General features: G+C 35.5%; 3 protein-coding genes and 2 non-coding genes across 5 annotated transcripts in view; 1 reads left to right on the plus strand and 4 right to left on the minus strand.

Moving 5' to 3' along the window:
- The window catches only part of LOC108915460, an 8474-nt gene extending 1677 nt beyond the window's left edge, over positions 1-6797 (minus strand). Inside the window, exons 1-3 of the mRNA XM_018721494.2 lie at positions 6467-6797; positions 2756-3049; positions 1104-1283 (exon numbers count right to left, since the gene is read on the minus strand). Coding sequence (XP_018577010.1) covers positions 1104-1283; positions 2756-3049; positions 6467-6772 — 780 coding nt within the window. The 5' untranslated portion in view covers positions 6773-6797. The remainder of the gene's footprint in view (positions 1-1103; positions 1284-2755; positions 3050-6466) is intronic.
- A 2903-nt stretch (positions 6798-9700) lies between these two features.
- LOC108915459 lies at positions 9701-12804 on the minus strand. The gene is made up of 2 exons (XM_018721493.1): positions 12619-12804; positions 9701-10496 (listed from the first exon to the last, which is right to left on the minus strand). Exons 1-2 carry the CDS (start codon positions 12622-12624, stop codon positions 10026-10028), a joined length of 477 nt encoding a protein of 158 aa, XP_018577009.1. The 5' UTR covers positions 12625-12804; the 3' UTR covers positions 9701-10025.
- Positions 12805-19706: 6902 nt separating this feature from the next.
- Positions 19707-19777, minus strand: Trnag-gcc. The gene has a single exon. It is a non-coding gene; the product is annotated as a tRNA-Gly (tRNA).
- A 205-nt stretch (positions 19778-19982) lies between these two features.
- Trnav-uac lies at positions 19983-20055 on the plus strand. Its single transcript has one exon. It is a non-coding gene; the product is annotated as a tRNA-Val (tRNA).
- A 10132-nt stretch (positions 20056-30187) lies between these two features.
- LOC108915465 (putative uncharacterized protein DDB_G0282133) lies at positions 30188-118064 on the minus strand. The gene is made up of 15 exons (XM_018721500.1): positions 117822-118064; positions 114935-115264; positions 86099-86174; positions 63797-63889; positions 43272-43333; positions 39469-39540; positions 38821-38958; positions 37744-37809; positions 37456-37647; positions 36328-36568; positions 36025-36274; positions 35201-35405; positions 34596-34926; positions 34086-34215; positions 30188-33097 (listed from the first exon to the last, which is right to left on the minus strand). The coding sequence occupies exons 2-15, from the start codon at positions 114977-114979 to the stop codon at positions 31573-31575; spliced, it is 3426 nt and encodes a 1141-aa protein (XP_018577016.1). The 5' UTR covers positions 114980-115264; positions 117822-118064; the 3' UTR covers positions 30188-31572.
- Positions 118065-138253: the final 20189 nt, after the last annotated feature.

Genomic DNA, 138253 nt, shown 5'->3' on the forward strand with positions numbered 1-138253 from the left:
GGAGTAAGTTCGAAATCGATTTTAGGTAAATCGTAGATTGTAACCACGTCGTTAAGGGTCAAAGACTTTCCTTACGTAATTATTAATACATGTAACCAATGTATTCGTAAATTATAAAATTATTCTTATTTGAATTGCTCTCAATTAATTAATACTATATAATTTCGAAGGAAAGTGCAAAGAGAAATCAGTACAGTATTTAGGGCAAATTTAAATACTTTGATAAATTCTATTATACATTGAGTAATCAATCACTTTTCATGTGTTTGAGATACATATAAACTAGTTATAAATATTAAAATCTAAAGTATTTAAGTGATTTTCAAATTGGTGTAACTTATCTAAAAATGGTAGAGTAATTAAAATAAAAACAAATTGAAGCATGAAGTTTCTAGTGTCAGGATATGAAAGTAAAAAAAAATTTTTGTTGACCAGCGGAATTTTATTTTTTAAAAAATTACTTTTGGCTTTGATAATTAATTACTATAACGATCGTACAGAAAATCTAAGCAGGGTATTGAAAACTTCAACTATCCTCTATAAGACGTTTTTATGGGTTTTTATTAAAAAAATTTCGATGCAAGAAATGATTCAAAACGAGGTAAAAAATTGAATATTTTCGTTTTTTTTAACTTCAAAGAAACCCCTAAGAGTTCATACCGCTGCTATTTTTCTTTCATTATGATCCGAATGATTGAAATTGTCACTTTTGATAAAAATCTGTTAGAGGATAAAGTTTGCATCATTTATTCACTTTTTTTAAATTGAAAATGTTAAATATAAAAAAAAAATCGAAAATACTTTTTGAGAATATTTATACACCATCGTTAATTTTTTTTAAAATACAGAAAAGGTAATTTTGAAAAAATTTATTGTATAGTACTGTGAATTTCAAAAAAAATATATTTATTAATTTTTTTCTTTCTTTTTCGATATTTAACATTTACCTATATATCCCATAGTGAATATTCTGACAACAACAAAATTGTGAATATATGTAACAACATTATAGTAAATACATTTATAAGCTTACTCAAATAATAAATACTATTGTGCAAATTTTCAATATGCGTACATATATTTTTTCCTAACCACCGACTTACCTCAGCTTTAAATCCTTCTTTTGGATCGGCGGTGTACTGCACAGTACGAATAAACCCATCCGAATCCACAACCGAGTAACTTCCCGTGATTTTATTCCCATCCCTTTGCTCTTTCCTGTTCTGGTAGTTGGTGTAAAGATCGTCCTTTACGTCAAATCCAAACTGGTAGGAGGGATTTGGCTGAAACAGTCATAAACAATATATTCACATTTTCAAACCGACGACGTTACGGGAAACAACTACTCTGCACACTAATGCTCCGATCAACATTGATTTATACAAGCAAATATGTTGCGTTTTCAGAAATTACCGTTCGGGATATGGGAAAGTTGTTCCCATAGTCCGTCATGTGAAACGTTTAAAGGAAATTGTGATTATGCAGCTATTTCAATCTCGCGTTTATCATAGAAACATTTCGTTACGTAAACTAGCTTTTAATGTGGGCTGTTAGACCTTAAGTAAAAGTTAGATCATTTTTTTCTGCTTCACGTAACAAATAATTTACTTTCACACTATGTGTAACAGTCGATTGGAAAATGGATGTAAACTGAGATGTGTACTCATATAACAGGATGTTTAAGTATAGAAACGACGTTTTGCGTGAATTATACGTAAATCTTGATAAAATAATTATAATAAATCTATTTTAATTGCACAATAGAAAGCGAGAGTGTTTAATTCATACCTACATATTATTTTCATGCCACAATAGTAAAACCGTTCCGAATACAAGTAATTAGTTTTATGATGATACGCACACGCACTTTCCAAATCGAGAAAACATTCGTGTGAGCTTGTAATAATCACGATGAATCACCGTAATTTGCTGAATGAAAACTTTTATGCTTCAACGACCCCGGTTGCAACCATTGTTGCTCAAAATTAATAACGGCGCTTTTTAACGATAATTACACGGCAATTTGCTTTTGCAAAACATTCCCGATTAATTACTTATGAAAATATGCGAAATATTTTATATATTAGTATTTGCTTTATAACAGTATGTCCAACAAATAAATACCGAAATTTTAGCCACTCATCAAAAGCACAACTTTTATGTAATACCTACATTTATATTTAAGAGAAAACTTGTTGTTTTAAAATTGTGCTTAAAATTTTGGCACATATTTCTATTTGGGATAAATTCATATTCCTTACATCTATGCTAACACATTTTAGTGTCAATGCAATTAAAAAAAAATGTATTATTTTTTGCGTATTTATATGAAAACTGAAATAATTAATGATTACTGTTGAACAATCGTTTGAACTATGTGTAAGTAATGGTACATTTTGCAAGTATTTGGTAGAAACATGTGTCCCTATTTGTATCAACTGAAATATTCAAAAAAATGTTTCAATTGAGTGAAACTGGCGAACACGACTAACCAGAACCATGACATTTGCATGTTACCGACCAATTACTACCTTTCTAAATTGCATCGCCCCCTTGCCAATAAGTTAAATTGGGAAAGACTTCCTTTAGGTTTTGAAATTCCTTTAAAAAACTATAAATGGAACTTTCTAATAAAACAATTTTGTGTCCACTGATATTAACTTTTAAGAAATTCGTTGTGTCCACCGCCAATTAGAACACACCCTTGGGTTAACACTTTTGAAAAATATTCCCCTCTCGGTCATTTTTTACTTACGTCGTAATCTTCCTCGTTCTCCTTCTCCCTGGCGTCCTGCTGGGGCTGCTGCACCCTGTACTGCGCCGTCACCGGTCTGGAGATGTACCTAAGGGGTTGCTCCCTGACGTACTGTTGGGGCTGTTGTTGGGTCGCCACCGCTACAGGAGCGGGTTGTATGGGTCTGTTGTTGAAGGTCTGCGAGCTGGCTTTTCTCTGGGCCGCGGCGAAGGCCTCTTGGGCCTGAGAAGCCAGCTGGGTCGCCTGGACCTGCTGGAGGTAGTTGGGTCCGCCTATTTGGGCCGCTTTCTGCACCTAGGATATAGTCCTTCATACAATTTTGGTTTGCGGATTTTTACAGCTGTTAAAATGTAAATGAACGCCAACGTAAATGAACATTCATATCATTGCTGGATATACTTACAGGGTGTTTTCAACATTACTACCACAAATTTTATTTTTGAAACACAAAATGTTAAATTTATTTTTTTTAATCAAATATTAGATAGAAAACAATGTATTACACTGAAATAAATCTAATACAGGGTGTTCCTTAATGATATGCGAATATTTACGGGTGTAATTCTATATCGAAAAAAATTAATGATATGGACCAAAAATGTTGATTTGCGAAAATACGGGGTGTTAAAATTTTAGGAAAAAGAAGGAAATTAATTCATATTTTCGAAACCGCTTGAGATATTTCAGTGTACGTAGTGATAAGAGGCGCATGTTTTTCAATACAAACATAACTTTCAACCCTAACAGTGGCGTGCGTACGAGCACTCACTGATATTTTTAAAGAAAAAAAATGGTACGCCGATGGTTTTTCCCAAATAAATTTTTTTGAAATCCTCGTTCAGTTCAAAAGATAAGAGCTCTCTTGATTTTCTGTCCTGCGATCAAGGTTGGCATGATATATATCTGATATATATCACTGATATCTATCACGATATTTATTTCTTGATATATATCATGATATTTATAAAAAATTAAATAATGATTCTTACTGGTTTAAAGTTGCCTAAACTGTTAACAGATGGCAGCAAAACCGTATGCTAATCGTTGATGAACGTGTTTATTTATGTGATCCTTCGAATTTTTCAACAAAGTAAAATTGAATGAATATTTTTATTTCATTATTTCTCCAGGTGTTGTTAGTCAATTCGAGCAGGTACTGTGTGTTTGTATTTGTTTTAATATTTATGAAATTTATGTTGACTTGGTGTAAATTGGTTAGTTTTCGTAGTACTGAATATTCACACAAATATTTTTTTATTAGTTTCAGAATTTATATTCATTTTTCCGTTCTCGTTTTTCATATTTGAAATAAAAATATTTACCTAATTAGTTTCTTAATTTTATTTCGCAACAATAATATTATACGTAAACTAATTAATTAAAAAATAAATATCAAGACTTGATATATATATCGGATATATATCAAGATATATATCCGATATTTGATAATTATATAAATATCATGATATTTGCCAACTTTGCCTGCAATGCGCCGTTTTTGAATAAAATATTGATAATTTTGATAATTGATAACTACGACCTTTCCCAGCGACATTTTATGGCATAACCTCTTTGAGGTTAGGTGTATTACGGTGTATGTCATATATTATAATGTAGAATTTCCTTTTACACGAAAACGGTTTCTTGTTAAAATTACCGAAAATGCGCCGTTTTTGAGAAAAACGCAATTGACTGTCTCAAAGTCAACTAGCTGTGATTGCTTAATATACATGGTGTTTGGAAACGAATAGTCCGTATTAATTAAGTTACTTTAGTTCAATTAACGCTTTCTTAAAAAGTTCCGTTACCAATTATTGAAACGGATTATAGGTACATTATTTTTTAGAGCCCATAATTTTTTATTAATTCATTTAATCAAAGAAGCTACCTTTGTATATGGCTCCTAGATTCTGAACACCTTATATATTAAAGAATATAAGGAATATAAGCCGGTTAACTTTGGGCAGACAGTTGCGTTTTCTTCAAAAATGGTGTGTTTTCAGCAATTTCAGCAAGACCTGTTTGTTTTTATATAAAATAATATGATAGAATACCACAGAAAAAAATCTTAGCCACCAACTTCTAGCAGATAAATACAGGCTGTTGCAAATTCGGTAATCAGGGGCCCAACATTATGCCTCTAAAAATCACGGCTAACATGATTAGTTTTCGAAATGTGTGAAAAAAACCGAAATTTTGGAAATTGATTTTTGTTTCATTTCAGCCTTGTTTGAGGTAATGTTGAAAAAAGAAGAACACTTTCTCATGGCCACTTTTTGCCCTTTATCGACTGGCATAATCAATTTTTGTATGTAACGTTTCGTCTCTCCAGGACCATCATCAACTTCATTTTTTAAATACGACCCTGGAAATTTTATTACATTTTTTGCAAGCCTTCATGACCCCCAACACAGTACTGCCTCAGCCCGAACCAGATTCAGACGTTTTGTCTCGAAAAATGCATCTTCAGTGTATCTGTTCCAAATTTATATAATTTTTTTTATTTAGATTTCTTTGTTTATTGAATTATCGTACACCGTAAGTGTCGTCATACCCTGTGAAATCCATCTAGTTATCTAAACTATTACCACCACGCGTTACAATAAAACATTTATTATTATTAACTATCACCATCACTTGGTCATACATAACTCAATGAGTTGTTGCATCAAAATTAAAACATTATTACAATTTTAATTTTATTATGACAAATTAATTCTTAAAAATGCATATTAACAACCAAAACGCCAACTGAATATTGTTCTTTAAAAAATTTCAGTAAATGTTCAAAAACATTTTCGTTTTGGCAAAGGTTGAAAATAAAGATCAGCGTAATATTATCGAAATTTATTGTATCTGTAACCGCAACTGTGAAAGAGCATGTCAGATGTATTTGTATGAATATCCTGAAAAAAATAGATCGGGATTTGTTTGAATTTTGAGCACTCGAAGCCTAGAAATAACTATGGACACGGGAATAAAACTCTAATAATGTTTTATTTTAATGCACGGTGGTAATAGTTTAAATAATTAGATGGATTTCACAGCATCTAACGATACTTACAGTGTACGATAATTCAATAGACAAAGAAATCTAAACAAAAAATTTATATAAATTTGGAACGGATACACTGAAGATGAATTTTTCGAGACAATACGTCTGGATCTGGTTCGGGCTGAGACAGGACAGTATTGGGGTCATGAAGGCTTGCAAAAAATGTAATAAAATTTCTAGGATCGTATTTAAACAAATGAAGTTGATGATGGTCCTGCCATTCGATTAAGGGCAAGAAGTGGTCATGAGAAAGTGTTCTTCTTTTTTCAATATCATCTAATCACATGACTGAAATGAAACAAAAACGGATTTCCAAAATTTCGTTTTTTTTTTTTCAAATATTTCCGAAACTAATCACGTTAGCCTTGATTTTTTAGAGGCATAATGTTGGACCCCTGATTACACAACTTTGCCCCATTTAAGCTACTTCGTACCTCGTACCGTTTCCGGGATCCCTGCAGTGAGAAGCGAATTTGTAACAGCCTGTAGATTGGAAATGATATCACTAAAAGACTAAAAAAAAACAATTTTGAGGATAGAGACATTTCCACAGGAAAAACAGAATAAATATTCTGTAAACTTTGCTTCTGGGGTCTCGCAGATGATCTAATTTCGCAACATCTCGTTCACCAATACAGACTAGCCGACGATCTCACCTGTCTGTCCACGCCGGTGGTCAACAGCACCTGCTGAATGGGTTGCTGCGGCGACGAGTAGGAAGCATAGTTCTGCAACCCTTCCCTCTGCCTCGTCTCGTACACAGGATGAGTCGCCACGGGTTGTCTCGCGTACTGGGACTGCACCCGGGGGTCGTACCCTGGGGCTGACGGTTGCCTGTAAGTTACGGAGGGCACAGCCTGGGCACTGATGTATTGGTTGTTAGGGTAGACGGGCTGCGAAATGGGGTACGACGTCGCACATGACACTATCAACAGGGGTAAACACCTTAGGAGATCCTTCATTTTCACGGGTGCACTGCGAATTATGCGTGTGGATACTGAAAAGCAGTAAAGAAATTGAGTGCCGGTGGTATATATACTTTCCTCCTCTCTTGTGCGGGTTATTGGAACTTTCAGCCCGGCTAGAGAAAGGTGCAGCGGCTCTGTTAGGGGGTCAGTGTATTGTCGGTATCATGCGGTACATATTTTTCTAGTTCATAAAGCAGGGTTTATTGATACGTAATTATTTTGGTTCGTGTGCGGCTATTAATATTTAATTGCTGAGTAGTTGGGGATGGGAGTCATGCGGAGAAATTTATTATTACCCACACTTAATAATGTACGATGTAGGTAGAATTTAGCCACTGAAAAATTAGAGGAAAAAGAAAAAAAGAAATTTTTTTGTTGGACTATGTGTTCATCGTCCTTTATTTTCAAAATACAGGAAATTATACAAATATATTTCATTTTTATTTTGTATGTCATTTTCCTTTGTTGTCTGACGGAATTTGTTTTTCTTTCAATGTGCCCAAAAAATCCTTTCGATAAAATTTCAAGGGTACTGATTGTTTATAAGTACACTCATTTATTATTGAACATATTTTTTAAGAAATACAAAACATTTAATTAAACTTGTTTCTACATAATTGCTATTTTTGTCTAGAAAGTGAAGTGAATTTAATTGTTCGTTATTGTTAATATTATCTAGAAAAATATCGATTTTCTCAATGGTAATTGGCCAAATTGCAAAAATATCGCCTGCATATATTCACAAAAAAAATCTTAAAGGTATTACATTGGTAATAACAATATGTGCCACTGCTATTATGATAAAATTCATTAGTTAATTGACAATTTGTTCGTAGTTCTTGTACTTTAATTTTATATTTTATAAAGAATACAAAAATTATAGGGAGAAATCAGTAAGGTGCTAAAATTATAGCAAAAATACTGATTATTTACTTTGTAATATAAATTTTAAAAATAACGCTGTTAAAAGCCGATACATTTAACTCAAAGAGATTAATTAATAAATCGATAAATTTACTTTAAACTGACATTAGCTTGATACTTAATGTAGCTTTTAAATATTTAAATTTAATTAACTTTTTAATTAGCATTTTTCGTGTCTCTTGATAAAAATATTCAATGTTATTGTACAAATTGTCGTATCAAAATTTTAATGTACTGTATCTTTAAAATATGTTTTAATAACATTTTTATTAGTATTCTCTATTGTTTATTCTATTTATTTGTGGTGCCCAAAAAGAATCTAGCTCTGAAGAATGCAGTCCCTTATTTGTCACTATTACAAAAAATTTTACTGGCGTGTGTAATTTTTCGGTATAAAAAATTATCTCTGTTCCATAGGGTTTTTTTTATTATTGAAAACTGTTATAAAACGTATAAATAAAAAGTAGGTGACGGATGTAATGATATAGATTTAGTTAAATTAAATTTAAATATATTTAGAATTATTCATGTGATTTGTTTACACTTCATATGAAAGGAAAGACAAATCAACATATGTTTTTATTTAAGGAACTGTATAGTCTTTCTGTACCGGATAACTATCAGATCGGTTAACCATTACATGTAAACGTGTATGCAAAAGTCACAATTACCCTGATTTACGTATTCGATTCGATAGAAACAAATTAAACAAATCCATTTTCAAATATTGTTCTTTTTTTTGTGTCACATAGGTAAATAATTATGTTTTTATCATACTACCTACTAAAATGACCCTTGTGCTTGTCTCCTTTTAATGATTGCAGTTCGTTGTAAATATCGAGAATAAAATAATAATAATAAATAAACTGCGACATGGATAAATTTTTTTATAATATTCCGACAATCGAAGTAGAGTCAAGTAAAAGACCGTCCAGCTAGACACTTCCACAATGTAATGGCAAACATCTCGGTTTCATAAATATTCAACGTGATTTAATTTTAAACAGACACCAGCAGAATTTAATTATCCCGCTGTATAAACATGTCCCACTGAATTCATTGTCCCGGCATAAACAAAGCCCTGCAGCAGGATTTCCAACAATCTGACGTAATTAAAAATACCTTAGAGCGTTTTTTTTAGAAGGGTATCTATGCATGTATGGAAATTTTAATTCATTCTGTAGTGGTAGAATGTCTACCACTACAGAACACCAAAAATAGGTGATAAATAATAAATAACTTTATTTTACGGGAAAAAATTAAATGGAAAGGTGGATAATGAAAAATTTAATAACGTCAATGCATGAAACCAACGTTTATTTATACACACTTCAATTATGTCCTTACGTTTACAGTTTTCGTAAAAAATTCATAATTAAGAATGCATTTTTACATTGCAGCAGCTAAGAAATCACTCATTTGTAAGCGAATTTCGCCGACGTAGACAAAAGAAGTTATGTAATGGCTTACTTTTAACCACGCCGATTGGAACTCGCGATAACGAGCAATGGGAGGAAACCGCTTTCATAACTAAAGCGGATTGTGGCCCACATGATAACAAAAACAGGAAACAAACGAACTGTCTCAACATAATCAACCGCGTGTTTGATTTCATGAACATACTTATCAATTATTCCTTGTTTATCCGTCATTTCCATTTCGTGACCAAAGACTAATAATAGATCAAATAAAAATTGAAGAAATATAGCTATTTCAGCAAAAATAGATAGGTATTATCGTTAAAGATTTCTAACACTATACCGTCGCCAAAATGTAAGAAATAGGCCACTCAAATTTCTTGTAACAAAATCATATTTTGGATTTAATATAGGGTTAGTTAGATGACTCAAATATTGTACATTTTCAGTTGCATAGATGGAGAAATTTCACACGTTCGAAGCGTCACAAGGGATGCAAATCTTCTACCGTGGCAAAAGGTTATGTCTAAAATTCAGCAACTTATGTAGCGAGCGTAGAAAAAAATTTTAAAAACTCGAAAACATGGTATATTTGTTTATTTGTGAAAAAGGTACCTAATTCGAACGAATTCTTTAACTATTGTACTATACAGTTTGGAAATAGCATTTTTGTGGATTTATTATACAATTTTACTTATCTACGGTCTCTAAAAAAGAAACACGCAACCATTTTGTAACACATCTAACCAAAATACATAAAGAACGCTTTGCTGTAAACTACCATAGTTTACCGCAATCAAAACAAAAAACCTAGTTTATTTAAGCATCAAATGTTGCCTTGGGTGACTTTCAATTTTAAAAATGTACACAAACCTTTATTTAAAAAAAACTAATATACAAATAAATCATGCCGACTCCACGGACACGGTGTCATCATCAACGGTGGCTCCAGGTGGTGGAGGTGCGGGCCCCTGAGGGCTTCCCGGTGACGGGGCGGCTACGGGAGCTTGAATAGGGCCTTGACCTTGTCCGGGTAATTGACCCACTACGCCAGGTTGACCAAATATGGGGGCTTGCCCTATAACGGGGGCTTGACCCACTATTCCTGGATAGAAAGGTGAGGAGATGATGGGGTTGAGGAAAGGCGATCCGAAGATCGACTGGGTGTACAGCGGTTGGGCCACGGTTAGAGGCGCAGTGGCGTAGGTGATGGGTACGGCGTTGTGCACGATCGAGGGGACGGCAGCGCTCTCTACGGTGCTGTAAGCGAAGTTGCCGCCTATTCTCTGGGAGGTCGTGACCGCTGTAGGAATTTGGGTGAGGACACCGCAGTGGGCGAGGGCTATGATGTAGAGTACGGAGACACAGTAGAGGACCTAAAAAAAATTAAATTAAATTATAATAATTTTTCTTTAAACTTTCAACTTCAATTAATGACAGTACCAATATTTGCGAGGAGTGTGCCACAAGTAATTTTTGGTGTACGTTTGAGATATTATAATTTAAAATTACTTTAAAAGTATTGTAATTATTTATTAAAGTATAAAAATTACCAAATTTTTTGGTAAATTACAAAAATTACAAAAAGTATGTATGAAATTACAAAAAGTACAAAAAAATACCTGATAGAGTACAAAGATTTTAAAAATTATTCTTTAAAATTACTGAAAGTAGGTACTTAAATAAAATGGTCTAATTAAAAATATTTTTGAAAAGACAAAATAAAGTGACCAAATTAGAATCAACAACAGTTGTAAAACCTCAAATATTTCTATGTTGTTATCAAAATAATATTATGAACGTGAAAATATCTAATTTCGTATTTGATACGGCCTTGTCCGGATTGAAAATCAACCCTTAATATCCCTAAAGGGGTGAAATCATCCCCTAAACGCCTGAAAATGAAATATATTAAAAGTTACAATTTTTTTTCTTTTTCTGTTATATGTTAATAACCCAACCCATAATCACTAGATCTGAAGGAAAATATCCCTAAATGAAGGAAAAACCACCCCTAAGTTCAACCATATACGTATAAAAGAAAAAGAAAAAAATCGTAACTTTTAATATTCTGACTTGACATAAATGTTATCAAATGGTCAAATAAATCTATCTATCTATATTTTTTTGTATTTGAATTTAAAAAGTTTTGTCGGTTTTAAGTGTTCAAAATGTAACGTAAAAATAGGATACTTGGTATAATTTTCTTCAGATAATTTTGCTTCCAGAACAAAGAAAGATATAAAGAATTTTCGAAACGCTTGCATGTGTCAAAATTTTTATAAAATGTCGATTATCTCGAATATACAGGGTGTTTCATATAAAATAAGCAAATCTAGAAAAAAAATTATACAGGGTGATTCACAAATGGTCACCAAAAATGGAACCTCATATTCTTCGGTGAATTATAAGGGGAGTCTTTCCTATGAAGTTTTTATCTAGGACGCTTCGTTAAAAATATACAGGGTGTTAAACTTTAAAAAATATTTTTAACTTTTTTAAATAATTTAAAAACTAGTAAGTGAAATATTTCGAAATTGGATACATGTATTTATGTAAACATAATCTGAGGGCTTTTCCTAAAATTTACATACTCCAGTGGCGGAGATACAGGGTATCGGTGGCATATTTTTCTAAATAAAATAGTACAACACTGCTTTACAGTAACAATCATGATATTTTCGGATTCGTCTTTCAATTTTCTACAAATTACTAGATACTCTTATGTTTTTCGAAAAAAGACTGATTTTTGAGTAAAACATAAGAAACCAACTGAAGTTTAACACCTTGTATCTTTTTAACGAAGAGTCCTAGATAAAAACTTTATAGGAAATACTACCCTTAACAATCACCAAAGAATACGAGGTTTCGTTTTCGGTCACCATTTGTGAATCACCCTGTATAAATGGGAATGTTTAGTCCAAATTTTAAGGTTTTGGACTTAAATGATCGAAAAAATCAAGAAAGATGGGATAAAATTTTATCTAGGTCGCCACTTTTATTGCCCACCCCTGAATGATTACAATTCGTAGTCATCTGGTCCTACAAAAGATAAAAAATGTTTGTAAAAAGTTTCCATTTATTTATTTTTAGTCGTTTTCAATACGTGCTCTCAAAAACTAAGCTTTTAGCGACCCATGTTTATGGGAACTGTTTTTATTACAAAAGATTCCACCACCAGATAGCTTATTAAGACATCGTGTATGTTGTCGTTATAAGAAGTTAAAAAACAAAAAATATTGTTAAAAATATTGCCTTTATCAAACATTTTCACTTGCAATAATTTTTCTTCCAAAATATTTCATCTGTCAGAAGAGAGCGCGAGATAGTTTAAATAATGGTTTGAAATGAACATATTGAATACATTTATAGCAACTTTTTTTATTAAATCGTGACGTAGGATCTGCCATTTAATTTAATAAATTCAAAAGATTTTAAAGTAGATAAATTTTCACTGCATTGGGTTAAAATCAAAGCAAAATCCATACGAAAACTCACCCTCATCGCGCCGTATTCGATTTTTCACTGTACCGTCGAACCAAAAAACTTCAATCATCCACAAACGGGCCGATATTAGCTTTTATAGTGTCATGTGCGCCTCCCCTACCCAAAAACTAAACAAAAACCTGCGAACACACACGGCCCACACCTAAAACAGGCTCTTGGCATTCAGCCGTTTCCTTATTCTTGCCGTCGAACTGGATCCGACACTTGTCCTGTTTCGCGTATTGTTCTTCTAGCCGGGTAAATACATTTGGCCTCCCCAGATTTGTTCGCATTAATTGTTTTGATTTGATGAATTAATTAGGTGTGTCGTAACGTTACATTGCGATGTACGATGTACAAAATGTGGTTGGATTACAAATCCGGTGCACGAAAACTACGTAAAAAAATGTCGCCCACGAAATTTCGTCCCATAAATCTTTGAATTCGAGTATTTTACCTTAAACTGTCTTGGAACCTCGTCCAACTTACAACTGCGAATAAGTAGAGTGAATTTATCGTTGCTGTTGTTTACATATTCAAGGGTAAAATTTTGAAATCGACACCTGCTGTGCAATTTCAGCACAATTGCAAATTGTTACGGACGTGAGTTGAAATCTCGATGTTCTAACTTTGTGATTAGCTTTTTTATAGGTCCCATTGATATTTGGTGGTTGTGATGAATGATAATAAGCTCCAAAATGCGTTAAAAATATTTAACAATTCGGATTAACGTGAAAAAGTGATAACGCGCGTACAAATTTGAGTTATGTGTCTCAAACGGTTCGTGAGATATCGTCCAAAAACTGAAAAAAATAAATATTTATAGGACATCATTAAATTTGTTGTCCTTTCCATGTTGCACAACAATAATCAGTTCGATCAATCATACCTACATCTCAAAACAATCGCCTTAAAAATACCCCTGTCCTCCATTCTCCGTCGTGCTCTTACGCCCTGCCTAGAACAATGCAGTGCAATCCGCCTACAAGCATCAGTGACTAAATAACGTTACTATCAGATACTAGAAGTTGTACAACCTTTGTCGGAATAAACCAGATATTAAAATGGAAAACGATCGCGATAGCCGTTGAATTTCGACAGCGTTTGTTTAGTGCGGTGTAGGTAGCAGTCCGACGTGCCCAAGTCAATGTCGCTGTATCTCATCAAGGTCTTTATGTAGAGCATGATGACATTCAAGTTGTTTTTGGTGGAAGAAAAAGGACTACTTCGAACCGCACAGAAAGATTTATTAGCGTTAAACGTTTTTATTGCGGCCAAACTGTCTCGTAAAAGTAAAAATATCCGTAGTCAGCTATTTGTAGCATTGGTCGTCTCCTAGAACTACCCTTTCCACAAGACATGGGTTAAATGGGCCCTGAAAATATTTAGAGACAATTAAGAACCACCTTATAAATTTTCGCGGAGACGGAAAAAATTCTGCATATAAAGAAGCTGCTGTATTCGGAAAACCATAGTAATACTGTCGGCTAAAGTTAGACTCCAACATTTAGCTTCAAACATTTTTCTCTGTTTTTAACAAAGCATATAACCAAAGCTTTTTGTAGTCTGTATCTTTCGACATGATCTCTTTTACATGAAAAACGCAAGCAGGCACCTTTGAATAACAGCGGGACCGTTTCTACTGCCCTAATATAATACAGCGCCCCCTATCAGTGTTGGACTTCATCTGGCAAAACACAGTTTTCGCATTGCGGGGTAGATTCATGTACAGATTTCCTAAGAGGTGTCAGGGTAATTACCTTTTGAGACTTGAATAAAACAAAACGCTCTTCATTAAACAAGCTTTTGTAATAAATAAAGGAATATTGCTAAAGTATTCCACATATTACACCTGATATAAACGCTATATCCTGCTTTCCAATGGGTTTTATATAACTATAAATCGTTATATCATGGGGTTTCCGTATAGCGTGATAGTATGTTATAATTTCAGTTGCTTACGCGAATCTCGAATAATAAAACATTGAAGAAATGAATAATTTAGAAGGGAATGATTTTCCGTCGCGGAAAACAATATTTTTGTGAAAGTGGAAACTCGTTGCATACATCATACTGTTTCGTGCGGTAAAAGTTCATTTGGTAGTAAAATATCAATTTTGTTCTCTTATAAGAATATTCCCCAGGCACGGTAGATGTGGAAAGCTGCAGGGGTCACTTTGATTTTCGTTATAAAGGAATTTTCTATTTGATCGTAAACTTCTCCATAGGGTTTTAATATTATTCCAAGAAAGTCTGTTACGCAGATCAATCTCAGGTTTTCTCAAAGCGAAATAGTTAGTCGCGATAATATTAATGAAAAAATGCTGAAAACAGAGAAATATGTTAGATATACATACTTACTGAAATCCTTGTGCTTGTAGCAGTATTTCTATTTCTGGGTGATCCTCAGGGTTCAAGTCTCGGCCCAGTTTTATATTTAATTTTTATTAATGACCTTTTCAAAAACATCTCATTTGCTGTTTACAGACTCAAAATTATTTTCAGGGATAGATTCTTTCAGCAGACACCTTGGCAATTAAATTTTGGTAAAATTAAAAATTAGTGAAACAATAAGATCAAAATTGCCTTAAAACGCAACATTCTATTTCAATCAGTTACGGGCGATCACATTATCTCGAGCATAGAGTATTTTTATATTTTATAACTATGTATGTTTAATATCAACAGTAAATTTCTTCAACCAATTCATTGAGGTTTAGGGATTTTTAATTGACAGTGCCAATAGTGCAATGTTGGTTGCCTATGCTCGACGATCACGTTTATGAAGGTTATATGTAAGAATTGCAAAATGGATATATCGGCACTAGATTTTTCCTTAATCTTAAGCGTTACTGTTATCAGAGAGAGAGAGAGTATATTTCCACGAAAAGAGAGTTATACACCACCCCATACACACCGTCTGATTATTATCGGCACATTCAACGTTTGCGGAACGAATGCAATCGCAAATACCACCGCGACGCGACGCCTAATTACGTGTCAATCAGTGGCACCATCAAGAGTTGGGGGCTCCACGGGGCACCTAAATTGTGTCCGAGCCACGCCAGACGTCGCCACTAACGCCAAGTTAATTGACACTTAATCAACCCGGAACGCCAAATACTAAAACGCCGTTAATACGGCATCGGGAAATTTATGACCACAGTGTTTCATTATTTGAAAACGACAATTGCTGTTTGTAAATGTACGGGAATGCCATTAGAAGTAAGGTTTTTCCTTTACCTGGAGTTTGCAGGCATAAAAATAAATAATTTTTGAAAAAAAAAACTTTTCAACATATCTACAACGTACAGAGAATATTAACATTCATAGATTACAGTAAAAAATAATTTTTTAGGATATACAAATATATTATTTAGCCGTCGCATTTTAGCACGTTTGTGCCAGTCCAAAGCCATACAACAATTATGCCCCTACCCATGAACTATAGCGGCGTTGTTCATATTTAGGTGGGCGCTGCCGTCGTTAATCTTAATTGTTTTCGCGTTTAATCGGGATTAATTCGCAATGCGGTGGCCCTATCGTGTTTCGCAGGGCCTGCCAATTTGTTATCAAAGTTTATAGTTCAAGTCTGCCTTTTGTTGCCATAATACCGCCATCGCGGACAGTGCTGTTTTGTCTGCCGCGCGAAACCCAATTGGGGATCAGTTTATACGTATGGATGAGGCCCATATGTGCACTGTGATTCTACTAAAAAATATGCTGGTATAACTTACTACGATACTGTTTCGAGAATTAAACATATGACCTCTTGCAATAAATACGATTTTCAATAAGAATCCTCGATTTAGTAAATAAGTAGCTGCATTGAAAGCTCTAAATAGTTTTCATGATCATTAATATCTAAAACAATGGTTATAACAGTACTTTTCTGTATTTTTTTAAAAGATTTAAAACTTCGTATTAAAGATCGCTTTGTTCATACGGAAACAAACCGGTATATCCATTTCCTGAACTTCTGCATCAGAATTTACCTTCAGTTGATTTCCTTGGCGTTGAAGTTTACTCATTTTGCTTTTGCTGTCGTTCCCAAAGACCACGGCGAAACGCAAAACGAAATACAAGTGTGTATGCAGACAATGGCACAAAATATTCATTAAAATGTAATGAAATCGGCGATTTTTCATCCTGTCGCGGCACTGCAAATATTTGAGTTGGTTTTACAGCCGAAATTAAAGTAATCAGTCAGTCCAACGTCAAATTAGTGTCAACGGTAAGTAATTGAGTTCTACGAGATTTTATGTACCAAGGAACTATTTTATTTTGTTAAAGAAACCCCGTAACGCTTACTATTGGACTTTGTATTCGTACTTTCATTGTTTAATTTACGACGTACCTACCAAAAGCAATAAAAGCATAGAGACAGACTTGTGTCAATTGTAACAAAAATCTAGAAGCTAAAATAGTTTCTGATAAAGAAAGTAAATGGAAAAAATTTTTCCAAATAAACAAATTTGACTAATGCTGTTATTTGTTACAGTTACAGTTGTAACACTTGAATGTGTGATTGTAACAAACTAAAAAGGATGCATTAGATGTAAACCAATGATAAAGATAGATAGATATTAATGTTGTTGGTATTTTCAATGAAAAATGTGTTGAGGATATGTTCTATTCGTTCAACTGGACAGTATTTTATTGTTTCAGTTGACTTCAACCTAAATAATGAAGAAAGCGGATGTTGTCAGTAATGTCAATTGTAGTCATGTTACAATTACACCACCAGATACCATTATTACAAAATAAAAATAACATAAGTGAATATTGATCAACTTTATATAATATTTGAAGAAATATATGAAATATGACTATCTGCAGTAATTATCAAATACACTTTATTTTACTATCAATTAAGATAACGACATTATTAACTGTCATCATTAATTACTTGTATGTAAATCCATAATACTCCCAATAATATTGCATTTTATCTCTCAATCTACCGATACTGATACATACATATATCCAACGTATTTCACTAATCAAACAATAATAAATTATCGTGCGATATCACAAACGGAATGATAATTTAACAACGACTCCATGTCACATCAATAAGACAGTCTAATAACATCGAATTCATCGCAGGACCCTCCTAACTTTTCTATGTCCCCTGCAATACATCCCCTGTATTGTGTCCAGTCCTTTTTACATCCTGCGGCAGTTTTCCCAACGGCTATTACGCTAGTGTTTGTAGTTTCAATTCTTAATGGGTCGGTTTGTCGGAAGCGGTAAATTTTTCCCGGGGCGGAATATGAATAGAACGGACACAACGCATCTCTCGACAACCATTTGAGCGCGTCGTGATTGTTGACTAGGGGGGATAAACAAAAGAAACGATTCGAGGGGTGATGAAATAAAAATTAGTCAATTGTTTGGTCCTAGTAAAATTTTGAATTGTTAGCATTACATTATTTTTATGATTCCCTCAAATTCATCAAAATATATGTGAAAAAGTAGTTCAAGTCGTAAGGTTTCAGGGTTGTTTGAATAGCTTCAGCGACCGCTGGGCGCAGGGGTGGTTGGATCGGACTGATTTTAGTGTCACTGTGTAGGTTGCACCTTATAGTTTATTTATTATTAGCCTTCGTAAACCTACAGAAATCGTAGAGAGCGACTTTTAATTTTTATATTCAGGTTTTATGTAGCAGTTGTGCTTTGTGCAAACCCGTAAAACTAATGAGATTTATTAATTCATTTCTGCGAATGTTAATTTAACTTGCTACTGTTATAGCTGCGAACACCTCAGCCATAACAACTTGGTCCGACCATTAAAACTTTTCAAACTATGGCTAAAAGCTGTACGGACCAGTGTATAGATTCGTTTTACGACAACGTCGGTGTTGCCGTCGGAAGTTTAATTGCATTCGGTTAATGCCATACCGTAGTGTTATTTGTTTTTTATTTTTATAAGATTGTGCTATTCTAAGACTATTAAAATTTTGTACAGTCCCCCATTTAAAGAAAGTTAACTTGTTAGGTGTCGATTAACGATTTTAGGATATTAATTGATTTCATTTACTACTGTTTAACAGCGAAATATACAAATATACCAAGAAATAAAGGTGAAAAATCGTGGAGAACTCGTAAACATTACTGGGCGTGATTTTATTGTTGGAAAGTCTTGGGAATGATAATACACAAGGCGTCTCATTAAATGGGCCATAAAAAAAGTATTGTCATTTATAAACAAAAAATTTATTGCAAAATTAAACGGAAAGAATGCTTTTTCTTTCATTGTTAATAACTTTTTAAATAATTAGTAAAATCTTACCAAACTTTTCCATAATGTGAGTTTTTATATCCTTAAGAGATGGGAATGTTATTTTGCAATAACTTTTTTGTTTATAAAGCAATTTTAGCTTATAAAATAAAGTCACATTTTAAAGATGAGTTTCTCTAGATCAAATCGTCTGTTGAACATTTCTTGCAAGATTAATAGTTTCTTTTAAGGCTAACTACATAAGGAGCTTAATCAATATTTTTTTGTAATTAATGCTTAAGGGCGCCGTATTCTTGAAATAGTGTTTTCCACAAAGACAAATAATTTCAAACATTTAATAACTGAATAAACTAAAGCTTATCAAATAATAGGAATGTTATGTCATGCCACCTGAGTATTTTCAAAGACGCCGCAGTAAAACGAATAAACAGGTGCAAAAAACGATCAAACCATCAAGGTTTTAGGTACTGAAATCTACGAAAATACAAATTTTTTTATATACAATTCCACATGTAAATATTCTTATAATATTTACTTGCTTAGTCCTGCATATGAAATTGTTTACTTTTATTTATAAGTACGTGAAAATAATGCTTAAAATGTGGGGTTAGGATAACAGCAAACGCATGTTTTATAAACGCTTTTTTTTAATTATTATTTTAATTGAGTAAATTTAAATGGTAACAATGAATAAACAAACATCAAGGTTTTTATTTTTGTGCTTACTTTTGTTCTACACGTTTTACTTTTCAAGATTTCGGTACCTAAAAACGCCAGAAATTTGACTATTTCTCGGCCATGAATATGGCCAACTTAACATAATTTATTTTGAACAAATTGTTGAAAAAAAAAACAATGCATCGGCCGGGAATCGAACCCGGGCCGCCCGCGTGGCAGGCGAGCATTCTACCACTGAACCACCGATGCTTCTCATACTTGGTCTCTGTAGCGTTACATCTACTACACATTACAGCAATAGTTTATTGAAAAATGTATCTATTTTATAGTACAGCACAGTAAATGCGTTATGAATCTGCACTTGTAGATGTCCTTACAATTAACTGTTTTTAAATAGAAATCATGGGTCATGCGATTGAGCTGGAAGCGTCTGTTGGGGAATACAAACGTGCAGGGTTCCGTAGTGTAGCGGTTATCACGTCTGCTTTACACGCAGAAGGTCCCCGGTTCGATCCCGGGCGGAACCACTTTTTTTCTTTTAGAAAATCGTCAGAATTTATTAATAACTAAACGTACATATACGGAAAACATTCCTCGAATTTTTTTATTAGATTACAGTTTGTAAATAAACCTTAAGATAACAGATAAAGTATATTTGAACATATTTCAAATAATTTCCGAGTCATATCCCAAGCAAATAAATAAAATACTACACCCTGTACATTCAACCTCTGCTACCACGAAAGTAAAACTTCCCGCCGCAGTGGGGCCATATTGTATCGAAATTACAATGTTTTACCATAAATTCGGCGCCGTAATGCACGTGATACTTTAAAAAGTTGTCTGGAACTCATCTGACGGCCGGTCCTTCCTGTTTTATTTTGTTAAAACTTCCAAAACACAGACACGGAACCGTTGCGCTCAACAGATTGAACGTACGCCAAGTTTGTTTTGATGTGACTTTAATTACACGCGAAAGTTGGCGGGACCGGCACCCCACCCGATGTTGACGTTGATAATAATTATCCACAACGACAGCTACTCATGTCCGGGCACACGGGAAAAGTATACAGAGTTCTTTAATTCGATCAAGCAGTGTGATTCAAATTTTAACTATCTGGGATTATTTTAATTTAGTTAGAAAATGAGTAAGGATTATCAAGGGGTGTGATCGAACGTCAACTCTTGTTTTCTTCAGTTCAGCGTCCTACACCCGATACAAAAGTGCTTTTTAGCCCAAAAACAAATCAGCGCAAAATGTTTTTTTATTGTAACCGTACATCTAAATTATCTAATAATATTGGGAAAACTTGAATTCGACTTTAAATTAGATACTTACTTGCATCTAAATGGGAACCATCAAACTGACATCCGTCAAAACAAATTAGGCATTGACTCCAATTTAATACACAAAGTTAGAAATAGATACGCGACAACAAATTCCTTTGAATATAGAGTAGAATGGGGGTCGCGGTTGCAACTTTACCCATTTGAATTGCTAATGCGGATTTATTCTGTCTAAAGACCCAAGACGCTTCAGCAGTGGCGTGCCAGGGCAGAAGCGTCGATATCGACATTCCTAGTGTGAGAATTCCTTAAATAAGTATCGATTTCTTAATTTTATATGCTTCTCTGGCATCTGTTGCCTCTTAGCGATGGTCTATTTCCTATGTTTTAGCCATAAAGTGACTAAAAACATACATCTTTATTCCTTTTATTACTTTAAATTACAAAAATCGTATTCGAAGCCATTTTATTGTAAGCATTTAAAAAATTCTAATTTCTCTCGCTTTTACTCGTAGAGGCAAAAATGGCGATTCCCAGTTCTAATACGATTTTAGAGCGTCGACGGGCAGCAGCTATGAGCTAAAGATAATAAGAAGAGTTATGGCCTCCATTATAACGCAAGTTATTAACTGAAATTTTCTCGGAATGAGATCTTCTCCAGAGTAGTGGGTGCGAAACCAGGTTATAGGGGTCTAAACAGGGTGTCTTATGTATTATTTCGAATAAACTGATACAAAATAAAAAAATTATACAACTAGAAGTATTGTTAACAGTTTATCTCGATGATAAAAAATGTGTAGCATTTGAATGTTTCGCTTTGTCTTTCTTGTTCGCAAAATGTAGACGTAGTTTCATGAATTGTGTAAGCGGTTCCGTCCACCTAGTTCACCTGATTTACCCCCACTAGAGTTCCTTCAACAGGGGTATTTAAAGTGTTTGAAAATGTAGACCTATTTTCAAGGGTAATTTTCGTGTCTAGACAATAAATCTGGTTAGACGAAAGATTGGAATGGGAAATGAAAAAATTTGAGGTTAACAGAATTAAATGAATCCGTAACGAGCTGTGTTATAGTAATAAAAGTATATTTAGACACTCAACACCCTGTAGTGCGTATATCGCAAATGTTGTCACGTCCCGGTATATCTCGACGCAGACGACGACGGCGTTCGTTTGGTAGGCCTCACGTGTCGTCCCTGCGGCCTTATAATGCGGGGGTTATCCATAATGGAGGCGCTTAGGACATTGTTTTAAAAAATACTGTGCTTATATTCCCTTTTTATTCGAACGCATAAAAATATATATACACAGGGTAGCCTGTGATCCCAAATGGGTTCTACGTGCTTTACTTTAAGTGATACCTAACTTACTGAACACGATGTATTTTTTTCAAATGTGCATTAACGCGAGATTCTACTGGCAGTGTAGAAGATATCGGTAAATGTGGAGTTCCGATCCAATGTACTTATTTGGAATTTTGATTGTTTAATAAAGCATTGAATTGAAAAAAAATGTGCAAAACTGCACTCTGTATACGTGACATAAATTTCCTCATTTACTTTTAAATTCAGTATGCACTTCTGTGTATTTCTAATGGTGTTATCGGAACGGATTCATTTGAAGTGGATATTGTTGTATGCACTCATCATTAAAAACGACTTTATATGTGGAAGGAGATAGAGAAATTAAAAATAAATTGTTGACTTTATCTGATAATTATTTTCTGTAACTACTTAAATATTACATAAAGCGGTTATAATTTACATCCGGTGTTTTATAAACAAACAATCACATTTTTAGTAAGAGAGCAATAGCACACGGGAATCGTCATCTTTTCGACACTATCTAAATTATAGAAATGTGACCACCTAATCGAACCTAATATCGAAAAATGCACTTGGCCTCTTTTGTCGAGTGTTTTGTTTGAAAGAAGAGGTAAAAATAAGCTATTTTTCTTATTCTGAATTGTTTTCAAGTTATAAGCTATACCCTAGAGAAAACGTGTCTTAGTTACACAATGAAGAGAATTGTTTCTATCTTCCTTTAGTGCAGTCGCTGAAGCATTTTGGCAACCAATTTTTTCGGATGGAATGAATTGACGTGAACTTTGAACTGTAGCTAGGAAATAGCCCAAGAAACAAAAGTTATGTAGTGCCGATGTGTGCTTTTACCCTAGGGATGGATTTTTTATTAGAAATAACCTCACTATTCGACAGAGGGACGAATTGTAAGCAAAAAATGTTTCTATAAGAATTTTTTGTACCGTCAATACTTTTTTGAGTTATTTGCGCCTAAACATGTTCGTATTTGGCCCAAAAATGCATATTTTTGAGCCATTTTTCGCGAATATCTCAGAAACTACAAGTTTTATCAAAAAAATTATCAGAAGCAATGTAGGCTCAGGAAAAGAAATGCAATACATTGTGAATGCACCTAAAGAATATTTTAAACTGTTAAAAACTTTTTTTTCTATTTTTTTTGGCCATGGAAGGGTAGTTTTTAGGGAATTTTAAGGGTTGAAAATTAATTAAATTTCATAAATTATATTAAAAAACATGAAAGGAACTTTATCCAACATATTTGAACATGAATTGAATCTTTAATATACGTAAATCTGCTATTTTCGCATTTGTTTCGTACAGGGGTAGTTTTTACCCCCAAATAGAAAAAAGCACACACTTCTAGACGATATAACTTTTGAAATGGGGGGTCAGATGAGCTTGTATGCAAATTTTCAGGAGAATCCATGCTATCCGAAAAAATTGGGAGCTTGTACCTTATTTTCGCCTTCATTGACTTTTTAAAACTCTAGTCAAAAGACTGCCGTTAATTACGCATTAATAGATATTAATAAATTGCAACACGGTAAAAACAATTGATGTGTGATAGACTAGACCACCATACCCATATACGTTTTTGGAATCGCTGAATCCGAATCCGTTTGACGAAATTAATAAAAGTAGAAAAAAGTTGCTTTTACTCTAAAGATAAGAACATTTTTTTCAGATTAATCGATTTGAATTTGTCCATGACAGATTATCTGGAATTAAGGGGATAATAAATTCATCATTCCGTGACAGATTCGATTTGTGTTGTTACTACTATTAAAAAATTTATCTCGCTGCAGGTTGTCCTTAGTTTTGGCATGTTACACAGCTGGTATGTTGTGTTGTAATATCCTGTTATCTCAATCAGCATCAGCGAATTATGTAAATGCTTACAAAACTACACCGCAAGCGACAAAAATATTTCTAGGGGTCCCTTTATTGTACCGGGTGAGCACAAGCAAATCACCTTGATCCATTTTGGCTTCTATAAATATTTTGACAGTAGTTTGTCCATCGCTTTACTTCTGGGAAAGTATTTTTTTTTTTTACTTTTGTAAACTAACTGATTTAAAACGTAGAGTCAAAATAAACGACTTTCCTAGAGTCCAGTACATTGTTTTATTAAAGTTTGTACGATTTTCCTGGAAAATATACTCTTAACGACTTTGTAAAACGAAAACTGGGAATCATAATGCAAAATTTCAAGGGAATCTTCCCTATTAGAACAGCTATATGCAAACGTAGCGCTGGGGCATTAAAAAGGATCGAAATAATTCTAAGACTTACTCCGGTAATTCCGAATTAAATTAGAGATTAACGTTATTGTTCAAAGATAAAGGTTTACAACTTAATCCTCTCCCAGCCGCGTATAAAATGCTCGCCGTTAGGCGCAAACAACGCATCCGGCGGGGGGCGTACACGCTCAAGGCTGTTATTCGAGAGCGGTTGTTAGAATTACCATATTTCTTGCCGGCGCTAAGGGTTGAAGGGGGTGGAGGATCGTCCGGCAGGACAATAGCCGAGGGGATGGGTGGCGCGCAACTGCATGCACACATAGCTGCCGGAAAATTTATAACATCTGCATTAATTCCGTAGCAGCGAGGGAAATGAGTTGTAAGGAGGATGATCGCTGTTTTGCCGTTTCTGGGGTTCGGTTGTTTTACGGCCGCCCCCGTGATTCATCGCGCAACGAAATGTTTATCTAGGAATCTACTTTAACGATAAAGGGCTTTTTCCGTAGAATGGTTGCTCTGTGCACAAGAAAAAAAGGAAACGCCGCAACAGAACGCTGTCCTTGCTAATTTCCATTGAACGGCGCCCTTACAGGTTATGGGAACGCACACGTAGCGCCGATCAGCGGAATCCCATTACGGGCGTCGTTTAATTAACCATTTAATTCGCAGCGTAATTACACGGTTTCTCACTCCGGCCCTCGGCCGATTAACGAGCTATTTGGTCCTTTGCGAGCCGGAATTCCAGCCGAAGGTATTTTTCTACCGATCAGGACGGTCCATCCCCCGGGAAATGTGATTAAATCAATAGGTCTGATCCGTAATACCCTGCGGGGTAAATATTTGGTTACTCTGTAGCGTTATTTGCGAGCACCGTTATATTTTTGCCTTACGCTAAATTGGCTTGTGTAAACAGTGTCCAGAGAATCCCGATGGGAACATTTTAAGGCGAGAAATCAAGCGGTTTATTCGATTTTTCTTTACATCAATGTCAATGATGTACAATGAACTGCTTCTAGTAACGATTACACGGCGCTGGTGTTGCTTGTGGTAACTCTTACTACTAAATATTGAAAATAGAATCGAATAACATGTTTAATAACACGAGCCCACGAAAAAGTTGTGTCCAATCACCCGCCTATAAATAGAAGTCACCTAGGATGGCTCATGATGTGGAAGATCACTAATAGAAATAAAGAAACAGTTACGGCCCCAAGTTGGGACCTTGGGGAACACCTGAGTAAGCTTCATATCCATTTGAATTTATACCATTATCAGTATGATAGTTTTTTTCTTTGTAATGCTCGTGTGTCACATTTATTTCGGAATATTTTATCCTTTAATCATTGACTTGTTCAGAAATATAGATTAAAATAATTATATTTCAAGTTTTTAAGTTTTCTGTGCAATAATAAATTAGGTAATAAGGAAATCGTTTGACCTAATTTAAATAATTTAGCATTAACTATGTCATAAACCATTAGAACTGGATTAACGCAAATCAATTCTAGTTTAAAAATATTTTAAGAATCTAATAACCGTAGAAGGTTGTACCGTTATTTTTCGCTTTGTTATCTGTGCTTTAATTGTAGGCATTTTGTAGTTTTTCAATTTCGCCTTGGCGATAATTAAGGCTATTTATAACTAACCCGGAAACAGAGTATATTAACTGTTTACTGACAATTAAATATATAATAATTTAAATTGTGAATAAAAATTAAATGATTTTTTTTTCATATATTATGTCCTCTAAGATACCAGGAATAAATTTAAATATAAAATCATATAGTGCAGACAACAAAGGAGATATTTTTATAGTTGTTAGACAAGTAGATACTTTCTGTCACCTTTAATGTTGCCACAGTGACATGTTTAGTTGCAAGTGCACCCCTATTGGTCACTAAATTGGAAGAAATTGGATGACAGAGTTTAAAATGAAATAATTTATTGATCAAATACTGTCAGGGATATTTATAAAATAATTTTCCAATAATTGTGTTTCCACATTTTGCTTACTTATTAGTAAGGCTGTCAGAGAGAGCCGCAATTCAATGGCGTGCCAAGCGGCTCCATGGAGACATACGCGAGCCGCTGTCTCGGAATGCTTTTCACGTTTACGTCACGTGAGTATACTGTTGCGGATGTTACGTAATTAATTCCTATCCGTTGGTGTTTATGGTGGTGTATTGTAAATGATTTAATTTGCTTTTTAATAAGTAATGCGTACGCCTCTGTCCCGCGGCTTAGTTCTGACAGCCCTACTTACTAGGGATATAGCACATCACATAACATTACAGCTAATACACTGTCACTGTTTCTACTTTTAATACTGATACAATCTTTATATTACCTACGTATTATCTGTGTGTTCAATGGTCAATAAGGGCATTCTATGTAGATGTTCAGTGGGAAATGTAGGGAGAGGGGGTAACTAATTGACTAAAAATAAAACAAGTTTTTCGTAATGTTTTATTGAAAATTACCGATAGTGTTATAGAACAAATTGTTTTTTTTTACCTAAGTACTCACAAGTAACGAAAAATAACCCTTACGTTAGAGTATGCAAAGTAATGCAAAATAAATCAACCACGTATCCAAATGCAAAATTACTCGTTCCTTAAGAATCCGTTGTCAAAAACTGTTATACTATAAAAAACAGGAGTCGACCTTCAAATAACCTTGAACACGACCTTGAAAAATAAATCAACCACATATTCGAATGTAAAATTGCTCGCTCTTTCAGAATTCGGGGACGAAAATTGTATTACCATAAAAAACAGGAGTTGACCTTCAATTAACTTTGAACATGATCTTAAAAAATAAATTAACCACGTACCCAACCGTAAAATTGCTCGCTCTTTCAGAATCGGAGGACAAAAGTTGTATCACGATCATAAAATAGTAGTTGACCTTCAAATAACTTTGAATATGAACTAATTTGGTCAAACGGACAGTCTATCTGTAATAAATGGTGAATTTCAAAAACTTACCTTGCTTATCGGTCTCGTTATCGGTCTATTTAAAAAAAAACGGTCTTGTTTTGCTCTTTCTTAAATATGAACTCATTCCATGAAAATATTCTAAGCAAAACTAAAGTTAGACAGTCCACAAACGATTTAAAGGTATAGGTGGTTGCATACTACCAAAAAATTATGCTCGATTCGTATGTGAACTTAATTTGTTTTGGTGCCACTGAGTATAACAAACCTCAGACAGTGTAAAAGAGTTCCCAGCGAAATATAAATGGACACAGTGCAAATAAAATATCGCTCAGGCGGAGCTCACGTGCAGCAGCACCCACCGGCGGCAGCATTTTTAATATAGCAAAGCTCCGGACTAATTTACTTCATGTCGCTCCCGCGATTTACGACGTCTTCACGACGTCGACGCTTTTCATTTTATTCCTCTCATCGCGACTTGTGCATTCCATATTTCAAAGGAACTTACTGCCGAGCGAGCTTGTTTTTTTTTTCTCCAGACTGAACGCGTATTTCTAGCAAACAGGTATATTTGTCGTGAGGACGGGGACATGGAAAGAAAGCTCGACATAAACAATATAAATTTTAATTGCAAGTTGATATACAATAGACTTGTAACAGTAAACGCTATACCTATACAAAACGAATCAGTTACAGCATGTACGGTGGACAACAACAGTTATTACACTAACAATTATTGTTTCGTTTCAATTTATTGAACTATAACCATTTATATGTTAAAGGTAAAATTTACGCTACACCCCTGCCATACAAGTGGAGGTACGATATCGATCCATTTAGGCTATTCTAACACGCCTATTTTGTATTAATAACAACTGTCGTAAAAAACTGGACGGGTCAAATCAGCATGTACCACTAGATAATGAGATATTGCGGTCGTACACCGGGGTCAACTTTGATCCCGACTATTCCTTGCTACGTACAGGGTGCCAAAGTCCAAAGGACGCGATTACAGGGCGTAATTTTAAGTGGGAGTGATAATAGAATATAAATTTGGCAACGTTGCACTGGGCTGGTGCGCTCGGCTCACGAATTTCAAATAATACGCTACGTCGAGACCGCGGTGTTGCCGCTATTACGCATATGGAGGATAAGTTAGTCAACGACAGCAGTTTGAAGGAAAATTATTATAAATTATGTATCTTACAAGTACCTAATCGATTTCTACAAGCTGTCATACGATTCCTTAGATATCGGTTTCAAATTTATACAAGTGGCTGTCAATTGTTGCGCATTCTAAGTGGAAAAAACAAAAAATCTGCATTCTCATAAGACTGTACTAAATCGTGAAAATTTATTTTATTAATATCTCGTCTCTTGGTATCCAAACTAGTCATAATTTTTTTTGAGGATTTTCTTCATATTATTACTTATATTAATTTTTTTTTATGAATATTTGTTCGTCAATTCCAAATCAGACAAACCTCCTTAAAGGCCCATTTATTTGGATTATTAGGTATGTGCGCGCTGTTTTTTACACCTAGCCTAGTTCATGGTACAAATATGACCCCATTCAAAATTACGCCCTGATCTTTGATCTGACAATTTTACCTAGTTTTGTCTTCAAACGAAATGCTGATTATATACACTTTTAAGTTCCGTATAATTTTTCCAATCATGTAGAAATTTAAGACAAAAGTTACGTTGAAATTAAAAAATTCTTTTTGACACCCCAGTACGACTATTTCAAATAAGAAAAGTACCTTATAAACTAAATAGAAAAATAGAGTTTAAATAATAAAAATGTAATTATATATAATAATAATTCCACACCACAGTCCCACGGGAAAAAAATGTATGTATGATACACCAGACCACCATACCGATACGTTTTTGGGGTCGCTGAATCCGAATGATCTAGGTCAATTCTAAGTGATCGTCTCCGATGACCTAAATAACTTTTATAGACGTCACTTTTCCGATATCTCAGTATGGTGACGAGATACCATCCTGAGAAGTGCTACATTGATATTAAATTTGATCTTCGGATGACTTTGAAAATGAAAAAATAACTCCACCAAGTATTCCAACGTACAAAAGAGTGACCGCAAAAAAAGCCATTTCTCCGACCGTTTTTGAGACTGACAGAGGCGACAGGGAAAATCCTAAAAATATTCTAAAAATATCCAAATACTCGTCATTAAAAATGAAAATGAGTTTCACTTTCAGTTTTTCGAAAATCATCCTTATTTAGGGGTTGAAGAGACAAAAAAGTGAAAAAATTAAGAATCATCAACAGTTGTAAAACACTAAATATTTCTATGTTGTTAAAATAATATTATGAACGTGAAAATATTTAATTTCGAATTCGATACGGTCTTGTCCGGATTGAAAATCAACCTATAATATCCCTAAAGGGGTGAAATCATCCCTTAAACGCCTAAAAATGCAAAAATATATTAAAAGTAATTTTTCTTTTTCTTTTATACGTATATGGTTGAACTTAGGGGTGGTTTTACCCTCATTTAGGGGTATTTTCCTTCGGATCTAATGATTGGCGGTTCAATGATCATGTATAAAGGAAAAAGAAAAAAAAATTGTAACTTCTAATATATTTTTTGCATTTTTAGGCGTTTAGGCGATGATTTCACCCCTTTAGGGATATTAAGGGTTGATTTTCAATCGGGACATGACCGTATCAAATACGAAATTAGATATTTTCACGTTCATAATGTTATTTTTATAACAACAGAAATATTTGGGGTTTTACAACTGTTGGTGTTTCTTAATGTGTTAACTTTTTTGTCTTTTCAACCCCTAAATAAGGGTGATTTTCGAAAATCTGAAAGGAATGCTCATTTTCATTTTTCATGACGAGTTTTTGCATTTTTGTAGAATATTTTTAGGATTTTTCCTGTCGCCTCTGTCAAAGTCTCAAAAACAGGCGGATTTTGCGGTTACTATTTTTCGCTCTTTCGAGGTCAGATATTGCATTACCATAAAAAACAAAAGTTGACCTTGAAATAACCTCAAACAGGAGGTAACTAACTTCATCATGCAAACACCGATTTCGGATCCAGCGGTTCCAAAAACATAATTATGGTGGTCTAATCTATCACACAACGATTTTTTTTCCATGGGGCTGTTACTGGAGTAATATGCTAATAACAAATTACTTACAATTGGGTAACGTATGTAGGGGGTAAAGATTGAAATATTTAAAAGATTTATGAACGACAAAGTACATTGTCAAAAAAATGTTTGAAACCAGTAAATTTATTATTTATTTTTTCGTTTCTCTAATAAAAACGTCGCTATTCGCGGTTCAATCGTTGATTTCTTAATTTCACACGGCAAATTTATTATAAAAATCGTTAGCCTTATGTACAGTGTTGATTATGTACAACAGTTATCAAACTTACTAGCATAGTTGCATGCTTGAAAACACCTTAAACAGTAGTTACTTATCACAGTCTCGAAATTTCAATCTTCGTAAATAACAAGAAGTGCAAATTTTACAGTCCCCTTAGACTCTTAATACTCCACAAGCCCAATAACGGAAGTGACGTTTCGGGACTAGTTAGTTTTTAATGAAGGGCCGGAAGCAAATACAGTAGTAAGTTTGTCCGGTTTTAGTGATATTTATATATTGCACCACTCCCAACCACCGTGTAGAAATATGTACAGAATAAGGAAAGCTTAAATTAGGTCGTTATGAACTATTTTCCGAAACCCATCCTATGAAATATACACAAGATATACAATAATGGTGATATCAAAAAATATTATGAGCATATTCTCTTCTTTATGCGCCGCCCGACAGCGAGGTCCTAAATATTTGCGCGGCTTGTAACGCGTCTACGCTGCGAGGAAAAAGTTAGGACCCCACCCGCGAGCGGCTTCACCTTACCCTATATTATTAGACTAGCATGAATATTGACAAATATAAAAAATACAGGTTTATTCGTCGTGTGGTATATAAAATAATAAGTGTATTAACCAGTGAATGAATTAGTATGGTTGTGTTTATTCTAATATGAGTGAAGCGGCTCGGTCAGCTGTGCTCGGGTTAGTTTTTCGGAGTTTTATGGTTGCGAAATTGTTAGACCTGCAAAGAACCAACACCGTAATTATACTGGTAACGTGCGGCATAAAATAAATAAGGCGGAAGACAGACATTGGCAAAAATGGCACATGCACAAGGCGCGTTTTGGTCGATAAAAGGCGATTTAAAATTCCTGAGAATTTTTAAATCGCCGCTTCACTTTCTTGGTGACGTGCCGGTGGAATCCAAGCCCCACAGGTCGTACCAAGGCCCGTACATGTTCCCGTTATGCGGCGATTTCTCGTCAAACTTCGAGTTGTACTCGGGGTTCTTCAGCCTCTTTTGCAACGTCTCTCCGTATTCCATCAGCCCTATCTCTTGTTCGTACTTGCTGTGAGTCGAATTGTTACTATTCGTCTTCGCCAGCTTGGTCCTGGGAAGAAACTGTTTGTTGTCCACAGCGTCAGACAACTCGTCGTTCGTGGAATCGTAGTACTTCGCGAGATTGTCCCTTTTACTATCGGGATCTTCGTGCGATCTTCTGTTGCTGGTCATCATCCTGTTGTCTCTGTTGCGACGCTCCACGTCCCCATCGATGCTTTCGTAGCTGGGGCGGCCTCTTCTCTCCGTAGAGTTGTTTCTGTTGTTAGACTCGGCGTAGTAGCGTCGTTTATCTTGAGTGCTAGTCTCGTTCCTTTTGTGACTTTGGCTGTAATATCTCTCGTCCACCTCCTCTTTCTTGTCGTTTTCGTTACTCTGGGGTTCTATTCCAAAAGTTTTGAAACTGTTCGTGTGTCTCTTGTCGTGGTACTGGTAGATATCTTCGTTTTCCATATCTGGACTATTCTTGATGGAACCGTTCCTTTCCAGTCTGTTATTTATGTTGTTCTTCTCCTGGATGGCGTTCCTGGACTGGTTGCCGTCTTTGTTCGGTGAAAATTTGCTGGTTTTGGACAGTTTTTCTAGCTTCTTGCCCAACTCGGCTACGTTGGGGAAGGGATTTTCGTTTTTCTTCACCTTCTGGTCGTCTATCAGGATGGAATCGTAGGGATCGTCACTGGTCAAGTCAGACTCGGCTTCGGATTCGCTACCGGTGGAATCGTTGCTGTATTGTTGGAGGATGTTCTTTCTGTTGACGGTTTTCATCATCAAACCATCACCGTCATCGTCATAGAATTGATCGTCGAAGTTGGAAGTGGGAGAACTGGGCTTCTTGTAACTTTTGTAATCTTCCCTGTCCATTTTGGTTGGTTGTTTGGTTTTCTGCTTGTCGTTGAAGCTCTTGCTGTGTCTGACCTCTTTAGATTTGGTGTTTCCCTTTTGCTTTTCTTCGACATTCTCACTGTTGTTGACGATGTTGTTATTTATAGTCCTGTCAGAGTCGTTAGACTTATCCCTGCTAGGTCGACGCACCCTATCTTGACTGTTAATTTTCCTCCTCATCTTATTCTTCTCATCGTCAACGTCCACCAGGTCTCTGTGTCTCCAAAGGGCCATTCCTTCCAGTATCTCGTTGTCAGAGGCGTTTTTACCGAACTTCCAAAACGACTTGGTTCTCTTCACCAAATTCTTTTTCTCCTTAGACGCGACTTCTGGGTCGTCGGACATGTAGAACCTGTTATCTACCAGGTTGCCATGGCTTCTGGATGGCTTTATAGAATTCGATTTCCTCATGCTGGTAGTGCGTTTGTTCAACGTGTTGTTGTTCGCGTCTCCGTTCGTTTCCTTTACTATTCTTCTTCTGCGTAAACAATGACGTTGAGAGAAAAAAAAAGAAAAATAAAAGTAATAAGAAACTGCGATTACGAGTTAGGCTGTGTACTTCGGGTAGTAGCCACCAAGTCCCAGAGATTAGTGCAATTATGTAGCGGAGATGCAAAGTATAAGGGGTGCACTACATTACATCATGCAACAAGTTTACAATTTTTTTTTAAAACGAATTAAATTACTTTGAAATGGAACAATGGTGGGAACTTTTTGGCGTTTAGTAGTGCATGTCCGTTGCGTATCTCGAAAAATCGGTCCCAAAAAATCTCCCGTCTATTTCTGTATTTGTGGAAGATCTAAAAATAAGGTTATGCGATAGAAAGTTATAAATAATTTTTAATAACCATTATAAATTAAAGTTAAACAATTAAAGCTGTTTTTTTGTGTGTGAAACGTTTAGTTCTATATACACAACAGTTTCATTGATGAGCTGTAAATGAAACGGAACCTGGTTTTCAGTAACATGCACTTCAACGAAGTAAAGAGCCTAACTGTAAGTCGCTATCGCGCGGCATGCAATTTAAATATACACCGGCCATATGGGATAAGTGCAAATTCCCCTTATTCGTTTCGACGGGAACAATGTTATTGTATCGTTAATTTAAACTATTCATCTTATTAAACCTCTAGTAATGACACCATTAAACGATGACGTATCAGTTGTAAGGCCTTCTATTATAGACGGTAATAAAATAAACAAAAAAATTGTTGGCATACACGTGTGTAATGGCAGAACGTTCTAATTCAATAATTAGTTCTCGTTTACTACGTAAACGGGAGGCTTTTTGCGAGGGTTCTTTTTCGAAGTACCCTCGACTGCATTAATTGATTGGAGTGAAAGCCATTCTTTGCCAGAAAGGCACTTATCCGGCGGATCCGGGGAATTTGCACTTATCCCGGAAAGCAAATAACAACGCGCACACACACAGCGGGCAATGCCGCCAATCGAGCGGCCAACTTACCGGCTAGGCAATTTCGTCTGACCGGGGATGGAATCGTCGTCGGAATAATCAATTTCCGGTTGCGGCGGCGGGTCGTTGGAGAACCCGGAGTCGTTGCTGCTGTGGAGCGACACGTTACCCACAGGCCCCCCTGGAAAAAAAAATAGTGAATAGAGGATAATTTGTGTGGATGCTAAGTGCAAACAGAATTGTACCGAACGGTCTTTCTACTTATAACTTTTAAAAGGATAAACCGATCGAGACGCAATTGGTACTGATGGTGAGTTAAAAGTAAGCCGCATCTAGTAAGAAACGAATGAAGCGGAAATGTTTTTTGATATTTCTAAACTCTACTGTCTTCTGCGACTGGAGTATAAAGTTTATTGAGAACAATAACTCCTCTACAACTTTGCGGAATGAACTTATCGCAAGTGCCGAGACTCATCCGCTCCTTGTAAGGAGTCGCGTCAGCGCGACGCATCACGACTCGACCTTCCAAAACTGTACACTAGGTGGCAGAAAGTAACTCACCTATCTTGCTTCCTTTGGACTGCAGGTGTAGCGGTAGAGGGGCTGCGGCCGTCGGTCGGTCCGACCTGGAGGGTGCCGGGTGAGTTGAATAGGCGCCCGATGGCGGCGCCGTGGAGAAATTGAACGTGGAGGCTGAGGATTTGATGCCAGCCGTGGAGTACGGCGACTGGAAAGTGGGGTCCAGGTTGCTCTTGCCGGAGGAGAAGTTGGCGCTCTGGGATTGAGGAATGCCGCCACCCCCGCCGTTTTTCTGGTACGGCAGCGACGGCGTCGGGACTGGAGCCGGCAGTGCTGGCGGCGGGATGTTGTTAGAACCGATTGCTCGCCGAATCTAAATAAAGGATAGCGTTGTCACGGTAGAGAAAAAAATGTAGGGTAGAGTCGAGGAGAGACTACTGAGAGACCTTTTAAAGGAAATCGTGCAAGAAAAGCCACACGACGCGATAGTATATCTCTCTTCCACTCGCCCTTGATATCCAAGACTTCTTTTATTCGGAATATTCCTACGTTTCGAAATACAAACAATTTCCTACCTACTAATGCTTTAAACTGGCTTAGAAAAAGCGAAATCCTTGGTGATTGCAAGTCTAGCGCGTCTACTCTACCTGTTTAGCGTTATTGGAAGATCTGTGTAGGTGCAGTGTGTCGCCAAACATACGGGGTGTCGGTTGTTCTAGCGTGCTGTTACCGGAGGCGGCAGTCGAACCGCCGACAGCCGACGAGGACATCAAGTTGGCGGAGTTGGTGGGGGTGGCGGGTGCGTTGCTTAGTTGAGAGGATCCACCTGCGTCACTTCTGTGCGTTGGCGATCTGCAGGAAAGCTTAGATGTTGATGGTATTCATAAATAGTTATAAAATAATCATTTCCCATTGTTTCATTTTCTAACAAATAAGCATATACTAAGAGAAAAAATCCCATTTTCGGTGACCCCGTATATAGAACCGAACAAACAAAGCAGTATCTCGATATCGATATTATTTCTACATGTAACTTTATTTGTACCATCAGCTCTCAGAGAGTTTTATTAAAACCGAACCGAAACCGGGATCCTATATCCGATGAGGCGAGATAACATCTCGAACCTAATTCTTTATATTTGCCTTGTTGTGGACGACGTCTTCGGGGGCTATAATCTCGATAAAGCCCCTTTGGCTCTCCGCTTCCGAATCGATGGCCCCTCATACATAAATATAGAACATAAACTACTTCAAAACTCGCTTGAGCATTTTTTAGATAGAAAAAATAATGGTTAATAAGGAATAACAGGAAAAGATGAATAACTGCAATTTTGTACAGTATTTTTAATGCTGGTGTACTAGAAACAAAAGGAGTCCGGTGTAATTATTAAAGGGGTAGCAGGACTAATGCCAAAAAGGAACATATTTTTCGAAAAATGGAGTAAAAATAATGATAATTAAGGTTACTCACAAGGTAGGATCGTCCAGGAGTTCCGTGTAGGCTAGAGGGAACCACCCACTGCACTGGGTCCTCAGGTTCTCCCCGAACTGCCAGCCCTTGTTCCTTTCGCCGATGAGGGAGATGAGGTCGCCCTCGTGGAAGCTGAGCTGGTTCTCTCCACTGGAAAGGTAAGCGTAGAGGGCGCGCGCCAGCTGGGTGTCCCACGAAGGTGGCGGCGGCACGGCCATTGACTTGGGACGGCGACTGGGCGTGTGACCATCTAAAAAATCCAAAATGAGTATTGGAATCTTCCCTAGAGAGGAAGGATAATACTTTTTCTGGCACCGCTACCTTGAGCAAGCGAGTTATTGGACGAATTAAGGTTGTACTCGGATTTGGCCCTGGAGAGGGTGTTCACTGGCGACCCCACGTCTTCTATGGAGCGGATGTCCAGGCAGGAGGCATCCATGCTCTTAGTTTTTCTCAACTGTGAACTTATACTCATACGATCTTCCTCGAAGTTGGGACTTCTTGGGTTCGAGTAAAGGTCCTCGTCTTGCCACACCGAAATTTGCTGGAAGCAAATGATATTTAGGCGTATCCAAAGTGTTTCTCACGTATTCATTCTTTATTTTATTATCAGTCGCCCCGTGAATTATATATTCTTTATGGAAAACAGACGTAACACTTCGAAAACATTTCTGAGACAATGTACCAACAACTCGGTATTCCATTTATTCCGCGGTTTTTGTCAAAAGCTCCGAAAATTATACACAAAGACACGCTAATTGGTCTGTTTAACTATCTTTATTCGCGGGAACTTAATGAAGACAGTTTGTGTTGCAAGATTGATGAACTTTACTTCCAAACTCCCTTCTTTGTGTAGCACGCTTTGTCAAGATAACATTTTAAATTCAGATAGGTATTTGAATGCGAAGACGGATTTCCTTGTATAGGAAATGTTATTTCGCTCGTAATTCATCCTTGTTAAATTTAAATGAGTGTATTCGCCGTTGCAATCCCGAACTGATTTCCTGTAAACAAGTGTGACATAAACTCAAGTTGTAGCTGTGTAGCGTATACGTTATTTCTTGTAAACTTCTGCTGCTTTCACATAATCGGCATAAATAATGTAACAGTGTTATTTCTCGTCACATATAAATAATGTTAAATATCTATTAAGGACACATATATCAATCAACAGTCGATATTTGTATAATCTTGTTACCGACTTAATAAAATGTCGATTAAAAAGCATAAGTGCAAGCCCAAAAGCGATTGCTTTGGGGATTTTTAGTTAGATCATCTTTGGACCATGAATACATCGAGCAGACATTGTTTATCCATTTCTTAATCCGAATAATATGTATGTACATTATACGAAATTTTTAATCTGCGACAATTTGACCAATTTTTCTTTCTCGGAATGTTCGCGTTGAATCGTAGAGCTTCTCTACTCACCCTGAGCCTGTTACTGAAAATATTCTCGACGGACTCCGGCAGATATTCCCTCGTCTTCGCCACATCCGACCATTTCTCAATGTTCTGCTGGTACGCCTCAACACCGTGGCTATAGTAAGACAAATAGTGCTTCGACAGGGAGCACTGTCTCTCCAGGACGAAGCCGTACCTCCTCCGCTCCTGCGTCATCGCCTGAAAAGGATAACATTAAATTACAGTCGAATTTGAATTTCCGTTTATCGCCAGCGATATTTCAATGCGAGCGATTTAAATAGAATTCGTACTTACATTTTTCAAGCTCTGCTCGCAGAAGGCGTCCAATTTTGTCTTCTCCTCCTCGAGGACCTGCATGTTCTGCAACAGAAAGGGTTCCGTCAGATTTTATGACGTCCGGGTAGGGGACGGGTATTCATTTTTGGTTGTCTGGCTGGGGGGTTTCGGTGATTTATCGTTCTGGATATTCCTAGGGAATAGTCGGGATCGACATGTACATTTTACGGATAGAGTTGCGAGGCGATGACAAAGGGTAACACTCTCGACACGTCGAAATTGCGAAGCGGAATCGTTTTACTTTTATTCCATTTTTTTTGTTTTAAATTCTAGTTGAATAAGCGTTGTTCTGCAGATACGCTGGGAAGTAGGAAGGGCGAAAACGGAACGAGATAACTGGATCAAGCCGATTCGGAAACGTTGTGTGAAGTTGCGAGTGATTTTTCATATATTTTTTTAAATAATTTACATAATCCTTTTGAATTTTACATTGAGTTACATTAATTTTTAATAATTTTGAATTCCAGATACAGTTTTTAGATAAATACAGTACGCGCCTAAAGTATGGAATAAATTCAGTAAAAACGAAACAAATTTTTTTTGGGAAAAATCCCCGAACAGGTCGATTTTTAATTTAAAAAGTACATATTTTAGCATAAAAGGCGATTTTCAACCGTCATTTGTTTTGGAGTAATGACGTCATCTACATTTGTTTTTTAAATAGCAACCCCCTATTTTTTTCTTGATTCTGAAAGATCGTTTCATTGTCGATCCGACAGTATTAAAATGTTGCCATCTTACATAGGAAAGTTTTCGAGTGAATGACGATTGAATGTTAGAAAACCCTGAATACAAACTGTTTTTTAGAAAACAGTTTGTATATAAATACTTCTTGAATTTTCTTTTACTCGAACAACACCCCTTGTTTTGAAAACTTGCGTATCTCAACAATCACTCAAGTCGACCCTAAATAACCCTCTGTTATTTCGCCTGCGTCTAAACATGTCGAGCCCTCAGACTTCCCCTTTTCCGAACGTTATTTCGCAAAGTCAGCAAAGGCATCGAGCCGCGAAGCAGAATCCGGACGACTATTACCTTGAGTTCCTTGTCCATCGCGAGCCCGGTCTTTGTGGACCCCCTGGACTTCTTCCTCTGCTTCTTCATCATTGCGGCCGCTTTGCTGTAAGTCTCCGACCGTTGCTTGTGCTGCTGCAAGAACCGCTTCTGCTCCGACTGGAAAGAGAACGTTAAATTTTTTATATACTCAATCGCGCAAACAAATTAAAAATGCCTTTTCATCGGGCATTCCTATAGCTTCAAACAAGTTTTAGAAAGTTACGAACGTTGTACTCATTTCATTGCGATTTATGTAAGTTATCCAAAGTTTTCTTATTAATTTTTAATTGCTGCTTTCTCAAAAATCCCGCAGTTGGCGTAAACTTCACGAATAACTCCATAAATATTTCGTATCGGAATTAGCGAAGTATGTAGGTGTTCCGGAAGTTGAGCTGATGCAATTATTATTAGTTCGCGTGCCTCATTTCATTTACGTTAAAATATAAGCAAGCTGGGAAATGTAAATATTTCAGGATTTTAAAATTACATGAACCTCTAATAACTCAATCTCCTAAATATGCTTTGTGACGTCACACCGTTCGAAAGTCTCGAACCGACTGTTCTCCGCGCTTTTAACTATTAATTGTCTCAAATTGATGTCAGATTTTTAAAAAGGAATATGTTTACCTGCACAACTTTGGTGTCCTTCTCCAAGTTGGTCTCCAGGGGGACCAGCAAATCCACGTAGAAGGCTTTGAGCTAGAAAGAAGAAAAACAACTCGTCATTACCGGCAGCAGTTTATATTATTGCCGTCTATGCTTAAATAATACTAATGTATTCAAAGGCTAACGAGATGCAAATATTAATTAGATTAGATTAGATTATACCGAAAGTTGGACGTAAATATTTATTTTGCTACAACGGCTGAGCTGCACTCGGTAAATATAAACGAAATATGGGGGGGAGGGGAGGGGAAAAAGTTTTGTTTATGTGGGGAATAAACGTAGTTACAAACAGTAGGTTTGACTGATTAGTAATTATTTAGCTATTTCCTCAAAAATTATTAACAGAACGTAAATAACTATATTCTCCTTACAAATTCACTGTTTTTTTTTCTTTTTAAGTAACGAAAATTCAGTCCCACTGCATCATTCTGATCTCTGATTGTTGTTAGATTTTTAACAGTACTTATTGGAATAATTAAAATCGAAAATATTAACGTATTTCGCTTGCACGCATATGACAGGAAAGAAAACGCCTAAAGCTGGAAACTGATATTAGACTAGGTGGTATCTGTTTTGGTTTGGGTGAATCGTATATCCACGGAAATTTTTGGCTTTTTAGCTTTCAAATATCACTAGAAATGAACATTTTTCTATGCGCATAAAAAACGTGGGCTTAACTTTTGGCAGCACAGTATGTTAAAAAAGTTCGAAGAATGTCATATTTTTCTTCCTATTTAATTATGTATCTTTTCAAGAGTTGATTTTAGGCGAAAATGGAAAGGGAAAAAAATGTTTGTAATTAAATTTTACGTAATATAACTAGTTACAAATCGAATGATTTATGATTATTATTGTAAAAATCGAAAAAATCTCCAAAAATGGGGTTAAAAATCATTACTTTTTAGGGATTTTTTTTGGGGTCTGTATGTTGTGTATGGGACCTTCATACTTGGCTCAAGAAAAGTTCATGTTATATAGAATCATCACACCAAATTTCATCAAAATCGGTTCTATAGATTTTGCATAATAATTTTGCAATCCAGATTTTGAAAAAAAATTGCAAATTTTCAAAATTTTGCACAGCAAAAACCAAGACCCTTACATACTTGAAAATTTAATCACATATAGAAGGGCTCTCAAGCTTTCAAACGCTATTTGAAAAATTCGAATTCGTCAATTAGGAGAGCTCTGGCGCTTGTTTAAACATTGGTCGAATTTTTGGACTATAATTTTGTATTTTTGTAATATAATGAGTTAATTTCTCATTTGCTTATATTTTAAACAGTAAATAATAGTTGAATTATACTTTAATCACGAAAGAAATGATGATTAAATTAATAATTAATTAATTACTAACTTTTGACATACATATTTTGAAAATAATTGTTGTTTAAACAATTTTAGAATATTTAAATAAATTTGTTTTTGATCTTTGATAAACAGTATATAAGTTTATGCACTTACCTTTGATACAATAAAAAAATAAAGTTGATAATTAAAAGAAGTTTAAAGATAAATAATTAATTAATAATAAGTGTTTGAAATCTTGAGGAATCTTCTATATGTGATTAAATTTTAAAGTACCTACTTATCTAAGGGCCTTGATTTTTACTGTGCAAAATTTTGAAAAATTGCAAATTTTTTTTCAAAATCTGGATTGCAAAATTATTACGCAAAATCTATCGAACCGATTTTGATGAAATTTGGTATGATGATTCTACATAACATGAACTTTTCTTGAGCCAAGTATGAAGGTCCTATACCCAACTTAAAGACCCCAAACAAAATCCCTAAGAAGTAATGTTTTTTAACCCCATTTTTGGCGATTTCTTCTATTTTTACAATAATAATCATGATTCATTCGATTTGTAACTAGTCATATATTGTAAAAAATTTAATTACAAACATTTTTTTCCTCTTCCATTTTCGCCTAAAATAAACTCTTGAAAAGATACATAATTAAATAGGAACATATTGTGCCGCCAAAAGTTAAGCTCACGTTTTTTTTTATACGCATAGAAAAATTTTCATTTCTGGTGATATTTGAAAACCAAAAAGCCAGAAATCTCCTTGGATAGACGATTCACCCAAATATGGACACTTTGAAACAGATATCGTAAGCACGGGACATTACATGAGAATACACGAAATTATTTTGTCAGAGTAAGAAGTAGTTAAAACTGTGGTTTGATTTATTTATAAGTTACTGCCAACCGTATTGGACCTGGAGTTTTATAGTCTTACAGTTATTTGGCAAGATTTTAAAACATGTATTTAGAAAACTTGCAATTTTATACCCACATACAAATTTTCAGTTACGTGGAACATTTATTGGAGGCGCAGTTATTTTAAAAAATGTACGCTTCTCATTTAATTAAATCAAACTCTTCGGAATATACGATTTTAATTTAGCGAGACTGAATTTAAAACCGCCGTTACAAACGCATTTATTTATTTTATTGATAATGGGATACCTAGAACGCACGCCGCCCATTGTATTTTCGATTAAAAATAAATTTTACTACAGAAATATTTGTTTAAAACATTTGTTTAATTAAAATCAGTACAAACCCATAGGTCCCGCTGAATTAAAATTATGATTTGAATAATAATATAGGAGTAATATAAAAAAACGCCGTTGCGAACCTGATATATTTCACAATTCCGGTTCCGTTCGATCACTTAACGGTTCGACAGTTTTTAATATATTCATTAAAATTCGTTTTCCCGGCGAATTTTTCATGTATGTGCGAGCGGCTTACTGTCGGCCAACGTTGATTTTCGTGGATTGAGAACGGCGAGCGGTGGGTGCTCTAATTAATTGTCCCCTTGTTATCAGGTACGAGAAATTTTAATGAAATACCCTACAAAATGTAGGCCTGTCAACTGTTTCATTACGTACGCTTAAACAGGTTATCGGATGGGAAATCCAAAGGAAATGTGAACGATTTAACTGAAAACGTCATCAGTTGCCTTTTTTTATTTACTTCGTGACAAGTAAATCGACAATTATTCAACCGTATAATCTGCAATTCAAAGAAACGAGGGTATGCCGACTTTGTTCTTTCGTGAGCTAGTTTTTCTTTGTTTTTACGTTTTAGATCCATTTCGAATTTTTACCACCAAGAACGGCGGTGACAACATTTTTAACACTAAGGCGATATTTCGCATTGTATTAGCTATGTTCTGAGTCATATGATACGCGATATACGCAAAGTATTTCGTAATTTCGAGATTCGTTTATGAGCAGCTACACTTTTGCTTATATAATACAAAATCATTTTAAAATATAATAGGAATTTAGAACGAAAATCGTGGAAAGAAGTACGGAACTATGCAACTTAATAACAAATTGCTAAGCGTCTTCAAATTCGCGCGAAATCCTCGAGCGCCGAGATAATGGGGCTTAGGGGATTTTAGGCAGTCTTCCCGTGATTAAATTAAAGAAAAGGCAGTCAACGCACCGTGACGGAGCGGGCCAAACGGAAACAAATGAAGGTGGGGGACAATTAATCCGTCAGATAGCGGAGTTACAGTCTTTTGAGAGAACGCTTAGCCAAAATACGATAGGAGGGGGTTAGAGTTAATTGTGACACGTTCGGAAAAATTTGCCTCGTTTTAATTCTCTCGTCCGTGTACGAATATTCCGTGGGGTGGACACAATTTGTGGAAAAGTGGAATAATCAAGGACATTTAAATTCACGGAATTTCTCTATTTTCTCATACCTTGATATAAAATGGGTTATATTCTTTCTAGTACTTACAATATTCATTTGTTGATCTTGGATTTCCTTGTAGACTTCTACAATTTTCATTAATGCAGCACCTGAAAACAAGGAAAAATAAATAAATTAGTACCTGTTATAACTATTAAACAATAATTATTTCTAAAATGGTTTGCCTCAAATTTTTGCAGTTACTGGATAGTCTGGTAGCAGGACTGATTGAACAAAACCAATAGGAAAAACGTCAGCGTTAAATTTATCTACTATACATCATTTATAAATGGATTGAACAATAGAGGGCCAAAGATAGAGCCTTGAGGCACTCGAAAGTTTCGAAAAATCTATATAATTACATAATATAGAACTGAGATATTTCATTAATATTGAAATAAATAAATTCAGCTGTACAAATCTTTTGATCGACCTTGAAGTAATATTTAGGTGTCGAATAGAAGCATTACAGTGTTCAAAAGATCTAATCCTATTTGATATAAACTTCCCTTTAAATTCCCTCCCGCCGACTATACAGCATTCATCAAGCCGCCAACATCTTTTCCAGAGGCAGTGCAAAACCTCCTCTCCCCCTTCCCCCCCCCCCATCCAGAAAATGGGATTCCTACCGTAGTCCCGCTTCTTGCTGCGACACACGGCCTCCTTGAGGTCGTACGTAACCAGACAATGTAATTACGTCGGGGAACGCAAAAAGGTCCTCTCCTTTGAGTGGATGACTTATAGCCGTCGCGTCGCAGAGGCGCTTTTTGCCGGCTCCTGTTATTGTCGCCGTATCGCTGTTTCGCATCACGTGTAATGAAGTTTAATGCTTTGTGTGCGTTTGCGGGTAACTCGTTATGTCCGGATGGAGTTGCGCAGTCCGTTTCAGTACTACCAACGGTGATAATAGGGGAAGGTAACAAGAAAATCCCGCAGGGCGGGTATTAGAAACGAAATGTAGTAAAAATTTAATGAAAAATATTATCAGCTATGTAAAATCCACTAGTTAAAAATGTACGGCATTGTTTTATTTATTTTTTTACTTATGAAAAGTCAATTACAGTCATAATATTTTGAATATAACATTTTTAATTTATAACAAGGAATTTTCAAAATATTGTAAATTTTCACAATATATTTATTTGTTTTTTAATTCGAATTTTTAATTTGTACCATTAATTATAACCGGACATGATTTAGTACGATAGTTTGTGGTTATATTTTATCAAAAAGGTGATTGCCGTACAGGAATTAATGATCTTATCGAAAAAAAATAAAACTCAATTCAAAAATACAAGTAATTGTTTATAAACTTTTGCATTAACCATAATTTTCAGACGGCATGAGAGTTAAATAATCATGTGGAATCGATGCCGTACATTTTTCAATGACTTGAAACAATGGGGGCTAAAATAGAGGGTTGCGCCCTACATTTCTAACCCCTGTATCAGCAGATACGTACGGCGTCACTAAAAAAAGTTATTTACGTATCAATCCGAAACTTGCAGTATAAATGTCGTACTGTAGTAAATCACCAAAAACCGGGCCAAAATTTTCAGAAAATCATATTTCCTGGCTTCCTGTATTGCTAATTTTGTACGGCATTAGGTCGATGAAGTCCTGTTTACATTAGAACGCACAATGAATTTCATTATAGTATCTATTGTGATATGCCACAAGGTAAAAATTTATTAGGCAGGCCCTTATAAAGCCATATTTTTATTAAGCAAAAAACTGCCACTTTGCACACGACGCATTTGAAATTGTTTATGGAAGTCCTTATGTCATCAACAAGCACTAAAATGCTTGCTTAAATGCGACCAAATTCGGATACATTTAAATAGACCCCCAGAGTTCCCGTCAAAGTTGGCAAAACTTTTCATTTTAATTAAAATAGAGGAGTTTACACAAAAAAGCACATATGAGAGTGTATTTGCTTTTTACGATGTATTCTTACTTTTTATGTTGCGCATTTTACAATTTAAAACGTACAAGTACGAAATTTACTAACCCAATTGAGGGGTGTATCCAAATTTCATTAAAAAAGTCATAGACGTAGAAATTCTATTTAAGAAAGAGCACCCGTCTACACGCCACTGGTGATTCTAGTGAATTGTTTGTAGGTAATTTTTAAAGAACATTATATCGCCACAAGACATACTCAATTTGGCAAATTGTTTTTAAAGATATCACGAAAAAAGTTTAAAAAAAAATCGACACCTCATATCTCGGCTAGGAACTTTTTGTTCAACATTGTAAATTTACAATTTAAGTGAATTACAAAATAAAGTGAAAAATTACATGTTTAGTGTAACTTTACTTGATAATTTTACATCACCTAGTGTGTAGTCAAGTCAACAAACGATCTAGTGTGTAATTTCACATAAAAATGTTCATGAGTATAGGGGGGGGGGAGGGGGGGCAACCCAGAAGTTTTTCCATTAAGCAGCGGCCGAACGCCCTTCGACAGAGCCACTGCTGCGCTGTAAATCCTCAGTCGAATCACATCCGATATTCCATTAAATGTTAGTATTTGAACGGGGCGCCCAAATAAATGACTTGCCAAACAACAATGGCCGTCGGCGAAGGCTAATGCCCAGGGGCGGAAAACGCAATCGGGAGAGTCGCAGAAAAAGGCCGATAAGAAATAATTCGGCGCATTAGCATATGACCCCGGTTTTTGTCGGCCGGTTAAATTTGTGCAAATTACATACAATCAAAATATATTCCACAAAGCAAAAAGCCCCGTAGAGGCGTTGCGCCCGCAGCGGAGTTCGGTCTTGTTTTTATTACTTTCGCAGTTTGTAATGTTTCGGGAGACGAGGAGGGAGGGATAACGGGATTAGCGAATTTCAGGGAGTCAAACGGACATCAGACTCTGATTCGGCGACCCCAAAAACTTATAGATATGTATATTTACTTTGTTGGCAATTGATTCCCTACATTTGACGTTGAACTGATCTTAAACCAGATCTGATCGAGTCAAACGGACACCGGATTCGGATTCAGCGACTCCAAAAACGTGTAGATACGTAGGTTTGGGTTGTTGACAATTGATTTTCTACATTTGAGCTTGAACTGACCTTAAACCAGAGCTAATCGTGTCAAACGGACACCGGATTCGGATTCAGCGACCCCAAAACCATATGGATACCATGGTCTTGTCTTTCGGACCTGCCACTTTTTTTTGTGGGGATGTGTTATTATGCTCGTATTCATGAGTGCCTATTACCTATTAAAAACAGAGCTATTTTTTTCCATTACTAAGATTTTACATAGCATTGTTAAAAAAATAGACAAAAATTAGATAAATAGATAGATATTGTTAGAAATCGAGCGAAGACCGATAATGTGGACACTTAACCCGAGAGGCAAGGGCTAAGTAAAATAAACAAATTCCTCAGCTAGGGCAGATGAGATACATTCACTATTCAGCACTCGGCATTCAATATTCGACGGCAGACGCCCTTATTTACTAGCTGTTTTAAATGCCTTATAAACTTTTTAACTCAAAATTTTCCACGCTTAATCTCGTTGCGGTTATTCTCCCAGCTCACGACAGCCGACACGTGCATCGACCACTGCATCAGCAATATCTATCTTCCTTACGGACGGACGCTGTTTGTAAACGATACGGTGCCGATGACACACATCTGGCCAACCTCCGCGCGCTACTCGTTTCCCTGCTAGGTTCCCCCAGCGACGCCAATGTTTGCAAAGAAAACAGTCTGTTATCTTTGCCGGCCAGAAACACCTGTACGCGGAAGGCTGATAGCGGGATTTCCCAAGCTATATGGTGTTTAATTTTCATTATTATAATGTCCACGGAGCAGAACGATACGGCTTAAGAATTGCCTCCGTTTTATTGATATAAGTCCTGTCTAAACTACCACCACTTCTATCATTCACCACAGAACATTTAAATTGACTTTCTCAAGAAACTATACTTTTCCAACCAAGTTAGATCTCCTCGCAAACGACCACTTTGGAACTATAAAGAGGCCCTTAAGGCCACATCTAGTATTCCACCGACTGTGCATGGCTTGCAGTAACTCTTCTACATTTTCCACATGTACAACATATTTATTCCCTCGGAGAACGTTTGCATACTGCAACGACCGCGCCGAAGGGGTTACGGAGAGTACAAGGACAGATTATCGTAAATCCTGGATTTTTTAAATCCCACAGAGGTTCTCCCGGAGTTAAGCTACGTGTGGAGTGTCTCCATGTTCCTTCTACTACTACGTTTTGTGTTCACTATTTTTCAAATCGAGCGTAAATATATCCGGCGTTATTTTGAAGCCACGAATTTCTTGAAAAATGTAGTAGCTATACAGGATGTCCCTAAATAACTGTCGCAACGGAAAACTGTAAATTCCTCTTAAAAAAATAAACATTATTTTCCTGTTCAATTTTTCTCTCCGGTCTTTCGTTTTCGAGATACAAGGTGTCAAAGCTTTCATTTTTTTATATTTTTTGCCAATATCTTAGGAACCGTTTGAACTACAGAACTTAGTTTTTGTACACACGTTACCACTATTAATAGCTACTTTTTCGCACCCTTCTCTAATTCATTGAACGTGCCACTGGTGGAAATTTTGAGATATCGTAAGGGTTTCCCCCCCCCCTAACTTTTACGCCACTTACGGAAAATTGACATTTGACAGCAAATTCTGAAGCGCCAATGAATTTTACACAAGAAGAGTTCTCTTGGTTCATTGCTCTAAAGTCAACCGTTTTCAAGAAAAATGACTTTATGAACAAAAACAAACATTTTGCTAACGTTCCGAAAAACTTTTGTAATTCAAAACATAGGTAGTAATAATTAACAATTTTAACGAAATTTAACAACATTAGCAACAAGTAGTTATTAATAATGGTAATGTGTGTACAAAAGCTCAAACCTGTATTCAATCGGTTCCTAAGATATTGGATAAAAATCTGAAAAAAAGTTTTGACACCGTGTATCTCGAAAACGAAAGCCCGGAGAGAAAAATGGAAGAGGAAAAAAATGTATCTCGTTTCAAGAGGAATATACAGTTTTCCGTTGCGACACTTATTTAGGAACACCCTGTATATGTTTGATGATTCGCGATATCATTAATTGAAAGAATAAAAACGGGGGACCAAGTATCGAACCCTGAAGCACTTCTGATATTTGATTAAATATATAAGATTTGCATCCAATTAAATGCGATGGGAAATATTTGATTTAAACAAATGTAAGAGAGAATTACTGATGTCGAAATATTCAAACTGCTAATAGCGATATACCATGTATAGGGTGGCCCAAAAAAAAACGAATATTCTTTTTTTTGTGTCTCCTGTTAAAATATGTTAGTTTATCGTGTTTTAAGAGCTCCCTCAAAAAATCAGCTCAAAAAAATTTTTTTAGACGTCGCTCAAGATTTTTAAAAATTTCCAAAATAGTCAAAAATTGATTTTTTTTTAATTTTTTCTCGTTATTTTATCATTTTCTAGGTTAAAAAAAATCTCGATTCTGAAAATTTCAAATCGATATTTTAATTTCTAAAGGTCACTCATAATTACTTTAGCTTTCAAAGTAGTGTACCTAAAATGTTTTCGAGAGACCTCTAAAAGTAAATATCAACGAATTAATAATTTTTTCTAATGAATTTGATGAACAAAAGAATAGAAATAAATCTCGAGGCACTTAAATTTTAAAAAATTAAAATATATATATATATTTGATACTCACAGTGCGGTAGTAAATTTTGCCTCGAGAAATTTCTTAAGTGTCTCGTGATTTATTTATATTCTTTTGTTCATCAAATTCAATAAAAAAATTATTAGTTCGTTGATATTTATTTTTAGAGGTCGCTCGAAAACATTTTTAGGTACACTACTTTGAAAGTTAAAATACTTATGAATGACCTTTAGAAATTAAAATATCGATTTGAAATTTTCAGAATCGAGATTTCTTTCAACCTAGAAAATGATACTATAACGAGAAAAAAAAAAAAATTTTTTTGAGGACTTTGGACATTTTTAAAAATCTTGTGAGACCTCTAAAAAAATTTGTTATTGCGCTGATTTTTTCACAAGAAACACCAAAAAAAAAATATTTGTTTTTTTTGGGCCACCCTAAATTGTATAGTTTATAAAATACTAAAATTTTAGCAATGAATCTCCAATGGCGGAGATACAGGTACCAGGTGACATATTTTTCTAAATAAAATAGTTATGCCACTGCAATTTTTTACAAATTATTACTCTATTATGTTTTTCGAAAAAACCTGATTTTCGTGTAAAACTTAAAAATTAAACTGAAGACACTTAAGTCTAATCATTCAATTATTTATTCGAATAAAGAAATTAGTCATCATTTTATTGATTTTATTTGAGTAAATGCTCAAAAAAAAGCCTCCACTTCCACGAACACAGGCGCGACATCTTTTTAATAACTAAAATGAAATTTGTTCGAAATTTATTGTTGCTTGAATCTGATGACCATTATTTATTCTTTCTTCTAACTGCTCAGAATGTCAAAGTTGCTGTCGCAGGCTACTATATAATTTTAAACCGCATTTTGTTCGAATATCGAAATGTGTTTTCAGTTTTTAAAGTTTTACTCGAACTAAAAAATGCATCGATTGTTTGGAGTTCCATTTTGGTACACCAGGAATTATTGCTTTCTTGTTTTAATTTCAACAGTCTCTGTCGTAGCTGAGTAATGTTTTGGATTATATTCATGGTTAAAATTATAAATAACCCCGGAGTTATCTTAAAAGTTTCGAATTTGACAAATCTAATTTTGAAATTCCGTCCGTGCAGCTCCTAAAACAATTTGCGAACCGATGTGCATCGGCGTATACCCGGGGTCTCGTCATTCGATTAGGGTTAACGATATTACCGCCAGATATGTCTATCGGCTGCGCGCTTATTGGCGGTAATTAAATTATCGGTAACTGCAATACCGACAGCGTAAACAATGTCAATCAGCCGGAACCTCCTCTGAATATGAATCGTAAAATATGCCGACGCCAGTGTTGCCAGAATGAACGGGAAAAATTGTTGTCGCAAGGATTATTTGTAATATAACTCGAATTCTACAGCTGGATATATTTTATTTGCAAATCCCCTATTTTAACACCTTTATTTTATTTATTTAACTTTATTTATTTACAGCTGTTTGTCTGTATTACTGTCGCTAAACAATGATACTTGTCTTTTCCATTTTTATTGCTTTTAGTTTTCTTCTTTTTTTAAGGAAGGTATAATTTTTCGCCCCCTTCCTCCACAGACCGACCCTCTTTTGTTGAAAACGTCAATTTTATACATTAATAACTAATTTCTCGCTGAAAGAAGTTCCCCGCTGGGGTCTGTCCTGTTCGTGCCGCCGACACCCTCGTTGAGACGCGCGCTAGTGAATTTTTTACCGAATTACACAATCCTCTATGCAGCATATGCCGCGCGAGTGCATCGGCTTACACAAAGACGAGCTGGGGAACATCTGCGGATCCGCGGCTACGGGGTTCCGCGAGAAATGCATTCATATCGGGAAATTACACGCCCGATAAGCGGCGTCGTATTCTAAACGTCTGTCTTCGACGTTCGATATCTTACAACGCGGCGGCTTACGGGCGAAATCGCGACAAACCGGGGGCGGTTGATAAAATAGACCCCTGAGGAAGAAACCGTGACGGTGAATTATGAGGATGTATCGCGTGTGTGTCGCGGCCCGATTTTTTAATAAACCCCTGACAAATCGTTCGGGTCGTAGAAGAGGGGAGGGCGAAGCGAATTTATCTCGAGCACGAAAATGCAATATTACTTCCGTGGAATAGATATATGCATTATCAATCGCTTCCGCTCCCAGAGAATTCCTTGCGCAGCAAAATATTTCGATTTATGGACGTAGTTACAGATAGTTCTCTGCTCTAGACGATGTGGGAGGTCCGCAATCGAATATATAAATATTTTAAGACAAAAAACGTTAAACATTTAAACGTCTTCAAACTTATTCCTTTTTGCGTATCTGGTGTGACCCAGGTAATTGCAGTTTTCCAAACCTCCCGATTCAATGCATTCGGAACCCATCCAATCACATTAAGCTCACGCGGAGGGAGCGTAGCATCGCCTCCCACGATATTTTCGCCGTAAACGAGCGCGAAACGACCGAGGCATTTACGGCCTCTCCCGCACAACAGACTCCGAAAGAATGTAGAAGGTCCTATTTACCTTTCAGCTATATATTAGGGATTTTATCTCGGCAGGCAGGCAGGACACGCTCTCTCCTACGAAAGGAAACCGGCGAGAGCTTAACAAAACAAAACGGCGACTCGGGAAAAGGCTCCTAAGCTCGGAAAATTCCCGGACGGGAGGGAGAAGAACAGCCGACAGTCGATTCACCGGGGACGGAAAACTCAGGAGGCCTAGAGTGAGATCGGGTTAATTGTCAGTTCTGAGGAGACACCAGGATAACTAGATGTATAGGGTGATTTATTTGCTTGTGGCAGAAATAAAACAGACTGATATCCCCGCAGAGAATATATGAAAAAGGAAACGTAGTAAAATATAACCGGAGATACGTATCGTCTCTTTTAATATTACATTTTCCTGTAGAGCCACCAGATGTTGTTACTATGTCACAATATTCTTGTGAAGTAAACGTTGCCACCGTTACACTTTCGCATCAAGATATTGTTGGCTGAATCATTAAACTAAATTAAAAAATATATAGGAATGTCATTCATCGACTTGTTCTTGAAATATTTCACTTTATAAGCTTATGAATATTAAATAATACTCACAGACGTAACACTGGGGATTAACCAAAGCAACAGTACAGGTCAGTGGATAGTCCGCTACCACTAATTACCTGATTTGTAATGCATTTTCTATAACTTCTTCTGCAACAAATGTTAATGACTACTTTATTTTTGTGGTCCCTCATTTTTCCGCAAAACGCCGTCACAACTGTAATTATTTCCGAATAATTTCAAAAAGTATTACTTATATACAGGGTGATTTCACTTTAAATACAGAAACTTCAGGACTAGGTGCCCCCCATTTGAAAGTGAAATCACCCTGTATATTCAGGAAATAGGCCATTTACGAAGCGCGAGATTAGAAAGTGTGGAGAAAGGGTCCCCTTACATATTACTCGCCCGTTTTCCTTGTTGTATAAAGCGTTTATTCCAAATGGGCCACGCTTGTGCGAAAACAGGGGTCAAAGCAGAACGGAAAATGGCTATTAGAGTCTATTGCTAGAAAAGAAGTTCGTTTCTTCTCTGTATGTAACAGTTTTTAATTTTGTTAACATACGATCAACGGACGCAAGTTGATTATAGCATTTTAAAAGGAACTTATGACGTTCAAGATATTTTATTACATGAATCGTTCAAATGGTCATTTTAGATGAAAAAACCGCGGAGTGCTATTAAATTAGAGGGTGGAAATTGGAGGTAGGGGTGAAAATGCACCCCTTTCAGTTTTTTAATTGTAGCTCGAAAACGAAGCAAAATTTCGGTATGGTTCATAGGAAAAATTATTTAGAGAATTGAATTGCCCATCGAAATGGCTTATTTAAAAGGAAAATTGTATGCAAAAAATCGTTAATAAACCAGTTGAAAAAAAGCAAAAAATTCGTTACCTCGGATTTGCGTGTTAAGTATCTACCATTAATGCAGTCTAGTGGCACAAGCCTCCTCCTTAAACTCTCACTATCTTCTGTTATTAGGTCGTACGATATACGTACCCCAATTTTAAACTTCCCCAACTATCTCCCACCCTAATTAGAACATATTAAACTCCCCCACCGCACCCAGTCACCTTCCTAAGCCTCACGCATAAATTCGAGCGCCCAAAAACGGGGGATCGACATCTATAATGGAGCCCGCAAATATTAGAACGGATCCCCGAGGGGCGCTCTCTCGTCGGTTCCCGTAACTCGACAGGTTCGCGTATAACGGCAGCGAGAGTCTTCGTACGGTTATCTCGAGCTATCTTCAAACTTACCTGATGAAATTAAGCCGCAGAGTTTCGAGAGAGCGACGACGAGCGGTCCGCTTTGCCTTCAGATAAACAGGCTTAATTCTGTTAATTACTTTTTTGTTTTGGGACGTAGATGTTAATCAGAAGGTGATAAACTGATAGTGGAGTTGGTAGTTTGCGATAAAAACGATGCTTAGGCGTGAAGTTTAGAACGCGTACAAACAGAGGGCAGCACAACGCGTAACAAAGAAAACTTTTTACAGTAGCTAGTAGATACCTCTGTTTGTAAATCTAGTGACCTTGTTTCCCCTACTGAGAAGTTATTCAAATGGAGTATACTGCTCAACTGCATTTAAAGTTCATTTAGTTGTTATTTAAGTATACTTTTTAAAATGACTTAAAAATCCCAAGAAATAAATCAAAATTCCCTATTTCCCCAATTCCAAAAAAATCTGTAGATCTGGCACCACTCTTTCTAGGGCTGCGCTTCACCTTAGACAAATTGTGCTGCCCTCTGTTAACGGATTGTATTAACATATCGGAATACGGGAGTCGGAATTGTATAAGTAGTGACATCTATTACAGAAAAGGCAAATGACGAAAACAAAGATGACCACCGGTCGCTGAATTACAAGTGGAAGTGGATCTTATTTGTAGAAGGGCGAAACGGGCGATGTACCATGGGGACTTTCCGACCCTGTATAGTGATATGTGTTTTGTATTTTCTATTTGTCTGCTTTTTCAGCGTGTTCATAACATTACATAAAAAATGAGTTGTTTACAAAGACCTATCCATATTAGAAAGTCGAAAAGGACTTTTATAAAATATTATCAACTGCAAATATTCGATAAAGGAACGCTGTTTCCATCCGAACCATTTACCTTTATTTCAATATTTCAAATAAAAAAATTTTATGTCGCACCCAATTTAATGTTATAGTTATGGAACGCATAAGAAAGTATTTATTATGTAACCGGGGAGCTCCCCTATGTAATAAAGTGAACATTATTTTTGCATCAGCTTTCAGGAATTTCCTAGGAGGGCCTGTTTAATATCCTCTAAGGGTGTTTCGGACGGGCCCTTAGACTGTGACCTAACTGAGAGCGTACACACAAGTCATTCTCCCACTGAAGGTAAAATTCAAAACGTAGCAGAAAATCTAAAATAGTACTTAAATTTAAATACAGTGGGTATTAATCCAGGTTTAGTTAATGCGAGACATATTTCGTGGCAAAGTGGATTTAAATCAGAGACACACAACAAATCACAGATACACCCAAAGATTAACCCGATACCGGGGCGGTAAAATAAACAGCACTAGCTTTAGCTACGCGTAATTCTCCCGAGTTTATTATTTCATAAATTCCCACCGCTAAACCCACACCGACCTAGATGTGTGCAGTTTTTCATCGTTCCCGGTACGCTAGGCGAGCGACTTCAACGGCAATAAAGTGGCCTTAAAGTAAGCGGGAAGTTCATTGTTTAAGGAGAGTGGATGGAGTGGCGCTTTCGACAGTCCTCAACCGTGGAGGGAAGGGGTTAATGCCGGTTATATTAAGCGAGCCCCTTATTTCGCAAATAAAACGGGAGAGGCCGAAAGGGCCTACGGCCGCCGGAGCCGGTGCAGTTAATATTCCTTGACAGTTAATCCTCTCAGATTAATGTCCCGTTGAAATAAATTCCTACAAGAAAATTCTGATCCCCTACACTGCATTATCGTCTAATCTAGACGTTGTGACGAGGATAGCCCTTGTACAAGTGTAGAAGACATGCGTGGGCAATTAAAAGAAAACAACGACTTAGGTGACGATTTTTAAAATAATTTAATGGCTAGTTTTCGCCTAAGAGCTGTCGGGCAACACGTTGGGCGCCAGAACTCATCTGCTTTACGTGATAACGCAATTTAGCCGAAGTTAGTCGTCGTCGGTGTATATATTATATCCCATATTACCCGTTTGTCATCGAGGGCGTATTAGTACTATCTGCCAACTGATATATGTATCCACTATTGGCGGATAATGGGTACATATGGGGCCGGCAGGGATTAACACGGAGTGCAATTCTCTGCTATCGGAGACGAGTCAACAGAAGGGTCGCCTAGAGAAAATATATATCGCTACTGTATATTATATCCTGGCGAAAATAGCACACACACACACTTCCAAATCGCAACATTTTATGTGAATAAAACAAAAGACATTGGATTTTGTTATGTTAACCCTTAAATCGTTTTATTTTTAAATTAAAATTAAGTAAATTTTGTTACACACACGTAGGCTCTGATCTGAAGGCCGCCGTTTCCGAGCTGCAGGGTTTTCAAAATTAAAAAAATAAAATTTTAATTTTCTTAAATCCATTCAATCTAANTAAATTATGTAACTTCTATAATAATAATAATAATATAATAATAATCTTTATTATGCTTATAAGATATCACAGAATAATATATAGCATTAGTCAAAACATGGAGCTAGAACGCCTAGACACTAAAGAAAGAACAAAAGGAAAAAAAAAACAACACATTTACAAACATAAAAGAAAAAAAACTAACCTAGCACATAGAATAAAAGTAGGTAGTAGACGTTTCGCAAGATTTATTAACTAGGATGAATCGATTTTTCTATTGTAATGTAAATGCTCTCTCAATAGAAACAAGATAATAAAAAATGCGTACGGGGTCTGCTATAAAGAGTTTGCCGATTAGTCCCATTTTAAAAATGCCAATCTACCAAGAAAGCATTTTTGTACAAAACTCGTAAAATGTCAGATGTGACGGTAAAATATTGCCACACGAGTTTAGTGGGAACGCCCCATATAGACAAGCGGTTAAGCCGTCATATTTCAAACAAAATACGATTCGGATTGGAAACCTTTATCTTGCGTCGAGTTACATCATACGAGTACAAATAATTTGACGAAATTCGTACGATTTTCGACTAATACTGAATGTAGTTGTATGCATATTCAAGTTGAAGTTGAAGTAAGTTAATGCTTACAAGCACAACGCAAGAAAAAGGGAGCAGTCGACGTAAACAGTATTCTGCAACTTGCACACAATCCCCTGCAAAGCCACACCATTCAATTACAGAGGAATTGCGGTAAATTCCCTTTTATTGGACGGTAAATCGATTAACTTTGTTAATAAAACGGCCAAATAACCGTCGAAGTTCTACGAGGAAACTCATTCGACCGCTAGAGGGCGCCAATGTGCATCATCTTAAATATTGGAAATAACACCGATACACTGCGAAAAGTTTTCCGCGTGGCGTTTTTAAAGCGATTTGCATACTATTATTAATACGTCATCCCGGCGTTCACCCAAGGCATAATCAAACCGAGCCATCGCGGCCTGCCATGCATATACGCAGCAGAGCACGGGCGGCTTGATTACACGCCCCGAGGTCGGTATCAACCCCCTTTTCTCGCCGTTACATCGGATTCTGGGGTTAAGATAAGCTAAGTGGGCCAATCTCGGCTGATAACTTTGTTATGCCGTCGTATTAATCTCCGGGAGGGGGGCGAGAGGGTTACGTGGTTCGGGGATGAATGATTTTTTGGGGGGTAATGGTGCCGAAAGGGAAAGGGAATCGAAGATCCCAACTGTAGCCGTAAATTACTGAACACTCGACTTGAGTTTTATGTTTGTGGAGCTATGTCTTTGTAAGAGAACCAATTTGCAAGTAAAATAAATGTGATTTTTTTATTTGTAGTGGAGTCAAGATAGATTTTGACTTCGCGAAAATTACGGCAAGAGAAGTTTTTATTTTTCGTTTTGTAAAGTTGTCAGAAACAACATATGAAAAGTTACCAACTGTTGAGTATACGCTAAATTATTTATTTAACAAATTAGTTGCAAAATTACAGTTTTTGCAAAATATATAAAAATATATAATTTTCTAAAAAAAATAACTGCGCCATTCGAAGGAACAGGAAATTTTACATAAAAAATGTTAATGAAGTTTTTTTCTAAAAGGCGAATTGAAGGCCGTAGAATATAGTACGTATACAAAGTTGGTCATTCTATAATTTTGTACAATAGTAATAAAATAGCTGTCATTCTTTTAATTTTTAAAATAAATTTCTGTAACTTTCACAGATTACTCTTCAAATGACAATTGAAACAGTGAGCGATATGGAAAAAATCTTAAAAACTTAATTTGAAAAATATTGAGCCCAACATATTAAAAATTAAAATATTTCATGAAAAATCCGTAAAATTTATTGTCAGTTTAATAATGTACAAAAAATTTTTTTTTTTTTATAAAAACCATCAAAGAATTAAGTTAAGACCTTAAAAAAAGTAAATCCAGCGAAAAATATTTTTTTTATTTATAGTAATAATTGGAAAATTGTTATAATAGCAAAATAATAACGTTTTTTGATGAATTAATTTAATTCATTTTTAAAAATATATTCTGTATTTGAAATTGTGAATATGACTTGATGAGATTTAAAAATTAATTATTTTATAACTTTATAATTAATAAGTTTATAACTTTTTTCTAATACTTATCTCCAAGTAATTTCAAAAGGTTTTAGGAAAATCCATGCTTCCTATAATTATTTCGAAATAATGCGTAATTTTAAGCTATCTTGACTCCACTACTATTTCAGTTTTTGAGTCACACATGTAGTAGAGAAAAAAGTCAGACAGTGTTAGCGAGAATTAAGCAGCGACATCTAGCGACAAGACTAGAGACAAAGACGATAATTCTAGTATTAAACTGTCTTATTAATTTTGAATCTATACTTGATATTTTCCCCACCATTCACTTCTTCTATAATAACATTGAATTGCACTCCACAAACAATTAATTAAACTAGTTACTACTCTCGAACTGAGCAGAGGCAGACAAACAATCCAAACTATTAGATTAGGGGAATCAGTTGCAGCTTTGCCCTTAATTCAACAGTAGTAATGCTACTTATTGTTTACGACACTCCATTGCAATATCTTGTTAATTCTGTGTGTTCTACCACGTAAGAGATAATATATTCTTGTCGAATTTGCTCAGAGATTAACGGCGGTGAACAGAATGTTAATATTAAGTGTACGGGCTCGAAGAAGGTTTTTCATGTCGCGAATAAACGATTTCTTTACGCCTTTAATTTAATATATGTCTAGACGGGGTGGGTTTTTTACAAAAAGGTTAAAGTGGAGTGTTATTTTCTTGTAAAAGTCTGCTACCCAAATTGTGTAGCAGAATAAATGTAACTGTATTAAAAAAAACATTATAAAAGCCTAACATTATAGAACATGCGTTAACATTTTACAATTAAATCTATGTATAACAAAATTATTGAAGTTCAGTGACACAATTCACATATTTTGATGTGTAGGTATATTGTAACTATATCAATAGAAAGTTATACATCTATTCAATGTTACAGAAACATTTTAATTAGTAACTAAATTCTGGCCTGGATTGTTAACATGTTCACCCGTGTAGATTCGGACACCTGTCAAATAAAGTATCTGCTACACCATTGGGGCCACTAATTAATCATTATTACACGTTTGATATTCACACATTCGTGATAGGGTTATGTCGAGGCTTGTAATGCGACGAAGGGTATTTTTGGCTAATTAGAGTTTCGAACAAAAAAAATATTACAGGTACAGAACCATCTAAAAAACGTTAAAATGTGAAAAAAAACACAATTAACAGTTTGATACCACAGATATAAAATTAAAGCGATAGCGCTGACCCATTCGATTAAGGAAATTGAAAAACATAGCGATGTCTCCCCACTCGCGATTTCATTCTATAAAGCGGGACCCCGTAAAACTTTTTTAATACGATATGGACCGGCTGTTGTTGACATTTCTTAGCGTGCTTGATAAATGGGCGGCCTGATATTTTCCAATTTATCAAACTTCAACGTTCGACGGATGGCTTTAGAGATGGATCATTTCAGGTGGAAAGGTGCTCCGTCCGCAAAAAATATAATTACAAGTAGCGTGTCGCTGCCAGCGGGTTGCTTTAATTAATGGAATATTAGATTTCACCGCCCAACAGGCTGGGTGGGGTAAAAAATCGTCTTATTAGGAAATTAGGAACATGATAACGACTACCCACGTTATTTAAGGCTGTCTTAAAAAAAATACGTAGTAATTATAGGTATAAATTGGCTAATTAGGAAAAAACTACCTGCTTACATTCGCAATAGTTATTTTTCCGGTTTTTTTTAAAGGTACTTTCAAATTTTCGTTTTCAAGGTTATAAATAAATATAATTCATTCAAAATTACATAGGAATTAATGAAAAACTTCACTTCTTCTAGGAAAGTTGCTAATCTGCTCTTTCTTTACATTTTAAACTTCTCGTTTTGAGGCGGAGATTTTGACTTAGTCCTTCCCAGAAATTGCGGCTTTTTCTAAGAACAGTCACATTCAAATCGAAACAAGGTATTTGAAATCTCGTTTAGGAGCTTCCAAAATACATTTTGTAAAGCCAGAAACGAATTTTATTACTTACATATTCTATTACAAAGTCATTATTTCCAAATTGCCCCTATTTAATGGAAGGGGGAAATAATTCCGCATAAAATTATGATATCGCCGACTGACTTACAAACGTCTCTTTAATTACCGAAGTGTAAACCAGGCTAAATGAAAGATTAGGTGCTTCCCAAGCGGGTTGAATGCAAATTCATCGTAAAATGAATCTCACGCGTCATCCAAAGTCGGTTAAGGCCGTTGCGTTTACGTGACGACGACGCCGAACTAGGGGAAGAAAATTGACTAGGAAATTAGTCGTCTTACACGCAGGATGCCCCTCTTGTATATACGGTGCTCCCCAATTCTCTCCCCGATAATATTTCTTAATGATATACATTTTCGTGGGATGGTTTACCGATGCTACCACAAGCCTGGCGGAATTGGCATCAGCCGCAGAAATGAACTCGTTGCGTCTCCAGCTTTATAATTTCACGTAAATTTTAATGAAACGAAAATATGTTTGCATAGATTTGCAAGAAGATGGTGTTAGATGGATTATCCCGAATGAGAGAATGTTTAAGATGGGTTCAACGAGATTACGGGAACTTTGAACGCCAATAGGCTAATATTGGACGGGAACAGACTCATAAAGTGAGACTTAAAATCAGAAATGGGATGATGGGGCTCGTGGTGAACAAACATTCAATAAAAATCACATGGAAAACCTGAATGCAAAGGAAATAATTATATTCCATGAGTTTCTCAGGAAATTGAATGCCTTCAATTATCGAGCGCCTTAATTAAAGATAAATCTGGAAGAAATAAAAACAAACCAGGTTATTACAAGGAGCAATGGGGTAATTCAAAAATATAATCGGCCGGGAGGAAATTGCCTTGTAGCAATTTTCGCTGCGGAGACTTGTTAGAGAAGGCAATAAAAATAAACTGAATCAGTGAGAAATTTCCGATAAACGATGAGATTACCAGACAAAGTTCGGCTATTAACGGTGTATGTACATTTTGCCCCAGAGAATTTAATATCCGGCTGATTATTTTAACGTTATCGATGGAATTTCTTGATGAAATTCATCCTACGTTTTTGCGCAGACTGCAAATAACCGAAGTCCATATAACAAGGGAAATCTTTAGATTAATTTGCGCCAACATTTAAATTTGTTTCGATGTGCTAATAAAAGCTCGTCATACAAAACGGCCTGATGTGGACAAAATTTGGATTTCATTTGTCTTTCTTAATGATATCAGGGTATACGATGGGCCAAATCTATCCGCTTTCAACTTTCTGATATATTATCTTGGCGTTTCATTGGGAAATCCGTCGTTTTTATAAACTTTGTCCATCTACCATTACAAAACCCGGAGACCTATTGGAAAAGTTCTTTGGTATTCCACAAGTTCCCGGATTAAATCCTAGAAAGTAAAGTTGAGACCGGAATATCGGATGACAATCATTGCCACTTTGCCGAAAAAAAACTCGCCTTCTGTTTTAATTTCGCTCTCCTTGTTCCACAAAGAAAACTTATCGCTGTCTTTCCCAATTCCAGGCTTCTTTTCGAGAAGATTAATTGGGGATATTGGGATAGAAGAGCTGAACGGACGGAACGGGAATTATAATACTTAGGAAAGAATTAGCAATTTTTCTATGAGCCTTGTTTTGGATCTGGATAATTTGATTTTGCAACTATTGTAACTTTCCCAATAGCATTGTATTGCTTTATTGTATTGTGTTGTATGAAAATGTATAATACAACTCGGTAAAATGAAAAATCGGTGTCTCTCTCTATTCTCAATCGCAAAGGGTGGAAGCCTTTGGGCGGTTATGACCACCAAAATTTTTATTTCTCACTTTGTGAATTGTTTGTTGCATATTTATTTCGAATCAAATTCATTCAGAACGACAAAGGACGTTAAAGATCAAAACCGGTACGTTTTTTTCGCAGTGTGTTATGAAAAATTGAACTGCTATCATAAAAGCTACAAACGTAGTTGGCAGAGCTTTTAAAAGTAAAGTTGATTCGAATTTTTTGTCGCGAACGTTAAGCAAGGGACGAAAACAACTCGTCCTACAAAGAATCAAATAAGTTGACGTGTTTACCGTCTACAATATGACGGCGTTGTTTTCTTATTTAAAGGCAAAGCTTCAGCCAAATAGTTCCATTTATAAAACAAGTTATACAGGGTATTGGTTACTTAAAGAATATATTTCCCCGCACTTCCTTAGTTTTTTTGAGTTACGTCAACGACTTTTATATTTTCTTCGTATGATCATTCTTTTTGCCACTTAGGTACATTTTTTGAAGATTTTGAGCAGTTAATTTTATTTTCAAACTCAGATTCAAACCTAAAGTAAAGTAATATCGACGGTGTGTCCTTAAGTTTTATTAAAAATTGTTAGTTCATTTAGTAGCGTCTGATTTCGTGTGAGCGCCAATAGAATTTAATGAATGCAATGTTAATAAGCACTCTAGCCTGAGCGATATGAAGAAAATAGCGGAATATTAATTTTCCCGGCGTTTATTTTGCCTAAACATTACACGCGCAATTCTAACGAGGAATCTTAATGGAATAATTTACCGCTACTACCCCTCCAAAGAGGTAGAGTATTGTGAGTTCACAAAGCGCTCGCATTTTTAAAATTTCGTACACGGAGCTGGATAAGCTGCTTTGTTTGGAATGCAGTGAAATAGTGAGCGAGCAGAGGTTTTCACACAAGTTCCTGGGATTTTTCGCTTTTTATTCATCAGCGAGCTATGTAAATTATGTGTTAACTCTTTTGCTTTAACGTATTTGTGTAGCAAATTCAACTGAAAATTTAAACGTCGCTAAACTAATGAATTTTCGTAGTAGTCCTTTAACAAAAGACAAAAATAGGTGTTAAAAACTACCAGAAATATATGTATATGTAGTTATAGGAATATTCTTAGGTGGTTCTGCTTCTGATTTTAAAAACTTATGACAGTAACGAAGCAAATAGGAACCATTTTAGGTAGACCCTTGTCCATCCGCGTAATTTGTCTGCAGTAATCGTCTTCTGGAGGAGATCCTAATATCCCCCGGCTTTATTTTACTTCCATCAACGCACCGCTGTGCAAAGTTTCAATTCCGAAAGATAAATCTGGAAGAGAGTGGGTAAACTTTCGCCCGGCATAGATAGCAGGACGGTATGCAGTAGCCAGTGCCGTTCCTGGTTGTTTCATTCGAGTTACCCTGCTCAAGTATCTTGCTAAAATCGACAACAGTGTATACATGACTAGATCAAACATACCTTAGACTAAGAAGTTGCTTGATTTACAAAGTTCCAAGACTTTTATGATGAACTAAACAAAATAAACTCGAGCCCCTGACTTTTCGCGCCCCAGAAGCCGAAACAAATGACTGCACGTCTTCCGGCGGAGAGCCCTTTTATAAGAGGGTGCTGTTAGTAGTTGCTCCAAATAAGGCAGCAATTTTTTACTGTTCGTGTTATTTCACGGGGCGTTTCGGATGGGTCCAAAATTAGGTCTAGTGCTCATCTTACCCATAGGCAGTAGTGTCGTGACGGAAAATAAGTAAAAAGGCAGCGTGGGGAGAGTATTAACTTTAGCAAAAGACTTATGAAAAGCTGAGATAAAAACTTTTCATAATTTATGGTCGGAGGGTTTTAATTCTTAATGGGTGCTCAGAAGGGTTTATAAATCGGTATAGTATCCTTCGGTGACCTTGCGCTGTATCATGAAAATAAAATGCATAAAGTTTTCGATTTTAATTCACTCGAATCAAACCCTGATCGGAAAGTGTGTTTACTCTAATTCCATCACGTCGAACCTCGCTGAGAGGGTAATGAAATTATTAAGGTTTCAGGTCGCCTTTCCAGGATTATTTGCCAAGATGGAACTGTGATTTAATTTATTTTTTGCTGAATCGAGATGAGGTCCTCCGATAAGAAATTTAGGAATCAGGCTTGAATCCGCAACGGCAATATTTCACCCCAAAAATGACGCACAAATAATTGTATAACTCCAAGTTACTGCGTTGCCAATATATGCGTCCGATTACTCGATATTTTTATATAATCGAATTTTACGTTTACGTTTACGCATTATTGTCTTTAGTTCCTAGATTCGCAACGACAGGAAAGTTACCGGGTACAAAAAGAAAGAAAATGCATTCACTTACCAATATCGGAAGATCCTCCCCAAGTACCTTGTTGGGCTTGGCGGGCCAGTTTGCTAATGGCGTCGACGTACATCCTTGAGGCAGCGGCAGCACCTGCAAAAAATGTACAATACAGTGGATGCCATCAAATATAACGGACATTGTGAGTTCATCAGAATGCCTTTTGGTCTCAAAAATGTCCCTTCAGCGTTTTAAAGAGCTACGAAACATATTCTTTCAGGTTTACGTAATAAATAACTAGTCTATCTGACTGACATTAATATTTTCCACATCATTACAATACATTGAGAACAGATACACATACTCCGCAACTACCTACATCATTTTTAACCATTGAAAGTAACAGCTTCTGTGTTCATTCGACTGCTTCCACCTTTTTGTGCTATATATCTCCAAGTGAGCACATTTGCAATGACTTATGCCACTAGCGCGCCACCTTTAGTACAATGTCGACGAAACATCTGAAATACGGGGAACCCTTAAGGTGTTTTATGTTGAGACGGCATTTGATATATTGGGGAACGATATTGCAGAGATATATCATGATTTGTACGACTGCCAAGTTTAGTTGGGAGCATAACAAACTATGGCTCAAAAGCGCATTTGTCTGTACATATAGGTCAGGACTGTCGATGCGATCATAAAATAATAGTCACAGTATTCTACGTAATTCTGGTAATTCTATTCTGTAAGGGGACAAAACTGAATTCTCCATCTGTTGCAGTGTTAAAAAATAAACTTTCAACGAGATTTCATTAATGTGTCTTGCAGACACCGACCAATATTTACTCGTATAATCTTTCCACAGTGCCGTTCGTTTACTCTAATAACATCCTAGACTAGCGCTTTTGAACGGATTCCAAGACTGTTCAAATAAACTTTATAGAAATATTAATGGAGCGTGGCGTAGATTTTTAATAAGCGCCGCAATATTTCACTGCAACTGCTTGATATTGCCGTCTGAGGAGCAGCTGTCGGCGGGCGCCAAAAAGAAATAGTAAATAAGGAAATCTTATTGCGCTTGACAGATGTATGCATTTTTATACACGAGAAATGAGCTTGTTGAAGCATATTGCGAGTGTTAATTCTAATTTGATACAGCAATTTAATAATAAGTTGTTAGGAGGTAATTTTTATGCAAAACTTACTCTAAAAAAATTCAATGACCTTATAAATATTTACAATAGGAATCAAAGGTTTGTCTATTATTACCAATCAGGAAGATGTTTTGTTAAGTAAAAGTTGAGAATAAATCATACTCTAGAGGACTATCCACCCCCCTCTGTGTTTCTTACCTTGGTCTTATCGCGAAGTCGCAGCACCCCACTTTTTAAATTCTAACATAAAGTAATTTATACAACGCGGGAAACTGCTGTCTTTTGGAGGCAAGGTGAAAGACGCTGCTAGCAGGTTAATTTGTATAATAAGGATATACACCTGTGCCGGTGTTTTCCTGTGTTCAAGTAATTCTGAAGTCTTGGGAAAGGGAAATTTTTCCAGCTGCAACTTCAACAAAGCAGTGTTGCAAGTTGTAAATTCTACTTAGTACTAACATTGTTACAAGTTTCATAGAAACTTTCTTTCGCTAATTTGATATTCCTCATGGGTTGGTTTCATGAAAATTTAAACACGTTTCTCTTTATGGATTAAATGATTATGAACGATTTTTTTTTATTTACGCGCAACGTATCCTACTCTTTGAGCACGAGATTCTACGTATGTTCTTTATAAAGAAAAGAAATAAAGAAATTAAAATGTGGAACATATGGGAATGTAGCAACTCTATTTACTTCAATGTAACTTGGAATAAGACAAGGCGTAGTTGCCTTTGTAAAATTTTTAAAAGCTTTGCAGCAAAAACAACGCGACAAATTATTAATATTCGCTTTGTGGAAATTCCGTGTGTTACCGAATATAAAACGAAATACAGTCCTTATTTTATTTGAATATTTCCGATTTCATAAACAAACGAATCGAATATGGTTAACAGGTAAACGGTTTTTAACTTCTCTATAAATCAAAAATCAAAACTTTGTTGACAGAAATTTGAAATGCAGTGTGTATAAAAAATATAAATATTAATAAAAAAGTAATGAAATCGTATTTTAATTCTCTTTCAGAAATACGGCAGCAAATTAAAATCCAACTGAAATGGGTATGAATAAAAATACATATACCTATATTCATACGAGCCACACAAACATATAGTTTGTGAGCTGACAGCAATTTGAATGCACGTTATCAAAAACAGCGTCACATTTCGTTAAAAATTCGCGTAGAATACGTCAATAATATTGCACAATTATTGATGTATACTTTTGTTTAAAACTTTTTTCATTTACACCCCAAATTTAAAGCTGTTTTGATGAAAATTTCAATTTGTATTTGTCAGTGAAATTGTATGAATCGAATCTTCATCGTGTTTTACACCAAGTCGGAAACAATTATTGAATTGTTAAAGGCAAATAATAATTTGAATTTTGGATTCGCGAGTTTTAAAATTAGAACATATTTTTTAGACTGTGAAACTGTTCATTCGAATCAAAAATGGTTTAATTAAGGGAAGCTAATATTAAAATGAGTTTATAATAAAACACTAATAATTTATATTTATATTTATAATAAATCACTAATAATTTCTATAGAAATCTTAACATTAACCTCAGGGATACAGGGAAAAGCCTTTCCTTATTCGTATGATTCTAACAACAAAGTCCCCAGCACTAAACATTAATTTCTAGAAGAGGAACATGGTCTCTTGTAATGGTGATCACAATTTACAGTATCTTTGTTGTGTTTTTTAACGCAAATATACGACGACAGTTGTTCTGTAAGCCTTCCTTATCTCTATACGATTTATATTGGTTTGTCCTGAGAGGCCGTTTTCCCGCAATCATCGATTTTTGCGTGAAATTCAGCACTTATAGGTAGGTGCTTTAAGAAATAAATTAGAATAGTAAATGGAGAAATCATGACTTGACAAACGTCAAAACGAAACGTGTCGAAATTATGAATATTTTTTAGTTGATGGTTAATATTATATTATACGAGATAATTAAATTTTTGTGGCAAAGTGGCAGTGCAAAGAAGACATCTGCTCGGTAAACTTCCAACTAATTAAATTATACGCCACTCTAGGAAATTCCAAGACACCGTTTGTTATCTCAAGGCGGCCATCTTCATCTTTGGGAGTTTTTAATGTTTTGATAAGTTAAATTCCGCATAAAGCCCTTATTTCCCATGCAAATTCGCAGGCCTAGTCCCTTATCTGCCAGTGTTGGGCGCCACCTCTCCGTAGACCGTTAAAGAAAGTTACTAAAGTTAGATTCAATACTCTACAGTGTATCTCGTTAAAGCCGCTGTTGAGGAGAGTGGGTAGAGTTAGAGCCGCTCTATAGATGTAAATATAAGGCAAGTTATCGTTATTTATATTTTGTACCATCCTTTTGCCGACTACCTCGTTTATATACACTGAAATTCAGTGTGATTTTTATGACGTTTCGAAGTAAGTCCTCACGAAAACGGATGGAGAGATAACCGTAAACGTCTCGCAGTATTAAGTCATTAATTAACTATCTCAAACAATCTGTATTATTCCGCGCCGATTCCCCTCACGACACGTACTATCGGATTAAGACTCTCAGTTAGACAAGTTTGAGCATAAAATTTGATTGTTCCCGCGCCTCCACGCATCCTCCGCCCTCAAACGACTCCAATATCGCACACGCGGAAGCGATGACTGTCTGATGCACCCTTCGCCTGTCCCTAATATCGAGCAAGTGCCAAATTAGCTCCCACCCTCGCGTGCCGACACATCCACACTTATCTCCGCGAGTTATGGTGTTCTACACATGGCATCGGTTCCGTCTTAATTGCATTAAATTATATGTAAGTGTAGTAGTGTGTGACGCTCCACGCGAGATCCCATGTAACCTTAGTACAATCTCAGTTATTAAATTATCCCAGTTGGCTGCGCGAGAGTAACTGAGATTCTATCTAACGTATTGTCGGTACAGGTTCGTCAAGAAACTTAAATGGGAGATAAACAACGCGCTAGACGCTGTCTGGATATCGATGATTCTGCACACGCTTATTGGCAAATCCCATTACATCAAATGATGAAGAAAGGACACCGTTTTCCATAGGTTTGTGGCAGTTCAACGTAATGCCATTTGGACTTTGTACCGCGCCGACATGTTTGAAGACAAGTCTACGTGGTTGGTTTGCGAAACTTGCAGGAGAGAATCTGAGAAGAAGCTAAGTGTTCTTCCCTGGTTCTCCCATATCCTGAACCCCGAACGAAGTTTATCATAGACACTGATTTGGAGGTGTTTTACAAGCAGAAGACGGTCAAAGGGAAGTACCATGGTCAGTACTGTGGAGTATTTTCACAAATATCTGTATGACCAATCGTTCGTCTTGTGAACCAAGACGACGAGAGGCCAAGAGCCATTATAGCTTCACCGTTTGCAGGAGTATAACTTCGAAGTTGAAATACTATAAGAGCTGAAGACCATGCTCTCCACAATGCAAGAAACAGCGGAACAGAACAAATTTCTTTCATTACTTCCTTGCTATTCTTTACTTGCATTACCCCTATTCAGTTTATGAAAACAAAGGAAAGGCGACGAGCGACGACGCACAATTGTTTTCCTCCCATTATTACACTCAATGCGGTGTAAATAACATTTCGCCCCTTTCCTCAAAGCCAGATTGCGACCCACAATAACATCGATAAAAGCAATTAAAGTGAAAGCTTCTGCTAGGTACATAAAATTCCACCCTTTTGCCATTATTCAGTGCTGTGCAGAGACACTGTGGGGTGCAGCTTTAACCCTCAAAATTGCGAAACGAACGTTTTTAACGGCGGACTAACAGCGCGGAGTTATAATGAGCTGCTGCTCCCGATGATAATTGGCGTTTCAACGGGGAGAGCGACGTTGTAAAAGGCGTAATTATGATTATTACTTGTTAATTTCAACGGATACAGCGCCAATGGTGCTCTGTTTGAATATATTGCGTCTTAGAGCTTCACGACATTTATTTATAGAACTTTCAAATGTGGGATCGCATAAATATTGTGTACAATATGTACGAAAACATTTACTTACTACAATTATAAGAATATGCGATGCGCATGAATCTTGCTTACGTTTAAAATTTCGTTTTTACTTTGAACTGCGAACTTTAGTTTTCACTGGCCCCACGTTGGGCTCCAAATTGTTTATTTGTTAACCTTTTCCTAATTTTTTTTAAAGAATAATAAAACCTTTATTGAAACTATCTAATATGCTAATTTAATATTTTTAATATGTTATGCTGTGGCTTATCTAACAATATGTTAATTTATGAATTATTAATTCCCTTTTCTACGCCGCTGTGCGCCGCCTGCATTTGGGAACCGCACACTAGATTGTTATTTATCGTTTTAATTTTGAATTGAACTTCAGTATTAATTAAAATAGATACAGACAAAACGAGGGCCGTATTATGTAACGTGACTCTCTCTCTGACAACGGTTTTAATTTTAATTACGTTTCTGATTATGAAATGTTATCCCGGTGTACCCGAGAAGGGTTTTATTAAATGTTGTGTCCCTGGGATAACGCGTTACTGTATAGCGTTGATGTATCATCTTCTACAAACGTTTTTATACAATTCACGTCAATAATTACCCAACATACACATACTACGTTTGGCCGGAATGCAATCAAACTGCATGCGGAGGATCAATCAAATTGATGGGAAAATAGATGAAGAGATAAAAACCCAATACAGCGGATTGGAAGTTTATTCGGGAGCGAAATGTATGTATTCCAGAAGCTGCGAAATTTTTGGTTTGTTTTTCGTTTGCAAAATCGAACGAAGTACACGGTGTTGTGTATGCAAACACTAGGAACAGGATGTAAGGTGGTTATATCTAATATCCTTGTTCCTGATAAAATAAAAAGCTCACAAACCGCCACCAGACTAAGCGAATAAATAGCATGTACCTTAACTACGCGTTCTGTAACGGCAGTTGTAAACAAAATCTGGTCTGCAGGATTATACGATAGCGGCGGATAGAGACTGCAAGGACAATTGTAAGGATAACGGCCTCGTTAGCACAATGGTCATCCCGGATCCTAGATTACAGCCTGCCCGTCCCTGCCCTGTTAAGGACACGCACGTCATTTTCATGCCGGGCGGCAGGCATTCGGAAAATTTCGGGGAGGACAAAGGAACATTCCGGGGGTTTCGGGAGGGGGTGTGGAAATTTATAGGGGTATATGAAGACAACCGTTTGTTTATTTAGTTGTTTTTCTATCGCAAAAAATAATTATGACTTTGGTAAAATAACAATAACAAACCATTAGAAAGTTCGTAGTTGTTTCATAGTTTATCTTGGGCTATTTGGGGCATTAATGTACATCAAGCATAGTAATGGTCCCAATTGTGATCCTTAGGGAACACCTGCCATAGCAATATTGGGGGAAGATTTCACCGCTTTCAAGAATATAGGAAGTGAGACACCTCAGTATGTTCTGTGTTTAACAGTGGTGGTCTGTCATCTATTATTGATGGTACTTACATAGATACATCTCTAGATAATTTTTCATTTATGTTCTGCTCTTTTTGTCGTCTGGGTATCTCCCTCCTTTCGGGTTTTCATCAGCGCCCCCTGCAACATCATCACTCACGGACGTCGAACTCCATTATCATCATATATACCAGAAAAATTTCCGCGTTTCTCGAGAATTTAATCGCTTCGACAGCCAAAAGGAAAAGTAACCGTCCGTTAATTAATTAGGTGCTGGTCTCGGGTCGCGGTCGGGAGGATAAAAGTCCGTGGAGGGTCCGCTATTTGCCGAGCTAAGCACCGCATTGATGATGGAGTGGGTATGTTCGGGATGCTCTCGACGACCGCGTTAATTTATATGTAAATCGGGATGTTTTGACGGCAGTGGTCGCGAATATTTGTTTCCGTGTGTGTGTCGAAAACAGATGTAGTCGTAAAAATTTTGTAGAAATTTGAGTAGAATTTTGAAAGAAGCGTGAAGGGCGATCGATCGTCTACCCTCGTAATTAACTAAGTCAGGGAATCGAGAATTGGTATTTTATGGAGCGGAGTAGGCTCTCACGACCTTAATCGAATAAAATTAATTAATAATTACGAAATATACAGTATTATCTCGACTATTTTTAGAAAAACGCTGTTGCGAGAAAAACCTGACAACAATCGCTCGAGTTGCTCCTCCAAAATACATTTTTCCAATTAATCGCGCTTCGAACAAAAAAAACCCGATAAATCCTTGCTCGCTCTCGCTGTTTTTCTCCGGCAATTATCCGGACAAGTGGACGATTTGTTCCACTAACACCATCCCGTAACGATTTGATCGATCGGGCTCGCCCCGTTTTATAAAAAGTTTGCAACAGTTGACTTTTAGGCAGCACGCGTTCCTCCCATCGATTGCCCCCACCGCGATCTCATCCAGTAGCCATACAAATGAGTTCATTACGGAATATCACGTAGAAAATAGCCCAGGTGTCATTTCGTTACACGGTGGGGGATAAATCGTTATTTGCGACATGACGCGGGGTATACAATATTTTTTTTTTTTAAATTTGAATACCCGTATATACACGGAGAAAGCTCAAAAACCTGAAGGAAACCGTTCTGCAAGCGCCATAAACTAAAGCAAACTAAAACTTCACCATCACGAAAATTGTCGACACTATATTATTGACATATTCTTTTATTTAACGGAATATCAAATTTTTTCTGTCAGTACCAAAGTGTAACCAAATGGATTGCTAATGCACATACATTTTTAATGATTTGATTCACATCTGAATTTGTTTTGATCAATTATTCATATCGAAATTAAAACGATAATTTTCAGCTATCAAAATGTGGTCTTGTTTAATGCATACAATAAAAGGATTATAATTGTTCAAATTCCAGTTTTTATTACTATGACCATAATGTAATAATGATAATATTATAACTGCTATTCATTAAAATAGATAACGACGTGGGTTAAATTTCAGAATATTTGAGTACCTGCCGATTTCTAACAAAATATAAAATAATGTAAAGTTGTATTGCAATAACAATTAGTTGTTTCTAGTGCACGGAAATCACACATTCAGGGTGCAGTGCAGATAGAGAAATATTAAAAAATGTATTGCCGCTAGTAGAAAAAATATAATAAATATGTATGTTGCTATTTAGTCCAGTTACTCAGGGTTTTTACCTCCGAATTTTTTATAACTGAACCGATTGACGTGAAATTTTGACCGAATGTGGGGACTGCCTCAAGGAACAAAACTTATATAGTGCCGAAGTGTGCTTTCGCCCTGGGGGTGGTTCCCACCCCTTCTTGGGAGTGGAAATTTTTACGCCAAAAATAACCACAGGAATCGATAGAGGAGTCAATTTTAAGTAACAAATGTTATATAAAGTTTTTTGGATAATCAATACTTTCCGAGTAATTCGTCATTGAAAATGTTGATTTTTTACTGAAAAAGTGCTTGTTTTCGGACAGTTTTTTGCAAATAACTCTGAAACCATTAGATTTAACGAAAAAGTTGTATTGAACAAAAATAAAGGTAATAAAAAAACATTTCTAATGGTATTATTTTGTTTTTCTATAATTGCAATATAAACCGAGTTATGGATTTTTAAACATTATTATATGTTAGCTAAAAACTAAATTGGAACCAGTTAACGTTAAATAACGCCAAAACCATAAATATCAGGAAAAAACTATTTGGACCTTTTTTAAAGTACTTTGAAAAACCTTTAAAATGAGTTGTTTTAAGTCTTTAGAATCAAAATTAACGGAAATATGATCGAAATAACATGTCATTTTTTTTTAAGAAAGAAATTAACAAACAAATCAGTGCTTTTGGCGACAGAATTAAAATTAAATGCAATCCATTTACAGATTTCTTCGTTTAAAATAATATATTCTGGGTCTTTGGCTCACTTGAAAAAAACTTAAACTTTGAAAATGTTAATTTTTCAAATTTTTGAAAAAAATTTGATTTTTACGCTGTAACTTAAAAATTAAAGGGTGTACGAAAAAAATACAAGTGTAAAAAATTTAGCTTTATTTTTGCAGAAGATTTTGCTTTTTTATTATTCCTCTAAAATTAATATTAATCGAGATATCGCCATTTTAAGTTATCATATGAATGAGAGAACCACCCTTTTCGAGCCCTTTAAACCCTTCAAACTTAAAAATGAAGGGCTTAAAAAAGATAAACTCAACAGTTCACGAAGCCCTTACAATTCCCTGCAAAATGAGCCTTTGTGCGATTAAAAATGTTAAAAAATAAGAAAGTTATCGTCAAAAAAATAAACACGTGTATAGGTGATAATTTTAGGAAAAAGGTCAAACAAGAATTATGAAGCATTTAGATCTTTTTTGTATATAATACGTATTTAGTATGTGTATATTCGAATAAACCAGTACTATATTATAATACACACTAGTAAGAGAATAGCAGTGACGACGAATAATCATTTACATATAATTATAATGTTTTTTTTTGTATTTATTATTATTAAAAAGGAAAATAAAAATTTATAAATGTAAGGGGTAATTTTTAAGGTTGAAAAGATGCAATCAATTCAAAATTATTTTATAAGAAGGGAATAAATGTTTATTTAATACGAATGCACATTTAAAATGTTTCTACTCTTTCAATAATATTTTTTCATTTTATTTTCAAAAGAAGGAGTAATTTTCAAGGGTAGAAAAGTTGCAATCGATAAGAAAGATTTTTTAATCAAGAAATCAATTTTAATTTGATAAAAATGCATGATTAAAACGTTTCAAGTTGAATAAAATTATTTTATATTATTTTCATTCAAAGGGGTGGTTTTTAAAGGTTTTTCCGGGTTGAAAATTTGGGACACATTACGTTTCATGTTAGATAGCACATGAAATTACTCATACTGCATAAATAAAAAAGATTTGATTACATAAAATGCTTAAATTTGTATTTTTTCTTTTTTTCTAATAAGGGGTGGTTTTCACCCCTTAAGAACAAAAAACACACCTAGCGCATATATAAGTTTTGAAGTTGGAGTAAGATGAGCCTAATTCTAAATTTTGAGAAAAATCGATGCAGTTATAAAAAATTCGGAGGTATTACTATGTTTTCAGCTACAGTAACTGAGCTAATTTGCGTGTTACACTTTTTTAACACCTTTCGCTACACCTGGTCTCTTTTACCCCTTTAAATTTCTGTAACTCATAAATTTTGTGGATTTTTACCGAATTCTACTTATTATTATTCGCTTCGTATTCATTCCGATCCATCCTTAATGTACTTAGTCAGTCCGCGGGCAAAAACTTGCCCGCTCCCGAAAAAAGAACGACAATTTCCTCCGCACCATTATTCATACTCAGGGCGGCATTAGAGTTTCCAAAGCAGTGCGGGAATCCTCCTTCCCCGATCTGGTTTCTGCTTTTTTTTCCGTTATTCTTAAATTAGGGATTCCGTTGTCAGTCCCAGGTCGGGCGGCGGGTCATTTATCTGAATTTGCTTTGTAATCGACTGGAATGTCGTGCACGTCATACCGAAACTTCGACGGCGGAAGGCGAGAGGCCGCCGTGAAATATGGGCCGGAGGAGGTGTCGGAAAAATGTAACGCCTCGACCAAATATAAATTCCTGTTCAGCAATTAATTCCGGTCGGTTTCTTGAGGCGGCACTTCTCGAATGAAAAAGCTGCTTGCGGATCACTTAATTTTATCCCACAGAGCAGAAAAACGTTTTGTAGTTTTTTTGGTTAAAAGTTGGTGCAGTTCCAGAGAAAATTGAAACTCAAATTTCTCAAAATTTATTAATTTTTCTTGGTAATTTTACGAAATTACATAAAATTGAGTTGAAATTTTTCAGTGTTGTACAGGGTGTCCCAATATTCCTTGTACAGGGATCAAAATAAACGGATTTAAGTAAACTTTTTACTTTTTTTTAATGTTATGACTTACGTTCAATTACGTTCGCTGTTCTAACCTTATACGTCATAATTTCTCGTAGAAGAGAATTAATGGAGCGTAGAACGAACAATGATGCACTTTACCCCGACATAGAAAACCTTGTAGGGCGCATTAAGGGAGGAAACAGTGGAAGATGGATATTTCGGCAGTTTTCTATAAGGAAGCAATTTAGCAAAAAATCGCTGTCGGGCTCAGGTGAAAGAAATGACTCGATCATGATTGGTTGTTTTCCCTTTTAAGGATTAAGTGGTCTCTCTGTCAATTTGTCTGACGCGTTATGCCCGTAAATTTCAGGGGTGAACCGTTCGACGGGCGATGATCGAATGTCTCGTTTTGTCCGTGGGATATTAGATCATTTATTTTTTTTAATTCGAAAGTTCTGTTCTTTTAATAACGGCAGATCTAGAGTACTTATACAGACACAATGTCATTCATTTTAACCACATATTTGGAAGGCCTAATTAGGACATAAAATAGAAAAAAAATAATTACTCGATCTTTGGAAAGATAAGGAAATTACCTCATTTTCTGATCGGAAAAACGCCGGAGGACCAGAGCGTTGAAGAGAAACAGCTGGTTTCCTCAGTCGTCTTGAATTTTGCAATATAAATAAGATATTTATTTTATTTTTTCATGTGTCTAGATAAAAAAATCTGTTTATTCCTTGTCGTTCACCAAGCATTAAAACGCTATAAACTAGGCTAGTGAATGAATAATACAGTATGTCAAAATTCACTCTCGATAAACCTTTGTAGATTAGCGGTCCGGGGGGATCGGATGATTTGAAAATATTTTTTTCGGCTAAATATGATGAAGGAAAATTAAATTCTTATTCGTATTCGGCGTTCCTATAAATTGCCCATATAAAATTTCTTCGAAATATCTTAAAGCTTTAACCTTTTTACTGTATACACTGTTCGATAGCAATAGGAAATAGCTCCACAAAGGGACACAAGGAAAACACCTTCAAAATAAAACAAAAGTCATTAAAACAACCTTGGTATTCTTACTATTCAATTCTTAAGAATCAGCATATCATTTTTAGGCCAAAATCTCCTAGTTTAAGTATTCTCAATTCACTTTTAATCCCAATGAAATTTCTGGGCGATATCCCCTTATCAAATTTACGAATTTAATTGAATAATAATAATGGGTTCTGTCCCGATCTCGCGGCAACCATAAATAACGGTGATTTATAATGTCTTTTAATTAAGGCGTTATTGAGCATATCTTCGAATTTATAGCTCAAGAATAGAACGGCACGGAAACGGAATAAGGATCCAGCCGGCAATTTTAATTAACCAGGCTGATTTCTCAGATATTAAAGGGACAGTACACACTTTTAGTCCAGTTAAAAAAAATGTTATGCTCCATCAGGCATCACATACAGAGAATTAACCCCGTTGACGCTGGCGAAGTAACTGGTGATAGTTTTAGTCGTGGTAATAATCACTACTTTTGTCGATTCAACTTGTAATTTTAAAATTTCAGTTTTTCGTTGTACACCATGCAGGCCAAAAACAACAGTTTTTCCTAAACCTTTAGGAAGAAACATGTTACTCTTTTTACGCCTTGTATAAACATCGCGCCGCGACCCCCAATCAGCTATTTTTGTTCCGTCACAATTCCATCCAAAACTGTCAAATTGAATCACCCGTTCAGTTACCGCTACGCAAACACCGACTGATTGCAATAATAATAGACAAATAATTGTTCTAGCGCTCCCCCAAATAAACTCGTTTTCAAAACAAACACTCCGCCAGCTCATTAATAAAATATAATATATTTTAAATTCGGACCATACAATGCGAAGTATTGAATCCGAAAGCGAAGTAATGAACTCCCATTTTGATTTAGAGAGGGCGGCCCATGATTACGGAATATAAATTAATTCCTTCGCCGCGTCCGACCGTATTTCATAGTAATTTATCGGTAAATTTTTTCCGGGAAATAAACTGTTGCGCCGGCATGTACGTACGACTGTTCGGTGGAATTTATGGGGCGCTTTACCGTGCCGGTTATTTGCGGTTACGTAAGTTTAATTATGAATGACCGACGAGCCCGGAAAAATTCTGGAGGAAAAGGGGGAAGGAAATCGCGGTCTCTTTAATTCGAAACGAGGACGACTGTAACATGCGGCTGAAAGAGGTTTAGCGTAATGAAAAGGGGATTGTTTTAATCGTTTCTGCTATTTCATGTCTAAGCTGTTATAGTACAAGAAATGAGTCAGCTATTTTTTAACATTATTATAACAGTTGAGTATTTGAAAAAGGTCACAACTTACAGAGAAACCTCAGTGATGAACACCCTGCGAAGCCAACATCGCGAGTGATCGAACGTCAGCTCGTCAATAACAAATGTTTGGCCAGTACATGTACGCTTCAAACTTTCACGCTTTCGTACAATATATTCTTAATTAAACAAAAAAATCTTTGTTAAGTTTCTTTACAGCTTATTTTTCACCGGTACAGCGAAGCGTATCGATTTAATTTCACGACCTATAAATACAATACTACACACCCCATACAATTAACAATTTCGAGGCGCAAGCAGTGGATTGTACGCGGAATAATAGACAGCGCTGGTGTGTCAGGTGTTGGTCGGTAAATCCTCATATAACCACCCGCAGAATTAATCACGGTAAATAACGTTTACTGCCCCTAGAAACTACCCAGCCGCACACGAGCGATATAAGCTTTCAGGCTAATCATAAATTTTTGGCCCGCTTTCGTCGTCGCCCTGCGACGTCATTAGGGGTGTTTGTGGTGTTGTTGAAGCTACTTAACTGCACACACGACACGTTTTTAAAGGCTAGTTTCGGAATTACGTCGTCTGTATCGTGAAGATTACGAAAATCTGAAACGCAACATTCCCTATACCTCCTTAATTGTTTGTGTATGTGCTTAAATAATATAATAAATAATAATAAATATCTACAGTAAATAGGATTCCACACGACGCTTCCCGAATCACATTTACATCTCTCCCGGCTACGAGAGTAATGTTTATTGCGATGACGACGGCGGCACCTGATTTTCCCTGATGAGACCGGCGAAGAAAAAGATTGGAAAATTCAAATTTATCGGGAGCCCGACAGACACTCATTTATATGGATCAAAGAGGATCGCTCTTCGGCTGACTGGAATTCACTTCATTCTCGAGCCTGGCGCCATTTGTTAGGAAGAGTTTCTCGCATTGTTACGGAATCGAGTCGGATTGCGTGTGGGGGTGGGGTATTGTGTCGCGGAACCAATTTGGAAATACTGTTAGCCCTGTAAATGAAATTTATAATACATGTAAATCAAAAGGTTATTCGTTTCAGATTGAAACTTGGTTTAATCGTTAGTTTAGGCAAAAGGAAATAGTATTTCCCAAAAAGTATCGGTTTAAAACAACAAAATCATTGTTTAAACAATGATTATAATGCAAAAATTACCAAAAATAGAGTTTTTTAGCTGTATTAACAATCGCTCTCCGACAGGAGTTTTTGCTTTTGTTTATACTTGTAGGTTTTCAATAAACGCTTCATCTGAGACCTGCTAAATTAAAATCTATTAACAATTTGTTTAAATAATTGCAAAAAACCAGCGAAATTTGAATTTGCTGTAAATAGAAGAAAAGAACATAAATCGTCTCTAAACTGAAGTAAAAGTTGTATTTTGTTACGCTTAAGAAACCCTGAAAATTTGGTAAAAAAATATTTATTTGTGTCGCAATATCCCTACAAGCAGATTTAACTAAATTTACCTCTTGTAGTTTGAACTGTACATCCTATACCTACTTTTTTTATCAGTTGTCAATTCTCCTGAAACCCCCCATCGGAAAGAAGTTCCAGAACCGAAATCCTTTATGACGATTTGATTAAAACAAATGGCCTCGAAGGCGGAATTCAATTTAAAGAAACTCCCCGAAATTATTTTTCCTTGTCGCCGACACACATCTCCCGCTCCGGGAGAATTAAACAATCATTTGACTGATGAATTTAATTCCGACTGACAAGTAAACAAAGTAGAAGTCCGGGAAGAAAGAGGAGCGTCTCGAGTAGTGGATATTCCAACGGGGTCCCTTTTTATTCTAGCCTTTTTTCGCGTGCGAGGATTGTTCTTGGATCCCATCCATCCATCAGCCTCTTCGAGGAAGTGAGCGATGGTTATTAAACTTCTCTTCCGGAGCGCTGGCGGAGCCCGATCGATCATAATTTGTATGCTTTAATGCTGTATCTCGAAAGTTTTCTTTGCATCTGTATTCATAATTTTGGAACAATATTGTTTCTGCCGCATATTGCGAAATTTCTGGCAGGCCGAGGTGGCTGGCTGACTTTGTAGATCGTGCTTTGATGCCACTTTTGGGAGAAACGCATTCTGTTCGATGTAAGAATGTCGTTTTATATGATACAGTAGCACTGTTTACCAACAGTGTAAGATTCTCTCAAAGCTATTCGAGATACCTACTTGTCCAAATATGGCGTCTGTAAAAAATGATTCACAACTGACAAAAAATAGTAAGAGATGTACAGTGGATCGATATAAACACCATTTTATAAAACAATTAAGGAGCGCTCTCAAAATTAATCGACTATAACATTTTAATCTACAAAGTCTCCACGACAAGTTGTGTTATTTTAAAAAAATGTATTATAGTTAATTCAATAGTTGTTGAATTGACGAATTTATACGATTTTGTTTCCATTGAGGTTTAATTACGATACAAATATTCAAATAGAAAATATGTTTCAGCATTTCGTCAAAATAAACAAATCATTATCTTCACGAAACCGTAAAATATCCAGAGAATATTTCATCATAATCTTGCTTGTTTTGTTCGTGAGAGTGAACAATGCTCAGGGTCCGGCAAAGTTTAGAGTTGGGGGGTCGTCGAATTTGAATATCATTTGCACATTATGCAAACAAGGAGCTGTATCCTTCCGCAAGTAATCAGGCACGAATTTGTAATAGTTTGGCGGGAACAGTGAAATAAAAACATTTTTTCTCACTTAGTCTCTTGTAAAGCTTCGTATTTTCTAGGGGTAAATATTTTTCAACGCACGAAAAAACTGTTCACCTGAATATATTTTAACTTTTAGTCTAGTCAAATTAGTCATAAAAATAGTGATCAAATAACGAAAATTCCGACAGAGCTAAATTTTGGTGGAGACCTCGGGTACACCATTAGAAATAAAGTGTCAAAAGTCCCCACCGATCCCATGTGTGCTAAAAAAGTTATTCGGGGTCAAAGGTCAAAATTTGAGGTTTTTTGTATTTTTTTTCGAAAACGGCAAGTTTTATCAAAAAAGTAGCTTAGACAAAAATTATAGATATGAAAATTATCTACAATAAGATAGACAAGATAATTTTGAGATCTATAATTTTTGTTTTAGATAAAACATCCCATTTTCGAAAAAAAATCCAAAAAAACTCAAATTTTGACCTTTGACCCCGAATACCTTTTTTAACACACATGGGATCGATGGGGACTTTTGACAATTTATTTCTAATGGTGTACCCAAGGTCTCCACCAAAATTTAGCTCTGTCGGAATTTTCGTTATTTGAAATGTCTATTTTTTCCCAATGTTCATGGAATTTCTCAACACAGCAGTTCAACAAATATTTTTATGCTTGGTTTCTATGATTACTTACCTGTGACATATACTAAAATTTGATTGATACATATTTCTACTGTAAATGTCAAATTAAATGTCAACATTTTTACTTCCCTTTTCCGTAAATGTTTACTATTCAGACAGTATGCATAGGACATCGCTTTCAATACATTCGCTTTCAAACTCTCGTTAGGCTGCAAGTCACAGTTACCCCTCCCCCGCTTATTAGGCCCCTTGCAGTGTCAACATCGAAGCTAAATGGAAAAAAGGAGCGGCATCGATCATCATTTGAGGGGGAGGATCGGGAGTCTGAATAGAATTCGCTTATTTATCACTTTTGTGTCGCTAGCAACGACTTCGGGCGTGCCTCGCAGGATGTAATTGCATCCTGCAAATTCTAAGCATCCCCCATCCCCTCGGCCGCAACCGACAGCCGGGTGAAGGCAGGCACGCCGTTCTGTCGGCGCAGACACGCTCTGGTTAGTTTCAACAGTCCCTAATCCCGTACGATATTAGTTATGTATCGGTAATTCAATTAGCTGGATCCTTTGAAGCAAACGTCTAGATCGGTAAGGTATTGCAGTAGAGAATAGTCTAAGATAATGCGCGCAGTGCTTTCAGTATTGGCTGCTGCCAACGCACTGGCAACTCGTTCTTTAGTTGAGCATCATCAAAACGGCTAAATATACCCAAACGGTTTTTTAATTTAATAAAAATTTAATTTCCTTATACATTTTAGATGTTCATACTTTCTTAAACCAAAATAAAGTACAAGCAACATTGTAGTTGCACAAATGTTATGTGTGGTTTGTGGTAAAAAAATATTTCAGTATATTTTCATGCTCTTGTGGAAAAAAAATTTACAAGTTTACATATTAATATCCAACATCTATACAAAAAAATAGAACCAACTAAAATGTTTAGCCAAATATGAACTGAACTTGACCAAAGTGGACGTTCGATCGCACACACTGATAGCTCCGTCGAACTTTCGGCTCTGTGGGTAGCTTTGACGGTTAAGTTCGAAACATAGATGAAAATTGGTCGAAGTAGCTGAGGGTGAATTTCGACTTTGCAAGCGACTTAGATGTAGAAGTTCGAAAGATGCGTAAATTTCGAAACATTTCGGAGCTTCCACACGGCGTTGTGTTGTACCTGCATCACAACAAAACATTTTTACACCCACAACATGAAAAAAAAACACATCAATGTCGTTTTTAACACTGTTCCGTTTAGTAAAGACGTAGTGTTAGTAATTTTGATTTTCATAAAAGTTAAAGCTACCGTAACTTCCCAGTCGATTATTCTCTCTGCTGATCGATAAGTGAAATAAGGCATTCAACAAGGGAGGGCCGTTTTTTCCCGACCGGGAGAAAAGTCAGACGACAATCACCGCACCAATTTGTCTTTCCGCCCCTGCGAGGACGTCGCAATAGAGTCCTCGTCATCAGGGACCTGCAAGAACCGCCTTTATCTCCCGGAGAGTATTTGTGGACTCCGTCCAAGTTTCAGTTTTTACGCGAATTTCAGCGGCCGGCCGTAAATTCCACGGAGTTAAACTGATCTTGCGGCGGGACTCCGTAACGTGCGAAGTTCGGAAGATTTCAGCTGTTGTATCGGGTTTTGCGTGTCCGAAGCCCGTTGTGTGTCAGTCTAAGTCGGCTTTAGAACAGCCATGGCGCGTTGTGGAATGTACGATGCGGCGAAGGAATGGTTTCGCTCTATTTGCGAAGCGGGTAGAACCTGCCTTCCTTATTTATCTTTTGTTCTTCGGAAAAAAATTGAAGTGTACTGAATAGCGGTTACACAACAACACAACGGTTACATGTAAGTTTAACATGTAACTTGTGTGTGTGTAGCTATCTTCCTTTAGGATATAATTAGAAATTTTATATAGATTTTCTTATTTCACACAAACAATAATAAGTTGTTGTGTTTTTACACAAAAATTAAACTCAAAACGCTGCATTCTATTAAAAACGTCCCCAAAGATGCTGACTTGGTTAACGAAACTCTCGCTACTTTCCTACTAATTAGTATTCCTGTCCGTAGCCCACATCTCGCTTCGCCCGTAATTTTTCCAGCACTGTTAAACAATGCAATGCATAATTTAACCCGTCGCAAAGTGACGGTTAACAAGAAAAACTCCCGAATAAATTAAGTGGCTTTCATCTCCCGTCTCCCGTTCCCCCTTTTGTTTTCGACGGGCGTGAATTTAAAGGGCTTCGGGGAGCTCTAAGTCCTCCACCAGCATAATAAGTATTCCGTAAATGTGTCTTGTATTTTTTTTTCGGTGCCCCGTTATTGTAACAATCTAATCTAGCGAAAAAGAAGCCATTTCGGTCGCGATAAAAGCGCGGCTCGTGATGCCGACGAATATTTCTCGTAGTTTGCAGGTAATGCGGGATGAAATCGCACGGCAAAATAAATATTTTTAGAACAATGAGGGTGAAATATCGCCTAGTTTGTTTGCGGGGTCTGCCCGGGAAAGGAGCGATGGCTCGCTCTCGAAATAGCAGTTTCTTTAACAACTTTTTCTGTTGTAATATAACACCGCCGGAAAGTTACGTAGGAGCGCAATTTTTCTAGAACGAGAAAAGATTACGCGGTAAAAAATATCTGATGTGGTCATATATATCAGGTGTGAAGTCAGCTGCATTTCAGAGGCGGCAAACGGGATTTTAACTGAACAACGGAGACTAAACTCCGTTGTCCTTTGTTAAATTAAACTAGCACGATTTAATTTTGTTGCCACTTTGGATATTAATTTAATATGTATTTAATATTATCTGTTTTAACTTTTCTTATTTAATATTATCTGTTTTAACTTTTCTAAATGCGTCTCTGTCTACTTTACGTACTAACAATAAAGATACACGTTACGACGAGTAATTGGGACCCTAGTAAAAACTCATATCCAAAGTTGATATGCTCAAAGAGACGTCCGAGACCTAAATAGGCTGGATTTCGTCGGACGGAATGATTGCGACGAGTGAAGGAAACGATATTTATACGAAATAAGCTTCGGACTGCTTCATGTGGCGTGTTAAACGCAGTCGACCCTCGTCAGGGGATTGTCGTTCTGTAAAAAGTTTAAACTAGTTGTAGCGGTGACATAAAGCACGACTCGTGACCGGAGAGATACCTTTCCGCCAACAGTCACTCCAATTTAATGTAAATTTACACCGCGAATGATTTACAGCTGGAAAAGTGCCCGGGCTTGTTCGCCTTTGCGGGAGGCTGGAAGCTGTTTCATTATACAATACTTTAAACAGTATTTTATTATTTTTTTTGACAAGTAAGATAATAAATTTAAACTACACTTTACAAAAAATGATTAGTAAACTTTTTATAGTAATAAGAATCGCGTATTGTCTAGTTATTTACAGTGTAATATCAACACCTCGCGTGTAATGTTTAATTAGTAATTTTTTTTTCGTTTTCCATATCACCCAACTTTAATTAGTACCGCGGTGGAAAAGGGCTTCAACGCGTCGACTGTGGCGACAGGGGCAACTGCTAGACGCGGTGAAAAACTCATTTAACGTTTTTTGCGTGTGTACCTCGGTTAAAACTGGACATAATGAAATCCCGTGTTTGCGACATTTTTTTATTTTTATTTCTGACGGCGACAGAAACTTCATTAGCAACTTTTTAAATAATCATCAAAAATAAATCCGAATATCTACATTTTTATCTGCTGGGAAAGATAATTTCGGGCTTTCGCGGTGTTTTTAATTGTATGTAAAAAAAAATTGGGGAGGCTGCGGAGATAAGCGGATTTGACGTTTTTTAATAAATATGTAAATTTTATCGGTTTTACCTTGATCAAAAATATAAGTAAGTTCGGTTCCGGTAGCGTTAATATTTGAATTTTAAATATTAATGGCTCAACCCGGCGTAACTTTAAGAAGTTTTAAATTATTAACGTTACATAATCAGGATACAAAATTTACATAAAAAATGTAGATGGTATTAAATTTTGACCTTTTATGATTTTGTTGAGGAGCAGGACACGAAAATAATAGAAATACAGCATGATTTGTTTAAATGTACTAAATATAAAATGAATGGATATCTTGAGCTTTGTAAAAATGATGTCTAAATATAATTAATACAAAACACACATACCTGATAAGTACACCGAAATTATTAAAAATAAAATAATTAGACCAGGGTCGATAATTTTTTAAACCAAAAAAAATTATAGTAGGATGAAACGCATTGGAAAAGAAAGAGAATATAACAGAAATGAAAGGATAAATAATTTACGGGCGATCTGAGGTCGGGAAGGGGAAGGGGGTGAGTTTTTAAGGGTAAAAAACGGTTTCCCTTGATTTCCGGAAAAACTACAAGTCTTATGAAAAAATGTTAAATGGTAAAGTTGTAGGTAATAAAAAGATCTACAACTTTTGTATTTACACTTTTTTCACATAACCTCTAAATTTATGTGAAAAATTCAAATAACCAATTTTTTGGTTTTTATTTTTCTTTTACAAAAAAATTTTTTTCCACGGAATTTTGTTGAAAACTTACCTATTTATGTCTCAAACGTGCTGTAATTTTTTTGATTTGAAATATTTATTTTTTCACCTTATTTTTACTTAATATCGAAAAAGCACCCTAATTTTCAATCGAAAATTCTCACGTCAAAATATATGCTTTTTTAAAAACGTCGGTGGGCTTTTTCTTCGTTGAAATCTCTACTTTCGGAAATCAAGATAAACCGTTTTTTACCCGTAAAAACTCACCCCCTTCCCCTTCCCGACCTCAGATCGCCCGTAAATTATTTTTCCTTTCATTTCTGTTATATTCTCTTCCTTTTCCAATGGGTTTCATCCTACTATAATTTTTTTCACTTTTTACCATTTTTGAAGGGAATTCTCTTGTATTCTTGGTGTTCTGATATCACCATTAATAAAGACTAATCACTAATTTAGGAAAAAATACATTGCTGGTATCGAAGACCATTGTTTGACTTAATTAAAAAAAATGAATTAGTTTGAATTAAAAAATACTTTTAAAATAGAGTAAAAAGTGTGAAAACTAATAATAAAATACATATATTTTTAAAGAAAATTAGTAAAATGGGGCACCTCAACCGCTATTTTTGATAAGAAAAATGTGCTCCCCTAACTTTTTTAAAACATTTATAATTTTTTTTCGCATTAAACAACTAAAATTACAACTTTTTGTCTCTTCCTTTTTGGAGAAAAAAAACTCACTTCACCCTTTACCAGACTAGAATCACCCAAAGAATCATCCCTTGAAGTTTGACCACGTACTTAAATAACACCCTGTATATGTTTCTTACGTGATTAGTATTTGTCAAGGGTGATAATAGAAAAGCGAGAATACAAGCAAGATACATATTTCTCTCTTCTTTCAACATAAATTCAGGACAAATTAAATGAATAAGACATTACTGAACACCCAGTACACAAATTCGTGGTACCGCTTAAACACAGTTTATGTAGCGATACTACACAGACCACATTATTTACTTTGCTAACATCCCATCTATCCCGGCAACATATTTAGCGCCTATCGGCCAGGGGGTGTTTTCCTTAAATTAAAACGACCCCGCTCAAACGTCGAGCAGCAGCAGCAAATCGTCTGCGGCAAATCCGGAATAACGACATCAGACGGGGAAGTAGAGGAAACGAACTAATGGGCCATGGAGAACACTAACATGCAGTTACTTACCATGTAACGCCTTGAGGTAAGCCTTGCCAGCGTTGATCATCTGCCTAGCCCCGGGGTTGAACTTGTCCAGGATGTTCTGCAACAAAATTACATGTTTACATTCACTGTCGATGGTTTAGGGACCCGGCCGTCGGGGGATGTACGGCTTGGGGTTTACCGTCCCGACTTTACCGGTCCTTGACTAATGGGACGGTTAATTTCTTTGTCGTAGTGATTAATAAAAGCTCTGGTAAGATGAGAAGCTGAGTAAGGCGAGGAATTTCTTAGATGTACTTGATACCAGACTTGATACTTAATGGTTGATAATCCATCGAAAAGTAATTATTCTCGCATTACAATTGACGCTTTAGAACAATATATAATTTTAAGAGAATACCTTGCCTCTATGTATGTTGATGTACTTGATACTTACCTAACTTGATACTTAATACTTGATAATTCATTAAAAACAATTCTTACATCATAACTCGAGCCGCAGGACAAGGTCTACTTGATGTACTTGATACTTGACTGTGTACTTAATACTTAATAATTCATTGAAAAGTAATTCTTGCACCATAACTGGAGCTTCAGGACAAGATATGGTTTTAAGATATTATTTTGCCTCTACGTCTGGAGAACTTGATCCAGTATAATATTGGGAACTTGCTATAAAATTTTTTTCGATTAAAATATATAAATTTTATGGCAAGAAATTTCTTATATCTATTTGATGTACTTGATACTTAATACATACTTGATAATTCATTAAAAACAATTCTTACACCGTAACTGTAACCTCAGGATCAGATCTACTTGATGTACTTGATACTTGACTTGATACGTAATACCTGATAATTCATCGAAAAATATTTTGTCTCCACGTCTAGAATAAACTTGATCTAGTGTAATACGTTTGTTGCAAACAACCATTCGTGACCTCGAAACAATTTCCGGATATAACTTAAGTACTATTGACATGAAAGTGAATATTTATACGCACAAAATTTAAAAACACAAAAGGATGCACCCTCAACTTTTATCAGTATAAGAATGTAGTAAAACCCCAGAGAACTTCCCAGTATCGATGTTTACCCGAGGGTATATCGATGCAATATCGTTATTTTTCTTCCGAGTTCCTTAACTTTTAACGGAATCCGGGAAGTTCTCCCCTTATTTGATGAAAAAGGAGATGTTTGTTTTGCTGTTTCAATATTAAAGTTATAATGTTTTTAAATCTGTCTCGTAAAGTTTGTATAAGACTTCGCGATCGATCGGAAGTGTTTGCGGAACGGAGGAAGACATTCTCCTGTGTACATTGTAGCTCTTTATGGGATGTTATTGTCGGGCAAACGGTTAAAATATCTTCTTTGAACGAGATTTCTTTAAAGGTTACTTAATCTTTCCTCCTTTCCGTTATGTACTTTAGAAGGTTACTAATTCCAATTTATATTACAATATTCGAAGTTTCGTACATTGTGAATAACTTATTTTAAGAGTACCTATAGTAGTAAAATTATCATATAAAATGCCAGCAGAAATAAATGCGGTAAATTCAAATCACATTCATTAACTGAGGAACATAGTATTATTGGAACGTAGCTGAGGACCACCCTGTATAACCTGAATTTAATGACCCCCCCCCTTTATGCGGCTAGTAATTCAAATAAAAAAAAGTGAAACAGGAATTGTTCTTAATAGTACGAATTTGTATCAAATGAATTGCCCAGGAAACTCCGACTCTGGACATTTTTATCGGGATAATTTGCGGAGTATCTCCTCCAAAAATAATCTCACAATTTGCATTTAAACGACTGTTCAGAGAAGACAGCAAAGTCTCCAGACTGAGGAGATTTTTGATTAAAAACACTCAAATCGTAGGGATCTGGACGGATTAGAATTTTTTATTTCGCTGTTGGACATCACCTTAATTTATTTTCCTTTATTTTTCCAATACTTGACGACCTTTACCTTGTCTAAAAAGTTATTATTCTATTGGAACTGCGTCAGCGTTCAAAAGAACACCCCGTATATTTTTAAGCCACGAATTCAAACATATTACCAACCTGTAGCGTTGGTCTGGTATTTACGTAAATAACACCGAATTTTTAGGTTCCCCTCGAGACAGATATCAACTCCACCGCTTTACCTGTAAACGTCGAAAATAAAGTGACTGGAAGACGAGAGGTATTGCCCTCTAGACAAGGAAATTAATCGTGGAAACGTCATATAACTTTTTGCTCGCCTTCTCCTCTCTTATTGTGCCGTTTCGACGAAGTTCCCCCGGCAACCCATAAACGTTACAATCAGCAGAAGTTGGAAGTTTATGAGTTTTATGTTTAATTTAAAGTTGCACTCTTAAAACAAATGACGCGCTCGGCCCGAGCGCGACTCGTCTCGAGGTTAATGAAATGGAGGATTTTAAGAGGTGTTTGCGCTGAAAAACTTTTAGATGCAGTAGAATTACCAATTTATTTAAGTACTGACATATTTTATTTGTCGCCGTAACTGTAAGCTTACTCCAACAGAAATATCGGATTTAATTAATTGAAATAAATCTGTATTTTATTTGGACGCGACTGGTTTTATTGCCAGTCTTGCATAGCCACCGTCAGATGTCAGCATTCATGCGTCACTGACAGTGGTTCACTGGGGAACAGGACACGTTAAAGCTAAATAATCAGACAGATAAACAAGCATATAAAAATTTCTGTGAATTTTCGGCACAATCGTGGAAAGGTTCTTTGAAGAACGCAATATATCCACAATTATGTTATAAAATTGCTATTTCTGAAACGAGACTGATTCGTCAGAGAAAATACTATCTGCCGAAGAGTTCGATATTGCCCGTAATGAAAGTTTTTTTGCTGAAACCGGTGACAAGCGAAGCCATTAAAACTACACGGCCGTCAACTTTACTCCGATGGGAGTTAAACACAAGTTTGCGACAAAAAAAATCCATAAAATTAATACGCCAAGCGGCTTTCGGGCGACGTTCGAATAATGAAACCAATTTCGGCTTCATAAAGTTTATAATAAAGCGAACGGAATTGTTAATTAAAACTCTGTTTAAATGCAACTGTAATAATTATCGCGGCGGGCGTTGTGGATGCAGATCAGCCTTAACTTTATAACGAGGCGGCTTAGATCTAAAACCACCATTTTATGTATCCCGTAAGTATAAATGCACTTCCGTGTTGTTGAACAACGCGTTTCCTGCACATTCTAACGGAAAAAGTAATGCAAGAACTAATTTACCTCAGTCTCGAGAAAAGTAGATAGGAATCACTATTAACTAACCTTACTTTGACACCAGGATTGTGCAGTAGTTTTGGAACTTTACCGCTAGGTGTCACCTTTTATATTTCACCGACACTGTGTGGTCAAGGAGACTTATAGACCATCTGAAGGTGTTGCAAAAGAAAAAACGGTTACTTTCGCGCACGTAGTCTCTTCGACATCTTCCGTTATGTACTTCCCTAGCGATCTTTCGAACAATGCACTTTACACAGTTACACTACACTAGCCTGACCGCTGCCGCTGCAGCAAAGCGGATCAAATTAGCAGCCCAGATTAAATCAGTAATGATAAATAATGAACCTGGCGTGGTGTGCAGGGATTTTACAGATTGACGCTGGTGTCCACGTACGGTTGTCTGGTTCACGTAATAAAACACGACCGCTGTTAATTGATATTGATGAAAATCGCAACATATTTTTACAATATTTATCTCTGTCCATCCCAAATGTAAACTGAAAAATGACGAAGAGTAACATTTTACTACATGACATACTATAAATTCCTTTTTTTCAGCGATGAATTCATGCGGCACACTTGATTATGGGTGGTAATTAAAAATTGCTTTTATAATGCTTGTGTACATATTAATTTCGACGTTTCAAGGAAAGTAAACATTCCTAGGAGTGCATTGTTAATACAATTCGTAAAGAACAAGGAAGTTAGCTGTTTATTTAGCAATGAGAATTTACAAACCAAATCACAACAGGCTGGAATAAGTCCTTGAAGGACGAATAACGTAACTTTTCAAACAATATCAAGCCAAGCTTTTCTGCCAGTTGTCTTTTATCACTTATCTACATATGTAATTTAAACAAATCTAGTTTGAATAAGTTTTTGGACACAACATATTTGTTTTACAACGCTCGTAACCCGGAAAACAATGTTTTACAAGTGTTAGGTACATTTTTTCACTACTAACATTTATAAAAAGCAATGCAACTTCCTTAAATTATACCACACATTTTTTTTTAGTTCTAAATATGATAATAATTAAATTAGAAAGTGAATTGTAGTTCCCTTATTAAAATTAGGTGTAGGTGTTATTCAAATTTACTTCGCACCCAAATATATATAGTTTCTTTTATACAGGGTGTCCCAAAAAGACCTCCCCCCCGATAACTTTTCAAATCTGACTCCTATTAACAAAAAGTTTCAGACAAATATGGATAAATTAATTTTTCTTGAAACAATTTCCGACGTAAAAGACGCTTTACCGTAATTTTAAATTTAATATTTTCAAGTTGCTCTTGAAACTTACGCTGAAGATCAAAAATAAAATAGCCAGCATCTTGGTTTCTTAATTTCTTGAACTTATTGATTTTGAGAAGTTATCGGGAGGTTCTAGGCTTTTTGGGACACCCTGTATAGAGAAAGATGGAAATATATTTTTTGTGTTAAGTAAACAGCGAAATATTGGCAATTGTCAACTTAACAAAGAGACAATTTACAGCCAGACTTCTCATTTTCCGCAGCCACCCACCGTACCAACTTGTCAATTTACAGCACATTTTCTTAACGTTGTCGGCCGTAATTCGTAATTATGCAAAGCAGCTACCGCTATCTTGCCCACATTTACTGCACTTTGTGGTATCATTTACGACCACATTAGCTCCGACAATGTCTTTTATCAACGTGTGTAGCGACAGGAATTAGTTTCAAGGTGGCGAGACTTGTTAATTCATTTGTACTAGTAGAGAATTATACCAGCAAACAAAAACACAAAATTTTTAGAAACATCAAAAACTTAGCTTTAATTTAAAATGAAGTTTTGAAAAGCTTGGTGTTGTGTTTCTCTTACAAATTCGTACGCACGAGGTCTCCCGAGTTTCTTGGCGAAGCCGCGGGCGGGTATTTTATTAATTTCGCACAATAACCCCATTCCGAATAAAAGAAAACTTTTAAAGGGCATTATACATTCCGCCGGGCGAATAAAACCGCTTAAATTTTTATTTTAATCTCGCGAGAAAGGGACATCGCCCGCATTAGAGATCCGCGTACAAAGCGTTCTTCAAAACTTTTAATTATTTCCGAAAATTTCAATAGGGCCTTTCCTGTTTTTTAGCGGATCGTATTAATTCCGCGGAGATAATCGAATGCTTTGGCTGGAACTTTCCTAATTTAGATATCGTTAAAAACTTTTCCGTTTAAATTTTACGGCCCTTGTAAAAAAATCCGTTTTGTTTTGCGTCGCCTTTCAAATGAAATCAAAAGCAACAGCGACGAATTGAGGAGGAGGGGGGTTTTTGTATGGGTTCTGAAACGTCGAAGGGCACTCGCTCGGTGTCCTCTTCCATTTTCTTTTAATGCTCCGAGATTACTTACTCGGCGGTATTAAAGGAATAAGCCGGTCGAGTTCCATTCCATTACTTCTAATTGTGGAGATTTTCCGCGAAATTAGAAAGATTCTAGTGAAGATTGACCTGGAAACGGTAACCGTAATTGAGATGATAAAAATTAAATTCGTGACAGATTTATTACCGCAGGCTCTTTTTAGTTAAAACATTAAAAAATTAATGGGATAGGTATATTGATTATTATTGACACAGATAATACATAGGGTGTCTGAATATTGTGTACATACAGCTACCTGCGATCAAAACAAGTAGCTTTAACCAAACTTGCCTCTATCCGGAGTTGCTTCGTTTAGCCGCGTGAATTTAGCTAAGCAAGCACGAAGTCACATTGTTCTATATAAAATGTATAACGATATAGCTAACTTTTCAGTGTAACAGTAAATAGCCTTGAGTTGTATGCTATATAATAAATCACTGCTGTACAAAATTCCAAAGAAAACACACCGCAGTAGCAGCCGGAGGACATAACTTCTTATACATCCATAAAACTAATCATTCGCCACATCCACTATTAAACAAATCTTTGGGAAACGTTTCACGATACGGTCACTCGTTTGGCGACCACAAAATGATATTATCTGCAAGTATGTTGCGGTTGGGTTGGTCTTTACCCACCGCAAACCGAAAGTGAATTCTGAAACTTTTCGCCTTTTTTCCGTCCTACATAATATTACAATTACAGTCGACGAATTGTTCTCGATTTCGTAAGATTGCAATTCACGCAGGTACTTGTGACAGTATTTTAATTGAAAATATTATTCGCCCGGTTACGAGAATCGTTGCTATGGCTGTACATAATCGAAATATGCAGCGAACATCGGATTTTATCCAGTCGAACTACCTACATTCTGTATTTGATATACCTATATCCGCCTAGGTCTCTGGGAATGCGGTTTTAGTACATATTTTCTCTTTGATTGACTCCATTGCCCTGAATTCTACGACACTGTTATACCTCCACTAAAAGCTATCCGGCTCTACATTCACCTAAGGTTTACGTTACGGGAACTAAAATAACTTTGATGTTTACAGTAAAAGGCAGCAATTAGGATACATTTCCTTTTAACCAGTAAACGGACTTATAGGTACACCTACGTAAACGTATATTTCTTTTTTAGTCCAGGAAATATGGAGTTGGACGCGACTTTTTGTTTTGGCAAGCTGAATTTATCACTATAGATGCTAAATATTATGTCAATAACATATTAGTTTCCACAGTCATAAACATGGGGGAAAGATTCTTTAGTATAATTTTTACGTAAATACACGTTTTTCGCTTATAACTTTTTTCCGTTCATTTCCACGAGAAAACAGTAAAGTACTTTTTTTTCCTCTTCAAAAGAAAAAATATTGATTAGATCAAAAGTTATAAACAGAAGAAGTTTATTTATGATTTTTGAATTAAACATTTATAAACTGCGTTATTATTACCAAAACGTTTTGGCATCGCATCTCATTCCTTATCACTGTCTAATAACTCACGCGAAATCTGGATTCGGTAAATTTTAATAGTTTACAAGTTATAGCCTTATAAACAAATTAACTAATTTTATTAGTCTGGACGATCCCGAGGATCTTCCACAATCGCATTGATTTTTTTCAAGGTAGATTTCATAATAATATGTTGAAATCTATAATTATTTTTTTAATTTCAAATTTGCAACCTGGAATTTTTTTTATTTTTTAACCTTAGTTGCAAACGACGCACGAGCGTGATATAGTTATATGTTATTACATATTCGGAAAGCTTATGAAAAAAGCTTTAAGATAAAAAAATAATCGTCAAGATTCGTTGAAAAACAACGGAGTTACAGACTGTCAAATATATTATTTTCAAGCGAATTTCGCTTTTTTAACGGCAGGACTGTGAATATTATCGTCATGTTCTTCAGATTGATAGATTTCAACGTATTATTATGAAATATACCTTGAAAAAAATCAATGCGATTGTGGAAGATCCGCGGGATCGTCCAGACTAATAATTATTAATTTGTTTATAAGGCCATAACTTGTAAATCATTCAACTTACCGATTCCAGATTTCGTGTGAGTTATTAGACAGTGATAAGGAATGAGAGGATGCGATGCCAAAACGTCCTGGTAATAATAACGCAGTTTATAAATGTTTAATTCAAAAAGTCATAAATAAACTTCTTCTGTTTATAACTTTTGATCTAGTCAATATTTTTTGACGCTCGAGGGCTAGTTTTATAGGCCTTTTGAAGGCGAAAAAAAGTACCTTGCTGTTTTCTCGTGGAAATGAACGGAAAAAAGTTATAAGCGAAAAACGTAAATTTACGTAAAAATTATACAATTAACCACCCTGTAAACAATCTTCCTCCCATTTTTATGACTGTGGAAACTAATATGTTATTGTACATAATATTTAGCATATATAGTGATAAATTCAGCTTGCCGAAACAAAAAGTCGCGAAATGGTCGTTTCCCAGCTTATTTTCCTGGCCTATTTATAGAGAAATCGGTTGCACTAAAAATTATCGGCTTTATAGTACACGATAAAGCAAGAAAGTAAACCCAGGAAATAATTTTATCGTAACATAATTGGGAGATAAATTGTATATGAAGACAATCTTGGCTTCCAATAAACAATAAGCATTTTGTTCTACTAAGTATCAAATTTTTTAAAGATCTCGAAAATTTTCAAAATTATTTCTAGTTGAAAACGAATTTCTCGGAATAATTTAATAGTAGGTACGTATATCTTACAAATATCATCTTAAATGACTGTAATTTCATGTAGGATATATTTTTTTCTCAATTCTAACGACCCAGCTGCACATTACTATAAATAATATTGGAATGAAGAGCTTGCACTGCTTTCTATTTATCTTAAAAGCGCTATTAGAATGAACATATTCGAACTGGAATTACGGAAACGACCAAAATTCGCGGTGACTCACTGACCCACTAATCCATCGAAACTCGGTGAACAGGCTAGATTATTAGGAGGAGCATAGTGGGTCGATCGGAATCGGTAAGGAGCATTTGCCGGCCCGCGGATCGAACTGCAAAAGGATGCAAATAAAGTCCCACTCGATGGCGTGGGTCGGCCGAGAGTAAACGCCACACGCAGAACAAAGCGAGATGCGGACGAAGTGGGTTATTGTGCCATCGGGAACGCGTAAGAACGACGGAAGAGATCTTGGTCAATGGGGCAGCCTACAGCGGCGTCACTCTATTTACCCAAAGGGATTCCCCGCATTTATGAAGGTTTCTTTAGTGGCACTACTTATTTAAATTTGAAATTATATCCCCCTATACGTATAATTTATTGCCATCTGTTCCAATGCAGAGGATGTGACATTTTTATCAAGATGTTAATCGTTACCTAGGCAACGTTAATAATTCTAGCTATCGAGCACGCGAGTCGTCTTCGTGTCGATATTATCTCATCACTCATAAAACAAATAAACACGAACACGCCACAAATCTGCATGATACCTAACATTCCGAATTTATTCCGACTGGAAACATATAATTACCTCCTCGATTATTAACTACAAATGCTCAACTGCCTGCGAGGAAACGCAATTAACATATGCCTTACGTAACGAAGCGGCTAGTGCGCGAAAAAATTACGCGCAGAAGTGCATATAGTCTCGCATGTGTCTTCGATCAAGATAGCCGCGACAACAGATGCATCTTTCTAGTCTGTGAAAAAAGCCCCGCAATTACTTCTTATCGCAGATAATTGCGAGTGAGTTGCGCGCTTCTTTTGTCGAGATAAGTTATTTCATTGATATTTTATTTAAATTGGGTCATTAACAGACGTCTGCAGCTATTTTATACAAACGAAAGAGTTAAAACACATAAATTCGATAAATTATCTATTATCATATCTGACACACATCTAAATTGGACTTGCACATTGATGTAAATTCTAATAAACAGTCCATACTAGTTAGCTGCTTTTTCATGTCAATATCAACAGCTGGCGCTTTTTAGCTATTTCGCCGGACGTACCTATTTATTCAAATCAAACTGGCTCCAGTGATTTTTTATCCCGGTAACATAATGTTACCTACATTCCGCCTCACTGCCGTATACGGACACTAACTATTATTATTAGTGTTCAAAATCTTGTTGCATAACTTGGGGATTACGTAGGTTGTTGCCTATTTCAGGAGAGATAATTTACGACGATTAGTTTTGACATTCGAAAGGTGATGAGTGAACCGAATCCTAAACTTATCAACTGCTGCTGTGTTTGATATTCAGTAATTATCAAAAGAATCAAGACGGTAGAAACAATTAAAGCAGCTATTTAGTTACAAAGGAAGCGGTACTGTCAATGAGTATTTCCTTAAATAAAACTGAACCTCTGACAAAGATTTATACGTTTACTCGTTTTATTCGATTTATATTCCTAGAGTATTCGAGCTACTTTCCAAAGTATCTACTAACGAGGTTATCTCTGGTTAAATGGTCATTGAGGGCATTAGATCTGACTATGACATCATGGTTTACAACCTAAGGCATTTTGATTCGAAATTGTACTTAAAAATTAAACAGTACTCATGAATTTTGATGACAATGTTCCATATTAAAGGCATGCGTACAGAAACCTCGACGCTAGGTCAAGTCAGCGAATGTGTGTCGACATTTTTCGCGGTAAACCCATCTACCTATTAATCGAATCAACAATGCTGAATTGTTTACTACCACGACCCACAGCGCAATATTTATATACACACATAAACACAGGCCTTGTCGCAGGGGCGCGCCAATTTTTTTGTTCGTCGCGTTGCTTACCCAACCACAGGATGTAACTGGCATATGTTCAATGCAATTTTTGCCATTTACGCAACGCGAACGAATTTTTCTCATAAGCTCGCTTAAACATTTTGTTGTTTTTAATGAGTGTTGAAATATCGACACTTTTCTCTGGAATGCCCTGTGTATTATTTATTCAAGTTGACACAACGCATACTCAACGGTAAAGCGGGCGTGACATAAGATTAAAATTTTTAAGATGCTTAAAGATGACGGATGAAGAAGAGCCACACCTCAATTCATACTTGGGCTTACTTAGTTGATCGTATATGGTAAAGCATTATCAGCACAACAATCTCAAATTCCTCGTTGTCTTTTTTCACATACGTATCAATTAAATTATGTAATAACCGCTTGGAACAATAGGAAACCGAATTTTTGCAACAAATCTAGTCCTATACAATGACTTTACGCTTATATGTTTACCTTCTAATTATATAATTATTAAATAATAATACTAATAGCTAAAAATTCTGCTCTCTCGTATCTGGGCCTCATAATTAGATGGATTTCGAAATTATGGTAAAATTATTAGAAAATAATGTATATAATTATGTAAGCGTGGTAACGTAACTTTTATCTATTCGCGGGCGAAGGTAATTTTATAAATATATCTACACTGAAAGAAATGCGCTTTATTCTTTATTAGAATTCTATATGTCATTATAAGACCATTGTATATTATATAGGACACTGGGACAGATAAACAGGTGAATATTGCTAACATAGTTGTATTGTGACTATAAAACGTATTCTTTATTAAATTATTGTATAACTAGTATACTACGTTTTTTATACCCTTTACGAAATGATAGCAATAACTGTTATTAAAGTATTCCATATCGTTATTAGAGCATCTAGTACTGATTATAAGTTTTATAATAAATGAATTAAACTGTTGTATACTCTATATGAGTTTTTTAACTCTTATGACAAGAAGTTTTCAGAAATTTTATTGTAGAACTTGTCTTAGTAACGATACACCCATATTTTCTTATATTACATGAGAATTTGCACTATAACTCTTCCACCTTAAAAATGAAACATCCCCTGAAAGGTTGAGCTTCTTTTCTTCCAATTCTATTTCCTCTGGTTGATTGACTTTATCCATGCTCTTCTTTGTCACCATTAGCCTTCTGTTCCTCCATCTTATGTAAAGCTTAACATCAGCGGTTTCTAATAGGGCATACAAATAAGATAATAATTTTTAAGATTTAGACAAATTTTACATTTGAAAAAACAAAACAATTACAGACCATAAGACAGTTAGACACTTACATAATTTTCCACTTCACACAACGCGATATGAATGATATGATCATGTATCCCACAAAACATGTGCCTATACTGTTTATTTTCATCAAACTAGAAGTCGATGCACTGTCGGAAATTTTACGATCATAACCGATTATGCACCGAGAGATGACGATCACTTAACCATTATAAGATACGATTTATATGTTAAAAACGGAAACATAATAATCATGAAAACGAATAATTCTGTTAATACAATTCAGATACTGGTCTTTATACAACAAATCTTCCCTACTATACAATTAAAACATAATAATGTACTATAAGTAATTCATTATAATCTTTATTTCGTAGATGCATAAGGTGTATTAAGCCCCTTCCAGTTAAACTCATTGAATAATGAGTATGATGATGAGTGATTTTTTTTAATAAATGTTGTATAAGTAATTGTTATAAAAGTTTTAATATGTGCTATACACATTATTTTAGAAAAACAGTTTAATAAGCCCATTTCTTTCAGTGTAAAGCAGCAAAGACGATATAAGAATGTTTTTCAATGTTCTTCTTGACTAGCTTGTTCTATAGGCGATCAAATTTACCAAGATCGATGTCTTCAGGACGGTAATTATTTAGTCTTGCAACCTTTTTATGACTATCTATATGGTTTCAATTCTTTTTAGCTTCCCGTCAAACTGTAGAACTTAGAGGCAAACACACCACCAGCATTTTTAATCTAATTCTAATAAACATGATAAGCGCAAGCCCTTAATTTAAAACTGAGCCCGCATTGGGGATACTGAGCCGACATTACCCACAATTTGCATCCGCATGCACTAGAAATACCTGCATCCATAAAATTAACGCAGGGCTTATCTCGGAAGCATAGTACTTTCATATTTTATGCAAGCGCTCCAGTCACTCGACTTTACCGGTGCATACCTCTGTTATCGCGATAGTTCTACCGGTGCAGGGGGCTCATTTGAATAATATAAACATCACGTCCCAATTTTATTTTGCAATTAAGTCTACCTGTACGACGGCGGCCGTAATAATTACGAGTTCTGTCAGACGTCTGTCTTGAAAACTATGTAAAATGAAATAAAAAACAATATTGTTTGTCATTGTGCCTATTATTGTAGTTCAGGGATTCAGACTGCTGCCTAGAACTTTGATCGTCGGCACATTATAACGATACTCCCATTATGATAATTGCAGCGCATGCAAAAACTCAGCACTAAAACTTTAAGCTGCCCTAAAGCCTTGCTAAGCCGAGCATATAATATTTGCGCTCGAACAATAACGTCCCTAATCCAATAATTCAGCCGAGGTTCATTATATTCCCATCGACTTTTCAGCGTAACAAAGCTGGCAAAACCATCTTCCCGATACAAAATTTAATATAGTTAACCTCCTCAAAGAACCCACGTCATAATCGGTCCTTTATAATATTCGGACTAATACGAAATTAAAACATCAAGTCGTGCAGGAGCGGGATGGATATCTCGCGACCCCATCTGCGACGAGAGCCCGACCCAGAGCCGGTTTAATTGATTAAATCATTCTTTCGCTAATCGGGCGTCCTAACAGCACCACCGCACACCGGCTTTCATTACACTAGATTTACTCCAAACGATTTATCTGTATCGGTATTCGAACCGGACTGAAAAACCGGAGGGGGCTGATTGGTATCGCCGGAAGTGGAGCTTGAAAGAAAATGGCCGGCTGGAATCAGCGAGGAAATAAATTATTTTAATCGAGTGAATGCCCCCTTCGAGCTCCAGCGGCGGAGGTGGCAGTTTATGGTCGTTTTCCATGAACCCCATTTTTATTTTCAACCTTGCAGATAAGAATGTTGTTATAATATCTTTGAATTAGCTTAATTTACAAAAGGTTGCAAAAATAGCCCTTAATTTTATACAAATCGAACGTCAAGACAATTTATATCCGACATAATAGAACTAACTTTCACGTAATTGGTATACAGTACGCCCCTAAAGTATGGAATAAATATTCAGTAAAAACGAAACAAATTTTTTTGGGAAAATCCTCGAACGGGTCGTTTTTAATTTAAAAAATACAGATTTTAGCATTAAAAACGATTTTCAACCGTCATTTGTTTTCGAGTAATGACGTCATCGACATTTTTTTAAATAGCAACCGCCTATTTTTTTTCTTGATTCTGAAAGATCGTTTCATTGTCGGTCCGACAGTATTAAAATGTTGCCATCTTACATAGGAAAGTTTTCGAGTAAATCACGATTGAACGTTAGAAAACGTAAATTTTATTCGTTAAAAAAATAACAATTCCAATGTCAAGCAAATACAATTCATTAAGTTTTCTACCTAAATTAAGTGTACCAATCGCCACCCACCGATTTCTTGACAATACGTAAGTCCCTGTAGAAATTCTTCTTGCACATTATGAATTATTTCTGAGGTAAGTCTGTGTATTTCATCTATAATACCATTTTGGAATTCTTCTAAATTATGTGGTCTATTAACGTACACTTTGGACTTTAAGTAGCCCCATAAGAAATAGCCCAGGGGTGTAAGATCTGGGGATCTCGCGGGCCATTCTATCTGTTCTCGACTGCCGGTCCACCTCCTAGGAAAACAATTGTCCAGAAAATCTCGAATAGGACGCGCATAGTGCGGGGGAGCACCGTCTTGCTGAAACCATATGGAGTTATCATGAATATCAGGGTCATTATCGTTAGGAAAAATTACTGCAAGCGCTGGAACAAGGTCATTTTGTAAAAACTCTAAATATCTTTCTCCTGTAAGGGTTCCTTCAAAGAAGAGAGGCCTATTCTGTTGTCAACTATTCCAGCCCACACATTTAATTTCTGTGGGTGTTGGATATGTGTCTCTGCAACCAATCGTGAAGTATTATGAGGATTATCTATCAAAATGTTCTGTTTGTGATCTTCACTAACGCTTGAACGTCCAGGTTTTCGAATATCTGCAACATTGCCAGTTTCTCTAAATTTAGATTCTATCTTACTGACTGTTGATTGGCTGGTACGGCGATCTGGATGTTTTCCATTAAATAAATCGCAAACTTCCTGCTGCGTTCTAGTCTTAATTCCCGCATCCGATAAGAATTAAAATTTCAATTCTTTGTGTGACAGTTAAATGTGCCATAATACTTTAAATTCAACAATTTTTATATCGCTTACAATACTTAGAAAGTCGGTATGACAGTGACACTTTGTAAAGATTTACACCTACATGATCCATAAAAAACCTTGATTGATTTGGATTTTCTGACATTCATTCGTCATTTACTCGAAAACTTTCCTATGTAATAATACTGTCGGATCGACAATGAAACGATCTTTCAGCATCAAGAAAAAAATAGGGCGTTGCTATTTAAAAAAAATGTCGATAACGTCATTACTCGAAAACAAATGACGGTTGAAATCGCCTTTTATGCTAAAATATGTATTTTTAAAATCGACCTGTTCGAGGATTTTCCCCCAAAAAAAATTGTTTCGATTTTACTGAATTTATTCCATACTTTAGGCCCGTACTGTATAAGTAAACAATTATGGACAACAACGCGAGAAAGTTACTCAACACTGTGAAGCCAGTCATTTTAATAATTCATGCAGTTTTTATCCACCTCTATATAAATTTATTGATCTATCACACCGGTCAGGTGAAAGTAGTCAATTTTTAGTCGGGCAGTAGAAGTGTCCGCTATTAGTAATTCAACACACACATGCAGAAGTTTGGTTTAACAGAATAAATTACGTTTTTATGGACAAAAAAAACTATATAAATCCAATCTCATTCACTTTTGATAACCTTAATGGGTAAATAATTGGAAAACCAGTCAATTATATCCCAATTATTTGTTTAGATCTTCTTTATTAAAGAGATGGTGAAAGTAAAACATCATAATAATAATTGCGTAAATATTTTTTTACGTTAATAAAATAGAATAAAGCTACCTACACCTGCATATGGTAAACTTTATTTCTCTGCTTTCAAATTATAATTCTACTTAAGCTACTTATTATTTTTCTACACAACTGCTATTTTATGAAGAACATAAACACAAACACGTTTTTTATTACCCAATCTACAAGTACAGTAAAACTCAATCCGTGTAGTTTGCCATACTTAGACGTGGTGTCAGCTGTAAAATTCGATCGAAATAAGCGATAACCGTTCGAGAGCGTCTCCCCGTAAGAAGATTACAAGCAAAATTGTAATCGGTTCGTAAATTCGGCCGTAATTAGTCAAAGACGAGCGTGTGTGCAAGTGAAGGCCGTAACACAATGAGGCGGTAAAAAATAGTTAACTGTACTTGTTGCCACAACAATAAATCATTGTAATGCAGACCATTTATCATGTTTAGCCCAACATTGGTATTAATAGCCGTAGCTGATGTAAACAGAGTATAATAGGGTCAATTCGTTCATTTGCAAATTAGTTGTTTTTATACAAAAAAAAACTGTTCGAGCTGTGCTTTTTTTGCAAGATTTCTGGCACAGTTTCCAACCGTTCCAGATAATTTTTTCTAGCGACTCAAATTGAGTTTTAAACCGCACAGCAGCAAGTGAAGAAGCACCGAACACAAAAAGCTTACATCTAAAATATTGACGGGTGTTTTGAATTTAATCTTACTCGACAAACAGACCGAATAACGAAATGTCTGACAAGTAAGTAGGCCATGACTGGAAGCGAGTAAATAATTAATAAATGTCAACATGCTTGAATAAGTCGACGTAATAGATTTTATATCAGGGCTACGTTACCCATAAGGCTATTTTTTATCCCAAATGACAATATCGAATAATGAGGACAAAGCGTGTAAGGTATTTTATGTTATTGACGAGATATACCTTGAACAAATAACTACACGAATGCCTGTATAAGAGAAAATATAAATTCGAGCTAGTTTCGTATTTGTTAATTGAAGGTTGTGTTGAATTTGGTAAATACTCGAGTAATTTGCTGTTGAATTTGAATCGGCAATTAAATAAGCCTTCTGATACTGAATACACTTATACGTTGTCTATTTACCATCACTAAGATACAAATCGGGAAAAGCGGTATGGAATATCAGACAAGTTTTAATCGTCAATGGTAAATGTGAAGAATATGGTAGCGACAAATTCAGGAGGGGCAAAATACAAGTCAATATTAAACGTTGCAAAATAACTTAAATGTTATAAAGATAGAATATCCTATTGCATAAAAGGAAATATTAAAAAAATATTAATTATTATTTCATAAAAATGTTAGGTCAACAGTTTTTTTTTCTGGAGTATTAATTAAGTGAAAGTCTATTTCAGCAACTTTTTATTGGAATGGTACAACACACGACAATTACCTTCTTTAGTGTTTTAAGAAAATTTAAAAATAATTTATTAATTTTCATTTTAATTTTACATTTAAATCGTAATTAAATAGCTAACAAAATATTGAAAAAATAAGTGTACTTTGGTTTAATATGTAAAAAAAATAACATTTTCAATGAACGATAGCTTCATTTATTTATTTAATAATAGTAAAATAATTCCGAAATTGACATTTTAATTAATATTTCGTTTAACAATAATTTTTGTGACATTTTTGTATGTGTGTATGTGTAAATTAAGTATAAAAGATGCATTTTTTCTGGGGCACAGGGCTATTCTACGAATTCGTAAATATGCCCATTGTTATTTTTTCGTCAAGCTACCCCAGTTTAAAAAAAAGAAGTTTCTACAATGAATAGAAGCCGAGATAGGTATTGCAAAATTTTACAGCGCGCATCAATTTGAACTTGCGCTTAAAGAATTGCGCTACGATATTTTAAAAAAATTCTTATCTTGGCTCATGTTGGTCGTAGAGGGTACTTTAAAAAAAATTGTATTTATTTGACAGCTATCCATTGAATCTATTTTCTTTGAGGTAGCATAAATAGCAACAATTTTATTCAAATTATTTATAAGCGAAAAACGCACGTTTTTTAATGCACAATTTGAGAATGTTAATGTCAAATAAACGGAAATATTTTTTTAATAGGTCGCTTAATTACGTCTTTAAGATTACAATGACGCTTTCAGAATCATGTTTGGCTGAAAATTAACGCCTGTACAAAGTTCATAACTTTTGGAGCCTCCATTATAAACAAATTGAATTGTGCGAAAACTATTGCACATACAGCGCAAAAGTTAAGACCTTTTAAAGTTTGACAAAACCCTCAACTTGTCATAGGTTTTATAAAATTTTAACAATAAAAGCGATAGTTATAAACAAATTAAAAAGTGGGCGTTTTTTGTGCAATAACTTTTTTGTTTATTAACCGATTTTAATTTACAAGTCTCATTTTATAGATAATTTTATTCCCTACAAATTGTCTGTGAGTCACTTTTCGCTAAAAGTGATGGTTTTCTCTGCAAAATGAAAAAATTCCTCACTTATTTGTTTAAATAGAAAAGTTAGCTATTAAAATTTTTTGACTCGCGAGATGAGAGATGTCTTGTATTATGTTCCTGTAGACAATTTTACAATAATCTCGCGGATAGGAATTTTTTCGACTAAAAATTTTATTTGCCTTGTGTACTAGTGTATTTCTAAGAAACTTTTTACGAGTTTTATTAAACTTCGCGAGATATTTTAGACGCCACTGCATTTTTAACTTGTATAATTACCCATACAAATTTAGGTTTTACTGCTGCAGATAAAACTGATATAAAACGTTCGGTCGGTCTTAAAATCAGACCAAGACTTTTATATGTGATTCTTGGAAATGTTGAAACAACACCACTAAAGAGAAATAAAACACCTTCAATTCGTGGAAGGGCACAATCAACTTTTTATCTTTTATAACCCATAGTATTTTATTTAATTTTTTTTTTCGGCATCTGAAAAACCTTTGATGAAGTAACGCGCCCCATTTGGCTTCCGGATACTAAGTACCCCCGGAAAATTAATGCGCCCACCTGGCGGGAGGGCAATAAAACGAAATTAGCCGAACAGGAACGACGCTGTTAATCAATGGGAGAGCAGCGAAGATATTAACTACCCCGCGGATGTTAATTGGAGAATAAAACCGTCTGAAGTCGGTAGCGCCGCTCCCGAGCGCTGGTTATTAATCGAGTAGTTGTTATTTGCAAGAAGAAGTCATTTAACAAACGAGAGCAGATCCTTTATGATAATATTTCATTCTTTCCTGTAAACTTTATTAAGACGGTTGAGGAGTCGGGCCTTCCGGAAGGGAACCAGCGCGCGAGGGATTAATTTAGTCAGTGATTCCCCTAAACAAATTCTTGGCCATTTTTTAAACCTTAATAGAACGAAAGTGCGCAATTAGAAAAGAGCAAATGATGAATTAGAAGGGGAAGGGGTGCTTTTGTCTTGGATTCCATAATTTGTTTTTAAAAAACGGTCAATATTTCACTAAATCGACAAAAAGAAGAAGGATTTTCGTTTGTAATTTGTGGACATTCAATCTCATTCCTCGATAGGTCCTGTACCGCCATTGTTCCATGGCTAGAAATTGGCCTCAATGATTTGGGATCGAGGGAGATAATCCCTCTTTATCCTGCCTCATCTCGTGTAGGCCTGGACAGCCTTCGTAGGTGGGCCCCATCCGTCGTCTACCCCGACCGCAAATACGGCCGGTGTAGGCGCTTTGTGGGACCTCCTTTTGTCCTGGCTGGGCCCCGCCGGCTAGGGCCCTTTCTTCTGGCGCTCTTCGATCCTGTACCGAAGTACGCCGAACTTTTAGATAATTGGCATCTTTGGATTTTGCTCATTTTTAGATTGTAGTAGCCTAGAAAGGGTGATGGACTTGTAGTTTCACGTGATACTCTGATTTTCTACTGCGTTTCCCCAGTTTGATTTTTTCGGAGAAGTTGTTTTCCGTTTATTCTGGCCGGGATTAGTTCTGCGTAGGGCGATTCCAACTGGAAAGTTGAGCGAAAACCTGGAGTGTAATAAATAATAAAATTGTTAAACGAAAAAGTATACGTTATGCTGAGATTTGATTTGCATGTTGTTTATTGCTTCATAAAATATGTACGCGAATCAAAAAGCAAACATACTTCGTCTCATGGTACGAAAATGCAAACAAAACGAAGTTGTTTATAGCGACTGTGTGTATTCGCATCTACTTCGGTGTATAAATACTTGTTATGACATACAACATTTCGAATTTAAAACAACAACGTGCCGACTCGTCTCTCTTTTATTGCTTACACGACTGCGAAAGTAACAATGTGATGCTGGAATAGCAGAACGTTCCTAACGACGTCATTTTTATTAATGCTGCATGACAGACATAGACTTGTATTCGTTGGGCACCTGCAACGACCTTCGATATAATTATCAATTAATGTGCGTTTAACATTTTTTTTTACTTATCATAATATTTCTTTCTTTAAACGATGTTCCAGCAGAACCAATAAATTAATAACTGATCGTTAATTCGTTTAAAAGGCGTTGATGTGACGCTTGTTGTTCTTCTACATTCCAAACTGCAAAATCCTTATTACAAAAATACAATAAAGTTCACGGCTTATTCTATTTGAGAACCCATCTTCGATAAACAACGGCTTCGTGTACACCCACAGAATTTTCTTTCCGTTTGCATAAGAGAAAAATTCCTTTTAACGTAAATACGTAAGATCTCATACTTTACAGTAAACCTCAAAGGAGACACCTCCGGAAGATATCGCCGCGTCCCCCAGAAAAACATCAGCTGCTGATAATCCTCCGGCGCGCCTCGGGCTCGTGCTAAGCCTTGTTTACTCCGTGCGTGAAGGCATAAGACGCGATCCGGATTATACAACGTTGGCAGTGCGAAAAAAATCGGATTGCGCGTAATTCCAAACAAATAATATCGTTGCCGCGCAACGGAGACTTTAGCGGGAGCTTTTCCGGGGGCAAAACTTAGCTTGGAGGATCGTCAGAAATGCTTTTTTATTCGTTTGAGGGGCTTGGGATGCGAAAAGAACCATTAAAAAATTACTCAAATTAATTAAATCACGGTATGAGGAAATTATTCAAACCTACTACGAGATACAGTAAAATACTCGGTAAAACGGGTCGAATCGCCTTCAAAATATATCAAAATAGCACTAGAAATACGTCAGAAACCTCGAAATATCTCAAAATCGACAACAAAACCTTAATCCAGAAGGTGTCCAGTCACTATTATCAATTCGACACATGTTTCAGTCGTATCTAATAATCAGGAGTAGAAAAACGTTTGTTAAAATTGATTTCTGCCGCAAGTTGTCAGTTTATTAGTTGATACAGATACACGGACAGATTGTAATCTACACCTTTTCCAACAGAGGAAGTAACTGTTACAAAAGTTAATTAAAATTACGTAACGCCAAATGTTACGCGATTTTATTTTCGATCAAGCGATATTTTCTGCCGTAGGAATGTCACATGTATGCCCCTTTTTATTAGCGTCCGTCGTTCTCCTACGATCCAGCGTTAGAAACGACCTTCCGGCGTTTCACAATGCATATTCCAAGTGAGTCAGTGTAAGCGCAAAAAACCTATATCTATCGCACATACAATCGGTCTTGGCGGGAGACGCCCAAACCTTGATGCCTTCCTGGTTCGCGACGTTTACTTTTACCTAGCGCGTTATTACGGGAAATTAAAAAACTCGGTAATTCGTTTTTAATACTTGTCGGGCGTTGCACGCTCGAGCGCACAGGGCTACCCAAAAAGAACTAAACCAAGTTAATCGGTGTTTATTCGAGAGCACACTTTTTCGGACGAAACTACCGTATTTATACGCGAACTTTTTAATTGAACCTGTGAGTAATCCGTTTATTCGTCGATGGTTTAATTAAAAACTTGGGTAAACACTCGATATATCGTTCAAATGTATACAGGGCGGGTCAAGGGCGTCGGCAGGCAAGGAGCTAGAGGGGGGAGGGGGGCAAGATAAGAGAGAGGATGGGGGAAATATAAATTACAGGTAGAAATAGGTACAGTGAAATAATTTGTTTTAAAAATATTTTTAATAAAACGTTTTTAATACAAAAAAAAAACAAAAAAATTAAGGAATTCAACAAAAATTAGGTAAAACATAATCACGAATTTTTTGAAAATTTTCTACCCATTACACAGTCCCACAAAAAAAAAGTATCGGACCTGCAATTCAGACCCATGCATTTCCATGTATTTTTTCCGCTGAATCCGAATCTGCCTTCAGATTTGGCCCAACGGGTCTGAGTTTTCGGGAAAATTCAAAAAACAGGTCAAAATTCACAAAAAACGTCATTTAGGTACGATCGAAAGTTATAAAAAATCAAATTATTCTACCAGCTCACTAGACGTATGATTTTTCACTCGTTTAATTCCAATTTATCATCATAGAGTCAGACAAGCTAGTCCAATTTGATTCAAATACAGAAAATAAATCAGAATGCTTAAAAACGCCATTTTCATGGCATAATTCGTGTTGCAGAGTTCTGGTTCCATCTTTTTATCCACCCACCCATTTATGAATTCATACATCTTTCTATCCAGTCGTTCATGCATTAAACGAGTGAAAAGTCATACGTGAGCTGGGAGAATAATTTGATTTTTTATAACTTTCGATCGTAAATGACGTTTCTTGTGAATTTTGACCTATTTTTTGAATTTTCCCGAAAACTCAGACCCGTTGGGCCAAATCTGAAGGTAGATTCGGATTCAGCGGAAAAAATACATGGAAATGCATGGGTCTGAATACCAGATCCGAAACTTTTTTTTGTGGGGCTATGCTATTAATAAAATCATCATGGTTGTCAAAAATAAGCTTTCTGTGTATACTCGTCATTGCTAAGCCATTGAGATGATTTTGTACCATAGTATTTCTCAGCCAGGTTTTTATTCTTACGCTTCGTTAAAAAGCTACAGGCTGTTAATTTTCAGAAAATATTTTTAATTTTTTTTAAATACATAATTTAAAAACTAGTAGGTAAGTGAAATAATATGTAATTGGACACATGTATTTATGTAAATATTCTCCAAATCTGAGGGCTTTTCCTAAAATTTGCATGCTCCAGTGGCGGTGACAAATTTTTTTAAATAAAATAGTACGCCACTGCTTTACGGTAACAACCATGATATTTTCGGATTCGTCTTTCAATTTTCTACAAATTACTACTCTCTTATGTTTTTCGAAAAAAGCCTGATTTTCGAATAAAACCGAAAACACTTTTACTTAAGTGACATGACAAGCACTAATCATTCACCATTTGTGAATCACCCTGTATATTATATGTTATTATTTACTCCTTTCTATTCTGTTGTCAAATAAATTACTTTTGAATCGACATAATTATTTCAAGTTTGAACCGAAAATACAGTAGTAACGATCTAATAAAAAAATTAAGATAGATACTACCCATGATAAGATTTTCCCACAGATAATTAGCACACTTAGTGCATCCGGTGCCGCAGAATTTATGTACCAATAATTTAACAAAAATGAAACAGGTTTTAGGCTTGTACCGGACACCACTTTTACTTTAGAAAATACGATACACCAATCCTAGATCTCCAAAGCTTATTTTTGGCATTTAATATAGCAATAACAAGCTCATTAGTACAAATAATCTATATTTTTGCCACACTATGATTAATATCTGTCTCGCAATAATTTTAAAACAAGTTGTGTCGATAGGATAACACTCACTCACAATTTTTTTACTTTAGGAAAACAGTTCCGTAGTAACGAACGTTGTTTCTGATCCCCCCGTTACACTCAATCTAGAAAAATACCCCCGCGATTTATTTATCGTCGCTCGCTTGATTGTGCTGGGAAAAAAAGCCGATAATATATTCGTCATTGTGAGCGAATTGTACGCGTAGGAACGAAAAGTAAGGGTGTGGAGTGTGGGCTCCTTGTTGGGAATAGAAAGGAAAAGTACTTGGGTTTGGAATATATGAATATTTGATTTGACATCGAGTCAAATTCGAGTGTGCACCGATAGAATTCCCCCCGATCGCCACGAGCACCATTTTTATTTAAAAAACTAGTGTTAATTAGTAGAAACATGTTTGTAAATATTGGAGCAGGATCTGTGACAGATTTGTCAAAATCAAACATGAAAACAGTAAAAATAAGTAACATAGTTGCGTTTTTTGACCTTTGATTTACACATTTATATTTCAAAAAACATATACTGTTTAAAATTTATGTAATACATATTTATTTCTTAATAGTTTTTATAATACAGACTTTCACTGACTATTATCGATAGCTTAGCTCGTAAAACCAATAATACTATTCGCTAAGTGACGCTATAGCTATTATATAATTTTACTTACTATAACTTTAGGTGAAAAAAATATATGGCCTTTTGAGAATATATGTCTAAGTGATTTATAGGCAAAAATGATGCTTCAATTAAAGAAAATAGCCCCGCAGGGTAAATGAAAAAAAAGTAAAAGCTACGTAATTTCATAGAAAGCGACAAATGAAATTAGCCCCATCTACTATTTCCATCACGTACGAAGAGAGACTTTTCGTATGAAAGTAAATAAAAAGCCTTCACTGGATGTAAATTATTTCGTCTGGCTATACAGAATGTCACAAGGAAAGGTCGTTTTGGTCAGAGGTTTATGTTTAAAAGATTTTAGGTAAAGTTGTATATATTAAATTTCTAATTTACAAGGAATTTTCACGATATTTTATAAACAAATGGATAATATTAGTGCAATGATGATTATACGAGCTTTGTTCATTCCCTCACCCTCCTTAATCGCCAGATCTAACTCCTTGCGAGTGTTTCTTATTTTCGAAATTAAACTGTGGACTTAACGTTCTGAAATTGTAAATGTAATAAGAGAAATGTGTCTTGTACAAGCTCATAAATGAGCAGGACGTGATATCGGTACAATGTTCTGTTTAACTTTTAATTCATCGCAGAATTTCGAATTTCCCGTATATTTACGTTTTACCAAAGCAATTATACACGTTATATGCAGTATTATCAAACTTTAGACTATAATTTAAAGCAAGGTTTGACGTTATAGCCGTCTGTTAAATATCAAATAGGTTAATTGGTTTTGAGAGGGCATTATGTGATTCTAGTTTCGAAAAGTATCAAAGGGAAACTTTATTTTTATTCTGGATAACCACTGATCTTCGTCCAACTCGTCGCGCATTAGTCTTCTCTAGGGTTTCGTCCTATTAATGTAATTAACGACGTCCATCGACTATTTAATCCTTTTACAATGAAATGAGCACGAGGTAAACGTACTACGCTGACAGGTTTCCATTAAACAAGAATAAGTATCACGTAATTAAATCAAAGAAGTTATTATTTTTTGTTTTAATTTAATCAAAAGTTTTATCATCGTCATTTATGAATTGCAGGCTGTTAAGTATTGTTTAAAAACAAATTATCCTTTTTAATGGCTGTTTTATACCATATAACAGATAGAATGTCACAAAAGCCCTTTTTTCCGAATCCCTTTAATGAACTTTGTCATCATTATAGCGGGTAATCTTTAAACGAGGGAAAGTTGAAGTAAGTATACACATCTGTATAGGAAATTAACGAAGCATCTAGCCATTATCGTTATCTTCAAAGACGGAGCCACTGACGTTAACGCCAACAGAGTAAATGGGTGCGCAGTTAGTTGATAATGATAACAGTCGATATTTAGGTTTGGTGAATTTATATTTTTGTTTATTCATCAAACAAATCAACAAATTTATTTTATTTGAAACAGTCCTGTAAAATTCTTTAAAGTAGATTTAGCAATTCCACACTCTTGACTGGACAAAGGTGATCGTGATATTAAATTAACAATTCCCATTCACATAAAATAAATTCAGCAGCAATAATGTCACAGGTATTATTTATGTTTGTTTATGCTCATGTGAATGTCATATCAAATCTGATAACATCAGGTTTTTTATTATTTTTTTATTTAATTGGGTATTTCCGTCATGTTGAAAAGAGAAAGAAATTAAACAGATCGCACTAAAAGAAACAGTGGTTGATTTTATAAACTCAGTTCTGCCTAACCAGAAATATCTCACACTGAGAAAAGTAAGTACTTATATAATTGTTCGCGATTTCGTTACACCATTTCTAATTTCTAATAATTTTTCTGTTTTCGTTCTTACAACTTTGAATAAAAATGATTGAAAACCTTCAATAACAAATAATTATTCGATTTTCGACCATTTTGATTAAAAGTTTTAAGATCGAAAACAGAAACAAATTTCGAAACATTAGCTTGACGTATGTTTATATTAAACTACCACATTTCAGACAATATCCGACAAAACCAGTTTATTATTTTGAATTCTCAAGATACAAAATCGAGCCAACACTAACGGTAAGTGTTTTTCTTAGTTAACGCTCGGAAGAATCGAATTAGATATAACAATTCACGCTCCGCCGATTCCTTTAAAAATATAAACAATTTAATATGGTAATGTTTGAATTTACATGAAAAATTAAGTTCCAGAGACTTGTTCCGTTGATGAAAAAGGGTCTATTTATAGAAATAAATATGAATAATCGCACTTCTTTCTCGAAGACATAATGGAATAGAATTGTACGGTTCCGCGTCGTTTAACCTTAATCACAGACATAACTGGAGTGGTATCCATTTTTATTCAAATATGTTCATTTGTTGTTTGGTGTAATCATTATAATTTAATGCGTTATTTAACATTTATGACTGCAAAAGTTTAATTACAGACGAATACCCCCAAACACTCGACTCTCAGAAAATTGAAACATTTCTGTCTGAAACGCAATTTTTCTACAGCATAGTATTGTGATTTCTTCTCGAAAGCAAAAGCAACAACAAAATAACAAACAAATCGTAATAGCGCATCTTCTAGGATTTAATATTTACACAGAGACGATGCCCACTCTATAATTAAATAATGCACGATTCCCGCGGCATCTAAATAACAAGTAAGAAATCACAACGCGCATAAACACCTCGTTAAAATGCGCCGGCCTTCGACACGAACTCATCACCGTCACAATCCCACAATCGGCCGGATCACAGCCGACACACCGGCCGACTGGATGTTCTCCGGCCCGTCCGGTGGAAATCAAGGTTGGCCGAGTTTTTATGGGAAAAAATCCGCGATGCCAGTATGCGAGTCTCTGATAAACCGGGAGGATGGATGCTGCGAGCGATATCGGGGTAATAAATAACGGGCAACGCGGCGTCTCAAGGATTTTTTAAAAGGGGTGGGATGTTACCGGAAAGGATAATTATTGGTGGCGGTTAATTTATGGGTTATGGGTGGTTCTGAAGATACGGACGCCGGGTTAAAGGAAATTCGCGAATAATTCCTCACGATGTATTCTGTTCGGTACCTAATTCAATAAATACATCTCTTATGCTAGGCCTTTACAAAGCTAGCTACGTTCGCTATGTTCAATAAGCGAGTTAAAAATAGCATTAGCTATGTTCGCTATGTTCATTGGGTGAATTAAAAATAACGTTCGCTTTGTTCATTGGGTGAATTAAAAATAACGTTAGCTATGTTCGCTATGTTCAGTATAGCTATGATGCTATTAAAGATAGAGATAAAGATAGCGCACGGTATGTTTGCTACGTTCGCAATGGTACATGCTGCAGTGCCTCAGAGACATTTAATTTTTTAATGTTAGGATTGTTAGAAATGCTAAGTCACACAGAACGCTGTTAGCTATGTTCGTTATATCTATTATGTAATATGTTCGCTATGTTCATTTTGTGTAATATTAAATTGCATATGATTTATTGCTACGTTCGCGATGGTAGATACTTCGATTAAATTTAATATTTAAATGCTAGGATCATATATCAGGTCACACAAAAGATTACGTTAGCTATTTTCGCTATTTTAATACAGATAGCTATAATGAATCTTCAAAATATCGCTGAATTCTTGTTAATTTTATTTAATTGTGCCCAATAACAAGTGAACACTTGTGAGATATTTATTGCCCCTGTTGTGTAATGTTTTTGTATGCGTATAGACGCGGAAATCATTTTTTTATGAAAATATTCTTGCAACGATACCGGAATTCATTTCAAAATATATCTTATTACTAAACATATTTATGGTTCACGTATTTAACATTACCGACAAAATTAGCATACTGTGCGGCTTTCTTCGAGCGTTTTACATTTTTCCTGGGGTCGTTTCCGTAACCTTCCTGGAAAAGTGAAAGTGACTGGCGCTGGTTACATAACCATAAACATTCCAAGCAACAGAAGAGCTCGAATTATATCAGCGGAGTATCTTCCCAGGCTTGAACCGTTCGAGACACCAGCAGGGGCCTCTGGATGTCAATCGGTGGAAGGTCAGGACCTTCAATTAGGCCGTTTCAGTTTTACAGAAGAATTTAAACCGGCTTAACGTGCGGTATTTACCAAACGACGAATTTTGTAGGTAAACAAAGGCGAGCCTTGCACTTTTCGAACAAGAAGTCCTTTTTATACCTCGGTGCTTTGATTGTTATCGAACTCCGCCGTCGTGTCATTGCATGATGGGAATACCGATGGGATCCGAATAATAACTTAATAAAAAGGTGGGATGACTTCACTGTGTTTTTCTTCAATTGTCTGACCTCCAAAAACGCAAGAATATATCTCGCATATGAACATTTTTACATGCAAATGTTATTTATGTCCCCAATTATCGGCAAGAAAAGGCATTGAACTCAAAATTGTTACGCAGAAGGTCATCTGCCATGATTTTAGCGACGCGTAATGGATAGAGAATTGAAACTGTTTATAAATGAACAAACAGTAAATTTTTAAAGGAACCGCACGAATTCAACTTGAATCCGATTTGAATTGGTTTATTTGAACGAAACATTCTTCAAATTTTCACGATCATTGCCCCGTTATGATTCACTTGTCAAGTTTAAACATTGTTGTAGATAAGCACGACCTCTAAATACTTAACTTTCCCTGAAACAATTGTAGTTGTAATCACCAATTCATAGCCTTTGAAGGTGTTAGTCTAGGATATAGTAAGTTACAATTACAAATAATTAGTGAGTGAAAAAAAATGCGACAAAAAAATAATGTTTAATACTAATTAAACATTCTTTTCTCAATCTAAGGGGCGCAGTACAAAATCTAAGCGCGAAAGGGAGGCTCATGGCAAAACAGCTGTTAGGGGGGCGCCAAGTAAATTTGGGCGCCAACGCAATTCGGCTTACCTTGTAGATCCCATCTACCAGCTTGATCAACTCCTCGGTCTCCATGTCTCCGGGGTGGTGGGTCGTAGTTTCAGGAAGCGAACTCAGTCACTCGAAATACTCATAACAGTTCAGATGGGGAGCACTGACGGCCAGCATTAGGCACATCAACGAGAACACCCCGGTATCGTTATTCGGACGCACTAATTCAATTTGGACGATTCGGAAGCGGCGGGCAAAGTACCAGCGACCTTGTTTGCGTTCTATATCGAAGGCGGTCTCGATGTTTACACTGGGTGTTTAATTAGGCGGAGGTCTGGACCGATGCGGCTTAACTTTGTCGGACCTGATCTGTAACAGAAAGGGGGTGAGTTAGGGGGGCGGACAAACACATTACCTAATTGACATCACGGAACCACAGTAAATAAATAATTGCCGAATTGAGATTTGAGGATGTTTATGTGGGGCGTGTTAGATGTCCGACAAATTTGTGGAAACCACACGTGTGTATAGAATAAACGCAAACAACCCTTTTTTTATTTCTACTGAAACGTCTGCGAATATCTCAAAATGTAAATTATTTTAAACTACAGCAACACTTGTGCACACAAGTTGATTATTTTCAATATCCAATTTAGGAAATTAGATTAGTATCTAAGAGAAAATCCTTAGAGGAATTTAATTAAACACAGATATTTGATTTACGGCGGTTTCATATCTACCATCATCATTTCTTGTTTTACATTTCTAACGAGTTACAGACGTAGCTTATAATCGAGTAAGAGAATACTTATAAAAGTTATCCAACGGCTCTGAAGCTCTGGAAACCAGTTTCGTCGATAAGTTACGGAAAAGTATCTCCAGCAACAAAAACTGCTTCTATCCCAAGATGACAACCCGTCTAGAAGTTTCCGGCTTCGGGCAAACTTTTGCGACTAGTTGTGCCCTTCTCTTTGAGGATCAGGGTCTGTTCACACTTAAAGTTTACTAAGGACGGTATAAGGATAACAAAAATAATTTAATCGGAAATTTCACAATTAATACAGTTGATAGGTAGGTACGCTTGATCTTAATAGAACGTTACAAAAAACAATTTTTACCGTTTATACCTACTAAGCAGATCAATTTTACATATTGAAAAGTTTCTTTGAATCCTGCTTGTAGCACAAAAAGACGCACACGACATTACAAACATATTTTTAATTCCATTATAACTTGTCCTTGACCTTCGCATTTAGACAACTCGAAACTCGTTCGCTTGTTGTGAGATAATTCACTTCATTAAATGTTTACAAACACACAATGAGGGATTATAATCGTATTACGGTCCTTTTATCTTAATGCAAATTTAATTAAAAGCAGAATTCGCAATTGAATCTGATCCTGCCGGGACAGTAATGGAGCGTAAAGTCGTCGGATGAAATTGCAGTTTAGGATCTTGAGATTAGCCCATAAAATTGAACAAATAAACTTTGTATGTTACTATGTTAGCACAGTACCTGAAAAAAAAATGTATGAAACGCGATGTATTCTGACATATTCCGTCTGGGCTTTGATTTGACAACAAACTGTGTACCCGCATACGAAAAATGTAATTTATTACATTCATTACGGGTCATTAATAATGGGAGATAATATCCAGGGAGTGTATCAATCAAGGAGGCGCGTTAAAATATTGGGGCTGTCAAGGGGACTGGACGAATTGAATGAAGACGGAAGAAATAAAGGATTTGGAAACGAAACGCGAGATTCGAGACTGCTATTTATCAATTTATTAATGTAGTGAAATGATTGCACAAATTTTAGAATGATGAATAAATGATACTGAAATTAAATCAAACATAACTTTTGACAAGATACGTAGGTAGTTTTATAACGTTTCCAGTTTCCAGAATTTATCGCGTTTACTAAGGAATTATATTTATAGGAGCACAGACAAGACCGCGTAGAAAGTGCCGAACGAAACAAGAAATCGTGGCTAATAATTGAAACATAAGTAGATGTTGAAGTACTGTTTGCAACCCAATTTCTCTAAATTTACAAACTAAACACAAAGTAGATCCGCACGATGAAAGTCAGATGTGAAACATGCATTAGCGTAAATCACTTTTTCTTTGGAAGTGACAGCCAAAAAAAGGAGTATAGAGAAGTTTCGCGCGAGGAACCACCAAAGAATGTGTGTTCTGTGTCGTTCCAAATGCATTATAAATAAATATGGGCCCACAACAGCTTTAAATTAAGTCAGGGCATAAATTATGTTCTTGTAAAAAAATAGACTGCGGGAAGTCTTGTCCGCTGCTAGCATTTTAGAAGCGAAGTAGATCTATAGCCCAAGTTAGTTATTTTACGATTCTAAAGGTACGTGATGCCGCCGCAAAATCGTTTCTTTTAACTTGTATGTCGGGAGGCGACAGTGAAGGGAATCACTACAAAATACTAATCTAATATGTATTGTTTGCAACTTTTATGGCAGTAAATTCTTCTTTAATCATGAATAAATAGGTATTATTTACTTTATCTTCTTGGTTGCATGTCTTAACCTTTTCAAAGATCCTTTACTACTTACCTTTGACCTATCGAAAGGTTTTGTAACGTTTATTAGTTAGAATGTAGCAATAACGAGAATGTCTAGTTTTACAGAGAAAGGGACTGGAAATCGTCTCGTGATTCTCGACTGCGTGTTGCAAACATAACTTAGACTTAAGACTCAACTCAAAAAAAGTTGTTGTTGGTATAAGTTTCAGACATCTAGCACAAAGATGAATTTATATGAACTTTTTACTAGGTTTGATCAAAGAATTGCGTTTAAAATTTTGTCTGCGCGGAATATTATGATACCCTATAGTTTTTCCGTTTCCAAAGCACTGTTATGAAATATACAATAAAATGCGCTCGAAATATAAGTTACCTTCAAAGTAAGTCGCACAAAAAATATCCTGCAGAGTACAACACGAATATCAAAGGGCACTACGCCGACCACTACGTCCACGACCTTTTCCTAGGGCGCGCAGAGACTTGAAACCAATTTTCCACATTCCCGACAAGCAGGTGGCACTCGCACAAGTTTCTCTTTCGTACGAACACAACAACAAACGCGGAGGACGCGGGTTCGACGTGAAAATCTCGTGCACCAGATTGTCGACTAGGAGACGACGCGATGAGTAGTAAGGCTTCTATTTCAGCTCTCACCGCGCTCGCCGATTGCCGTTCCCACCACGAGATATATCATAGTTCGCTGTTAATGGCATATCAACTTTTCCAGGTCTTGTAGCGGAGCTGGGGGATCAAAAATTGGTGTAGACGTTAAATTTAGTTAAAGGGTAGATATGAAATAATTAAAAAGTGCAACTAAATCTAATCCTATTCGTCCCTATTGTGTCGTCGAAAGCAGCGACCGATTAAACGCCTGTTAGAGGCAGGCGTAGACGAAACTTAGCATAAAAAATATGTTTCAAGAGACCTGCTAACGATGATTTCACGCTAACTTTGTGGACTAATCGAAAGTAATGCTTGGCAAGTCACTTTTGACCGGCCAACGCACAAAAAATATCCTTCGGTAATGAATGAGCTTGTCACACAAGGTAGTAGTTGTTTTGACTACGTTTTAGGTTAAATTCCGTTGATTTTCTTTAAATTAAGCAGTTGCAGTTCTCCATACTCAATCATCGGGACATATTAACGAGATAATTCAAATTTCCAGATCCTCTTCCCGGTGAAGCGGAGGAGCCTTTGAGTTATAAGCGATTCCCTCGTATTCTTCCTGAATGTTAATGTGATTTTTATTGTTGTTTATCTTCGGGTCCCTTGCGGAATTATAAGCCCTTATGATTGATGGCTGCCGCGCAAAGTAATGCCGCGTAATTCTTCGACCAAAAGGAAAAAGGGCGCACCGAAACGCCGATGGAATTTTATCGGAACGGAATTTATCTTCGAGTATTCCAAGAGCGTCCGACTGCCACTCCAAGAAACAATCGAAGTGCTCATAACAGTTACAGTGTATCAGAATTAGGTGTAACTGTTATCCGCGTGCGAGACAAGGCTGTTTTTGAAATTCGCTACATGGCAAACGGGCAGAATAGCAATTAGTCCAGTCACTGAAGTATTTTGTCTACCAATTTTTTTGGATGGAATGGATTGGCGTGAAATTTGAACTGTTAATACTTTTTGAGTTATTTGCGCCTAAACATGTTCGGTTTTAGCCCCAAAAATGCATGATTTTGAGCCATTTTTCGCGAATATCTCAAAAACTACAAGTTTTATCAAAAAAAAATATCATAAGCAAAAATAAAGGTAATTAAATAGCAAAGAGATTACTTTTTTTATTTTTATAGTTGGTATAGAACCCGAGTTATGACTCCCAGAAGTTGAAGTCAATTTCGAAGATAGCTATAATCGAAAGTTCAACGTCCTGTGGCGGAAAAATTAAAGGTTTTTCAGGGAAAACTTATATAACACCTAAGTTCTTGAAAAGACCTTTAAATTGAGTGGTGTTGGAAGTCGTTAGCATGAAAACTAATGAAGTTACAATCAAAATAAATTGATTGTCTTGATTTTTGAGAAAAAAAATCGGTATTAAAATTAATGACTTGACGAAAAAAATATTAAACGTATTCCTTCTGCAATTTACTTTATTTATGTATTAACAGCAGATTCTGGGAATTTGAACGATTTTAGAAGCCCAAATTTAAAAAATATTTCATTTACTTTTGAATAAAATTTTTCAATTTTTTAAAAAATCGCCTTTTTTCAAAATATTTCAAACACTTACAAAGTTATAAAAAAAATGATAGAATAAGAAATTGTAGGTTGCTTTTTTTAAATTTTTGTAGAACAAAATTTGACTGAATTATGACCGTTAGAAGCTTAAAACTAAGCTCCAAGACTGTCTTTCCTTAACCCTTTTATCTTACAAATCTAAAGAACGAAGGGCTCAAAAAAACTGCAAATCAATATATATTAAAATCTGATAGCTCCGTCTGCGTCGCACGATCGCCTCGAAAAAGGGCCGATCTCCCGGACGATAGACTCTTTCCAGGGGCCGCGAAGCGGCGGGCGTCTCGGCGAGAAGCGTCGCGACGTCCTTCCCGCGTTGCGACGTCGTATTTAGAACGCGCTAACTCGACGCCTTCCCCATGAATTTTTCGAATTCCCCAGGCTCTGCGAGGGGCGCGGCCCAATTTTTGTGTGAACGGCGATAGTGCGACACGCCCTCCCGCTGCAAGCTGACGATCGCCGATCGCCTCGAATCGCGCCCGGGTACGGCTTATTTATTTTTTATTTCCCCCATTTTCTACGATATTTTATTTAAAACCGTGCCGAAAATACTCATATTCGTCGACCGGGTGCCTTCTTCCAACTTTTTATGTACAACTTTCCGCGAAATCAAACGCGGGATTCGAAATGCGGCCGTAAATACGTTAAAATGCACTGTCTAGGAAGGCCGAAAAATTGTGAATTTTGCCGCATAAAATTTCTTCTTCGCGAGCCTCGAAACGGCGTGCGACTTGGCACAGATACTCAGTCGTTCCTCCTTAGTCGTTCGGGGGCATTTTTGTAACGTTTTTTTCGCGTTTTCATATTTAATTTTGCCTTCTTTTTGGGGTCTGCTCGACGACAGACGACCATTTCGCAAGCCGTAAGATTGAAGCTTTAAGACACGCCCACCGGGAGAAAATTGGAACGTCGTTAGAAACGTCAGATTAATTATGTCAAAATAATTTCACGCCAAACGCGAAAGACGTCTGTGGGGTCGCGACGAACCGTTATTTTACCTTACTAGGCCTTTTTTAACCTTAATACATTGCTACGCCACGACATATACAGGTATTTCTTATTATTAGGTTAGGTTGTTATTTACATTTTCGCAGCTCTACCGTTTGACATGCCTAGGATTACGATACCTGTCCCCCGAATAAACGTAAGTACTTGCCCTCTAAAACAGCATAATTTTAAACCAATCCATAGTACCTAAACCCTTGAACCTTTGTATTAGTACATTTGCTTCGTTAATTTACTATATTGCATTCGTATCTATTACTCCCCAAACGTCAAAAGTTAAGAATAAGTTGGAGTTAAAGACTCTTTCAAGTTATAGGATGTCGTTATTTATCTGTGTTATCTCATTGTGGATCTTTTGCGAGACGACTTTGTGTTAGAAAAATGCAAATTTAACATTACAAAAATTGTTTATTACTTCAGCTGTGAACGACGACACTACGCGCTCAAGCCAGATTGGAAAACTACCATTTTGGCGGACGGACTGGGTTTCTCCGCGAGATCCGAAGCGGCATAACCGCGCCTCATCTCCCTTCGTTCGTCGCTTAATGAAATTTTTGCAACTTTATATTCGCGTTTTCAAATGTACCTTTCTGGGTGGACTTCTCACTGACATACGGCCATTTTATAAGCGAAATAGAGATTCAACCAGCCCTGAACGCAAATCGACGAAAATCTGAAAATCACGAAGAATGTCAGATTGAAACGTCTAAATAAATTTCACTATATTTGACGTTTCCAATTGAGGTTAGAAAATCACAACGAACCATAGATCGATGGAAGGAACAGACTGATTGATATTTGACGTATTTCGTAATTTAGGTTAGGAAATCAGACGGTACCTACTACGCGATTTTTGACGTTTCTAATTGAGGTTAGAAAATCAGAAGGAACGTACTAATTGATATTTGACGTGTTTCGTATTTTAGGTTAAGATATCACACGGGAATGACAAGACGATATTTGACGTTTCTAATTGAGGTTAGAAAATCAGAAGGAACGTACTAACTGATATTTGACGTGTTTCGTATTTTGGTTTAAGATATCACACAGGAGTGACAAGACGATATTTGACGTTTCTAATTGAGGTTAAAAAATCAGTGGGGACCTACTAATTAACATTTGGCGTATTTCATAGATGACATCGAGGTGAAAAAATCAGATGGACCTACTAGGCGAAAATGACACTTTCAATTGATGTTAGAAAATTAGACGGGACTTACTAGATGACGTTTGATGTATTTATTTAAACCAAAAATTTTTTGTTTACTGATCAAAGGCCTATTTCAAACTTTTTACATAGAACGTTTCGCGAAATTAACGCAAATTCGAAGTGCGGCAGCTTAAACAATGAACGACGACACTACGCGCTGTGTCTCAAGTCAGACTGGAAAACTAGCATTTTGGCGGACGGACTGGGTTTCTCCGCGAGATCCGAAGCGGCATAATCGCGCCTCATCTCCCTTCGTTCGTCGCTTAATCAAAATTTTGCAACTTTATATTCGCGTTTTCAAATATATCTTTCTCCATGGACTTCTCACTGACATACGGCCATTTTATAAGCGAAATGGAGATTCAAAGAACCGCGAACGCAAATCGACGAAAATCTAAAAATCACGAAGAATGTCAGATTGAAACGTCAAAATAAATTTCGCTATATTTGACGTTTCCAATTGAGGTTAGAATATCACAACGAACCATAGATCGATGGAAGGAAAATACTAATTGATATTTGACGTATTCCGTAAGTAATTTAGGTTAGGAAACCAGACGGGACCATAGAACTTATAAACTACTGGATTCGCCCGACTGTCATTTTGCCAATATAAACGGCAATGGCATAGACGTGTGCGAGAGAGATAGAGCTGGTGCGGGCTAATGCTTCGTTCTTAAAACTTCAAGTATCGCGCGAATTAAATTGAATTTCTCTTCTTTTAACAATACATATTTGTACGACTAATTTTAATTAATTATTATTAACGAATAAGAGCATAAGCACTCTTTGTTTATATAGAATTTTTGTACAAATTGGAGGTATTAAAGGGGGAATGTAATAATATTTTTTTTTAAATCTTTTCATGAAAAGTTATATAGTTGCTAACCAAAGGGTTTTTTTGAAAATCCATATACTGCATGTTCTACATAACTGACCCAAGTCAAAATTATCGGTCTAGAGACTTCTGTATATTTCAGAAATTTATTGTCGCAATATTTTTATAAAAAATCTTATATTGTAGAACTCAGAGTCATTTTGCAAATTTATATACTGAGTGTTTCATAAAAATGACACAGGCGGACTAGGATTTTTTTCTCATTTCACTACCTACCTAAATTTTCAAATAGATATTTCTACACACGGTGTCAAATGTTTCTTGCAATTTATGTACAGGATGTTTCATAAAACTGACACAGATGGACCAGATTTTCTCTGATTCATTTTGTTAATTTTTTCATGAAATCTTTTGAAGTTGTATATTTACTGACCAGCCGCTTTTTAGAAAATCCATATATGTACTGGGTGTTCCATAAAATTGATCCATATCTGAAACGGTCAATTTTTATCCTTTTCACTTTTAACTTTGTCTTTATTTACTAAAGTCTTTTAATGAAAAATTGTATACTTATTAACCAGTTGTCTTTTTGAATTTTTATACTGAGTATTTATGACCAATAGAACGAAACATTCCTTAATGTTTTTTCCTTTTCTATATTTTGTACTGAAGTCTGCAATATTTTTATGAAAAACCCGACTAACCAGGTGTTTTTTGCAATTCATGTACAGGATGTTTCATAGAACTGACACAGGTTTGTTCCTTTTCACTTTTAACTTTGTCTTTATTTACTAAAGTCTTTTAATGAAAAATTGTATACTTATTAACCAGTTGTCTTTTTGAATTTTTATACTGAGTATTCTACAATTCTGATGCAGATTAAAATTACGAATAGAATGTTTTTTCCTTTTCTATATTTTGTACTGAAGTCGACAATATTTTTATGAAAAACCTTATATTCTACTAACCAGGTGTTTCTTGCAATTTATGTACAGGATGTTCCATAAAACTGACACAGGTGTACCAGATTTTCCCTTATTCATTTTGTTAATTTTTTCATGGAATCTTTTGATGAAAAGTTGTATATTTATTGACCAGCCGCTTTTTAGAAAATCTATATATGTACTGGGCGTTCCACAAAATTGACCCACATCTGCTGAATTACGGGCAATTTTTTCCTTTTTCACTTTTAACTTTGTCTTTATTTACTAAAGTCTTTGAATGAAAAATTGTATATTTATTAACCAGGTGTCTTTTTGAATCTTTATACTGGATGTTCCACAAAACTGATCCAATTACCAACAGAACGAAACTTTCCTTAGGTATATTTGTTTCCATTTCTACAGTTTGTACTGAAGTCTGCAATATTTTTATGAAAAATCTTATTCCCTACTAACCACATGTTTTTTGCAATTTATGTACTGGGTGTTTCATAAAACTGACACAGGTGGACTAGGTTTTTCCTTTTTCATTTAACCAGATGCCTTTTTTGGAAGTTTGGAAGAAACTTTTCTTAGTCTTTCCCCGAGCGGGACCTACTCTTTTTTGAAAAACGTTCTCAATAAACTTTTATATACGGGGTGTTTAAAAACTAAAGTACAGGGTGTTTCTAAAAATGTTATATTTACTAACCAGCGAGGAGAGCACCGCGGAGCGGTGATCGGGCCGCGCACAGCGCGGCTCGAGGGCCGAAGGCCCGAGAGAAAGGTCAAACTTCGCGTCAGCGAAGTTTGCCTACCTTTCTAGTCACAGAACTTAAAGTGCTTCAAATTCCCTACAAAATGGTTTTTTGAGTAAATTTATAACTTTAAAATTACAAAAGTTATGGTAAAAAAATTAATCGCATTTTTTTCGGTACAATTTTCGGTGCGGGTAAATCACCATCATTTTTGTGTATTTTGGAGCACTTGTGAACTGATTCGAGTATTTTAATAATAATTATAAAATTAAAAAAAATTATTTATATATCATCATACTCGCATATAATTTTTAGGAAATTTTTCTATAAGGGGTAGGGTTTTTTATGAGGGATAGGCTTCCATAAGGGTTTTTTGGGTGGCTGAAAAGTTGCAATATATCATAGATCATTTGAAAACCTATTGATTTTAAAATGATCAAAAGTTTATAATTCATTATATGCATACCATTAAAACATCTCAAGCTTTCAATAATATTTTTTGTTTATTTTATTATAAAGGATGGTTTTTAAGGGTTGCAACTTTGTAATGAGTCGTAAGCTTTCTAATGAATAACAAAATAAATGCAATACATTCTGAATGCACCAAAACAATGTTTTAAACTGTTAAAAACTTTTTTTTTCTATTTTTTTGGCCATGTAAAGGTTGAAAAGTAATGAAATTTCATAAATTATATTAGAAAACATGAAAGGAACTTTATCCAAGATATTTGAACATGAATTGAATTTTTAAAATACGCAAATCTGCGATTTTCGCAATTTTTTCGTACAAGGGTAGTTTTCACCCCCAAATAGAAAAAAGCACACATCCAGACAATATAACTTTTGAAGTGGGGGGTCAGATGAGCTTGTATGCAAATTTTCAGGAAAATCCATGTTATCCGAAAAAATTTAGAGCTTTTACTTTAACTTCGCCTTCAGTGACTGGACTAAATAAAGAAATGATATTTTTTAAAAATTGAACATTTTTTTACATTCTATATTTGCACTAAGTTAATAATTATTAATGTTAGTACCTGATTTCTTACAAAAACAAAACGTATTCTAGAAAGTTCCAAATCTACTTTTGATACGAAACGGTAAATCCCGGTCTACTTTCTGGGTAGGCATCTTTTATACAAATTTTCATACCGTATCCAAGTGGCAAAAAGTTAAAAATCCGCCGTAAAACTGTGCAAATTTAAAACTCCCTTAAACGGAGAGAAGAAGCCAACCGCTGGCTGGGTGAAATAAAGTTGGGCCGCGCAATAGCTATTCCCATTTCGCGAAACTTGGAACGCTTACCAGTCGACTCGTTGCAATCCTAATTTGAATAATTGCGTCATATAGCCCCCGGTCGTCCAATAAATGCTCGGCTAAAAGCGGAGATGCCATTCGAATGTTTTTTCTGCCATTTTTGGGGGCAACGAACCGCTTGTACCGGAAAAAATTGATGCGAACCTTGAACTTTTCATCATTTTTCATCTATCTTTTGCTTAACTATGATTAATCCTATTCTTTTTGCCAAGCCTGCGACTAAAATACAATTTCTGTTAAGCAAACAGTTCAGTATGGGTAGAAACTTTGACCTTCTGAGGCTATAATAAGGTATCTTTGAATCAGGCTCCTGTTCTTGTAAGAAATAGCAAATCTCTCAATTTGTCTCATCCGGAAATTTATACAGGGCTTTGACGTTCTTCCGCCCCTCTGTTAGCCGATAGGTGACAAAAAAGACTGACTTTGTCAACTAAAAATTTAACGAACATGTCGACTTTTGATGACAATTTTCGAAAAAAATATATTTAATGCTTCCCGTTACACATTCTATTTATATAACGACAAATATTTAGTAAATCATTTTCTGTACGTTTTATTTACAATATTGGCTAATTTATTGCCACGTCCGCTTCATTGGGCAAACATAGTAATTAAAACATATTTGTCCATTATTACATGCATTTTATGACACGAAATTCGTATTAACGTATCTGCAATCACATGGTATTTACGCTAGCTTATAAGTGCAATCATTTACTATAAAACAATAACTGTGTACATTAGAGATTACCCAAACAACTGGACACAATGTATCAAGAATTATTATTATGTGAACAACGTTAAACAACGGTTTACATAATACAGAACAGCGCCGTTTTGTTGATTATTATTAAATAAAAGCGTTTTTTATTCAGCTGATTTTCTGCACAGTGATGATTAACCAGTTGAATCTGATAAATATTTTTCACGGGATTATTATAGTTTGGACTTTTTTTGCTTTTTGCATCTTTCAAAGTAAAATGATGCAAGCGGCATCGAAACTCGATCAATATTGTGAGAGTTATTCGAAAAATCCTGTCAAAATTCCAATTTAATCAAAGAAAAATACGAGAACCACACTATCCCTAGATGAAATACAAACATCCGAATATCTCGACACGAAAAGTACTCCACCGAAACTTTTTTCCTCATTTTGGTGTCGGCCACTCACTTTTATAATACTGCGATAAATACATCTATGTCCAGTGATGTGGGATACCTAATTATTGTTTTTTTTGGCCAAAAACACCACGTTAAGCTACTTCGCAGTGGAACTGTCGACGATTTCATAACAGCGACTTTATATTTCAATGAAAATGGGCCGGTGCACCGGCCTGAAGCCTTTCGAATGATTTAATCCCATTACAAACATAAAACTGAAGCGGAAACCGCAACGATAAACGAGATTCGTACCGTAAAATCCTCGTTCAAACTAGAAAATACCCGGCGGGCTATTATGAAGTTATATTTTATATGTAAGCCGCACAGAATTATTAAAGCACACAGGAATTATGTACATAGTAGTAATATATAGGGTGTCCCCCCTAAACCTCTTAAAGTTTTCCGGATTGAATCCTGTCGAAAAAAGTTTGACTTGACCATTATTCTAAATTTCAAAGTCAAATTAAGCACTGGAATATGTTAAATGAGACACCCTATATTTATGCAAATTAACTATTAAGTGTAAAAATATATTACACAAGCTTTTATTAAAACAGATGTTTGAGAAATATATATTTTTAAACTAAACGAGATTTTACTCCAGTACTGACAAAATTCTTTGTTTCATTGTGTTTTATAAAAAGTAAATATTTGTCGCAATCAATTATTTCAAACGCGTATTGTACAAAATGCAAGTAAAAGTAAACCTGGGTAACTTTCCCTTTCTCCTAGAATAATATATCGGCACCTCAGCATCTGTCTAAGGATAATTCATTTAATTACAATACTTAGCACAAAGCGATTTCCTATATGCAGACGTTAAATAAGAAAGCGAGGCATATCCGTAACGGCTTATGTAATTTTTATTTTCTCGATTTGTTCGTAGTTATATCTGCATGCTCTGAAAATCTACTTGGTGGGAAACACAATCAGATTTCTCTTATTTGTTGTAAAATCGATTGGTAATAAAAACAATATATCTAGAACGCCACTTTCCACTGAAGCCAATAAACTGGAAATACACATGAAATAAAAAATTATCCGCACATGAAAAACTTTTTAGGTTAACAATCAAATTCTGTTTGTTAACTTTTCTTGCTGAGCAAAATAAGCAACAACTTTGTTACTCTAATAACAAAATGTGGCAAGTATTTTATAAAAAAAAAGGAATAATTAATTTAGATTTTAGAAAAAAAAACACTAATGATAAATCCAGGCCCGGATCCAGAGGGGGTGGCGATGTGGCGATCGCCACCCCCAAAGCACAACATTTTTTAAAGATCTTGAATTTCTCCAAACGGCAACAGGCAGTTAGTCGATATTAATGCAAGTCCCCCTTCCTAACCTACACCTTACGTCATCAAAAAAATAACAACAACAACAACAACAACAACAACAATAATAATAATAATAATAATGATAAAGAAGTGCTTTGCGCCACCCCCAAAACCAGTCTCTGGATCCGGGCCTGGATAAATCTGCAAGCTGTTTCTGCAGAACCAGGGAGAAAATAATTAAAATTAAAATTAATGTTCGCTTAAAAAATATTACACTTTTACTCTTATTAAATTTTCAAAAGAAGGACAATAATAATTTTATATTCTTATTACCCAGCGGTACAGAAGATTAATCCTGCAATTAAGGGAATATAAAGCTCGATATTAACACGTAAATATTAAAACATAATTAGATTTTAAGCGCAATTTCCGGAAAATATACTGCAGGGTGATATTTAAAAAAGAAGTAGGTCGAATTTCACTTAATTTATTAAATTGCTTTTCTTTCCTGCTTTATTCTGTACGAGACATCTTCACAACCATAATTTTGTAAAAATGCATTCTTACTTTCTAACAGAAAAGGAGGTTGTAATTTTTACATCTGCAATTAAATGATATGAATTTCTAATTTAAGTATTTGTTTAACCAACGTGGTCCATAATAAATCATCGAGTAAGCAACAGATGGTCTGCCTAATAATTTTAGAAAATCAAGCATAATTGCTACTTTATATGGATTAGAAATTTCCAAGAGAATTAATTTACACTTAAAATGCTAAAAAAAATGATGTTAAGTAGAAATCACGAATTACACCATTATTAGTCAAAGAATGTTTCGACTTTTAACAATTAAACACAACTAATTGTTAAAAAAAATCGCTTCATTCATCACCACGACATGCCATATATGAATAGCGTTAAATATTTTTGTTTTTTTTTTATAGTACAGTAAGCACATTAGTACTTGTTAATAGTCAACAAAACCGTGGATGTGTATTAATTAGAAAGCTTTTAAGATAAATGCATCCTCAGCTCTATTAGTGGAGTCAAGATAGATTTTTACTTCGCGAAAATTACTGGAAGAGAGAACTTTTTATTTTTCGCTTTGTAAAGTTGTCAGAAACAACAAATAAAAAGTTACCAACTGTAGAGTGTACGCTAAATTATCTATTTAACAAATTAATTGCAAAATTCCAGTTCTTGCAAAATATATAAAAAAAATTAATTTAAAAAAAAATAACTGCGCCATTCGAAAGAACAGGAAATTTTACATGTAAAATGTTAATAAAGCATTTTTTCTAAAATGCGAAACAAAGAACGCGCGGCCCCGAGCGCGCTACACTAAATTTGTTATAACTTTTGATATAATTGATCAAATCGACCTCGCAAAAATTTAAATGAAAGAAGAGTCATCCGGCTATCAAAATTTTATGTCTTTAAACTTTACATATACAAAATTACGTCATTCTATAATTTTATACCATAATAATAAAATTGCTGTCATTCTTTTAATTTTTAAAATAAATATCTGTAACTTTCACAGATTACTCTTCAAATGACGATTGAAACAGTGAGTGATATGGAAAAAATCTTAAAAATTTAATTTGAAAAATATTGAGCCCAACATATTCAATAATTTTAAAAAATCACAAATTTTACTTTTTAGGCCATATTCTATAAATCAAAACCTATAGTTTGTAAACGTGATATTGAAACTTTATGAGAGCACTTTTTAAAGCTTAAAATTTCTCCTTTAAGATGGCGCATTTTATTTTTCTTAGAAAATTGAAATAATAGTTGAAAAAAACAGAAAATAACAAAAAATAATAATATTACATGAAAATTTCGTGAAATTTATTGTTAAATAAAGTTTAATAATGTACAAAAAATTTTTTTTATTTAATAAACCATCAAAGAGTGACCTTGCCAAACGAGCCGGCAAATGCCAAAAATTCTCGGGTTACATACAACGAATAGCACCTCTTGCGTAACCTTTTCGACTTCGTCCTTCACATATGATATTATACAGCGTAGAACATTTCTACATCTATTACATAGCCATTACAATACGCAGTTCATTACTAATTATGTAAAATATTTATGTTGATCCCTGGTTTCGCTTTGCAACGTATTAAAGGCCAGTAAAAGTCACTGACTTCACGGAGAATGTTAAACATCTGACCCATAGCTCTCAGCGTTCTTATGATTACGTAGGCAGCTCGCTGGAAAGTGGTTGGTTGTAACGATCGACTTGCAGATTACACTTAAACGAAAATGGGTGACTTCTGTTGTTCGAGATGAACTGAATCCGGATTTTCAGCCCTATGGGATTAAAAATAGGCCAAAATGCCTATGTGGCATTCAAATATATTCTCTAAAGTTCATAATCATGCCCGAGAAACATATTATTTACAGGCTCAGTTCTTTTCAGCGGCAATAATACGTCTTTCCCATAAAATACTGCCTATTTTATCGATTTTTAGGTAATTATGCTCTGTCTTATTATTACTGACGAATTTTTTACTGTATATTATTTCTTATGTTTCACTATCGTGTAACTGTATCCTGGGACTTGTTCCCGTCGGATAACAAGTTAAATATCGATGAAAACAAACGATCTTCTATACATCGACGTCGAAAAATACATCATTTTAAAATGCATATTAGACTACGGAGGCGAGCAACGAGACGATAAAACTTACACAACTTTTCCTCAAAGCGAGTGCATTGATGGATTAGCCTGCACCTCTTCAGACGCTGCATACTAATTTGAATAGAGCACCTACTCCAACGGCCGTAAAAAAGTACAAAGCGATAAAATTATCTTAAAAATGCTTAACGAGCAGATCCGGGGACAATGAGAGACTAACAACAGTCCTGTCGACGCTGATGGTGAGATAATTTTATAAGGAGATGATTAGCCGATGATTGATGGGGTACTTTATTAAGCGAAGAAACGTCGCGATCGGGGTAAAAAATTGAGTGTTAATTTTGGCAGTGATATAACACTTAAACTGTGTCGTTCTATCAACCTATACAGGGTGTTCCTAAATAAGTGTCGCAACGAAAAACTGTAAATTCCTCTTTACAGTTTTTCATAGACCAGGGCGGATCTGTCGAAATATCCCACTTCTTGGATGTAAGAGGGGGCAAGCTAATTTTTGCTGGAATACCTTCAGTTCAACTCACATAATAAAAGTGTAGATCTGGGCGAGGTCCGGAACATTTTCAAAATTGCAAATATGTTTAAAAAATTGAGTTTTTTACTTATATCTTGGAACCTATGCATTTTGGAAGAATATTGAAGAGGAAGAAAGTTTTACAATTGAATTTTGCACAACATACTGTAAGTTAAATATGTTTAAATTTACTTTCGATGTAAAATAGCAATAATTGATGAAAAAAAAAGGCAAACTAAGAAAAAATGGTACTTTAAAATTATAATATTTGAAAAAAACTAAATAGTAAATTGATAAATATAATCTAATTGTTTAAAAATTAAAAAAAGGGTGTTGACTTTAAAAATTTACTGTGGCCGACCGATTTCAATTTTCAAAGATCTAGATGCTTTATTTGAGACTGTGCAACATTTTGAAATTTCGGATAATTTTTTTCAAATTTTTTTTCAAAAAATTATTTAGCGAAAACTATAGAACCGATTTTAATGAAATTTGGTGTGTTGTTTTATTAGAATGCCCTCAGAGCTATTAAAATAATTTTTAAAAAATTATCCAAAAAACTTGGTTATTTTACCTTTTTTCATCAATTATTGCTATTTTTCAACATCGGTATTAAATCTAAACATTTTTAACTTACAGTATATTGTGCAAAATTCAATTCTAAAACTTTTTTTCCTCTTCAATATTCTTCCAAATTGCATAGATTCCAAGATATAAGTAAAAAACTGATATAAAATAGGTATTTTTTTGAATTTTTTAAACATTTTTGCAATTTTGAAAATGTTTCGGACCTGGCCCAAATCTAGGGATCTACACTTTTATCATGTGAGTTACACTGAAGGTAATCCAGAAAAAAATTGCTTGCCCCTCTCACATCCACCTCAAAACAGATCCGCCCTGGTCTAATATAAGATCGATGGATCATGGTTGTATGGGTAATTTCCAGTGGCGTACAAGTGGTTTGTCAAAAGTTGGTAACCCTGTAGAATTCGACGCGGTTCTACCGTTTGTCTTCAAGGGTCGACACAGGCATTGAAGGTGAGTTGTGTCTAAAAAAAAATAAAAGAAACGCCTTCAAGGACGCCGCCCAACCTCTACCGTCATTTTTCATCGCTAGATGACCTGCGAAGTATCGATTCTATCTGCGATCGTGTGAGTTATGTTAAATGGAGAACAATACACGTTCTTTTTTTCTTTCCGAGTCTATCTCGATCACGACTACGAGAAGGTCAAAGGGACGACGAGAGGTAAAAGCTTCCTTGTTTATGGATATAACAATGCGTTCCCTTTTAGTTCTCGAAAGAAAACTGGACATAATGCAGGCTAGAAGATGCTGTAAATCATGTAAAATTTATCGTTAAATTTGTAGGTGTAAAGAGGCCACCTGGAAATAAAGAAAAAAACATTATTTTGTATTGAGTTAACAATATTCTACATAACGGTTGTTCAAAAACTATTTACCTGTTCAGGTTGAATTAATACGTGATTAAAAAACACAAAAATCTTAATTACATTCCATCAAGCGCGCAGATGCCAGCGCGCCGCGATTACAATTTTTAATTTTAAAGAGAAATCCACTTTTTGCAGCAAAGCAACACATACTGAATACGTTTGCTCGCCATAATAGAAACCGCTTAATATACCCTCGACAACTACGCGTTTACGGCTAAAACTTTTTTTCTAAATAAGCAATATTAATGTATTCTTAAACCGCCGCCTATCCTCTGGATGGCAGCATCTGGTATTCAAGGATCTCGCAAGAAGAAAAAGACGTTACTTTTAGCATAATCGCGGTTTCCCAGGCATTCCATCTAACGTGGCCGTAAATACGCCATCCGAGATGAAAATATATTCCGCTATTGTGAAAAAATTTATACGGGAGCCAGCGCCGTAATCAAACGGACATTAGCCGTGGTTTCTGGAATATTAGCGTTTGGGATTCCGGCCTATTCCTCTTAAGAGGCGCGTGTTGAATACAAATCTTCGTCTTCGCCCGACTACGTATGAACTAGAGACGTTTTTATTCGAGTGTGTCGGGGGAAACCAACGAGCGGGTAGCCGTACACGACAGCTCAATACCCTCGGTTTTGCCTTGGCCAACGTCGTTGCATGATACTTGGAAAGATTAAATTCGGATAATTTCGACATTTATTGGCATGAAAAGTTAATTTCTTGTAAAAAAATTACACCCAAATCTTCATTTTTGTCGTATATGTCATAATATAACATTCTGATATGTTTTTTTTTTTCAATAATAATAGCAATCGTCTTTATCTATGCCATTTAGAAAACTGATAACAAACATGTTTAGTGGCAGTTCATTATTTTGACACCACTCATTTAATCTTGACATGTCTTTTTGTAATACACTAGAATACATATATCAACAAATATAATAGAGCTTTGAGTTATCTGCATATATCGGTAGCGAAAATTCAATTGTTTTCAGCCACGAAAATAGAATAATTCCAAATATTTCGAATTTTCACTACCAAGAACGGCGGTGACAGCATTTTTAACATTAAGGATATGTTTCGCTTTGTACTAGCTATTCTGTACAGATTTAGTTTCGCGCAACTCACTCGGTTTCAAAAATATATATACCTATATACGTTTTCAGCCACGAAATTTGAATAATTCTAAATATTTCGAATTTTCACCCCCAAGAACGGCGGTGACAACATTTTTAAAATTATGGCGATGTTTCTCATCGTACTAGCTATGTCCTGTACAGATTTAGTTCCGCGCAACTCTCTCAGTTTCGAAAATTCAATACCTATGTATGTTTTCTGCCATGAAAATTGAATAATCCCAAAATTATTGTCATAGAACTATTCTGAAGATGAAGAAATATAGACAGTTTGGAAAATATGGCACAAGCATTAACTATACCTTAAGGATCATTAAAAATAACATCATGGTGCATCATTAAAATGTCTTAAGTGATCTTTTACGTCTGTTTACTTTATTGCACCTGCGTTTACGTTTTTGAGCTCGAAAATTCGACTGTCGTGCAGATAAGCATCTTTAAACCATTTCCGAACTGTCCTAAATAGATATTTCCTTACATTATAGTATTTATGTGGGTCCGAATAATTTTCTTTGTTGATCACCTATATAAACACAATCAACAGTAATGTGACGCAGGCTGGAAATCGAAACTTAGTCGATTAAAGGAAAAGCTCGCCTCCAGCTGCTCCTCTTCGGCTATTAAAGTGAAAGAAGACCTTCGTTAAGTGCATCTTCTTAATAATAGGGTACTTAGACTTGCTGCACGATGGACGGGTCAAACTTACAGTCGAAAGTAGGGTAAGAAGAGAAACTGGTAACTTTACAATACATATTTAAGAGGTATAAGAGGTTTTAATCAAAATAGTCCCGAGTAAATGTTTTCCTGCAATGTCTGCGTTTAGGAATCTTGTCTGTCAATACCTTTTGCATATCTATAGTTCTGGCATCGAAAAACATTTTTTGACATCATTGAATTGGGTAAAAAACGGTTAAAATTAGTTTATCATAAGAGTAAAAATAACTAGAGACATCTGCTGTGAATTTGTTACATGACAGATGTATCGGTGAAAGCAGGGTAGAATCTTTAGACTAAAATATGTCTGGAATCTGGCGATGGCGGTTCTACAAGTTTATGGGAATAAAAAGCGTAATTTAGTAATTAAAAGACATGATAAAACGTATCTATATATGTAGAAAAATATTTTATATTTTCTTAACTTTCACTGAGCAATAAAAGAATGGAACGATCCAAGGTACAATAAAAATAAATGTCCTCTCCTAAAAATATTTACAACATGCCTAAAACCTGCGCTTTAATGACGATATTTGTCCCACGTATTCACGAACTCCGGTCAACTGTATTCTTTAATCGTATATTTCGAAAGTTTTACATCGCATTCGTTACGCAAGGCTTATATATTCGTACTGTCGACGAAAGTGACTTTAAAACCGAGGTAAGTGACGAACAATGCGGAAACGAACTTACAGATGCGCATAGGAAAATATTGCACAACCCGAAACAACCTTCTCCTTGTTTAAAATACCACAATATACATATATCAAGACTGTCTAGATCGTAACATTAACATACGAATTATTAATGAAAATTCTATTGCAAAATACCAGTTTCTTTAAATACGTGAGAGATTTAAATGCAAAGGAATTTTGCGAAGTTTCTACCAGTTTTGACCACTAGAGTTTAGCATAGAAATACACTCCATTTAAACAAAGTTGTAGATGGTTTAACAAGGTTGTCGGTGCACAAAAAATTTAAAAATATGTGTAGTTAAAGAAACTAATGTGGTGTTTTTTCAGTTTTGTATTCAGTTCAATATTGTCATTGCCATTATAGTTAACACATAAACCAAAATCAACATAAGGAGACAGTGTTATGTAAAAAAAAATAATAATAAATAAATAAAGTCATAAATTAATTAAACTCCCCTGATTCTTCGCCAGTGGTTGACAGATTTATACAGAAATATACCAAATTATTACCTTTCAATTAGTTACATCATTGCCCCAAGTTTCGTCAATCTACGTTAAACAACTTCAGAGATAATTGAAAAAATGTGATATTTTTTAAAAACTGTAACGTCCTCTATCTTGGAAACCAGTAACTTTAGGTTTATTGAGGCGTTTGAGCCTAAAATGATCATTAATTTATGGCATAGACTTAGAATACACCCTGTATAATATGAATGAATAAATGAATATTTTTTTCAGGCCAACATGGGACAACATTGCTACAACGAAAAATACACAAAGGAAGTAAACCGTCCCTTCAGGGTTACACCGGTGTTTGTTTAAGATTTAACAAGGAAATATTTTGTTTACCCTCAAAGGTAAGTGAATCACAACCACCTACCTACCTATGTCAAATACCACAGATATTTTCTTTTGCAATAACTTGGATATGCTCAATGATTTTTGTGGTTTATCCTTCGTATATATTTGAACGGATATTTCTCAATTCTTTGTAGATGAGACGATTTATTAATTGTAATCCAATGCTGGACGGAGCTTTAGTCCGCAGAATAGTGGACATTTGATTCGAAATTACTTTATTCCACTTACCTCTAAACCTATATGGAATTTGTAGGTTATCAAGCCACATTTAACAGCATAGCAATCACCTTAAACCTAATCATTGTGTTTATTATTATGGGAAACTATTAATTTTCGAAATCGTGAATTAAATGGTATTGTGTTTCCTGGTGTAAATCTTAAGAAAGCGATCGATTGAACTCTCTTGGATGGAAACCATAATTCATACTTCGAGAGAAGAGAAAGCTGATGACTAAGGAAGCGCTAAAAGATTTTAATGAAAGATATACGTTACTATAATACAATAATTTGTGGGATATTTCTAAATTTTCATTAACGCACTCTTCTAGCAAAGACAGTCTTAATACATGTTTTAGTGTAAAGAATTCTTTATAACATTTCTATGATCAATTTTGGATCAATATCTCTTCTCTGTCATTGTAAAGCTTTTAGCTGCTCATGAGTAAGGTATATGTTACCTCTAAAGACTACTGAAGATTACTAATAAAGAAAAGGCACACAGCTACTGTTGCATGGGTGCTAATGAGAATCAGTAACTGGAGCGTTGGCAACGGTAAATATAAATTACCAAACGTGCAGATAATTGTTTAATTACCGGCCTATTACGCCGCGGAATATATGTAACAGAGCAAGCCCTGAAATCCACGAGAGAAAAGGCCTCGACGAACTATACAAGGAAAATTTCAAATATTGTTACGTGATGCTATAATTCGTAATAATATTCGTCTCTCACGTACGCATAAACAAACTGATATGGCCATAAAATTAAATACGGTTTTAATAAATTTGAGTTCCGTGTTATATAAGAGGACTTTACTTTCCTCGTCTTAAATTTACACTATGGACACTTTCTAGTTGTAAACAAAAAGCGGCCTGAAAATATAAAGTTATGTGAATATAGAGCGTGTCCAATTACCTCACGAGTTTACGTAGAATAATGAAAATGTTGACGTTTAGATATTATTGAGATATTATTTTAAAATCTCATGAAAGTTTGATTCAAATTCATTCATCATTCAAAGAAATATCCTGTATTCTTGCTGTTCTATTATTACTTTTGGCAAAAACTAATCACGTAAAAAATAGCAATTGCAAGAACATATTTTTGTCGTTACAAGAACAGTGATATCCTATCTCGTACGAAATTAATAAATATTAACAAAAAGAATTATAATAAACATATAAAACGTTTATAATGAATTGAAAAACACTGACTTCATTTGATAAGATTTAAAAAAAAATCTTTGAATTTGTTTAAATTAGAATTTTCCCGGTAATACTAAATAAAATTATTCATTTAGTTTAATAACGTTTTAGTTTCTTAATGGGCAGCTGACGAAAACACAATTTAATGAAGATTTATATGCAGATTATTGCGTACCAGAAGAAAGTTTTGTATGTTAATCGAAATAAATAGAAACTGTTTACAAGGTATGACTTATAGGGTGATCCAAAAAAAACGATTTTTTTTTCGTGTCTTGTGAAAATATATCAGTTTATCATGTTTTAAGAGCCCCCTCAAAAAATCAGCTCAAAAAAATTTTTTTAGAGGTCGCTCAAGATTTTAAAAAATTTCCAAAATTGTCAAAAATTGAATTTTTTTTTAAATTTTTTTACTCGTTATTTTATTATTTTCTAGGTTGAAAAACATCTCGATTCTGAACATTACAAATCGATATTTTAATTTCTAAAGGTCACAAAGCATGTTCTATATGTAAAATTTTTAGTTTTTAAGATATAGCAACATTTCTGAAAAAATTTTTAGGTAACTAATAAAATTTACTCAAAATGGAATGATAAATTATGAACTGACAAGTTGACACAATG

This window comes from Anoplophora glabripennis, unplaced genomic scaffold (assembly GCF_000390285.2).
Source record: "Anoplophora glabripennis isolate ALB-LARVAE unplaced genomic scaffold, Agla_2.0 scaffold791, whole genome shotgun sequence".
Classification (NCBI taxonomy): Eukaryota; Metazoa; Arthropoda; class Insecta; order Coleoptera; family Cerambycidae; genus Anoplophora; species Anoplophora glabripennis.

Bases quoted from the DNA above. Each gene is read 5' to 3' on its own strand.
- LOC108915465 (XM_018721500.1), bottom strand. From the start codon at position 114,979: ATGGAGACCGAGGAGTTGATCAAGCTGGTAGATGGGATCTACAAG. The intron at 63,890-86,098 runs GTAAGTAACTGC...CATTTTTTGCAG, and splicing joins TTACCTCAAGGCGTTACATG to GTGCTGCCGCTGCCTCAAGG. The intron at 38,959-39,468 runs GTAAACATATTC...TTCTCTTTCCAG, and splicing joins AGGACACCAAAGTTGTGCAG to TCGGAGCAGAAGCGGTTCTT.